The 114882-nt window shown below is 43.8% G+C and overlaps 3 protein-coding genes across 15 annotated transcripts; all 3 read left to right on the top strand.

The window, feature by feature from the left end:
* The first annotated feature begins 22288 nt into the window (after positions 1-22288).
* ZNF532 (zinc finger protein 532) lies at positions 22289-67665 on the top strand. Of its 13 annotated transcripts, none has more exons than XM_035560039.2 (11): positions 22289-22513; positions 23152-23311; positions 24928-25037; positions 37545-39901; positions 45616-45797; positions 48844-49020; positions 55531-55693; positions 59373-59651; positions 63390-63502; positions 64377-64524; positions 65782-67665. In XM_035560039.2, exons 4-11 carry the CDS (start codon positions 37565-37567, stop codon positions 66274-66276), a joined length of 3894 nt encoding a protein of 1297 aa, XP_035415932.1. In that variant the 5' UTR covers positions 22289-22513; positions 23152-23311; positions 24928-25037; positions 37545-37564; the 3' UTR covers positions 66277-67665. The 13 variants fall into 13 exon arrangements, with proteins under 13 accessions (XP_035415932.1, XP_035415936.1, XP_035415938.1 ...); XM_035560044.2 differs by lacking the exon at positions 22289-22513 and adding an exon at positions 31587-31835 and having other exon boundaries at positions 22971-23311; XM_035560043.2 differs by lacking the exon at positions 23152-23311.
* A 15486-nt stretch (positions 67666-83151) lies between these two features.
* SEC11C (SEC11 homolog C, signal peptidase complex subunit) lies at positions 83152-89270 on the top strand. Its single transcript, XM_035560035.1, has 6 exons — positions 83152-83330; positions 83520-83629; positions 84870-85019; positions 87249-87368; positions 88597-88654; positions 89058-89270. The coding sequence occupies exons 1-6, from the start codon at positions 83316-83318 to the stop codon at positions 89109-89111; spliced, it is 507 nt and encodes a 168-aa protein (XP_035415928.1). The 5' UTR covers positions 83152-83315; the 3' UTR covers positions 89112-89270.
* A 12437-nt stretch (positions 89271-101707) lies between these two features.
* On the top strand, positions 101708-106840 carry GRP (gastrin releasing peptide). The gene is made up of 3 exons (XM_035560032.2): positions 101708-101855; positions 102872-103122; positions 106492-106840. The coding sequence occupies exons 1-3, from the start codon at positions 101708-101710 to the stop codon at positions 106543-106545; spliced, it is 453 nt and encodes a 150-aa protein (XP_035415925.1). The 3' UTR covers positions 106546-106840.
* Positions 106841-114882: the final 8042 nt, after the last annotated feature.

Raw genomic sequence — 114882 nt, 5'->3', positions numbered from 1 at the left:
GTGCCTGTGTGTTAATTATCCTGTGTAATTGACTTATAAATTGAAAGTATAGCTTGAGATATGTTCCAGTACTGTAATATTTAGTCGATCCGTTGTCACAATTTTCTAATTACTATGAAAACTTACTTTATTTCTTATTCTTGAAATAAGCTGTTGTCCACAAGATGTATCTGTGCATATGTAGATGCTGTATTGTCCTACTTCTTCCAATTTAAAAACAACAAAAGAAAGTCAACAAAACTCCATTAAAAATGCATTTTGTAGAAAAAGTTTCTTTTTCTTAACAAGAAGGGCAAATCTGATTTGTGAGCTTCAACTCAGGTTGAGCACCTGCACCCTGGTCCTGTACAGGTTTCTCAAACTATGCACTTAGTGGTAGAGGATTTTTTTTTTTTGCATATTTCTGTGCTTTCTAGCTTCTGCTATCTCAACCTGCTTGCTGGCTAAGCCGAGGTGATATTTTTCCATCACCTCACAGAGACATCCCAACTAGTTTCAGCAGTATTTTGTCCATTTTTGTGAGAAATGTAGATAAAGTCATTTTTAAACCTTAAAAGTTGTCTAGAAGGCAGAGAACTCACTGGCTGTATTTGCGTGCTCGTTTGCAGGTGTGCTCCGACCTTGGGAGCGGCAGTGCTGGCCCTGAGGAGCTGTCTCGGGGCACGGCTTAAAGCTGGCGGTGGGCAGCCGCCCGCGCAGTGCTGTCACAGCCTGCCGGCCTCCTGGGGGCTGCCTGCTACTGCAGAGCTGTCCAATACGTGGAGTAGTCCCAAGTTTAGTACGTGGCCTGATGGTACAAGCTTTGCCAACCTACAATAGGAACCGATTAACCTTTGGAGATCAATACCTAAGATGCTTGAAATGTAACTGTGTTTGAACATGGTAAAGAGAAGGTCACGGGATTGTAGAGGTTGGGAGGAGACCTCTGCACGTTGTCTGACGAAGGACCTGCGACAGTAGGTAGGGTCTGTGGGGAAGATCTTTATTGTCTGAGCCCTACTTCAAAAGGGAGTGGTGATGGAAACACATTTTCTCAATGGAAACACATTTTCTCGATGTATTGCTGCCTTTTGGACCTGCTTTAACTGTTTTGATTGTTGGTGTTAAGGGTGAAACATTCCGCTGCTTACGGACGAGCTGTAAGAGGCATGTGTTTCCTTTTGGTCCCTATCCAGCAAAGCACTTTCAAAGTTAAGCATGTATAAATGAGCCAACATTTAAATCTCAGTGAAGTCAATAGGATTAAAATAGATCACTAAACCTACCTAGGCACTTGTTAAAGCTTTCTCTGATTGTGATGCCCTATCTGAGCTAACTGCCTTGCTTTTCTTCCTGAAGGGTGATTGTGTGAGGATAATACTTATTTTTATCTTGAATTATCTGCTAGGCTGAGATAGTTTGCCAGCTGCTTTATCTATAGATTTTTGTGTGACATACTGGTGTTGGTTTATTTTTTTCAGAGTTGAATAGGTTTGGAAGGCAGGCTTGAAGGTAGTCTAAATAAGCTCAGGCTTGTCTGGTAAAGGAGAAGTTCACACCTTCAGAAAGGCCAATGCTCTTTTTCCGTTCCCTCCCCACTCTGCGCTGAGAGGCTAATATGAATGTAAGAAGTTATTGTTAATGCAGCACTGAACTTCAGAGAGTGATCCTGCTTTTAGCAAGTGATGGAAGTAGGGGAACACGAGAGGCTTATAAAGAGCTCTCCAACAGTGATGGCTTGGGATTCATTTGGTTTGGCATTCTGAATTTCACGTCCTTGGCCTTTGCTTACTATGCTGGCTGTGCTCATCTGTGAGCCCAGAAGGCAGAGCTGGGACATGATGCTGCACCAGCTGCCGCTGCCCTTGGTTAAGCAGCCTCTTGTGTGTTGCTGTGTGGTGGCAAATCGCCAGAGGAGATCTGCACTGCACAAGCAGTAAGATATTTTGTACCGTCCTGTACGAGCATCTTTCTCTGTCAGTCTGTTTTCTCTTTTCTCCACTTTGCATGAGGTCTGTAGGATGGAAGATTTCTCTTCTAAAGTGTTTCTGAATAGCACTCTGAAATTGTGATGCTGTTGATAGGTTTAGTAGGAAGGGTTTTATGCTTCCGCATAAACCTCTCCTATGGTACTTTTACCCATTTATCGCATGCAGTGAGAATGTCAGAGCAGAGGTTACATCATGACAGCACCAGATGAGCAGAATACCCTTTGGAACTCAGGTTGCCCCTGGTCAGAAGTACTGACTGAAGTAATGCTGGGATCTCATTTTGGCACAGCTGAGATCTGAAGCCTTCTGGTGGCAGAGGTCGTCAGCTGGTGTTCCTGGATTGCACCACTTGACACCAGAGCCCAGGGAAACCAGTTAACTTCATACCTGATGTTGAGACTGTGGGAAGAAAATAGCTGAATACAGTGAGTAAAATGTTATCCTCAGTTTACATCACATAGAGTGTTGACCTAATGGAATTTTTCATGTTCTCTTTGCCTGGGATGAGACGCAGTTATTTTTCTCAAAAGCGAACTGCTTTACTGGCAGGAGGTGTTTGAACAGGGCCACCTTTTGAACTGCTGAAGCCACTGCCTGTTGTAGTCTAATCAAGGCACTCCTCATATTGAAATGGAGAACTATCTTGACCTTCCACAGAAATGATATGAGTGAATTTGCCTTCTATATCTACATAAAGCTCTGCAAGTTACCACCTCAGTAAAACAATTTTTTACCTTGCTTGTCCTTAAATTGTCTCATTGGCTGCGGAAGACCATCTGCACCATATAGCTCCTCACCAGCAGTTTTCAAGGCAGTTTCTCTGTCTCTGTAGATGTTGCTTTTGTTCATGCATCAACTCTTTCCCCCATTCTGTGTCAGCTAATTAGTAGCTTTGGCAGCTCTGTCATCCATTAATCCTCAGGGCTATGTGCATCTTGACGTATGTTCCTGACTTCCGTAAGTATAATACTTTTCGTTATTACTCCCTCCTTGCACAGAATTTTAATTCAGAGTAAGATCTATTCACTTTATGGAATGTTACCTTTTGACATCCAAGGTGTTTGCTATGAATTAGAGATAGGTTTTAGGGCACCAGGTGTGGGAGGAGAGTTTGGAGGTGTCTTTTTTTCCTTGTTTTAGTTTGCTCATCTTTTAGTTTAGTAATTGCAATTATCTAGGAATGGAGTAATAAGAACACCTTAATGTTATGGAAATTAAGCAGTTACTAAATTTCTAAGGTACCACTGCTGCAATTTAGTCATACCAGGCTTAATTTAAAAGCGAATTAGAAATGCTGTCTCCCATCATTTCTGCTGGCATGCACGATGAGCGTGAGCACGTGGTTCACGTGGGCTTTGTGTTCCCACATCAACCAGCCTCCACACGTACTTTCATCACTCAAAGTGCTACAGCAAGTGCAGGAGGAAATGACTAGGACTTCCTCATCTTTTTTTTTTTTTTAGGTAGAAATCCATTTTGCCAGCACTCTGCTTTCATTTTTTGGAGTCGATTGAAATTAGAATGAAAAGTCTTCAACCTATTGTGCAAGCGATTTCACTATACAGAAGGACAGAGGTTAAAACAGCTCAGATATGGTTTGTAGGCTCTCTAGTCATATAACTTGATTGTTAGGACTTATTTCACCTCTCTAAATGTTAGGCAGCTCTACTTTCTTGCATTCTGTCCTGCCATCCTGTAATAGATGCATCCTGGGTGTGTGCTGTAGGGCAGCACGCCTTGTCCTGCAGAGGCAGGCGCCTCCGATTGATTATGACCAGGCAGCCTAGAGATGCCTAACCTCTAAGGAGCTAACACTGCTCAGGTGAATTCCTCTCTAAACATGCTATTTTTCAGCACTCTAGATATTTAAACTGATCTCAGGATTCTTCTCTGTTCATTTCCTATCTTAATGTCTTTGCTTTTCTCCTTTCCCTTCCCTTCTGTTTAATGCCAGCAGTATCCACAATACCTGCCTCACAGGACTGACTGGGGGATTGGTCCAGTAATTTTTAAGAGCTGTTTTGAGAATGTCATATAAAGTACCAAATATGTTTTGTGCTTTTTGTCCTCTCAGAACCATTGCTGTCTTTCAAGGAAGTGCAAAGTAACCATAAGATGTTGACTTGCTGATTCTCAAAGGTTTGTGGGTTTTGCTTTATGCCTGTCTTAGTGATATGCAGACTCTGCATACACTGCAGACTGTTTCAACACTGCAGCTGCAAAGAAGAAATCATTTTATTTGGAACATCCATTAGATTATCAGCTCTGGTTGTAATGGAAATAATGGGCTCATTTTAATCAGAAAATAGCTGCGCTTCATGCCAAGCCATTTACCTGGCCTAGCAGGTACAGTACTGCGTCTGTTTGCACACTACATTGCAATCACATTGGTAACTTGCTGGTTAAAGGTGGAGTGGGTTTAAAACAGAGGTAGGACTGACTGCACACTACAGTGGAAGCCCCCCTGCTAATTTCTGTCATACTGTCCTCTGGCATGATTCTGGTTGTAATGCAGCATCCCCCTCTGGTGTTAAAACACACTTTCCTCTGATGAGATGTACGCGAGCAGGCCATTTGCTTGCTCTGTTTCTAAATCCATAGCACTGGATTTTGCTGTGAGTGTGGCATAATCTTTGCCATACTCTGAGAGGGTGTTGTTAAAAATGCAGTCATTGCACTGTACGTCTGTGGTACAACTTAGTGTTACAGTGCATGTTGTTCTTTTGTGATTGTTGCCACAGTGTGTTTCTGACACTTACAGGAAGATTAAATTGTCTTTCTGCCAGCATATCTAGGAAATGTGAATCAGTATTTCTTGTATGTCCGCCATGTGCCCTGATGTACACTGTCAGCCAAACAAGCTCTTACACGATTACGTTCACCTAAAGTCTTGCAGGGAGATAAGGTGTCGTATAAGGAGTGCAAGATTTCTGGCAGATCTTCTACAGAGTCCTTAAAAGTAGGTATGGATATGTACAGCTTGGGTTGTGAACTGTGGTTGTGCAACAAGTGTTCCCAGTTCAGGTGTGTGCATGGTCCAGCGCAGCTCCTGGACTTGCTGATGGCAGCCTGGTCCCTCCTGTTGTCCTACCACATAATAAATGCCCATGTGTACTTGTGTTCCTCTCTGTGTGGTATGTATCACGTGCATAACAAAGCAGATCAATGCATCTGAAGTCAGGTACATTTTTGAAGTGGAATCTGGGCCACATTCAGCCACATGCTGTTAATGTCTTAGCAGTGATACTGCTGAGAGTGCTGCTTGCAAATGCTTTTGTTAGTGATACCCTCTAGAGAAAAAAAAAATAATAGGAACTCCTGTGATACAAGTAACCTGCATAAAGGTTGTGTGATAGCGCCCCTCCTGGGGAAAATCGTTATTGTGCAGAGGTGAGGTAAAGAGAATTCCTTCTCTTTGGGAATGCAGAGCTGCAATGTTGGCTTTGTCGAATACCTGAAGGAAAAGAAAAACTGCCACAGTGCTGTACTGAAAGATTTTCAGGCAAGGGAACTGGCAATAAATAAATAAATAAATGCTACAGTGGTTCAATTACAAAGTTATTTACTGCTCTCTTTGAGGCAGTGCTTGTCCTGACAGAGCAATACTGAAACCGCAAGAAATCTGTGTTGAACTGGTGAGTTGAAAAGAAATCCTTTTTATAGTCTCCCAAATATTTTAAACCAAATTTTACTTATTGACACAAACTGCTCAGAAGGAATCAAAACTGATGAATGATGTTAAAGGTATGAATGCTACTAACGCTGCTGAAAAGCAGAGGTCTTATCAGTGAGCTGCAGCAGGTGGCCGCACTGTGCCTCTCCAAAAGAGGCCTGCAGAAATGGTGGGGAAACAGGTACTCAGCGGTTCCCCTCTGTAAATGGGTTCCCCTCTGTAAATGCTGTCGTGTGCTACAGGACATCAGAAGCACAAAAATTACAAGTGCTGTAACTCACACGCTTGCAAGGCTCTAGCTTTTGTCAAACACAGGGGGAGAAAAATGCCTGCAGAATTGCATAAATTACAGAAGAACATGAGTGAAATAAGTGCTCATTCAAGTACACAGAGCTAATTGAGTCATGAACCGTTGTACCCAATGAGCCAAAGTGATTTGGAGTCGATATCCTTTTACAGAACCCGAATCTGTGCACTCAGGCCTGTCACTGCTGCCTGCATTTGTTGGTTTTAGCAAGAACCAGCACAGTTCCTTTTGAGAAGCCCCAGAGGATCTGGTTACCCTGTGAGTTTCCAAGTTCCTTTTGAAATTATTCTCCAGCCAAGACTCTGTGAACCCAACACATTGGGCTCGCACTGCGGGGACTACATTCAAATTCCTGCCTGGGAGCGTGTACGTCATCGTCTGTCCTGCTGTAAGCATGGATGCTTGGCAGCACAGCCCCCTGCTCTAGGGCTGATCTGGAGGAGAAGCTTTTTATCTACAGTGCTCTGCAACCATTGAATAGTTACAAAACTTCCCAGTTTGTTTAATGTTTAGTGTTTATTAAACTCTGAGTTGCCGTTTATTTTCACAACGAATGACAGCGAACATGATTCAGAACTCTAATTTTCCCACGGGACTTGGCTGTGTAAGCTTGGGCTGAAGAAGTTTGTTGTGCTTGTGGTCTTCCTTCAGTCCCTTAGCCCTGTGTAAGGGGAGCACGTGGCCGAAGCAGGTACAGTCACTAACCTTTGGGTCGTGGGTGGCTGGCAGGGGTCGCAGCTCATTTGGACCTTATTCCTTAGATCCTCTCTCAACCATAACATTGCCTCAAATAAAGAGAATAGATAATCAGGTGTTTGATGCTTCTGGTTTTGATATGTTCAGCTCAGATCTTTAGCAGCAGAAAATCTACAGTAAATTAAGCTATGCGATTTGTCTGGATCTGTGAGTTTTCTTTCCCTGGTGGTCTTCTAAACTTGGCCTCTAGCTTTTGACAGATGTTTCTCAGGTGAATTTCTGCTTTTTTGGCTTCCCTTCAACTTTGCAGCTGTTTGTGAAGCCAGTCATTCTCTGGGTTGGGAAAAAAAAAAGATACTTGCAGAGTGCAATTTCTACTTAGCATACAGCCTTTTTATTTTAGCTCTCATGTGAGAAAGTTATTACTATTAAAACACTTCCCTAAACCATACCAATAAATCAGACAAATTCAGACTCTTTTACTGAAGTTGAAACTGGATACTTTGCTGGTTCCAAAATTATATGTATATATGTATAGGAATGTATAATTTAATATCCCACTATTCTTAAGAGCAATTGGCATCTAAATATTCCTACAACTTAAAATGCAAATAGATGCAGATACCTTGCGTGGTAGATAAATTAAACACTGCTACATGTTACCTTAAGATAGCGCTCTTGGCTTTGCTGTGTTGCAAAACTGTTCTAGCAGATTTTGGTCCCCAGATTTGGATCACGCAATATAATTTGCTTCATAGGGGAATAATTTCAATTGTGAAATTATTCTGATATTCTAATCGTACACCGAAAGCAAGAATTCTCTTTCCAGCTCTGCTAAGTGCCATGGAGCAGAGGTCTGTGGATGCCGTGCTGTCTCAGAATGCCAGCCAGGGCCTTGGGGTGCCAGGACCAGGTGGCCCGCGTAACGTTGGAGCCCTCTGAGGCAGGAGCTGCTTTTGTTGTGTGTGGTTGCAACAGGCCCTCTCTTTTCATAGAACATATAGTGCTGTGTCCCTGCAAGCATACGATCTTTTACTGGACTGAATTCACAGCTGGTTAACGGGTGCAGCCCTGCGCTCTGTAGCAGGTGAGCAGACACATGCGTATGGCTGCTGGTGTGGGTAGAGTCCTGTCAGGAGCTCACCTGCCCAATGTGAGGCCAGGGCCGTGTCCTGCCACACCTGTCGCCCTTGGCAATGAAATCAAAAGGAAATGACACATTCACTTATTTAGACTCTGCACTGTACTGAAATGAAATAATTCTACCAGGTACATCATGCAATCAGCACAGACTTCTGTAAACTATCATCCTTTCAAAGAAGAGGTCTGAGGAGGTGGCTGCTTAAGTAATCACAAACAAGTTTGCCAAGAAAAAACAAATGTTTATTTTGAAACGGATGTTTTAAAGCTGAAAATAAGTTAATATTCAATGCTTGGTTTCCCAAATACAAGCATTATATGGTGAACTGGAGGGTTTGTTTGTTTGTTTGTTTGTTTGTTTCCAGTCAGCCCTTTCTCCCTTTCTTTGACTCCCTAAAATACAGATTCACTGAAGCCAAAACTTTGCAGAGCACTGTCAGCTTTAGTAACGTTCCCCACTCAGAAGTTTTTTGGGGAAAAAAATAAAAAAAGCTTGAGACTATCAGGGCATCTCTTTTTCTTTCCTTTTGTTCTTTGAACAGAATTCCTGAAGACAGGAAGGCTGGTGCATGTACTTGGTGCACACAGAGTGCAATGGAAAGCAAAGGTGATGATTTAAAGCTACTTCATTATCCGTCTGCCAGCTCAAAATCAAATATGTGTTTGGGTTCCCTCCTGGAAGCTCAGGCTGGAAGTTCTAAATTTTCCTTTCCTAACAGAATATGACAGAAAAAAAAAAAAAAGGAAGGAAAAAAAAGTTTGTTTTCTGAAGATCCCCATGAGAAATAAGTGCCCTTTCTCAATTAATTCTGCTCAAAGTTATTTTACTTTTAGACCCATCCATTTTTCTTATTGCAACATTTTCTTACAGCAGTCATCTTGGTGTTAATCAATTGTTATGATAAAGTTAATATATAATAATAGCTATCTTGAGAATTATATTAGTAATACTTTTACAAACACAAATGATACTGAGTCATCAGTGATAGCAGCTTCTCAAATTAGCAGATGGTGGCCCTATAAGAAAACATGTTTCCATGCCTTACCCTTCAATTTATTCCTAGACTGAACAAAGATAACTAGGTAGTGGCATCTGTTGATGTAATATTTCCTGTTAAACTCCATCTGCCTCCTAGATCTGAAGATGTCCAAGCTATGGTATTTAAAAGGTTTAAAAGGTATAATTAGAATGTTGATGTATCACAAGCTGGAATTTATTTTAATTATGTAAGATGGACATTTTTGGACAACTCTAAGAAGAGAAGCAATAAAAAATGTAGTGAGCAGAGCAATGATGCTGAGCAGTTGTCTTTGCTACCTGGATTATTATTTGTATTCATGTAGTGCAAAATGTAAATTTTTCCCTTATCTGAAACCAAGCTATTTCTTGCATACCAGGCCTGTATAATTATTTGTATTGTTCCCATAAAAGGACGGCAGAGAGAGGCTTTCAGAACGGGTCAAAACAATTTCTCTGCTTGCAAAGATTATATCGAGGCATTTGCACTTGTCTTGTCAGTGCGACAGCCTAACCAGAGTTTAAATCAGGTTTTGCTGTTTATCCTTCTATTATTATCACAAGTCAATAATGTGCTAGCAGAATAATTTCTACTAATCTTTAGTGGACAAAAGGGTAAGGGCTTTTGAGTTTATTTTCTCTTCCAACATAACAAGAGGTTCATAGCAAACCCTGCCAAAAGCCCTGCTTCTGCCCACTGCTTGTGGGGCTTGTGGGTCGGCGCCTGTGGGTGCAGGCAGCACCTGGCTTGGGTGAACCCCCAGCACGGACCCTGGCCGTGCTCTCCCAGACAGCCCCCCGCCTCCAAAGCCTCTCATAGATGGTTTTTGTCCCCGTTTTACTGTGAGGGTGAGTGCTGCAAGCCTGACAGATGGTTGAACCTTTGGGGTAGGAGCTCAGTAGACCATCTCACAGTCTGTGTGTTTTCACAGCAATTTTTTATTCGGCTGTTTAATTTTCAGTATGATTTCAACAAGTTACTTTTTGGCTTCATACTCCCCCTGAAGCATCAGTTAGGCTCAAAGTCATTGCTCCGTGCAACGTGCCAGAAGAAACTCCATCCGCTGCCATGCGTTTGGCTGTGAGGCTCATCCCCTTTTCTGGAGAGGTTGTTCTGACCTGGCACCAGCTCTTGCTGGCCAGGGACATTGAGGGAAATCTCTTCGTCTTCCACCTCAGGCCCTGCAGATGGCATCCAGGAGGCCCACAAGGGTCTGTCTCGTGGCGTAGGAACTCCTGCACACGTGTAACCTGAACACAGAGGTGCAGGACTCATCTAGGGTGATGGGATCCTGGGAAGCTTGTGCTCTACCTCCCCATTTGAGCTCTAATCCCTTCATTAGCAATGCCCTTCACCTGGTCTATTTCTAATGCTGGCTGTTCTCTGTCTGTCTTTGGAATTCAACAGCCTTCAGCCTGGGCGCCTGTTGATGAAGCAAGTTAAGTTTGTCTCGGAGCCTTTGAAGGAGGAGGAAGGTGTGGTACAAACAAAAGAACAAGTTCAAATCCTTTCTCATGTCAGAGGGACTTTCTACAAACAGATCCTGAAATTTCACATTGTCCCTAGGTGGATGAGGATACACATGGATTCCTAACAGGACAAAGGAGTCATATAACTCTCTTTTCTTTGCTTTTAATGTGCTAGTACGATCCATGTGTTTTGCCCTCCCAGGGACCATTGCAGCCACCCTGTTCTGAAAGTGAAGCTGGTTGAATTGCATGACATTGGCCAGCCTGTGCGGTTGGGCTCAGGATCAGGACTTGTTAGTTAATGCGGTTTGTTGCCCGTGAGACTGGCAGGTTTTCCTTCGGTTGATGTAGGAACACTGCAGGTAAGATTATTTATGGAAAATGTAGCACAGTGGCTCAAAAGAAACAAATGATACTTTTTGTCATGAAGGAAGCCTACAGCAATATTTTAGTCATTAGCTATTCACTCCTAGATGTGGGTTTCTTGATGCCTAAGGCTCCAATCTGTATGCATACTTGTTGAACACAGCGTGCCTGCAGAGGCTGAGGACAGCTCTTTAAAGACTCACTGACAGAAGCTCTGTTTCTGTCGTCCCTCTCTCGCACATGAACATACAGGATAACACATGGTTAATGCCAGTAAAGCTTTGATATTTTCTTTAATTATTTTGTTCCATCGCTCAAGTTCCTTTGGCGCAGTCTGGGGGCGGCCCCAGGGCCCCCGGTGGCCACCTGAGCAGTTGGCTGCGTTAGCCACCAGGTGTCAACGTTCTTCTGCAGAGCCGCGCTCCGGCCCCGGCCTGCGCTTCCATCCGCCGGGCGAGCGGCTGGTTTCTTCTTCCTCTGTGAGAGGATGCAAACTTCCAGTACGGGGCCAGTGAGGCTGTGCTATCTAGGGAGTGTTTCTGCAAACTTCGATTACGCTCAGAAGCTGTGTAAAGGAGGTCCTGCTGTGGGACCAGGACCTTGGAGGGGGATGAGGAGGCAATGCTGGGACAGCAGCAGCACTGCCAGGCCCCAGGCACAACGAAGCCCTGGGATGTGGGCAGGTGCTGGTGGGAGCAGCGGCTGCGTGGGAGTGTAACTTCTGAGGCAGCGGTTTCTGAGAGGAGAACAGACAAAGAGGCAAGATACTCCAGGTCTGAAGCAGTGGATTAGGCCCGCAGACAATGCGTGCACATGCTGGAGGAGCCGATGCCCACAAACTGCTCATAATCTCCCCAAACAGCCTGACATTAAACACAATCTAATCGGGGCTGCAGCAGGTGCAGTCAGACTGAGTATTGTCACCAGTGACAGCAAGGGATGCCTCACTGATGGATAACGCTCGGCCGACCTGCTGCATGGAAAAACACTCGTTCAAGTGGGAGGCAGCCGGGGTGGGGGCACGCAGCTGGCCCCCTCGCCATCCCACGGGAACGTGCTGTCACCTGGGGACCCCTTCCAGTGAGATAACTGCCCTGTGTTTGTTTCTTTTGTGTGAGACAAACCGAAATGGCCTCACCACCTGCCACTCTGCACAAAGAAGGGAGAGCCACCAGGGACTGCTGATCCATCTCAAAGAAGGCTGATAAAGTGATGAGCATGGGCTGCCCTGGGTACTGAAACCTCTGGGCTGGGTCTGTGTTTGGGGTCCTCTGGCTCATCCCCTCCCTCTTCTGTGGGCCTTGATCCCTCTGCCTCTTCTGCCCCCTTTATGTCAAATGAGAGAGGGGCATTTCCAGCGCTGGGCACATAAATTAGTGGTGTGGCATGCTATGAGGTGACATGTTATGAAAGTAGAAGTGCTTCCCTACCCTAGATGTGTTTTACAATATTTTTGGTGATTTAGGTTGTTGGGTATTTTTAAGACTGCTGTAGGACTGCACGACACTCAGCAGGCAGGAAGCAGGTGTTTCCAGTGGAGTACAACCTCCCTCCCTCTCACCATGCTAATACAGGCAGTTACCTAGGACAGCGTGTGCACATGCAGGTAATGCCAAAGCCCAGCAATGAGTTAACTGCTAAGACAGCAGGTGTTGCTTGAGCTAGAGGAATGTGTGCAGCAGACCTTGGACTCTCGGTGGTGGAAGAAAGCCAAAGAGCTATTAATACTATTGGTTTCCTGTTGTATAGGACAGGATCCATAGGACTCCATCCATGACTGGAGTGCTGCAATGCCTGGCTATCGGCTCTTCAGGAGGGACAGGCAGCACAGAGGGGGTGGTGGCGTGGCTCTCTACATTAGAGAATCTTGTGATGTTGTGGAACTCCAGGCTGGGAATGATAAGGTTGAATCCCTGTGGGTTAGGATCCGCGGGAAGGCCGGCAAGGCTAGCGTCCTGGTCGGGGTCTGTTATAGACCGCCGAACCAGGATGAGGAGACGGATGAGGAGTTTTATAGGCAACTGACAGAAGTTGCAAAATCGTCGGCGCTTGTCCTCGTGGGGGACTTCAACTTCCCGGATATATCCTGGAAACACAACACGGCACGGAGAAAGCAGTCTAGGAGGTTTCTGGAGAGCGTGGGAGATAGCTTCCTGACGCAGCTGGTCAGTGAACCCACCAGGGGTGGTGCCCCGCTAGACCTTCTCTTCACAAACAGAGAAGGACTGGTGGGAGATGTGGTGGTCGGAAACTGTCTTGGACAGAGTGACCACGAAATGGTAAAGTTCTCTATTCTTGGCGAGGCCAGGAAGGGGACCAGTAAAACTGCTGTATTGGACTTCCGGAGGGCTGACTTTGAGCTGCTCAGGACGCTGGTTGGCCGAGTCCCTTGGGAGGCGGTTCTGAAGGGCAGAGGAGTCCAGGAAGGCTGGGCGCTCCTCAAGAAGGAAATCTTAACGGCACAGGAGCGGTCCGTCCCCACGTGCCCAAAGACGAGCCGGCGTGGAAGAAGACCGGCCTGGCTGAACAGAGAGTTGCGGCTTGTGCTTAGCAGAAAAAAGAGGGTTTATAATCTTTGGAAAAAAGGGCGGGCCACTGAGGAGGACTACAAGGATGTAGCGAGGCTGTGCAGGGAGAAAATTAGAAAGGCCAAAGCTCATCTGGAGCTCAACCTGGCTACTGCCGTTAAAGACAACAAAAAATCCTTTTACAAATATATCAATGCGAAACGGAGGACTAAGGAGAATCTCCATCCTTTACTGGATGCGAGGGGAAACCTAGTTACTAAGGATGAAGAAAAGGCTGAGGTGCTTAATGCCGCCTTTGCCTCAGTCTTTAGCGGCAATACCGGTTGTTCTCTGGATACCCAGTGCCCTGAGCTGGCGGAAGGGGATGGGGAGCAGGATGTGGCCTTTGCTATTCATGAGGAAATGGTTGGCGACCTGCTAAGAAGCTTGGATGTGCGCAAGTCGATGGGGCCGGATGGGATGCACCCGAGGGTACTGAAAGAACTGGCGGAGGAGCTGGCCGAGCCGCTTTCCATCATTTATCGGCAGTCCTGGCTATCGGGGGAGGTCCCAGTTGACTGGCGGCTAGCCAATGTGACGCCCATCTATAAGAAGGGCCGGAGGGCAGACCCGGGTAACTATAGGCCTGTCAGTTTGACCTCAGTGCCAGGAAAGCTCATGGAGCAGATTATCTTGAGGGTCATCACGCGGCACTTGCAGGGCGAGCAGGCGATCAGGCCCAGTCAGCATGGGTTTATGAAAGGCAGGTCCTGTTTGACGAACCTGATCTCCTTCTATGACAAAGTGACGCGCTTGGTGGATGAGGGAAGGGCTGTGGATGTGGTTTACCTTGACCTCAGTAAGGCTTTTGACACCGTTCCCCACAACATTCTCCTCAAGAAACTGGCTGCTCGGGGCTTGGACTGGCGTACGCTTCGCTGGGTTAGAAACTGGCTGGATAGCCGGGCCCAGAGAGTTGTGGTGAATGGAGTCAAATCTGGTTGGAGGCTGGTCACAAGTGGTGTCCCCCAGGGCTCAGTACTGGGGCCGGTCCTCTTTAATATCTTTATCGATGACCTGGATGAGGGCGTCCAGTGCACCCTCAGTAAGTTTGCAGATGACACCAAGCTAAGTGCGTGTGTCGATCTGCTCGAGGGCAGGAAGGCTCTGCAGGAGGATCTGGATAGGCTGGAGCGATGGGCTGAGGTCAACTGTATGAAGTTCAACAAGGCCAAGTGCCGGGTCCTGCACCTGGGGCGCAACAACCCCAAGCAGAGCTACAGGCTGGGAGATGAGTGGCTGGAAAGCTGCCTGGCCGAGAAGGACCTGGGAGTATTGGTTGATAGTCGGCTGAATATGAGCCAGCAGTGTGCTCAGGTGGCCAAGAAGGCCAACAGCATCCTGGCCTGTATAAGAAGCAGTGTGGCCAGCAGGTCTAGGGAGGTGATTGTGCCCCTGTACTCGGCTCTGGTGAGGCCGCACCTCGAGTACTGTGTTCAGTTTTGGGCCCCTCGCTACAGGAAGGACATGGACGTGCTTGAGCGAGTCCAGAGAAGGGCGACCAAGCTGGTGAGGGGTCTGGAGAACAAGTCTTACGAGGAGTGGCTGAGGGAGCTGGGCTTGTTCAGCCTGGAGAAGAGGAGGCTCAGGGGCGACCTTATCGCTCTCTACAGTTACCTTAAAGGAAGCTGTAGTGAGGTGGGGGTTGGTCTGTTCTCCCACGTGCCTGGTGACAGGACGAGGGGGAATGGGCGAAAGTTGCGCCAGGGGAGTTTTAGGTTGGATGTTAGGAAGAACTTCTTTACCGAAAGGGTTATTAAGCATTGGAACGGGCTGCCCAGGGAGGTGGTGGAGTCGCCATCCCTGGAGGTCTTTAAAAGACGTTTAGATGTAGAGCTTAGTGATATGGTTTAGTGGAGTACTTAGTGTTAGGTCGGAGGTTGGACTCGATGATCTTGAGGTCTCTTCCAACCTAGAAATCTGTGTCTGTGTCTGTGTCTATAATTCTGCAAACCTGCAACCTTCCTTAATGTCCCTCCAGATAATGGCTGCAGACTTTTTGTTTTCCTTGGAAATTTTTACAAAAATAAATTTGCCTTGTTTTCAACTGTAGTTGACCATTTAGCTCTGATATTGACTTCTAAAACCCTCAACAGGACAGCGTTTGGGGACAGGGTTGCTCCCTGGCCCATCCTTCTGCTCCAGAAAACTCCTCAGAAGAAGGCTCAGGACCTTGCGATGGGTACGTACGGTGTAGTGGTAAGAGCTAGCAAACCTAAGATTTTGGGTTCCTATTTGTGAGCGTGCAGCGTGAGACACGCTACATAAGCGTGCATACGTACGTGTGTGTGTCTATGTGTGTGTGCAGCTTGCACACCCGTGTTTTTGGCGTGCAGGTAAGGCAGCTGTGCAGCACTGCCAGGGTGTCACAGTGCACCGTGCGTCCCTGCGCATGGGGATGCTGATGGCCTGAGCTTGCATGAGCTCAGCATCATGCGTGTACTGGCAGGTTTGGGCAGGGCCAGGGAGCACCCGTGAGGAGCTCAGTGGGGCAGGAATACGGCCACGCCGTGCCCATGGCCTCGGGCTCGTGGGGGATGCAAGAACAGCCCCGTCCTTCCAGGGGTGCTGGGCTGCTCGACGCCCACAGCCAGCCCCAGCTCTCACCTTGAGTGCACGCATGCTCAGCACCACTCAGCTCTGCTCGTGCCATAGCTGCGAGGTCGCTGCCGTTTTCTGGCCCAGGCACGACACAGAAGCAGTGCAGTCCTAAGTCTGGCCCCCTGCCTCTGGGCAGCCACGGGCTCAGCGTGTCCTTAGTGTCCTCAGATGGTACTCTGCTTCTTTTTTTCTCCTTTACCTATTGTGTGGCTTCTTCTGACATCTTGGGAAGTCGGGATGCCATTGGAGAAATGTTTTTTCTATCCCATAAGTGAATAAGACCATTCTGAAACCTGATGAGCACATTTCTGTGCACTTCCCTGGCATTTCTTTTTCCTTGATCCCCTCAGCTGGCACGTGCATGCCCCCATCAGGTTATTTTCAAGACTGACTGCAATGTGATTTGAGACCCAGTCCCCAGCCACCAGCACCAGGCGCCTGCACCGTGCCACAGGCCAGCCAGGTCCCAGGGTGCTGGCACCATCCAAGGAAGCACCGAGGGCAAGGGAAATGCCCTGGCCAGAGACCACCCGAGCGAGCAAGCGGTCGGATGGCAGTACTGAGGTGCTGCCCCTCAGCTGCATATATTTTGCTGTTTGTTTGCACACACACCAGGCTTGGCGTTGCCCTGTGGCACTCCACGAGCATTCTTCAGCTCCCACCTCGCACTGTGACAGAAACACTAAACAGTGCACAGTGCAGACGCATGAATTATTTCCCACAGTGAGCTCACCATTGGTATAAGGGTGACCCTACAGAGAGGCTGTAGGTCTTCCTTGTAACCTCCTGGTGTCCGTAACTCAGGACAAAGCAGGTGTTGTTGAAATTGCTGGGCTTACGCTTGCTCACAATGTGTTTCCCGTGAGACCTGGCACAGGAGCCAGCTCAGCTGCCACGTGTGCAAGTTATTCAGTACCGTCAGGCAGCAGACTCACAGAAGAGGTAGCAAGAGTTGAAATATTAAGGAAATGGAAATGGTGATAATAGTAACTGTCTTTCCTATGGAGGGATCATTTTCCAACCTTGTGCCATGGGTGGTAAATTAAACAGAGCTCTCAAAAGCCAGTACAGCATTTCAAGGAATTTATGTCTCCTAACCATTTGTAAAAATAATATTTCTTTAAAATGATTCCTAAGGAAAAAGGATGTGTAAAAGAGCAAAGCTTGTAAGAGGCTTGGGGCATTGGGTTTGGGGGATTTAATTGAATTTGGTTTTTATTAGCTGTTTGTCATAAATATGAGCTTGCCAATATTTTAAATATTCTGGGTTGAGTTTTAAATCAATACAGGCTGAGTTTAATGTGAAGTGCACATGCACTTCTCCCATATCTTATCAACAATTTTGATCAAAGTTATTTCTGCTTTTTATTTATCTCATCATAGGGTTTGGGTGTCCATCATCACTGCTCTTGGAAGGCTTTTCACACATCCTGATAAGCCCGAGACATTTTTCTGACAATGCGTTTTTGTTCGCTTTCCTCAACAGCCCCCTTCCCTCTGCCGCACGCCGCCCCAGGGCTGAGACCCCCCGACCACCAACAAATAGGATGCACAAGTGCTGCAACCCCAGTCTGGGTGACAGACTGCTCATTGCTGTGTGGTTAGGGTTTTGTTCAGTAGAGGTCTTTATGGCAACAGAAAAGGATGTCTTCAGTACAGCAAGTAGTGTTATTATACAAGCTAAATGGAATTTGTATAACCTTGACTCATCTTCTGTAGGCTTTGGTGGTGATGAATCAGATGTCCTTCCTCCAGCAGGAGATAGCAGGCACCAGCAGTGAAAGTTCGGGGTTGCTTGAAAGGCTCACAGGCTGTGCAGGCTGCAAATCAGCAAGCCTCCTTTATTTTTACTTTTATTTATGCTTCAGTTGTAGGAAGAACATAATGAGCCACTCAAAATCAGCAACCACAGCCAGGCTAAGCTGCTGGTGGCATCCTCGTCCACGAAGACAGTGGGAAAGCAGGGTAGAAACAGCCGTAGCCATGGTGGCATTGCAGTCTGCAGGGCTTAGATGCAGAGGGGTGAACACACCCAGCATTGCTAAGCCTGCCCAGACCCACAGGACAGCAGCCAGGTCCTCTGAGCATGCTGTTAGCAGGGCAACAGCAAGGAGGGCGAGCCAGGGAGTGCTGTACCTGACACTTTAATACTGCTACAGTAAAACTCCTTCTTGCCCTGTGTTAAGCTCCAGCCTTTTCCTCACAGGGCTGGGTAAATGCAGGTGAACATACAGCATTCAAATAGCTGTTGATAGCACCATCTGCAAAAGGCTAATGGCTCATTCATTAAGCAGTGGGAGCCAGCACAGCCACAGTCTAATCAGATATTGTATGATGAATAATTCAGAAATAATCCTCGTATACTTGAATAAATATCAGGAGAAGGGAGGAAAAAAACCATACATATGGCATGTTAAGGGAACAAAACAGACATTTTTCAATGTCCTATGCTGATGAGCTTCGTTGTACTGGATGTTAATCATGCAGGTGGCTAATGCCTGAAGAGAAAGCTGACTGAGGGGTTTCTGGCCCAGCATTTGGAAGGTGTTAGTAAGCGGAAAAGACCATAGTGCTCATGGGAAAATCCATTAGTCTTGCATTTTATAATTTGCATGTGGTCCCGTTGTGTAATTTGCTGGTAACACAGGTGGAGGATCGAGTCTGTGAGGCGATAGCTGGGAAAACCCAGGCCTTCTGCAGTGCTCTCCTGTGCTGCTGGCAAATCACTTGGATCACCCAGCTCCTGCCCGCACACAGGCACCCCCACCCCTTTCACTGTCATGTTTTACCCTTAAATGACTGTTTTTTGTTTTGTTTTGTTTTGTCACTGTATATGTGCAATAGGGGTTCTTAGGTATGCGTGTATTTTGAGCAAAATCCTTTTTTCTGGCTGAGAAGATGCTTGAGACCACACACTATAGTGCGCATCTATTTGAAGGAAAATTGCTCATGTCTGCTGTGAATAAAACCCACTTCAGCCCTGGAACTGGACAGCAGACACAAGGCGGCCTGGGCACCGGTTCGGGACTCAAAGTCACCCTGGGGCTGGCCGGTGGCCTCCCCCTGGTAGCTCCGGGAGTCTGGAGGGAGGGTGAGGTAAGGCTGAGCCTAAGCCCTGCATCAGTGCAGGAGCCTCTGAGGTGGCAAGGTGCCATGGCACCCGAAAGACGTGGCACATGGCAATTTTGGCTTTTACGGTGCTGGTGTACCGGAAGCTAGCCAAACAGAAAGTCATAGAATCGTAGAATATCCCAAGTCGGAAGGGACCCACAAGGACCATCGAGCCCAACTCCTGTCTCCACACAGGACCACCCAAAAATCAGACGCCGTGTCTGAGAGCATTGTCCAAATGCTCCTGGAGCTCCGGCAGCTTGGTGCCACCATTTAATACTAAATGTTTAAGTATAGTCCTTAATGAAAAGTAGTGCCATTGCATTCTAAGCAGCGACAAAAGGAAAATATATGTATCAGTACAACAAGAAATGTAGTTCTTTGCTGTGCTCTTGGGGATAATATGCTACAGGAAACTTTAAGCTGAAAACCTGAAAAAGCAACTGAAGTGATAGATAGTATTATGTTTTTGCCAAATGTTGTAGAACTATTAGAAAGAAAATAAATTTAGGATTGAAAATATGGAATTTATATTCTACCCTTCTTGGTTAAAGTAAGAATGTTTCACTAGCCAGGAGGGAAATGTTTTGTTACTGACTAAAACAACAAACAAAACTGGGAGAGCACAAGAAAAGGGCATCATTTATTCTGACATTTAAAAAAAAATGCAAATTGATTTTATCTTTATTGTGTAAATCCACCTGCAAAATCATCTTTGGACCCATTACATTTGTGATGTGTAAAAGCTATATTTCATGCTATTTATATTTGATAAAATTAAAACTGCTTCCAATACAGAAAGTGGAAATAATACACCAGGTTTTATGTATTTCAAGAGCCCTACAACCTTTACAAAGTTAGATAATGAAGAAGTTGTTATTGCACACAGCTTCAGCATTCACTGCAGCATCAAGAGAAAATAGAATTTCCTTCACCAATGGTTCTAAGGATTCTGTGGCATGGTGTCTGCAGAGGAAGAGAATGGGACCTCTGTTCCAGACACTCATCACCCGCAGCAGCAGATCAAGTCTTACTCTAATCTAGATGTCAATGCTACCTGCAGCCAGAGCCCCTCACCTCTGATAGCTTGGGCTCTCGGAGCCCCTCTCCCTCCTCTGAGCCATGCTGGGGGCCTTCCCCTTCCTTCCCCACCGCAGAGGGACCATGGCACTGTACCATTGCAGGATGACAAAGCGCAGTGAGAGGAAGGACTTTTGGGTGGAAGTTTCAAGGTAGGAACTGAGCAAAGTGGGTAACCGAGCCTCTCCTCTCTGACTGCCCAGGTTATGTCCCTGTACAGACCAGCTGCAGAGGCACGACAGAGGGGCTCCAGGTACCACCTCTGGAAATGCCACAGTAACCTAAAATCACCTGCTGCCCCCTGGCAGCCAACTGAAAAAGCTTTTCCTGCAGAGGCATGATGTTCTTGAGGTGAGCTGGGGACTCTCCCTCAGATCTACAATGCATGGTCAGCATGCTGAAAAAAGTGCTGAAGCCTCACAAAACAAAATGGTACTGTGGGGACACTTGCATTGCAATTTTCTCTTATTTTGTGTGCTTGAACAAAAAGGCCATTGGAGAAGGGCCGTCAGCTCGGCACTGCTTGTAAACGATACTTTAAATTCTCTTAATTTTATTATTTGAGAGTTAAATATTTTGGGTGACAGACTTTTTCTTCCACGGAGCTGTCAAAGACACCTGGTTGGAAAGAAAACAAGTAGATCTGTCTGAAAGACTGCACACACAGGGACCTTTATGCCATGTATAAACTGTGAAATCAATTAACGTTTTAGAAAGTAACATAAAAGTAGTAGTAGCAGCCGCCTTCTTCTTTATACTATTATGCAAGGAGACCACAGAAATCCAGTGTAAGAAAACAGACCGTATTTTTCACCTCTTTATCAGTTTATTGGTTAATCAGGGAAAAAAAAATGTTAGAAGTATTACAGTCTGGTTCTACAAGTCACTTGCAGAACGAGCCCTAGGCTTGTGCGAGCTGAATTTTGTGGCTCTTCCTGAACGTTGTAACTAGTGCAGAACACAAATCTATTTATTTTTAATATAATTTATCAATTTATGATATTCAAATCCTACAAACTTGTTGGACTCGCCAATTGCACAGCTGGTAATGTAGCAATTTGCTGGGGTTTTGGTTAAGACTGGAAACAAGTTAGAATTGATGAAGTCCCACCTGCTGGGGTGCGAGCAGCCCAGCCAATAATGCCTGTAAACAGAGCTTCTGGCAGGGCATCTTCCCATAAGAGGCTGCTTTAGGAACAGTGCAGTAGCTCTTGGTGACTTGCTGCATTACCGACGGGCTTTTAAGAGGTGTTAATACAACACCATTGTTTCAAATAGGATATGTAGTTATTTATATAGTCTATAAAAAGTCAATTTATATCATAAACTTGATATGGGTGGTACTGATTCACTGCACTTATAGCCATTGCTATCATTCAATAAAGCAATTCACACGTGAAACTTTAAATTCCGGGAATCATGCTTCACACTTGTAAAAATGGCAGAAAGAGAGAAAACTTCATTTTGATGAAAATTTCATTTTAATTAAAAATCGCAACAATGGAGTGACGTCAAGCTGCCTTGCAGCAACCGAAGAGCAGCTTGTCACAGAGATGGCAGCCAAAAAACACAGGCCGTCTTCAGGAGGGGCTGCGTAAACTCGTGCTAATCTTTGTTACTGTGAGACGCAACAGCACCAGCACAGGACAGTTGCGGGCTGTGCTCCGCTGCGTGCAGGAGCGCGCAGAAATGGCTCGCCGCCGCCAGCAGGCGGGGGGCCCGCAGGTGCTGCGCGCTCCGCCGGGCACGGGGCCGGCGTGCGAGGGACGCCCGCGGCGTGCGGCCGGGCAGGGCGCGCTCCCTAAGCCCGGGGGCACAAGGGCCGAGCGGCGGGGCCTCGGGCGGCCGAGCGCGGGCCGGGCCGGGCCGGGCCGCTCCTTCGCCCCGGGCCGTCCGCCAGCCGCAGGCCGGGGACGCGCGGGCAGCGCAGCCCCGTGGGCAGCCGCTGAGAGCGCCGCGGCCCGGCCCGGCCCGGCCCGGCGGCACTCCGCGGCTCCAGGTCGGCGGCTGCGGCGCTGCGGGCGCGCCCGGAGCTGCCCGCCGGCACGGCGGGGCCCGGGCCTGCCCCGGCCCGGCCGCGGCCTTAGCGCGGGGAGGGCTCGGGCTCGGCCCCGACCTCGGTCCCGTCGCCGCCCGGGGCGGGCTCCGTGACCGCCTCGCCTCGGCGCGTGCCGGCGGCGGGAGGCCGCGACCTGCCCGGCGCCTCCCGCCCGGCCTCGGCCTCGGCCCCGGCCCCCGGTCCGGAGCCTGCCCGCGGAGCGCCGGAGGCCGCGGCAGCCCTCCCCGCCCCCGGCACGCTCCAGGGAGCCGTTTCACAGGAATCACACGGGAGCGTCTCCCCCATCTGTGCGAGCCGAGGCACCCCCACCCCCGCCTTCCCGCAGTCCCGCAGAGCCTCTCTGCCATTATGCTCCGCCGTCTCCCGGCCAGGCCCCTCCGCAGGCGGCCGGGGCGGCGCGGACCCTAGCCATGCCCGCCTGAGGCCCCGGCCGGAGCAGCCGCGGGCCGCAGCAGGTGTGTTTGCATGGGGTGCGGAGTTTGCATGCGGGGGGGTCGCCTCCTCCCGGCCCGGCTCCCGCACCGCCTGCGCGCAGGCCCCGCCGCGCCGCGGGCAGGCTGCGGGGAGCGGCCTGCGGGGCCTGCCCTGCTCGGCGTGGCCCGGCCCGGCTCTGCCGGCGGGATCCGTCTGGCCCGCCGGCCGCCCCGCCGGCGCCTCGCCCCCCCGTCCCCGCCCGCCGGCCGCCCGAGGGGCCGCGGACTCCCCTCCCCGGGCTGCCCCGCGCGGAGCGGGCCGCTCCCCCGCCACGGGCTCGGCGCCGGGCCGGGCCGGGCCGGGCCGGGCAGCCAGCGGGCCCGGCGAGGGGCGGGGGCGGCGGCGCGGGCGAAGGGAGGGGGCCGCGGTCCGTGTGCGAGGTGCCCGGGGCCGCGGCGGCCGCAGAGGCCGCAGAGGCGGGGGCAGCCCGCCCGGGCTGTGGGGCCGAGGGAGGGCCGCCTGGGGCCGCCTGTGCGGAGCAGAGGGGCCGAGGCAGCGGCAGAACGTGGCAGCGTTCCCCGGGGTGGGGTGGGGTGAGGGATGCGGAGAAGGTGCCAGCTCTCGGCCCTCTCCGCAGGGGAAGGGGGGTGCGGGTTGTGCCCAGGACCTCTGCTAACAGTTGCAGGTGCAGCCTGGAGAGAGACAGGGGCTAGATACTGCCTGGCGTGGCAGCTCCTTGGAGGAAAAAGCCTTGCCGAAGAGCCATCCCACGGCACATCCCGGCGAGGATGGGGCTTGGCACGTAGCAGGAGGTAGTTACGGGTTGTGCCAGTGCAAGGGTGAGTAGCCAAACAGGAGCGGGGTGAACAATGCCTGGACCTGAGGCAGCTGTCAGCCTCGCAGGAGGAAAGGCCCCGGGTGGCAGAGAAAGCGGGGGGCACGGGCCACGAGCAGCGCTGCGTCGGGCAAAGACGGGCGCAGGGCCCTCCTCTGGAAGGAGGCTGGCACCATGGGGAGCCGTGCCACGGCGAGGCGTGGGCCCAAGGCAGCTGTGGGACGCAGCGCAGGGCTGCGGCCAGCAGCCATCTTTGCGGGGTGGGCCCCGGCCTCCCACGGCTGCGGCTGTGGGAGCTGGGGGGTGCTGGGGCATGGGTCCGCAGCCTTCGTTTCGGTGCCTCAAGGAGAAGCTGAACAGCAAAGAAAAAAAAATCGGCTCAGCAGCCAACTCGGTGCTGTTAGGAGGGGGCAAAGGAACTGTTTTGCAGACATCTCGCTGCTGCGGAAATGGATTTCTTGAGGGGAGGGAGGTGCGTGTGTGGGTAATCTTTGTAGTTAATGCAGTACGGAGCAGGGAGAATGCCACTCGAGCGGCCCCAGATGCAGCGAGCAGTGGGGCAGGCGGGCGCAGACCCCCATCAGCCGTGGGCATGAGGGGGCAGATGTGCCGCCGAGCTGCAGCCACCCATGTGCCGTGGGGAGCGGGGAGGGGGAGCAGCCCTTGGTTAGCAGCCCGTCTCCCAGTGCTGTGGCCGAGCCTGCCTGGTGCTGCAAGAGAGATCCTGTGAGGATTTTTATTGCGGTCTCTTTGTTAGCTACAGACAGGCACGCACACACTCACAGCTTTCAGCCAGGTTGTGGGAGGTAAGTGGGGGAGGAGAGGAAGGGGCGCGTGGGGCGGCACTGGGGAGCAAGGGGCTGCGCGGGCCGGCCGGGCACGGGCTCGGGCACGGCGGGAGCAGGGGGACCGGCTGCAGTCGGCCCCACCGCCACAGAAAGCAGAGCCCCTGCAATTCCAGGGACTTGTTGGCAACTCAGCGAGGGTTGCCATAGCTTTTTATGTAGGGTGACCAGAACCGGCTGGAACTGGTTTGAGGCAGATCAGCTCCTGAACACAATGCAGTCACTGAGCTGCTACAGTGGGATAGCTTCCTCCCTTCATGGCAGCCAAAAGCAGAGGAGCTTGCAGAAAGATACCATCCCAAAACAGTATGTGAATGCACACTTTAGACACACAGCACTGGTATGTGGCTAATGTAGTCATAAAGGATTCTGTATATAAATGTACATATTTGCAGTAACTGAGATTACTTTGGCTTTTTGTGCCTTTTTATGCTTAAGGAATGGGCAAGAGCTGAGATTTATGACCCTTATTAAAATATTTTTGCTTTGCAAGGGTGGGACACTGGTTATGCAGTCTATTTTAAAACTAAACTAAATAAAATTGATTGAATGATTTGTAATTGTAGTTGTGCTTGTGACTGAAGAATGCTGCTTTGCATGCTGTTTTATTTACAGGGTGCTGTCTTGTGGTTTTCTGCTTTAGGAGACGTTGGGGGGGGGTCTGTGCCTTTCTGAAAGGCCAAAAGGAAACGATATTGTTGTAGAATTGTGCATAAAAGCATTGCAAAGATGCTGTAAGGCATACTCGTTTCTCCCTTTTTTTTTCTCCTTGTAGGCCTATTGATTGGGGCTGCCTTTAACCCTTTCATATTTGCAGAGGTAATGCATCTGTGGCAGTAACTGAGCATTGGCTAAAAAAATCTTTCAAAGGTCAAGGTTCACAAGGTGAGATGCGGTGTTTTGGGTATGAATATAACAATAGTACGAAGGTATTTGTATATGAAAAGTAAATCTGGCTCCTGATTGCACACTTGGCACATTAGTAAAAGAGACAATGGTTTAAGTGTTAGTAAAGAAATACTATTAACCTCCAGGTTTAATAGGATTAAAGCTATTGTTTGTCAAGTCTTACCGATACCTTAGCTAAATACAGTATTTTCATTTAAATATCTTATATCCAGATAGACGTTTTTCACAATGTGGTGATAAAGGATAGGCCTCTGAGTGACAATCATAAATTGTGGACCACATGGCAGTGAACCGTTCTGTGCTGCTTTGCAGCACTGCACATTCAGAATTCTCCGTCTAATTATTTAAAGGTTGCTTGTTTGGACATATGTGAGTAACCTGATGTTTATTTCTGAATTGAGGTCTTCAGTGTTAAACATGTACTTAATATATCCGACACAGGAGAAAAAAACATATAAAATAAATAGTAAGCATGGTGTTTCTTACTGTTGTAACCCAGGGAGAATTTTGCAGCAGCCAAGTGGAAAGATGTATTTTAGAGATCTGATGGAGCTCCAGTGGATTATTAGTTGCATGAATTATAATACTGTGCAGTAATGAAATAAGAATAGGAAACCGGATGGGCAGTGCATCAGCTCCTGAGGGATGACTACTTTTAACTCAAAGCAATGGATAATGGATAGGATTTTTTATTTACTTATTTGTTTTTCATCTAAAAAATAAATGTGTACTTAGGTTTGAGCTGGCGTTTGCATCTTATAGTGAAAGCTGGAGGATTCAGAGAGGGGGAGAGGGGGAGAGAGAAGAAAGCAGTAATGAATATAGCAAAGGGAAGAACAAAGGCTGTTAGAGCTTGCACATTGGAACACTAAACATTTTGCTTTGGGGATTCTTTTGCCAGAGCTGTTACTTCCTATAACAGGAAATCAGCAGCTCTAGAATCTTATGCAGTGTTATTTTAAAAAAATCTGACCAGCCTTGGCTGTGTTAGCTGGTTTGGTAATCTACAATCAAGATAAATATGGAGGCAAAATGGTGAAAATGTTCTGGTCTAGTGTGAAATGATGCTTTTTTCCTCTGTTCAGCAGAATAAAGTAGACAGTCTTAAAAGCCTTGAGAGATTGTGGATATTGGGTAAGTGTTATGGTGGCTGATGATAGGCAGGGTGCCTGCATCAGAGTGTGACAAATACAAGAGAACCTTTTTTATTTCTGACTGCAGCGGATTACATAAGATACTTAGATATTAGTTGTAGAAAAGTGGAAGTAGCATGCCGATGTTTAGCTTGAAATTAATGTTTCTGTGGTTTTTAATGCAGCTGCAATGTATTGTTTCTCAGATTTGATAGGGCAGTAAGTAGCTTGTGTGGTAGAGCAAAATGCCTAACATCACTGTGCTGATTTGTGTCCATCTTTTTCTGCAATTTGTATGCAGAGGTTCTGTATATATTTGACTGTAGACATCTGTAGCAAAATTATGCTTACAAACATGAATTCTTGTTGCATGATAGGAATAGTATCTGTCGCTGCTCTTAATGCATGCTTTTTCCAAGTGTCAGCTAAAATGCATGTAACATGAGAGCACCTTTTAGATTTTTTTTCCCTCAACCAGAATAGAAAGGTCCTTAAAGTTTTAAGTACTTGAATGGTCACCAGATTCAACGTATCTGTTTTATTCGGATTTTTAAACAAGATCTGTACTATGAATTTTTATTTTTAGCAAAGGATTTGAATTTGCGGGGATTTTTGTAGGCTGTAAGATAAGAAACCTGAATAGGTGTTGGAGTCTGCAGTATTCTTGGTGAGTTGTTGTTTTTTTTTTCTTTAGACTAAAAATGTTTGCAAATGCTCTTCACCAGGTGATTTTGATTTTGCACATAGGCCAGCTTCTCAGCAGAAAATGCTGCTTAATGTTTGAGGGTTGGTCCTCTGTCTCAACACTCATGAGCTCATCTTCCGTTGAGGCTTGTCTCGGGAATTTGATCTTGAGAACAGGAGTAATGATTTATCAAATTCCAAGTCTCTTTTGAATTAATTAACTAGGTTTGTTTTTCTTGGAAGTATGAATGTGTGATAAAATATAAATATGCACACAGATTGCTGGGAATGGATGTTTAAAAAAAAAAAAAAAAGTTGACCCTAATGTTTTAGGGCCTGTTCGTTGCTAGTGTTGCCCAGGCAGGCCCTGCCTGACTTGGAGCGCTCTCACTGGGGTTGTCTGGAGCTGCTTCACGCAGTTCTCAAGCAGAAATTGACATCCACTTAAAAAATTAAAGGAAATGGGCAGGAAGCAAGTGTAATTTAGAACGTGATTCAGAGTTGAGTAAATGACGTGATTTAGCGATGGGACTCAGTAGGTCAGGCTGATGGTTGGAGTTCATGATCTTGAAGGTCTTTTCCAACCTAGATGATTCTGTGATTCCAGACTGAGAATCTCAGAATTCACGTTATTGTTGTACATCCACTCTAGTCACGTTACTGTACCAGCCCACTTTACATATAGAATTATAAAACTAAACCATTTTAAATGGCATACAAAAATAATGGTTTGAGGACCTACCTGCTTTTTATTAATTCATCTTAATTTTAAAAGAAATTCAGGAAGTTATGAGGCCCAAAACTTTAACAGGATCTCTTTGCAAATTTAAGTAGTTTTTATTTGGACAGCTGTAGATAGAGATGGTCTGTTCAGCTCCCTGTGGTGTGGGAAAAGAGATAACCTGCCTCCGTGTTGAAATACTCCCTTTCTTTTTGCCAACCAGAGGCTGGTAATAGTGAACTTTGAACCCATTGCATGTGGTTCTCTTCAGACTCTGCTAGAGGTGTTTCAGTGGCAGTGTGCGAGGAGACGTTGGCTAGACTTCAGAAGATGGCTCTTCTCTTTCCCTTCCTGTACTGACCTACTCAAAGAGGAGAACTTGAGATAACCTGTTTTGAAAAAAAAAAAAAAAAAAAAAGTTCAAAAAATCAGTAGTTAGACTGCAAGATGAGGCTTCCAAGGAGTTGTAAATTACAAGGGATTTTATTTTGGCTGTGGAAAAAAAAAGTGGGATTTTGCATAAGAAAATTAATAAAAGCTCTAAAGCCTGTCTTTACTTAATTATACCTGTTGGGGGAAAAAAGACTAGAATTTTAAAAGGTAAGATATATAGGATTGTATTCAGGTGCAGGATAGAGTAGAAAAGAGGACAAAGTCGATTAGCCACTCTTAGATAGCCAGTTATAGGAATGGATATGTTTTGAAAGAATGTGGTAACATTCTTATAATTGTAAAGCAACTCAGGCTGCTTTTGAGAATAAACACCTGACTTGTTGGTTTGATAAGGCTTTGCCATACCTCGTGTTAAAGACTGAATAAGAGACTCTTCTGCAGAGATCTTGTATTCCTAAAAGTTCTACCTGCACGAGTCAACAGCAAATGGCAGTGTAAGTTTTCAAACTTCATTCTGGCTGCAAGTGCATCTGCATTCTGTATGTGGAGATAAGTATCATCCTCATGGCCTCTGGGGACTCCCACATAATTTTGTTTACTGGGAAAAGACAATGTGCATACACATGCAATGTAGGTCTGTCTCTATGCCAGGTTTTTGGCAATATGCTGTGAACATTGTGCAATTGCACAAGTCCCATTCAGGTTTTTTTTGTGTGTGTGATTTTTCCATAACTTCATGTTCTGCTATCCCAACTGTAATTTGTTACGGTTGCTTTCATTTCTGCTGTCTGTGATTTTGAGCTTCCACATTTTTTGTGAAAGACACTCCAGAATTGAAAAGTTAAAAATACTGTAAACAATTGCAACCAAACTGAACTTTTATACAAATCAACAGAATATGCTTGGTGACACATTGACTTCAGTGCTTTACTACTTGTTTGCTTTCAGCAGTCACCAGTTTAACACAGCTCTTGCAGCCTGTGTGCGGATTAACAGGCCTCAGTGATAGTCTAGAACTAGGCAAACAAAAGTAGAGTGAATGGAGGAATCTTTTTTTATCATTTTGTAAGTATGTTAGCGGTTATTACAAATTAACATCTTTTGCATACAGTACTGGACAATATTTTGGATTAATGGTTGAGAAGGATTGATGTTCTAGTTATTTTCCTCCTTAAGGCATCCAGATTTGTTTAAAGTGTCTTTATTGAACAACTTGCATGAAATTAGATCAAAGTCAAATGTGAACTGGTACTGTCTGTTGTGGAAGCATTTTCTTTCTACGCTTCAAATTTCAGAATTTTCCTTTAAAGTACCAAATCTGACTTTCTCCTGTTACACTGTATACATTTGCAAATTGTGCCCAAAGTTTTGAGAAACAAAATCAAGAAGCCTGAACTAGCTCCAGTGCTGCTAAGCAAGGCTTCCATAGCTAGCGATGGTCTTTGCTTGAAACCACATGCCTGCAGTTGCTCAGGGGTTGGGGATAAAAGAGAGGAGAATGTGGACATTTCCCCAGAGTTGCTTTGGTTAGGACCTGACTGCATATAGCTAATTATAGTTTCAGAAAACTAAAGAAAAACCATTATGTATACTGAGTTGTGCCATCTGCTTCTGTCTGTACGCTTTTGGCAATGTATGGTAACATCTACATTTCTCTAAGTTGGTAGAAATAACTTCTGTTGAAAACCAAAATACTTCATTTAATCATTTTGTTATAGTTGTGCCTTTGACTAGTGGATACACGTGCTTGAATGGTCACATTTTATAAGGGCAGAGCAGTTTATTGTGAAGGGTGCAGAGACAGCCGTATAAATCACAGGTACTGGCTGGGCATTGTGTAGCATCTTACCTTGTCCCAGTTCCAAAATGTTCTGCATGATAGTGCTGGGAGCTGGGATTGTGCTCCAGATCAACAGTTTATGGGCAGTGTTTCAAAAAGCTTCCATAACTTGCTTCCATTTGATGGAGGATGCTAAAGATGTGTTTAGATACTGCCATAATTGGGTAATAGGGCAAGTGTCATAATTGGGTAATAGGGCAAGGTAGGTTTGGATGCTCACTACTGGTTTAAAACCTTTATGGTGAGAGTGGTCAGACACTGGAACATGTTGCCCTGAGAGGTTTTGGAGTCTCCATCTTCAGAAATACTGACAGCCTGACTGGACAATGTCTTGAGCTGTAGCTGACTCTGATTTGAGCAGAGAAGTTGGAGTTCCAGAGGTCCCTTTCAACCTCAGTTATTCTGTACTTCTGTGAAATGGCTGTTGGAAACTTCTAGGGGCTAGTAAAGAATAAATCTTTAAATTTTTCTGAAACTATCAGCAGTTGCTGTTGATAAATTTAAAAAAAAAAATGTTAATACTCGAAATATGTTGATACTACTTGCCTTCCCAAGCTTTTCTGAAGAAGAGGAAGAGGAAGTAATAAAATTGGTAGACTGTTCTCTTAGAAAACCAGAAGTGCAAATTCAAATTTGTCTTACTCATTGAAGGTTGTATGTGGAGACGAGTAGGATTTTCCTTTTGTAAGGGAGCTACTGTGCATAATGTTGAAATATCAGATTGCTTGGTATAAATGTTAACTGTAAAACACACCAGTACTTCAAAAAGATGGTCAAAAAGCTAGGGACTGGCACAACAGCTGCCTGTTATGAAAGTTTTATTTTTGGAAGCAAGAATCTGCCTGATTTTTTTCAATACTAACAAGTCATGGGATCCTTGATAAACCAAAAGGAGCCTGTATTTTATGTGAATATGATCAGCATTGCAGATTGTGGTTAAAGTGGCCTCTTGCATATCCTTCTTGCCTGCTGAGTATTTCAAACCGCACTGAGTCATGATTTGAGATGTGGTTCTCATTTCCTGGAAGAGTTTTGGTGGTTGAACTAGCATATTGCTTTTGTCTCTTCTTAGATAGTTAGCTTTCAAACTAGTCAGAAGTGTTAGTCAATCATCATTGCTAATATATGTCGGATAACTAATGAGCTGCTTAAATTTGTGTGTCAGGCTAATATTTGCCTAAGGTTAGGATATATTACTGTAATTCTGGTTGAATCACTTAAGTCTTCTCTGTATGATGAAATTTCTTGGCATAATGATACAAAAATAAAAAATATATATTTTCGTGCAGGTGAGGCTGGTATTACTCTCTGTGTATGCATTTTGTTCCAGAGTGAACGTGTTGCTATATAGGTGTCATTACTTGCATTTGAAAGCAGAATAATTACACCAGATTATCAGATATTTGTTCTGGAATACCGTGTCTAACTGGGAATTTATAAATAATTATTATTTTGCTATTGCCGTTTCATAAATCTTCGTACAGAGACTAGGCATTACCATGTACTAGACACCAAAAATGCTTTCTCAGTGCTGTTGTTTCATGGTACTGAAAAGCATGCTAATTTTCTTTAAAGAATGTACAAAGGGAAATGTGTCTGCCCTAGAGAGAGAACAGTCCACAACTGTACGTTATACAAACTGAAGTAAAAACGGTAGGAAGTGTTTAGGGAAATTAAAGGAGTGTAGTCACAGGAACATGAGTTCCATAGGTAGATGAAAATTAACTTTTCTTTTCTTTTTTTTCCTTAAATAGTGAACAGATTTGTTGCTGAAAGAAGCTTAAGTTGCGTATTTGAGCAGGAGCATGGAGACATACAGTCTGTGTAGATGGTCATGTGGGATTTGAAGACAAAAGTTGGGAATTTAATACAGCAGAAAGGACAAGGCTGGTACAGGCAGTTAAAACAATTGCGTGGTGCCATTGGATTTGTGGTTGAGAAATGAAGAGTTGGATGGGCAAGAGTGTGTGTCAAGAAGGAAAACTTCTTCAGTTTTTTTAAAGGTTAATGATGAACAAAAGAATAAAAATTGAGTATGTTAGACCATGCTTGTGATTAAGAATATGTTGCTAGAAACATTAATGCAAAGAGAATGTTCATTGGGTAAGTACTGGAAAGGCAGTTGGATTATTTGTCAGTGCTGGGTCTGAAAAGCTTAAATTGTTCTCGTACCTGACAGACAAAATCAGTGTTTTGAGCAGTTTGGAGCTATAACCTGTGTGGGAGCTGGCAGATCACTCTGTTTTCCTGCCTTCATTACAGTGGTAACTTCCCCCAAAAGTCTGACTGCTTGCAGTTGCTTAGCTTTACACCAAAAAGTACCTTTTAATTTCTGCAGCAATTTAAAGACAGCTTGGTCTGTCTTGTGGAGAATAATGTGCCCCATCTCCAACAGTCCTAAAGCCCAATTGTAAGATGGATCATATTTAGTAACTGAGTAAAAATATTTTCTTCTCTGTTTTTTTCCCCTCGGCAGAGTGCATGAAAAGGTAGGTTTGTTTGTTTTTTCTCATATGGCTAGAATCCCTCCACCTGGAACCAGCACAGATACAGGGCTTGAGGAGGAGCGACGAAAATTCCCTATAGTAAAACAAAACTGCCTTTAATCCTTCAGAAGCAGCTATTTGCTTCTAGGCCCTAATGTTTCTTCAGTTGCTATTTATGTCATCACGTTTGAGCCTTCCTCACATCTCTGCAAACAGTCAGTGTAAGAAAGCTGTATTTCAAAATGTTATCTTGAATCTGTAACAGTAGAATAGGAGCTTTCAGATGTACTCCGTCTTGCCCATGTTCTCCCATTTTTCTGGAATCAGCCTTAGAAAACCCTTGCATGCATCCTTAGGTTTTCCATTTTAACAGCTAGGATATGACAGCGCCAAAAGGTTTACAAGGATGTAACTATTCCTTATGGGTAAGGCAGCAGATTCTTGTCCTGCTCGCTTACTGTCGCACTGACGGTAGAGTTCTCACAGAGGGGTTCTTGTTTTGACATAATTACCAAGCGAGTGCTTCACTGGAATGTGTTACCAGATGAGTGAAAAGGCTAACTGGGAGAATAAGACAGTGGAACAGCAAAGCAGTATCTTCCTTTGGCTGAAACCTGGGCCGTTTTCTCCATGCTGTTCATAGGAAGCCCTTATTCGGGAGATGCATTTCCAAAGAAAGAAAAAATTAGCATCATGAGCAAATGCTTTGAACAGGGAAACAAAATGATCTTTGTGTCTCCTCCAGGATTTAATTCAGACCTTACATTTCGTCAAGATAATGATGTGCACCTAACAGTGGACTTTATCCCCAGAGAGACTGACGGAAACCATGAAGCAAGGATATCCGTACAAGTCTCAGAGTCCTTTATCTTCTGGTCTTAAGACTCACTGGTAGTCTTACCAGAAGTCCAGTCACCCACCGTCAAAAAACAGAACCCAGAAGCATCATTTCTCAGTGCACTATGGCCTTCTAGCTGTACAATTCCTGTTGGACATATCCATTTTTTTTCCCTTTTCTCTTTTATCACTGGATAATCAGGAAAGTAATGCTTAAATTTTTAAAGAACCTTTTAAAATTATTATTTTTCATAAAGTAATTCAAATTCCATTGCAAATGTGGCAGGCTTTTCGTGACATTCTCCTGGTAACAATCAGCAGACAGCTGGGTGGAGAGGCAGGAAATGGAGTTAGTCCAAGGGAAGTAAAAGGAGTTTACAAAGTGCAACCACCATCTGAAAATGAAATGGTACTGTGGACAGAGAGAGAACATCTAAGAACTGTCTCTTTATATAAGTGCACCCCAAATTAGGGATATTTAATTTATGGTATAATCTATCCAGTGTGTTTAGTAATATATGCTTCAAGTTAGTAGTCCCGTGTATTGATGTGATTTGCATTTCTGTTATTTAGAAAATAAAAAGTATTTCAGACAAAGATGTTTGAGGAGGTGGAGGTCTTGCAGGTTGTTTCTTTAAATATTTTTTGTTTGCTTATTCTTGGTTAGACGTGTTGCGGACTGCTTCTCTGTTTAATTCTGAAGATCTTCCTTTGTTAAGTGCACTTGAAAGTCATTAGCAATAAAAGGGAAAATTTTAATGGCAGCCTTTTGATGCGAGGTGTTTTTTTTTTTCATCTTTTTATGTCTCTTGGGAGACATTGAGCTTTGCTCACAGCAGTTCTCAAAGAAAGCAGTTGTCAAAGAAATTCCAGTTCCTGGAAAATCACCATTTCCTAGGGAACCAGGAACTTGCCTCATTTCCCATTCTGAAGTATTTACAGGCTTTGAGTCGGCCCAGAGAAGGAATAGACCAACAATTCGTCTGGCAGCCAAGGCGTCAGTCAATTTCAATCTGAGATAAAAGGCAAAGTTTCATCTTTAAGGGGAAGGGTTATTGAAAGGTGTCTGTAGAAGCCACCTTCCTCTCTTTTTAATGAGTCCTGACAATTGTGAAGGAAACATAGTTTATATACTGAGTCTTAAATTGATACTAGAATAACAAGGAAAAAAAAAATAAAATGTCAAGGTTTACAACTCTGTTTACTTGTGTAGCAAGACTTGCCATGCCTTTTCTCCCTTCTTGTTTAATTTAGATTGCTTTACAGGTTTGAAGGATGGGAGAGATCCTCTGCAAGGTCAAGAGCAGTTCTGGGTGCCCTATGTAGATGAAACCACTCCATTCTTGTGCTCTGGTAGAGTGCGGGAATCGGTCTGGATGCCTGAAAGACAGTTGCAGCTTTATGCAGTGTGCTCTCTATGGATAAATTTATGATCTCAGCTTAAAGCTTCAGACCTCTGAATTCTTTTGAGATATTTTCCCAATTTGGAATTAGCCTTAATGAAGTTTCTTAGTAAAGAACAAATGTGTCTCCTCTGTTACGTAGTTTTGCTCTTAAAGATACATGGATAAAATACTGTGTGAGTGGCCTTTACTTAATTCATTGCTATTGTTAAATGTTAATGAAACTCTGTTACATATAATTGGAGGAAGTTTTAGACAAGGAACATTTTATAGTTCTTTTTAGTGTGTTTAGTAACTGCAAAAACACATCCATAGATAGATGTACAGTTGGAGTGCAAATTAGTATATCAAATCATGAAAAGCTGTCAATTAAGGCTTTGTTTTTGTGGGTTTGTGTGGATTTACATGCTTTGGTCTCTAGAAACTTCTTCACTTAAATCTTACAACAACTTTCTTTGTAACGTTAATATTATGTGTGTATGTGATTCTTCCTCTTTGTTAAATAAATAAATAAAAGTAAATTAATTCATAAAGATGTTAACAAGTACCTTACAACCCAGCAACCTCTGCTCAGTAATTTGTAAGCAGAGTGTTAAAGTTCAAGTTCAGTCAAGGTGAACTATTACTTAAATATCCAGTCTTTTTTTTTTTTTACCAGCCTAGGTAGCGACTTAACTCAGAATTGTTCTCGTGCCTGGGTTATGTTACCACAGTTGTGATTATTTGCATTGTGAATAAAACATAGCTGGGGCAGAAAAAAAAGTTCATTTTAGACATTTGTCTTTCAGGTTACGTTCATTATGGTACATTCAGTGTGTTTTCTTAATTCGTGCTTCATTTATGATAAGGTATGCATCCACATGGAAACAAAGGATACAATCAGACTGGTAGCTCTAGATAGTCTTCTGTCCTTGTCTGCCGTGCCAGATTCTGTCACCAAAGACAGAAATGTTTTGATCTGTGGTGTTCACTGTAGCTTAGTATTCAAACTAGCAAAGTGGCTTTTCTTACATTTTAAGTATTCCTCTTGAAGGAGTATCTTGGCAGAGCTCCTCTTCCAATGTCTTTACGACGGCTGAAAAGCAAGAGGAAGCAGGCAGCAGGACAGCACCTTTCCGAAGCTGTGCTGCGGCCAGGCTCCTTTTGAGTGGGCCCACCTTCTGGTTGGCAGCCCTGTCCTTTGCAAGTTACTCCTAGTGAGTAATTCAGTGTCATGTAATAAATGTGTCTGGTCTCCTGGGATCTACTCTGGGTAAGGGCTGACGACACAGTGGTACACAGATACCTGAGACAGTTTTAAACTGAGTAATTTAAAGTCCCAAGAACAAAGCAGTCACGACTGTGCGTTTAGGCTAACTTACTCTTTGGGGACATCTGTGCAGGGAGGATTTTTTCCCCTATTGTGCTTTATTAGACAATCAGAGAAGGCATTCTGGAAAGGTTTCAATTTCTTGTTCTTTTCCGTTAATACTCTCACTGATGTAGGGTAAATGATTATTGCAGTCTTCATCCATGGATTATATAAAAGTCTTTGCATTTCAGAAACGCTCATTTGTCTCTTTTTGTCTTGCAGGGAATAACTTAATGGCTTGTAAGGTTAGAAGGGACCATTATGTTTAGGTGGTGTGACCTTCTGCAAAGCTTGGACCAAAGAATGTTTCTCAATAACTTTTGTATCAAACCTGTGTGTGTTCTGTATGTGGAGCTTTTGAAAGAAATCGAGAATAGACTTAAAAACATAAACAGATTAAAAAGGAAATTATGCCAGTGCAGGATTCCTTTTATTACAAAATCACAGAATGATTGAGGTTGGAAGGGACCTCTGGAGGTCATCTGTTCCTCCCCTCCCCGCCCCCCCTTCTGTAATTGATCTTTTTAGACCTCTACAGGTGATTCATTTTGCACACCTTTGCATATTCTTGAAACATATGTGGAAAAGGCAAATACGATAGTGGGATTTATGAAGGAAAAGTACACTCAAAGTTAGCTTTCCTTTTACACAGCATTTGCAAGGTTTCAGTTTTTAGTTACCTATTGGGTTTTGGAATGGGAAGGAAAAAACAGTGGTAGTGGCCAGTGCTGAACAGAAAGAATGGGATCTGGAAATTGTTATCAGTAAAGGGGAAAAACAAACAACCAACAACAACAAAAGAAACCCCTAAGGATCTGGTATTGTTTACCCTAAAAAGTAGACTGAAGGGAGGTGATGGTCTCAGCATAAAGTGCTGTTGCAAAGAGCATAGGTGAGTAGAACTGCACGTAGTTCATTCAGGTTGCATCAAGAGAGATTCGGATTATTCAGTAGGAAATACAATGGTGAAAATTGTGAATGACTGGATTAAATTGCATTGGAGGTTGTAGAATGGGAGGTCTTTAAAGTCGATGAGACACCTGGCAGCAGCAATGCAGATATAGCAGATCCTTCATTGGAGTTACTGGAGAAAAAAAAATGCATTGTGGACGCTGGGAGACAGATATTCCATAATTCATATAAAGCAATTTAGCTTATAGAAAACAGTGCATTAGTCTTGAACTGTTAGTAGAAATACATCTGTTTTGCTCACTTTGAGAAGGTTCATGAGGTTGATAGTGCAAATGTCAAGTCAAAACTAGACTTACGAGGAATTGCAAATACCTCATTTTTCTGAAAGTCTAGGTATCTTGCTGTAATCATAGCATGGGTGGGAGATGGTAGCAGGGAGTGTAGGAGAGTGGACAGGAAGAAAGTCACTTGAAGAGAAAATTTGTTCGTGGAATAAAAATTCTAGGTTACAGTCTGTGAACTTGATGGATTGCTGTAGCTCTTGGCATTGTAATCCAACTGTACCTCTGCACTGGGATACTATTCTGTAATGTGTAGTTTCTGAAAATACTACTTCAGAAGTGAAATAACACCTTTTTGCATGGCATATGTGAACATATGCTTATTTTGTGTGTGTGCTATTAGAACTTAAAATACTGAGATGATTTTCTGCTTACTTTACAGACTTGCTTACAATCAAATACATGACCATGGGGGATATGAAGACCCCAGATTTTGACGACCTTCTTGCAGCCTTTGACATACCAGACATGGTTGACCCAAAAGCAGCTATTGAATCTGGACATGATGACCATGAAAGCCACATAAAACAAAATGCTCATACAGATGAAGATTCTCATGCACCATCATCATCTGATGTTGGTGTGAGTGTCATTGTGAAAAATGTACGTACAATTGATTCTTCTGAAGGAGTGGACAAGGATGGCCACCATTCCACAGGCAATGGCTTGCATAATGGCTTTCTAACATCATCAGCTCTCGATAGTTACAGTAAAGATGAAGGGAAGTCATTTAAAGATGATGGGTCAGCTTCTGAGACTACATTGAAGGATTCAGCTTTCAACCAGTTTAGCCCAATTTCAAGTGCTGAAGAATTTGATGATGATGAAAAAATTGAGGTGGATGACCCTCCAGATAAAGAAGAGATGCGTGCAAATTTCAGGGCAAATGTCTTGACAGGATCTGTATCTCAGCAGGAATATGACAAACTAAAAGCACTTGGGGGGGAGAACTTGATTAAATCCGGTATCCCAATTTCAAGCAGTATAGATAAAAGTAAAGTTGCTAAACGAGAGACAGAGACAAACTCTGTGAATTTAAGTGTTTACGAGCCTTTCAAAGCTCGGAAAGCAGAGGACAAATTGCTAAAAGACAATTCTGAGAAGCTTATTGAAAACAGGGTACTTGATGGAAAACTGAGCACAGAAAAAAGTGAAACAAGTCTTGCCAGCATTTCACAGTCCAAAGCAAAGTCATCAGCAAAGCTTTCTTCATGCATTGCTGCGATTGCAGCACTGAGTGCTAAAAAGGCAGCTACAGATACCAGTAAGGATTTACAGTCTAATTCAGGAGAGCCTTCTCCATTACCAAAAGACATGAGTGAAAGTCCCCGGGCTATGGAAAAATCACCCGAATCTCAGAGTCTTATTGATGGTGCTAAAAAGCCATCTATTAAGCCACCTGATAGTCCCAGGAGTGTATCAAGTGAAAACAGTAGCAAAGGGTCTCCGTCTTCTCCTGCAGGGTCAACACCAGCAATTCCTAAAGTTCGCATAAAAACCATCAAGACTTCCTCTGGGGAGATAAAGAGAACTGTTACTAGAGTGTTGCCGGAAGTTGATTTGGACTCTGGTAAAAAGACAGAACAGAGTGCTTCTATGGTAACTTCCATGACATCTCTCCTGTCCTCTCCAACTTCTGCTGTTCTTTCCTCTCCTCCTAGAGCTCCTCTCCAGTCCGCAGTTGTCACCAATGCAGTTGCATCTGCAGAACTTGCACCAAAGCAGGTCACTATCAAACCTGTGGCTACTGCCTTTCTCCCAGTTTCAGCAGTTAAAACAGCAGGTTCACAAGTTATTAATTTGAAGCTTGCTAACAATACTACAGTGAAAGCCACTGTAATATCTGCTGCTTCAGTGCAGAGTGCCAGTAGCGCCATTATAAAAGCTGCCAATGCTATACAGCAGCAGACTGTTGTGGTGCCAGCATCAAGCCTTGCCAGTGCTAAACTTGTGCCAAAGACAGTCCATCTTGCCAACCTTAATCTTCTGCCTCAAGGTGCTCAAACCACCTCTGAACTCCGCCAAGTGCTAACGAAACCTCAGCAGCAAATAAAGCAGGCAATAATTTCTGCAGCAGCCTCGCAGCCTTCTAAAAAGGTGTCTCGAGTCCAGGTGGTGTCATCTCTACAGAGTTCTGTAGTGGAAGCATTCAACAAGGTGCTGAGTAGTGTCAATCCTGTCCCAGTTTACATCCCAAACCTTAGTCCCCCTGCCAATGCCGGAATAACGTTACCAACACGAGGTTACAAGTGTTTGGAGTGTGGCGACTCATTTGCTCTTGAGAAGAGCCTGACACAGCATTATGACAGGAGGAGCGTGCGAATTGAAGTGACATGTAATCATTGTACAAAGAATTTAGTTTTCTACAACAAATGCAGTCTTCTTTCCCATGCTCGTGGACACAAGGAAAAAGGAGTTGTAATGCAGTGTTCCCATCTGATTTTAAAACCAGTCCCAGCAGATCAAATGATAGCATCTCCTTCAAGCAATACTGCTACATCTATGCTTCAAAGCCCTGTGGGAGTCGGCACGCATACTGTAACAAAGATACAGTCTGGCATAACGGGGACAGTAATATCAGCTCCAGCGAGTACTCCCATCATTCCAGCTATGCCACTAGATGAAGATCCATCAAAACTCTGTAGACATGGTCTAAAGTGTTTGGAGTGTAATGAAGTTTTCCAAGATGAGACATCTCTTGCTACCCATTTCCAGCAGGCTGCAGACACAAGTGGACAAGTAGAGTATCATATGTTTAAATTCCAATGTTTCACCTATAAGCCTAGGAGACTTTGGATATGTTTTTCTTTCATTTAGATGTTAATTATCTGAATCTCCATGATTAAAAACAAACTAGAACCACAAAAAAATCTTGCAAGCACTTTTATAGTGAACGTCAACATTTTTAAATAAGACTTTTCTTAGAGTTGCTTAGGTCCTGAAGTCTAAAATTTCCACTGTATATTTTTTACTAGAATTTAGCATTAGCTTTTTTACAGGTGAACATTATAATACTGAGATTGATAATGGCCTTTAAGATTTTTTAATGACTATCTCTGTGCTTTGAAATTCGATTATCCCGTGGAATCCACTTAATTGTCACCCTCATTAACAGCACGCTTTTTAATCTGAGTATTTTTAAGTGCTTCATTCCTGAGCCGTCTTTGGTTTTTGTTATTTTCATATAGCACTATAAGTGAGGTTGGCATTCCTATTACCTACAGGGACTCCAGCCAGCGAATAAATGGCACACTGATTGTACTGAAAGAGTACGCGTGCTGTGTTCTTCAGGTCTTTCTTAAACAGAAAGTGGTGTTCACTAGCACACATTACTTGCTATGTGACCATTTACATATTTGTGTTGGTTTTCCTTTCCTCTCATGATTGCTAATGAATTAAACTTACTTGAGTAAAGAATTCTAAAATGGTTTGTGTGTGGCCTAATCTGAAACGCCTCATTCAATAAAAGTTAGTATTAATCAGTGTGCCATGTATTTTATAACCCTGTAAGAATTAAGATCGTTAATTAAATGATATAGCTGGATTTCCATCGGTGTGTGCCAATTAAAAGGGATTCTGGCACGTTTCAAAGCATTCAGTTGATCTTGATGTTGCAGCTTGTTCCTGCGCATCAGCAACGAAGTTGAAAGCCTGCAAACAGGCTCTGACTGATCAAGTCAGGGATGCCCTGGGAATATTCCTGGGACTCTCACAGCAAAGTGCAGAGTAAAGGATTACGTCCTGCAGCTAGGAAGAAGTCCGCCAGTAATAGAAGTGCAGAGAGGTTCCTGTTGGAATCTCTTCACTGATCTTAAGACCTGTTATGTGGCCATGAAGCAGGTACACTGTTCCCACCAGTACAAGCAGTGATGCAAAGAGATATGAATGTGGATATAATCTTGATTATATGGATTATGTGGCTCTGCCTCAGCTCCTACTTCACGAACTGGTTAGCAGACTTAGGCTGAAATTGCCTGGATTCACAGTGAATTGCAATGTGAGTGAGTTTGTGTTCGTAATGTACTACAGACAGGCCTACCTAAAGCCAGCTTATTTAAGCTTTATGTCAGAAAGAAGTTAGCAGAATGTATTCCGTGCTTAGATCTTGCTGCAGTTTTGAACATTTTCTAATAGCTGACCAAAAGCATGTTCTGCACCAGCTCTCAAGTTGGCCAATCGCAGTAATTGTTTTTAGCTAACTCCTCTGTTGGTGCGTGTTAGGTTTATCTTTTTTTTTTTTTCATAATAGGTCCATTAATTATCATTTGTGGTATGATAAGATCCAGTAGTCCTTGGGAAACCCCTGTTGTGTTTGGTACTATGAAAATGAGTAAGTAAGAAGGTAGTTCATAAGCAGAAAGCCTCCAAAACAACCAAGTGAGTAAGACAGACAAAATAGGTTGGGAGGATGGGGCAAGGATAAAATGGAAAAAATAGAGAACAACAAATATTTTTTAAAAAAAAGTATTGTACTTGCTTTTTGTGGGGGCCTTTTTTTGGTATGGACAGGTAAACAGGTTTGTAGAAACACCTTTGGCCTTTCTTGCTACCTCTTATTGGTGCTTGTGCTCTGCTGCTGCTGAGTATGCTTTGTATGCATGTCCTCTTAGATACTGTTTACCCTGGTGAATTTACTGTGGGAAAGCAATGAGATCTTCATACAGCATCAAAATGTAACATCAGTTAAGCAGAAAGATAAGTATGGGTACACAGATACTGCTGTTTAAGGAGGAAAGCTTATGAAGATACAGAAAATAGCATTGCCTACAACCCACCAATGTGTTTCTATCTCTTGTTGGAAAGCCACTGTCTTTTAAGAGCTGAGGTATGAATAAGGCATTAATACCTGCTTACTAGGCCATGGTTTTCCAGATTTCAAAAAATTAAAAAAATAAAAAAAAAAAGCCTTGTGCTGCAAAACAGAAAGGAAAAGAAGCAATTTTCATATTGTTCCATTTTAAAAGAACACAATCAACATTGTTTAAATGTTTGTTGAACTACCTCTTAAAACTGACTTAAATATTTTTTATAGTCCTTTTAATAGATCAAGCAGCAGTTTTCAATTGTGTGCTTTTGTTTATGTTGTGCTCTATTACATACTGTAATGACGTAGCTCTACTGCTACATCATGGTAGCTGCTTAACTGAACAGTTGCTTTATAGTGAGAGCAATGCCTCCAGCTTTCTTGACAAGTTAGCATCTTGTCCCCTCTTCAGTTAGCATGAGCATCACTGCAAGAGTAGTGTTTGCTGAAGAAAGTCTGTGTATAGGTGTTTCTTAATAGCGTGTTTCCCCTTTAAAATCTTGAAAAAGAGCTTTATTTGACTTCTGTTCTATTAGTGCTTGGCACTGGGTTTTTGTTATGAAACTACTGGGGGGAAGGAAACATGAAAGTTATATAAAATAGATATTTTCACTTGAGGAGGAAGGAAGGAAAAAATATTTGGATTTTGAAAAAAAAATAGAAAAAATAGTTATTATTGGCAACTTACCATTCTTTCTAGTGCCTACCTCCTTACTCTTGAAAAGGAAATTGCATACTGCTTTGTGGTAAAAGTAGGAAGTAGCTGTTACTTCTTTTTAAACTCCTGTTATAAAGGTAGAATGATTCTTTTAGAATAATTTAAAAAAAAAAAAAAAGTAAAACATCAATTAAATGAACAGCAATTGAACAGCAATTAAAAAATGTTCCCTATAAAGTTGTTACTTTTCTGTAACATCTTCTTTCTGTTAGTAGTCCTATTGAAAGAAACCAGACCACTCACTGGTAGATTTCATGGCTGAATGTAACCCTCACCTACTTAGTGGGGAAACAAAAGCAGCAGACCCGGACTAATTCATGTTAATGTCTGTCTTACTTATAGCTATAAGTGTATTGCTCTCGGGGACACTACACAGTTCATTTACCTTCATGCTCATAGTTCTTGTGTATCTTTATTTTCCACCTCCACCATTTTTTCTTCTAACCTTTTTTTTTTTTCTGGAACTTTGACTTCAAATGCAGGCAGGTGATGATTTTCACAAACTGTGTTTTATTTTGGTATGGGTTGGAATGAGAGAACTGGAAGTTAATGCCACCTTAAGCCCAGAATAAAATGGTAAGCAAAGTGCTGAATTTCAGAATTTTGCAGTAGATTATTCTTGATCTACTGTAATCAGTTACAATTAAACATTTTACAAGTCAAAATAGCAAACCAGTAGCCTTAACAAATAGCATTATTGGCATTTCACGTCAGTCTGAATTACTGGCATTGCAGATGAATCTTGAAGACTGCTTGTTGCAAAATCACCATCTGGGATGCGCTTAGATGGGGTTGGAATGTTGCACGGCTTTTACGTGGCATAGCACCAGGTTTCCTTTTGTAGTGCTGCAGACAAAATGCTTGGGAAGGGCTGTGAAAACCCCATATGTTTCTGTGATTGGAGTAAGAAGTTTTGTTTTGCTGGTTTCCTACATAATCGAATAACATTCCAGGCCCTCCAGTATTATATTGCTACTTATTAATACATATATGACAGACAGAAGATAAATTTTAGGAATGGTACTGAAGGCTAGTAAATGTGGCAAGCACATTTTAAGTAGAGTTATGGTTAGTCATGCGTTTGCAGCCCGTAAGCCTGAGCTGAATACAAAATTCACATCCCAGACCAGTTCTGTTCAGTGTCGACAGGCATGAGTCACTGGTTCAGACCATGGTTGTTTGGTCAAATGAGGACAAACTCTGACGTTTCAGAGTGGATAATATGACTATATATAGTCATGTTTGTATGACTGTAAAGCCTTTTTGCTTCCGGCACTGGAGTTAGTATTTGTCTTGCATTGATTAAATGGGTACAGGTGATTTTTTGTACTGGCAAAGTTTCCAATACTAGTAAGGCAAACTCATTTGAAACCTATTTGTAACACTGTAGTATTTCTTCTACAATGTTAGCTTTGATTCTGCTGTTATATGCTGTGAATCTTACTGTTTTTTAAAAGACACTTACAGGCTAGTGGCCTAAACTGGAAGAAGGGGGTGTCTCTTTGTGAAGCCCGTCTTTCAGTAAGAAACTGTTTTATCATGAGGAAAAGGATTATTTCTTAATTATTTGAGGATTTCTTTATACGTAGGTTAGTAAATCATTTTTAACACAACTCTGGAGATCTTGTTTTTTCTATGTTCTTGTAAAATGTACACATTACTCCATCTGCAAGACTCTTAAGGATAACATTTCTAAAAATACATAAATATCTTGTTCAAAAATACCCATGCCACGAAGGAGTCTTAGTTTTGCTTTTAAATCTTCATATGTCACTGATGAGATTCATAATTTCCAGGTCATAAGAGAGAACAATAATTTGAAAGGCCTTACAAAGCAAAGTTGTACAAAATGAAGTCATTCTGCAAAGACTTTTATTTGCGCTTGACTTTTAGGCAGTGTTTCTGTTGAAGTCAACCAAACAGCAGCTTCTGTGATAAAAGTTAAACAGAAGTATTGCTCCATACAGACTGTCAACCACCTGCTTAGAGATCTTAGTGATGTAGTACTCTAAATGAAACATTTTCACAAATGGTTTTACGGGTTCTGCTCTTTGTGCTCTCCAGTAATGGAAAGCATCTGTGAGCAGAAGTGAAGCGTGTTTCCAGCTCAGTTGCATCATTTACATTTCATCCGAAGAATGACACACAGTACCCAAAGAATTCCATGATTCTGATTTGGCAAATGGTCAACATGTAGTTGAAGGGTTTTTGTTTTTTTAATTATTTTTGTGTAACAAAATACTAGAAAAGAATTGGTACAGGAAGTAGTTCCTGCACTTAGAAAGATTGCCCTTCAAAGAAAAGCTTCTAAAGTACTTCATACATCTGCAGTTTTTACTCAAATGCACAATATTTTGATATTTTACAAAGCAGATGCTGTAGTCTAGCCTGAGAAATATATTTTGAAATTATTTATAGACTATTTGATTGATAATACTCTGTTTTATTGGTATTGAGAATATTGCCAATAGAATTCATCAAGAGCAAGTATCGAAGAAAGTGAAGATAATATATTTTGTTGGGTTTTTTTCTGTATTTATTTTTTTTTCTTGTCATGGTGCTTTTAGATAAAGCTGCTAGGTTTGTTTCTCAAGTTTTACTTAGACCCCTTGCACTATTAAGGTAATCTTTTGAGGCACCTAATAAAATTTAAATAATCTGACGTGCATCTTCTATGGTCAATGGTATGTGAACGAGCTTTGTTTTGTCAGAATCTGGCCCAAAAGGCCAATATATCCCGTTGCCAATATTCTTCACCTCCGTCCCATGAGGTTAGTCAGCAGAGTCCAGAATTTAGTCCTCGACTACTTCTTTTGGTTCACATCACAGTCACAACATTTAACCTTTTGTTTATATTACAGTGTTTGACACAAGAAATTATGTCTAGCTGAACCAAACCTTTTGTTTCATCTATTTTGGTTTATCGTTTAGAAGACATGCAATATCTGCCAGATGCTGCTTCCTAACCAGTGCAGTTTTGCATCACACCAGAGAATTCATCAGCATAAATCTCCATACACGTGTCCTGAATGTGGAGCAATCTGCAGATCTGTCCACTTCCAGACTCATGTTACTAAGAACTGCCTGCATTATACCCGAAGAGTTGGTTTTCGGTCAGTATAATGATTACTTTGTTGTCAATTTATATGTAATTTATGCTTTCAAAAGTAATTTTCCATTTTCATAAGCATTGTTTGTAGAATACAGCTTCATGGGTTTAAGGTTGTCATGGAAACAATGCTATTAGTACTACAAATTTTGGAATAAATACTGCATTAGAATTCAGCTTTGTTTTGGGCATCCGCTTTTGTATGTTATTAAATCAGAATATTAGCTAATCTCATCCAACCATAAAATGTCAGATTCAGGACTTCACAGTTTCTAAGGTCTAGAAAATTCAGATGTATTTTCTTAATTTCAGGTTCATAACAGACTTCTTGAATTTTTTGAGGACATTGAATTTTAGGCTGTTCTTTCTGGTAGAACAGTCGTTTTCAGTATTTATTATCAAGAGAATTTATTATCAAGATGTGGATGGGCATACCGCACCGGTCTGGTAGCATAGCAAAAACAACTTTGTAAAGTCCTTTTTGCTCTATTTGCTGTGGGAAGTCAAGATTTGTCTCTGTACACTGCTTGAAAATTATCTTCCTCATTCAAACAGCCTGCTCTTCTGGTTGTTCATTGTTACTCTTCAGTTTTACTTTTATTCTTTCGTTTCCCTGTAATGGCAACTCACTGAGAAAATGGGGATCAGAGGCATTTCATGGAAATGTTAAGTTTTGAAAGGCTTGAAAATTGTTTTACTGTCAGAACTTTACTGACTCTGAGTGGCGGGCAGCACAGCAAGAGATCGGAAGAGCAACCTGTACAGCTGCGCTTTGCTCAGCAGTCCTCAAGCATTTCCATTTCATCCTATCTGACTGGGGAAGGGTGATTTAAAGTCCTACCCACTAGAAAGCTTCTTCCCCTTCAAGGTACCGCAGTTTGTTTACTAGGATGGCTGTGACATCCTTCCACGAAGGGAAGAAAGCATTTTTCCTCCGTCAAGGCAGCTGCTGTGGCAATTAGTTTTCAGACTGAACCTATGGCCTGACACAACTCTCAATCTTCATGTTTATTTGGATTCTTTTCTTTTATCCTTTCCTCCCAAGCAGTGGTCTTTCTTGTCCTAAGTTTCTTACATCTGCTTCCTCCACTCTACTGCCCTTCCCAATAGTCTGTACCTCTTTGTATCATCTTCAGGGACTCTTGGCCTGCACCAGTAACACCAGAAGATTCATAAATCCCTATTGAATCCTTAGTGAATCATGATAATGTTCCTGAGCTTTCTGAGAATTATCATAAACATCTCATGTCACACTAAGAATTTATTTGGTGAGAAGAAACCAAAAATACTTAGGCAAGGAAAAGCAGCATCTGGGAAAGTTTAAGGTCTTCCTTCCTTAACTCCTCAGCACCTCCTTATCACCATGACACATGCACTAGTGAAACGCATGGTATGTCTTGGACCAATGGATCTTGTAAGGCCAGTTTGGTTTCAGTGGTTCAGGCTAACTGTCTGAACTAAATAAGCTGGAAATGTCAACCTTAAGTTTGATTGCATCCTAGTGTGTTGAGAACAAGAAGGGTGATACAACAGTCAAAGAAAGGAAGGCTTGGGCCTTAGGAGTTGTTTTAATATGCAACGGTGGATGCTGAGGATCATTTATGATTTTGCATCACTAGAAAATAAAATCCAGGCAAAATGGGACGGAGAAGGGAGAGGAGGGATGCGCCCCAGCTCTACTGAGGTGACACCATAGCAGTAGAGCTGTTAAGGATTCACTGCAATGAGAGGGTCACACTTTCTACTGCTATGAAGAAATGTTCATCTCTATATAAACAGAGAAGAGCTTAACAGACCCCAAGAAGGTGAGGACCATTTACTTTAGAAAATGCACTGGCAAGTGGAGACTAGATAGCTATGGACTTATTTATTAGGATTTACTAGTTATTTACTTATTTACTAGTATTAGGGATGTAAATTAAGTGCTTAAGAAAGAAAGGGTGACATTTCATAAAATTCCATGAAGATATATTTTAAAAGGAAAGCAGGATTGTTAAGTGCAATTTATAACTATCTAATGCTTTATTGCTATCATTAAGGCATTAAAACAGTATCCAAAAATTATTTGACGTTTATACAAAAATGATCATGCTAACATGATAGATGCCAAAATTATTATTTCAGAAGCTAGGGGCCTTCCAAGTTGAAACTAAAACTCTTACTGCAAAAGACTGATCACTAAGAAATCTGTTGATTTGACAGGTTATGTTTTAATTGCTTATTGCAGTATATTCGCAGACTTACTGGGTATATATACTAAGACTGGACTGGAGATGCATGGCACTATAAAAGGGGCCATTGTGGGTAGAAATTCTCATGTGCTAATTTTAATTCAATTTTTTAATCATTTTGTTTTAGAATAGATGCGGAAAGGTCACAAATTTTCAACATTGCAGAAGTACGTTTTTGAAAAATATTTTCAGAATTCCAATCTGATATACTGACATGATTGTAGAGATTCAGTTTAGTTGTTCTGAATTTAGATTTACTTTTTTGTTTGTTTGTTTTAATCCAAGCATTGATTTGTTTACTAGCACAGAAAATCATTACCATTATGTTTTCATTAAGTCTAAAGAAGGGAAGTGGTGAAAATGTTTTGCTTACTAGTTTTCCATTTTGGTGGTAGCTTCTAAATTACTGTGGTGTACCTTACATAATCCGCTGCATGTGAAAAAAAATGCATTTTATAAAAGCTCTTTACAAATTTGCAGAGGATTGAAGCATTCTGTTTATAATCAATAGAATATTTGTCTGACTCTTCTGTCTATTCTGTTGTAATATCATAAAACGTGCTCTGACTTCATATCTCTTAGATTTTAGAAGTTAAATTTGGGAAAATCCTTTTTTTTCTCCTTTTTGATATGCAAATCTCTGCTTATAGTGATTCTTACTCTGTTGTTTATACTTTTAAATTGACAGTATAATGTAGTTTTAACTGGTTATATGTATATGCTTAACTCTTCCACTTGCTTGAAAATCAGTGTTGATTCCATTTCTTTCAATACTGCTTTATGCTAGGCTGAACTGACTCTTTTCCACTCTTTTTGCAGCTGCGTGCATTGCAATGTTGTATACTCTGATGTGGCGGCACTCAAGTCTCATATTCAAGGTTCTCATTGTGAAGTGTTTTACAAATGTCCTATCTGTCCCATGGCATTTAAATCTGCTCCCAGCACACATTCCCATGCCTATACACAACACCCGGGTATCAAGATAGGCGAACCAAAGTAAGCAAAATTACTATTTTTACTGTACTTGCTTGCATTCTAATAACCTTTGAAATTGCATTCTGTCCTGTACTTACAATCTTAATTCAAGTACTGAACAATCAACAGATTGTCATCCATTTGGTAATGCGTGTCATTCTTCTAATATTTTCAAGAGGTTTTAGCTAGGAATTTATTTGGCAAAGGTTAAATTTCCATGAACATAGCAATAGCAGTTCTTTAAACACAGCACTACAATAAAGTAATGCAGTAATTACAAAAACAATTCACCCTGCTAGTGTGCTGCTTCTCCTTGTTTTCTAATCCACTTACCTCATGTGCATTTTTACTGTGAATTAAGATATAATGTGATTCCAAAAAGAACTGCTAAGGCTCACTAGCGCTTTTGTAGTGATTTTCTTAATGTCTGGTTGAAAAGGCAGAAAAAAGTGATTTTATTTTTTTCTGTTATGTGTTTACAAATAGTCTTCTAGGTGAATTTGGGAAATTGGTTCTTCTCGTGCCATCAGCCCTCAGGGGTTGGGGTGCATGCTTGTGGCCGGGGTGTTAGATGCAGCTGCAGTTGTCTCTGGGCAGACCTCAGGCGGCTCTTGCGGGCTGCAGCCTCCTGCGGTGCCACAGAGGTGGTTCTGATCAGGCAGCTGCTCGCTTATCAGGTGGTGTTTGCCGCTGTCTGCTAGATGTGTCCTCGGGAAAGCTGTAAGTTTGGAAATGGTGAGCTAGGTTTTAGCTTCACTAAGACTGTCATGTCTAAAGGACAACAATCCCTGTCTGATAAGTGAGAGGTGCCAGCCTTTAAACCTTTTCCAGCCTTGCCCTGAAATTCAAAATAAATATATATACAGAGCTATTTTTATACAAGCTTTTTTCTGATACAAAATCTCTCTTTTCTGGATTAAGGCAGAAGCATTTCCGTTCTTCACCTAGGATGGTTGTATATAAACACAGTAAGTGGTTTACTGAAGGCAGTAAGAAGGGGCATAATTCAGGGTCTTCATTGTGAAAATGTTGAATATTCAAGGCAGGGGGAGCTGCAGGTGTCGACACGTATGAAAATCAGACTTCAAATTGTGTAGGCCTTAAGCCCAATGCCTTCTAATCACAGGCCTTTTTCTTCTCTCTTCTTCCTCTGCTGGTATGAATGCAGAACAGAGTAAATACTCAAATGTTTAACTCTGTTTTGTTTCTTTGAACTGCATGGAGCACACAAGTACATTTTAACAAATTGCAGAGTCGAGAAAATATAGAGCAGATGAAAGAAACAAGGTATCCTGCATTGTAATAACCAGATTTCACAAGAATCTGGCATAACACTTTTTCTTCTAGCCTATTAAAAGGAGATCTGGGTTTTTTTTTCTTTAGCAAAATAGCAACAGACTTACTGTGTCTGATACTAAATTCAGACATTTCCACCAGTGATAAATGATATCTTGTTTTAATTCAGGATAATATCTTGGTGAGAGGCTTTGACATACCAGCATTTAATCTAAAACTTGTTTAAGGTTCCTATGATTTTCATTACAGAAAACTGAAAGGTTAATATCACCGACTGTGTAAGATACTCCACATATGAAAAGTACAGAAGATTTACTGAGTTGTGCTTTTATCTGTTGAACTTCTCATAAATTTGGTGAATGAAGTATTTTGCATTAGTTTCCTTTCCATATGAGAAGGAGTGTTTTCTTTAAATTTGCCCGTTTAAATCAAGATGCTGTCTCACATGCTTGCAGAATGACTAGTAAGGTTTTCCAGTCTTTGCAATGTTTGGAGTTCCTTGTTTCTGTTTCACAAGCACGTGTAGGTAGTACAGTGTCAGCACCAGGGCTCAAGATGCTCATTGATTACTGTCTGACCATTTAATAAGGTCTATTTCAGGCTCTCAGGACCTGTGGTTTTCCTCAGAATTAACTGAATGTATTTACGCTGTTCAGCAGCAATGTAAAATGGAAAGTATTTTCTTGTTTGGATTAATTGGTTGGTGAGGATATTTCTCACGTATGTTGGTCAAGTGACATCAAGTTTTCATAGCTCAAATTCTCTTTTATCTACTGTAGTGTTCCACATTGTACTGGAAGAAATTTATTCTTGTTTGATGAATATGCCAGTGCCACTGCTGGTTTACCTGTCTTGTGTTACCTGCTATCTGTGCTGCACATGGCCAGCATACATTTTGAAAGCTTAACAATTTGTTGTAAAGAAGGACTATAATACAGTATTGTAATACTAGAGATATTACCATGAAAGTTCAACTGTTTGTTGTTATGAAGTAAGCGTTTTAAAACAAATGAAAAGCAGTGTACAATACCCTTTTGTGTTTTAAAATAGAAGCTTTCAAGCTTTTGTGTAATGCTTGAAGGTCATTTAACCCAGATTTTTAAATGGGAGTTTCAAACCTTATGCTGATAGGCAAATGTTTTTGAACTCTTGTCTGACCACAGAGCCTGGTTTCTAGAGGCCCTGGTCACGGCGGTGCTGCAGGAAATAAGGCTGTGTGTGTGAACAAATCAGGGGAGCTGGGAAGGATTTATTAGTTCTCCCTCATAAATGGGCCGAGACCAGCTCAGTCCTGAGGCTCTGTTTATTTGTTCACACAATTTTTGTTTACAGGAATTAGGCTTAGCGGGTAAATGGCTGTGTGCCTCTGGCATTTACTGGAATTGTATGATTTATAATTATATTACAAATGGTTGTTTCAGAACAGATATAGTAAACTATTTGCTGCATGAAAAATGAAGTCTATATGCAGTGATTCTCTAACAGTGGAAATTAGATTATTTTAATATAGGGAAATGGATGGCTTTCAACTTTGTCAGCTCTCTCCTGTAACATACCTAGGATGTTTTGATGTGAAACCAAAGCTTATATGTGATTTTGTTTTTTCAGTAAATAGTGGAAGTCTATAGAAACAGCATAAAGGTATTTTTCATGGCTGATCTCTTTTTGGATATTGGAGAAGTTCTTGTTTATGAAGCCAGATTATGAATATATACTGTACTCTCAGTACAAAATGTATTATCCCACAAGTACTGTTTTTTTGAGGGAAAAAGTGCAGGAAGGAGAAATACCATGCTCTGCAAAAGCTTTCAAAATGCTAGACATCTTTAATGCGATATGAAAGTATTTTTCTGTGAGATACATGTGTGTTCATTCGAAGATAATATATGAATATTTATTACCCAGATTTTTGAAAAATGAAGAAGTGTATGTATCATGCCTATTTTGGTGTGTACTGTAGAGCAGGAGTAGTTAGTTAGCGTGTGTAACTATACCCTGGTTGTGCAGTGGCAGTTGAACTGGCTGCCCTTCTCGAGGATCTTTTTGAACTTAGGCTATTGTAAATTATGTCCTAAAGAAGCATAACTGCCTTTAAACTTTGGGCAGGGCTTTAAGCTGATGTATGTTAAATACCAATTACCTCAGTTTTAAAGCAAATCAGCACACTCAGTTGCATGTGTTTAGGATTGAAAGTCATGCTTTCAAATGTGAATCAAAAGTAAAACTTGGTGGATATAGTCACAACACGTACTGTTAGGTATCTTGGTATGAATTTGAATTAAGACAGAGACCTGAGTTTTAAAGTTCGATCTATACCAGATAATTCTTGTGCTTTTGTGAAAACAGAGTAATGTCATTTAGCTTTCATAGAAAATATAAGTATTCAGCTCCTGGTGTTTTTAGAGAGAGAATTTTTTTATGTATGATGAATTCACAAATAAGTGAATTTTTTTTGTAGCAGATTCACTTTCTGCTGCCAGTAGCACCTGTAAGTGTTAGTGAGCGGTGCATTACTCAAGGTGGTGGTCATTAAGGGACTGGGAAGAGCATTGGCAGCAAATCAAGGGAGGTGATCCTTCTCTTATCTCTTCAGTGCTGGTGAGACACATCTGGAGTACTGGGTCCAGATCTGGCTTCCCTGGTAGAAGGGAGACGTGGACATAGTGGAGTGAGTTCAGCACAGCACTACTAAGTTGATGCAGGGCCTGGTGCATCTCACATGTGAGAAGAAGGTGAGAGAGCTGGGACTGTTCAGCCTGGAGAAGAGAAGGCTCAGGGAGACCTTATAAATGTGTATCAATGCCTACCTGATGGGAAGGAATGAAGAGGAAGATGAACTCTTTATCAGCAACCACTCACAGGACAAGAGGCAATGGGCAGAAATTAAACCACAAGAAATTCCATCTGAACACAATAAATTACAGGTTAGTGAGGGTGGTGGTCAAACAGTGGCACAGGTTGCCCAGAGAGGCTGTGGAGTCTCCATCTGTGGAGATGGTCAAAACCTCGCTGGACATGGTCCTAGGCAGCTGCTCTGGCTGACCCTGCTTGAGGCAGGGCTGGACCGAATGACCTCAAGAACTCCCTTCCAACCTCAATCATTCTGTAATCTTGTGTTACTTTAGGCACATTATGAATCTGAGGCATATAATAGGTCATAGTTTATTTGACTGAATTACGTAAGCCTGCAATAACAAATTTATGTTCTACAGACCTGAAATTGTTCCAACTCGGATGACTGTGTAGTTCCACAACAGATGATAAAGCAGGTTTTCTAACTTTTCTTTTGTCTAATTTTATTTCCAAGATATTGTTCGAATAAAGATGTCATGAAATACACAGAGAATAATTTTTAATTTTGCCAGTCTTTATTTACATCTCATTAACCCAGAACACTGTAATTTTACTCATCTCTCATTAGCACTTAGCAGTGGCATCGAGTACTCAGTAAGAGGCACCAAAATTCTGGAATTGTGGTTGTTATCAGTGGTCCATGAGCAAGGAACCAGAAGGGTGAAAATCGCCCTGCCAGGAGCAAGGCTTTGATACAGTCTTGTGCCTCGGGTTATTTGCCTGGTTAGTTAGCGATCAGGTTTTGACATTTCGTTACTTTTGGACAAAGTTGTTGAGGAAGATGTAAAACAGTATTATAAAAGACAGGACTTAAAGGATGGAAGAAAAGTATTTGGTACCCCTGAACCAGGAAATATCATCAGGCAGTTAGTACCTGCTCTCAGTTTGTGTTCACAGACATATTAACTACAGAATTGTAGCAAGTACTTCTCTGAGGAAATTACATTTTTTCTTGGGTGTAGCGAAGGCAGCTGGCAGTAAAATCTTTGCTTCAAATTATCTTGAGCTGTTCTGCTGAGAAAGGATCGAGATGTTGGTTTAGAGTGCTGAGATGCTCAGCAGCTGTGTGCTGTGGCTGAGGGAGATGATCTATTGCATAGTAAATCTTTAGGCTCTTGCTTTTCTGTTTCCCTTAAACACTGCATCCCATAGCGAGTGAGTGTCTGTAATAGTGCCCTGTGCCTGGGCAGATTCACATTCTCTCCATTTCAGTCTGCATTCACTTCAGCTTGTCTGCCAGGGTGGTAATCCACTGACTTATTTCCCCGGGAGTTGTCTCTTACAATCTCAGTTAAAACTGTTAGTAAGATAAGTGAGGTTTTATTGATGTGAGATATATGAGGTGAAACTGCATTTTAGAAACCTCTTTTTTTTCCTTACCAATTAATATCAAGAAACATTTCCTATTTCTGGCAAGCTCTTTAACACCTTCCTTACAGGAACTTACGCGGGCAATGAGAAAACTTAGCATGCTAACAAGCAGGGGTTTTGTTTGTTTGCTTGTTTGTTTGTTTTTTAATGGAAATCCATTCTTTAGGACAGAGATCAACCTCTAAGTGATGGGGTTAGGAAGACTGCTTTCACAGTGGAAGTGCCTGTCTTGGTACTCAGCACCTGTGCTTGAGTTTCCTTTATCTTATCTGAAGTTTTCCTGAAGTACCACTACAGATGGTTAATGGATTTGATTTCTCTCTCATCTGATGATCTATGGCAAATTTCTGTATTCCTTTTCTTTCACATGTCATTTCCTTTCATTCGTTTTCCAAGTTAAAAAATGCATATGCTTTGAGAGAGGAAGTTGCGGTTTTAGTGATATCTCTACATTGCTGTGATAGACAGATTCTTAAAGGCCTGTAATTGCAGAACAGGGAAATATCACCCTGTGAAGTCTCAGTTTCAGAACATTAACAGAGTCTAGACTTGTCATTCAGGAGGTTCAAAGCCATATACATTGACAAAAATAAGTGCATCGTGAAGTATATTACTGATTATAATCAAATCAGTAACTCCCTTAAAATACATTGCCTTTGCAACCTGAAACAGGTGTATTCTTTGTCCTTCAGTTACAACATGGGTTCAAGAGCTGAAGACCTGTTACTTCAGAGTACTGTAAGCAGATGTTGGTGTTATATATGTAACTAGCATATGCTATTGTTTTCTGGTTTAGTCATTTTTTTCTATTTTTCTGCTTTTTCTACCACTCCTTTATTTTGAGTTTGGAAGATGTTCTGAATTAGTTTCGTTTTACCTTTTTTCAGGCAGTGCGAAATAATTGCTTAAACGTGTCAGATCTTGTATCTGCTGAGAAAAAAGTTAACATCATGATTCGTGGTGATAGATCACAAACATGACTGACACTGTTTATTGTACTTCTATTTTTAGAATAATATATAAATGCTCTATGTGTGACACTGTGTTTACTCTACAACCTTTGCTCTATCGCCACTTTGATCAGCATATTGAAAACCAGAAGGTGTCTGTTTTCAAGTGTCCAGACTGCTCTCTTCTGTATGCACAGAAACAGCTTATGATGGATCATATCAAGGTGTGTAGGCATCTCTTGTTTTATTCTTAGATACTATTTATCATGCAATATGTGTTTTGAGAAAATGTTGTAAAAAAGGCTCAGAATAACAAGAAAGCTGCTGGAAGAAAGAGATGTTAATAATTCCAAAAGAGTAAATTGTGAATATTGTTTTCAAATGCTAGTCTTATATTTCATATGGTTTTCAGCATCTGTGATGTAATCACTTACTATTTCTATGTGATTGTTGATTTTGATATACTAGGAATATCTCAGTACGTTGCATTCAGTATGTCATTTTATGAAAATTAAATGAGGAGATAATAATATATAATAATAATATTGGAGTACATTGATCCAATCCTAATAACTGTTGAGCCTTGTTTACAGTATTTCAAGTATTATTCCAGTTGTTAGGAGTTGAGAATGCTGAGCACGTTACAAAATGAAACCTTTGATATTCAGAACTAACTGGGGGGAACCCATATGTTTCTTGAATAGATGTAGAAATTGTGTGTGTGTGTGTGTGTGTGTGTGTGTGTGCACATGAACACATGCACGCTTTGAAAAAAAAGAACTTGAAGTGGATTTTTTCATCAATATCCTTGTAACTGCTTGAAGGAATTGACTAGAAAAGACTTACTGCCATCCTTGCAAATCATGTTATTAAGAATCAGAAGTCTCTAACTTGCTAGCTATACATTTTAAATACTCTGTTACCTTGTTTTAAATACACCAAGTCTGTTAGCAGTGCTGAAATTTCTTATACATTATCATCATAATCTGGCAACTGTTGAAGCTATTTAAATAGTAAAATTTGTACAGAGTAGTGAAAAATCAGACATCTTTCTTGCCTGCTAAAACTATCATTTTGCATTTTAGCCTCAACTATGGTACTTAGAACCTTAGAAATCACTAAAGTTGCATTGAAAACAAGATCAGAATTCTTGCAAAAACAGCTGGTTTTAAAGCCAGTTTTAAACATGAATTGGAGATAGGGAGAGGTCGTCCCAAGATGTTCAGAAATACAAGGACAATATATTTTCTTTGTTTCTGAACTAGTTTATGTTTACAGTAAGAATCATCTTAGACTTATGTCAGATACCTTAAAGGGTCCTCTAATGCAGCAATGCAAAGACATATTTTCTAATTCCTTCAATCTACTTGTATTGCTTCTTTTCTAACTAGTTAGGCAAATTCCATATATTGGAGTGTATGTCTTACGTACATGATTAGTTTTTCTTGAATCACGTATTTTTGTGGAAGTGATGTTACATATGTATTTCTTTAAGACCTGAAAACCACTTTGGGACATGATGTGACTGTGGTTAGAGACAGGAGCTATTCTTATACAAGTTAGGGTTGCTCAGCATCTCTCATTATAAAGTTACACTCAGTTACCTATGTTTTGGATACTTTTTAAGATTTTTGGCTATAGTTTTCCATGCCAATATTTGTACTTTTGACCAGTATATTTTCAGCATGTTTTACTACAAATGATGCAGGCAATTCTGAGAACAAAACTAGTGAATTAGAACACAGGCTTTCAGTAACAGCATTACAACTTTTGTTCAGAATTGCTAGTGCTTCTACATTTAGGATGTGTGTAGGGTATTAGGAACAACAGCAGAAAAGTGTAAATTGGACTTGACTCTAGGGGGAAAGAAAAAGACAGTAACAGGGTATAGATAAAAGCAGAAAAGGACAGGGGGAGAGGAAGAGTGCTCAACAAGGGCAGAGCTCATCCCAGCTGCAAGAAAAGTAATTGTTTGATATGGCTAGACATAAAGCAGCAAGGCAGAGAAGACTTGGATGAAAATAGAACACAAAGGGTTAGAAAGAGGCTCAGAAGGAGGTTATTTAAAGCTACAAAAATGACCTAGAGTAATTCCTGCAGATAGGAAGGTATCTTGTTGGCAAAATGTATGTCTTATTTTCCTCTAATGGCTTGCTACAAAAAAAATGGAACAGCCAGTGATAACAGGTAGTGAAGGTCTGGACTGGAGGTGTAACACTCAGTTCTAGTGGTGGTATATACTGTCACTGTGACTTCAGGTTATGCTTTAATACTTTGGGATTATTTTTAAGAAACTAAATTTCAGGTATTACATTTAAAAGACATATAGAAAGTTGAGCACTGATGTCTTACATGCTCACAAGTTAAGATGGGATGGAGTCTCCAGATCAATCTCCAGTTGCCTGAAACTAGAGGACCCTCCTTCCCCCCACCCAATGCTTGTACTTCATCTCCTAGTGCAGTGGGATACCCCAGAAAACTTCTTCCTTTACTACACAATTTCAATTTGTTCTTAGAAGCTGTCAGTCAATCCTGTGCACTTTGCTTTTTAATAATGTCTTAGCTTTTAAAAGTACTGGCTTTCTTCTCCAGTCGACTATTCAAATAGAACATGTTCTACAGATCAGGCTGATATTTGTAGTACAACCTGCAGCTAGTCCCAAAAGCCACACGATTTACAAAGAACTTGGTACTATAGTGTTATACTGGAGAAGCAGATTGGTATACTTACATTCTCCGAATCAAGAATGTATTGGATGATTTTTGTTTCTGAAGTTACCTGTACGTTTAGGGTGGCCATCATCCACGATATCATCCATCATCATCCACACATCATCCACGACAGCTATAATACAGATCAGTATATGAGATGATTAGAATGCTGTCAGTGTAAAGGGCAAGTCTTTTGGATGTGAAAGAGACCTTGACAGTGGATCCATGTTCAACAATACGATAAGCCTGGTTTGCAGTCATCTTTGTTGGCCCAGAACCCTGCTGACTCATTCCTGTTGAGTCCATGGTCATATATGAAACTCAGACACACAGCTGAGGTCCAGGTCTTCCTGAAGCAGTCATCTTCTCTGTGGGCTGAGGTATCATGCCGCCATGTGACACTGGCTCCATAAACTGGGGAGGTGGAAAAGTTTTTCCCATCTTACTAATCAATTACCTAATCTTAAAGGCTAGAAATATATCAGTGAGGAAGGATCACTACCTAAGAGCTGCAGGGTGCTGAGCAGCCTGTCAGGCACTTCTTAGCTGTCCCCGCCAGCCCTGCACACCTTTGATTCCAAGGACTGTTAGCATTGTGTAGCCCTAAGCAGTTATAACCCAAGCATGCAGTAAGACTGGGCTTAGCACAGGCTTAACATAAAACATTAATATATCCTAAAAAACATAATTGCCTGATCTTTCCAGAGTTACCTTTTCTTGTCTTATTTACCGATGCTCCAAGTCAAAACTTGTCAGTAAAAACCCTGCCTTCTTGGAAATCTCTCTTTAGACACACAGTTTGAAATGAGGATGTTCAATAAACTACATTAGGTAAGTAAAGCAAGAAACTGCACTTAACCTAATGTACTTCTTGAGCCCTTTTTTTCTCCTTATTCAACAGCAATTTAAACTTAACCTACGTAGTCTCATTTTTTGTGAAAATATCCAGCCACTGAAGAAAACTACTACTTTAGCTATGGCTGGTGTCAGTGTTGTTGGCTAGTTTCTGCCTATGTTAGACATTGTCTATATTTAATCGTTGTTTCTTTAAGTTAAGAATGTGATCTGATGAAGTATGACAAAGAAGTAAATGGAGACTTATGTTTCAGTAGGTCTTCTGCGTTTTGTCAGTACAATTGTACACATCTATGTTAATCGTTTGCTTATATTTATTTTTTTATTTTATTGTAGTCAATGCATGGAACTTTGAAAAGTGTGGAAGGGCCACCAAACCTGGGGATAAATTTGCCTCTCAGTACGAAACCTACAAATCAGAACTCAACCAGTCACAACAAAGAGGACACAAAATCTGTCAACGGAACAGAAAAGTTAGAGAAGAAATCTCCTTCTCCTATAAAGAAGGGAGAGCCTAAAAAAGTCACTAGTCGTGGCTGGACATGTTGGGAATGTGATAGGTTCTTCACTCAGAGGGATGTTTACATTTCCCACATGAGGAAAGAACATGGAAAGGTAAATGAATAATATCTAATTACAAAAAGTGAGTTAAACCTGAAATATTATGTCTTTTTTTTCAAATTGTTGTGGTTTTGTAATTAATTCCTTTAAGTTCCATCATTATTTTCCTCTGTTCTTACATGTATGTCATCTTTCTCTCTTTTGCTTCTTGGTTTTTGTCATTTTCTACATAGTTCTTTTGAGAAAATCTACACGTGCATAGTTAATTGTAGGCTTGTTCATCCAGTACCAACATTTCTTGAAGATGGAAAGAATGAAAGATGTTCCACTATTTCGTCCAAGTCATCTAATCTGATCCAGGTTCTTATTTTTTCCTTTGTGCTTTCACAGTTCCTTCTGTCTTGAAAATTCATTAGCTGTTGAACTTAGGGAATGGAATCTCAATTTGCTGGTCCAATGAGCACCAAACAGCATTTCATTTTAAAGCTAGACTCACTCTAACATCAAATCATTGCTCTAATCTTACACTTGTGGGCTCAGGCAACAAGTCAGCTGAGTTGAGTAAGGTGACATTTTTATTTAAGGCAGCTAGATGTGAGATAGCTTACTTAAAACTGACTGAAAGTGAAATACGGAAATGCTGTGGTCTCAAGTCAGCAGAAAGACAGCTTGATGTCCTTGATGCATTCTATAACTTTTCCACTTTAATTAAATTGAAAGGACTGGCAGGTGGACAGTGGTGAAACTGAACAACTTTCCTCTGCTACTGCTTGCAGGGAAGAGAGCTAAAAAATTGACTTTTTAAATTTAGCTTAAAAAGGAAAAGAATAGTGAAAAACATAGCCTGTGCTCCAGTGCTACAAGCTAGAGTAAAGCAAAAAAGCAAAAAGTTTTTGTTATTTAAGATGAATTTTCCATTTTCAGTTCAGACTTCATTCTTCCACATAGTATCACATTGTGGATTTGGATACCAAGTTCAGTGAAGTCAGTGAGATTCTTTGGGTTGATTCAGTTTGAATCAGACCCTGTGCTACTGCTTGTAGCAAACACATAAGTAGTGGGTGATTCATATATGTAGCACGTATGATTTGTATGAGGTTACTCATGTGCATGAGTATTTACAGGAGTGAGGTCAAAGTGCTGATTGTCAAGCACAGAACCAATAGGGGAAACGTAAATTTCAGTTCCTTTATTGGTTTGGTTTGTTGTTTTTTTGTTGTTGTTGTTGTTTTGCTGCAGTAGTGTCTGTGTCCCCTTGTTGCGTTGCCTACATTCTCTCTCCTGATGGTACTAAAACTGTTGTACCCACCTAGAGCAAGGGTTGGAACCAGAAGGTGGTTATCAAAGTCAAGGTGAGCGAAGACTGGGAAACAAAAGCTGAAGGTTGCACTGACCCAAACATCAAAAATGAGCAGGGGCTGCATGGGAGGAAAAGATGCCAGGGAGCTGGGCTTGTAGGCAGGATTCAGGGCAAGGAGAGCATGGAACTGAAGGAAGACCAGGCATATAGGAATTAAAGGCCAGCTCCACAGAGTCTGGACAAAGGAGCAAGGAGTAGCAGGGCAGCATTAACCCAGTGTCGTGAACAGCCAGGAGCGGTGGCGCTGGGAGCACTGCAGTTCCTCACCCCCCAGAGGGCTGGGCGCTCTGCGAGGGTCCTCAGCTGGACCCTGCGTAGCTGTGGGTGGGACCGGCCAGGGCAAGGTGCAGCCCGATGCTGCGGCACAGCGGTCATCTGCTGTCCAGTCCTGGCCTTCGCTGTGTGCCAGGAGCAATGGCCTGATTCTTCCCTCAACAGAGAAGCAAAGAATTAAACTAAAGTACTGTGCTGCACTGAAGAGAGAGAGCAGGGCTGAAAGGGACAGCAGATTTATTTTGTCTAAGTGGAGAAGAATCATCCAGAGTGGAAAAATCTGTAGTTTTCAGGATGCTAATATGCTATAATAAATGATAGCACACTTCCAGAGGTTTCTGTGTCTCTTCAAATTTCAGTGCTTATCTCTAAAGCTGTGTTGTGCAAATTGTTTTATTCTGTTTCTAAATATTTTATGGAAAGGCTGAAAATGCCAGACTGCTGAGTGTCATCTCTAATTTTCTTATGACAAGTTGAAGCAAATAGCTCCCAAGCCTGACTGAAAGACCGTTTTCATGCTCATCCTTGCCTTCAGTAACTCCCACTCTGTTCTTTCAGCCACGTCTGAGAGATGTTGCCTTCCTGCTGTAAAGAATGCTGTATTCAGGCTGCATAGCTACATTTCCAGTCGCCCTTGGAACAAAACAGACAAAAACAAATGATTATGATTCACAGAACTACATTTTCTTTTACCTGGTTCTCCTTTTACAGCTTGAGGGCATGAAAGCTGGACAAATATCTCTGGTTTCTCCTGTTGCTTTAGAAGCCCATTTTTGCATTTCTGTCTGTTGAAGTCACTAAGGAATTAGTGTTAATTGCTTCAGTTTCAAGCCTAGCAGGTATATTTGTGACACTTCTGCTATGGAGTGTCTATAAAGAAACTCCGTAAAATATGTTACAGTCCCTGTAGTATGACTATGAACTAATTACTTACTTTCTGATCCTGTAACACTCATACAATCCTAGTTTAGTTTTCTTTCAAAATCAGTCCCTTTAGCAGCATGTAAAACGTTTTGCCCATTAGTGCAAATACTAACTCATCAATGCTTCTAGTGGCAAACAGAAGTAGGTTTGAGATCAGATACACTTACATTTTACACTGATACAATTCTTTAAAACAACACAAAGCAACACACCTCCCCGTAGTATTGTCACTTCAGAATGAGCTGGAGAATCACATCCAGTCTAATCAAATCTACATCAGAGTGACAGAAGGCAAGTAAAAAAATGTTAGTAGCATATAGATAATGCTTCTTCAATTAATTACAATTTATACAGTATAGTCCAGGGCTATTTTTTGATTGAATCCTTACTATGCCTTCACATTCTGCTTTAAGCATCTGTAAATTCTTTCCAGAGTACTGCAGTCAAAAGCATACTGCAAAACCATGCTGCAGAATGTACTGATTAATGCATTTAATTAATTTGTTTGGGAATATTTCAGTTTTCTTGCTGCAACTACTTGGGTTGGTAAGACAGGCCGTTTGGACTGAGTTCTAGGATTGATGATGTGCTAGTAAGTTTAAAGGATAGGACCGTGTCATTCGTTCTTGGATCTTTTATAGCTGACAGTTTTGGAGACGTTATTTCTTCAGATACTATGGCTCCTGTGGCTGCGTTCGGCTGGAATGACATGGGTGGAGACCACTCCATCATTTTTAACTTCCTTTTCTTTCCCCTTACGCTAAACTAATAGTAATATAAGACCCATAGAACTCCCCAAGTAGGTGTTCCTCAAGTTGACATCAGACCGTCTCTCCTCATGACTTTTTTGAGCCCTATGATCACATCAGTATTCATGATGTTTTGCTATGGTCATTATTTAGTATGTGCCCTTCACCCCTTTTCTTGTGGGTGATTGGTAACCTCTCCCTATCAGCAACTGCAGAAGTAATTTGGTGATGGAAAGGGTGAGATTACTTTATAGTGAAAGCAGATCTTTGACCATGCTGCCTTTACTGGTCCAGAAATAATCCACTGATCTTCTGTGCTTCTTCGATGGAAGAACTTCACTTCACCCACAGTTTGTGGTACCAGTTTACAATCTTTGGTAGGTGCGTGTGTAATTCATGCTGGCCACATTGCTCTGAAAGATTTTTTAATGCATGCACTACTTTTACTTAGCTTTATTTATTTAATGCATTTTTCTTCTTTTAAAGCAAATGAAGAAACACCCATGTCGACAATGTGACAAATCTTTCAGTTCGTCCCATAGTTTATGTCGTCACAATCGTATCAAGCACAAAGGCATTAGGAAGGTTTATACATGCTCGTAAGTTCTATTTGTTTTTTAAACATACTAGAGACAGAGTATAAACCAACAAAAACATTGTTAATTGAATTTCTCTTCTTAACTGTATAAAAGCAAGTGTCTTGTTCATTCAAATGAATCAGTTATTTAAATAAATAAACAGTCCAAACTATTTGAGCTGTTCTGCCTGCATGAAACATAACAAACTACTCAGAACACATGTACGTAAAGTCCGCTGTTTTTCAGGAGCTTTGGCAAGCAAGTCAGGAGTTCTACTAAGCTGAGAGTTTCCGTGGCTGATAGTTTTACAGTGGTGAACTTGGTTTTTAGTAGTCTCTGAAATACACAAACCACGCTTCTAATCTGCAAAAGTCAATATTAGTAGTATTTTTCTCATGCATAAAACAGTGTGTAATGTCTAAAAGTCCTCAGTGATATTTAAGGGGCTGGAGAGAGGACACATAATGTAATAAAAAGACCCATGTCAATCAGATAAAACATATAATAAGAAACTTTCTGCTTTATCTTTTTGTGTACATATACATATATTTGTATTTGCATACAGTGGAGCTAAATTTGATGTTATGGTAAGGATGATATGCTCACGAGTTTTATTCTGACCCACACTTCCTACCATTTTAGATATTATCTTCAGAGAACTTCTTTCTCATTTGCTGTGAATACAAGTTGCTCAAACATTTGTAGTTTTATTTTGTAGTTGTTCTCCTTTTCTTATAATACTTGCCTGTATGATTGATTGGAAAAGCGTTGTCACTGTCTTTAATAGATTGTCCTGTTGTCTGGATTTATTTACTTGCTCACATTCTTCAGAATATTACATCTTTTTTAAGACATGACATTTGAATCTCTGTATGTCTGCTTTGTGTTTGTATAGACACTGCCCAGATTCAAGGCGTACTTTTACCAAGCGGTTGATGTTGGAAAAACATATTCAGTTGATGCATGGCATTAAAGACCCTGATGTAAAAGAAATGACTGAATCGACCAATATGGAAGAAAGGGAAGTAAAAGAAGATACAAAGGTAATTTCTTAGATTTCACTGAAAGTGAGATTTTTTGTGAGTATACATTCAGGATCTTTAAATAGATGCAGATATTTTGATCCCGTAAAATTTTGATCTGTGAAGTAGAGCCCCAAAAATGTCTCAAAGGTTACTGCAACAAATTCTATCATGCTTGAGCTAGAACATGTTTTTTTGAAAGACCTACAGTCTAATTTAATCACTAAATGATAGAAAATGTAACTTTTGGTGGTTTGTTTCATGAGCACCTTTCAAAACTTATGCAACCAAGTCCTCTCATAGCTGTAGAAAAGCTAAAGGTTGCATAGAAGCATTATGAGCTTATTCCAGGTACCCAGCCTTGAGCTTATTTGACATAAATCTTAGAGTGAAACTGCTTTCAGTCTGATGATGAGCGTTAGGAGGAAAACAAAAATAAGAAGACAGCGCTGTCAAAAGACTTGTTATGTGCAGAGTTTAACAGCTTTTTTTTTTTTTTTTAAGTGTTAGGGGCTCTGTATGATGAAGAATTTCAACAACCAGCGCTGACAGTAGATACACAAACATACATGTTTTTTAAAATTTACTCGTCTTTTACATGACTCTTTTTTCAGCCCAATATAGTGCCTTTTTATTTAAGTGTTAAAAATATGGCAACTATATACATTGTCTTCTGAAATATCATGGAGTATATCCAGGCTACGTACGGTGTAGAGGATTGTAAAGACATATTCATGTCAGAAAAGTAACAAAAAGAATAAAAAAAAAGATATGTTTAAATAGTTTAAAAAAAAAAAAAACTTGCACATATTAGTTCATCCTTTGCCATTGTGTTCATTTGGCTACTAACAGCCAGTAGATAATCCATCACGTCAAATTTCAGTTATGAAATATTAAGTGCAATTAAAATACAGTTTCAGAAGGTGGTGCTGAAAAGTTCTTAGACTGATACTCTACATTCTATGCACAACTGTAGTCACATTGATGTGTACTTGGATGCAGTTACACTGGCAAATATTTAATCATGTTAATACAGTGCATTAGATACTGTTGCTTTATCAGAGCTGACAAAATAAAATCTGTGTGAAATTTATAGGAAAGAAAACCCTTACTTTTCTACCATGTGCAACATATATTTGCAAGTATTATTTCAAATACTGTATTTTTCAAAGTTGTACTGGAATCTACCACTGGAAAGTTTTTGAAGTTTGCAGTCACAGTCACTGAAGTCACTGCATATTTATGCTTACACGAAATGCTGTTTATGGCTTTTTTTAGGTTCCTAGTCCAAAGCGTAAATTGGAAGAACCTATACTGGAATTCAGGCCTCCACGAGGTGCAATCACGCAACCATTGAAGAAGCTAAAAATAAATGTTTTTAAGGTTCACAAGTGTGCTGTTTGTGGCTTTACAACAGAAAATCTTCTCCAGTTTCATGAACATATTCCTCAGCATAAATCTGATGGCTCTTCATACCAATGCAGGGAATGCGGACTCTGCTACACATCTCACGTGTCTCTCTCCAGACATCTCTTCATTGTACATAAGCTGAAGGAGCCTCAGCCAGTATCAAAACAAAATGGGTCTGGGGAAGATAATCAGCAAGAAAACAAGCCCAATCATGAGGACGAGTCATCTGACAATACGGTATCAGACAGAAGATGCAAAGTGTGTGCAAAGACTTTTGAAACTGAAGCGGCCTTAAATACTCACATGAGAACACATGGCATGGCCTTCATTAAGTCAAAAAGAATGAGTTCAGCAGAAAAATGATCAGATTATTTGGGACACAGAAATTTCTCTCCACATTGGAATACTAATGACATTTTTGTTACAGAAATTTCAAGGTATAATAGTGTTAACAGTACTGTTCAGGCTGTTGCAATATATTCTGCATAAAAATGTCCCCTTCACCTCATTGTCTATACCCTCAAAACCATTGAAGCAGTATTTGAGTTGAAAAGAGTTTGTATATATTTAAACTAATAACTTTTATACTCTTTGTTACGTGTTTGTATTGGTATCTAGTGGAAAATTGTTTTTGTTTTGTTTCTGTTTTTTGTAGTAAGATTCTCTAAAACAGAGTTCTTAATGCTGGGGCAGTTTCTCGGGTTTCTTAAATGAATGCTTCTGCAAGAAAGTTTAGCTAATGGGAGTGCATCAGAAGGCAGTGCTTGGAGGGGAAAAAAATGAAGAAAGCAAGCAAGCCAAGGAGAGATTTTAAATTCTACAGGACTAGTGCTTCTAAATGTGTAAGGAAGCTTTTAAACCTTCTCTCTACAAAGGAAAGAAAAAATAAAAAAGAAAAAAAAAGAAAAAAAGAAAAAGAAAAAAAAGTATCACTGCGTGTGTAAAGTGCAGTGCTGGTTTTAGGTGGCAACACCAAAACAGGTGCAGACCCCCTAGAATGATAAAGTACTTCTGAAAAGTATAATTGCACAACTATATATGTATCATGAAGTAATTTTTAGACCATCAGGTGCTTGTGATCAAAGCTAAAATAGTTATAAAAGGGCTGGGCTGCTCTGGATTAAACAAATAAGATGTAATTAGAGGAATAGGTTTATAATTATGATGTTTTTTGTCATGTAATTTATTAAACATATAGAAGCGAGTACACAGCATTATGTATTTTCCTTAATTTCTGGTTATCAAAAGAAAATAGTTAACCCTTGCTGCAGGGGTTGGTGTTTCCCAGCTCTGTATGCTAATGCCAAATGTTCTGGTGCTCAGTGTTACATACAGCCACAACTGTCAAGAAGCTAACACACCAGCCTATGTAAGTATAACCGGGGCTTTCAACTTTAGCACAGATCTTATGAAGCTAGTTCAGCCATTTCAAAAGTGTATCTAATATCACTAGTTATGCTTTCACAAAGTACAAAGAGGTACCATACTGTCCCTTTCATATATTGGTCTCTGTGAGAGTTATATTTTTGGTTTGTTTTTGCATTTTATACCTTGTATGTATCCCTATAAAATTTTTTGTACTTTTTTTTTAAAACAAATCATGTATATATAGATAGCTGCATGATATATGGTAGTAATTGTTTGGTTCCTTAAAAGTCTTGCTGCTGTCAGATGTTACTATACACTATGTCCATTACAACTGTATTAAACACATTTCATATGTAAATAAATGTGGAGCATTTTGCCCCTAAAGATTTGTGAGATTCTGTTATTTATGATTAAATTTTAACAATTTTAAAGATTGAAGTGTTTGAAAAAATATGGATCCTTCTCAGCCACCTCTGTAAACCTTCTTAATCATTCTGGAAATTGTGTATCAGATACATTAATTCTGCTTTGTCTCTTCATCCTCATTCTTAAATTGATTCATTGGTAAATGCTTCTTATCCCATTTATATTACTCACCCGTTGAGTGGTTATGAGGAACTCCATCCTAAAACAGCTGGCAACGCAGGATCTTAGTGTGTAATGTACACTGGCCATCACTGCCCTTCTCATTAAGTGTATACCTCTTTAACACTTGTTTGTTGATGTGCACTGTCAACTGTACAACAAATGAGTTATCACTATGCAGAATGGTGTTTTGTACACAGTGAACAGATAATAAAAGTTAAATTTTCACAGCCATTATTAATACTTCTGTTTGTTTTACATAGTGCTGCACCTCCAAGGGATGCTGTGAACCAATAACGTATGTCATTGTTGGTAGTGCTGAGAAGCAAAAGTCACTGACAAGCCAGTAGTGCTCAAGTCATCTGAAAGCTGTTGGGGACTATGTGAAACCATTCGGTGGTCACAGGCCTCTTCCTGGGTCAGACACATGCAGTGTAAGGTCCCACGCTGCCTTCTCCTTGTAATTGGCACCAAGTGGCCATGTGGGATTTCTTTTTGCCTGGGCAGTTGAGTAGAGTTCAGCTTCTTGGCAGTTGGCTCTGTTCAGTCCTTTCTAAGTGGAAGAGGGATTTAACTCTACTTCAATTAATCTTGTGAAAGGTTCAATGGAAGGTGGGTTTTGAACTGCCTGATAATATCTAGGCATGTTTCTTCTGTGTCAGAGTTTCTACCCACTTGGGTACACCGGGAAAGTACAGCTTTTTCCTCCAGGCCAGCAGTCCACTCTTCCAACTGTCTCCTTTTGACAGACAGAAATCCTCTCAGCTAGATAAGGGGACAGGAGTTCCTTAGATAAATGTTGCTTCTTTAAACAAACAAACAATAAAACAGACCTAAATAATAATAATGATTTTTTAAAAATAAAGGAAAATAAAAGGTTTAGCAGGACAACTAATTTCATGATGTTGATCACCTGTATTTCTTACCTAGTCCCACAGAGTCTGGGAATTTTCAGTCTGTATCTTCTGAGTAATTAAAGAGTCATCAAGATTCATAGGTATTAGTAATGAAAAAGGCCTGTTACGTACTTCTCTCTCTTTCCAGGGTAGATGGAAATCCAATCCCATTTCCAAGCACTACTCAAAACAGTTTCTGCTTGTTCCTGTTGTGACTCTACTGCTTGGAAGTTGGTCTTGTCCAAGGGGAGATTTCCTGGTAAAGACCAACCTGTTTGATATTTAGCTTGATCTTGGGCAAAGCAAGTTTTTATGTTTTATTTGGCTTGACCCTTTCAGAAGTTATGGCTCCTCTGCTGTTGAAACCACACTATACAAATTTGTCATGGTCCTGTGCATGCTGGTCTCATCTTTGCTCCAGCCCTCAGGACTCACACTTGCTTACAGAGGGAAAAGCAAAAGCAAGTAGTGCCCAAATAGCATCCAAAATGCAGGCACATTGGAAGTGAAGTGGCTTATTAATGAAATATGTTTTTACTGGGTTGGAGCATGGCTGGTCCCCTGTCCCCTACCAGCAGCTGCTTGGGTGAAGGTTTAACTCTCTCTGCTGGATGAGAGGCTGAGCAGAGCCCTGTTGCAGAGCAGGGGGCAGTGCCACCATCCTTGCTGTGAGGCATGGCTTTCAAACAGAAAGCATTTTAAAGGGACAACGGTGCTATGTAGCCAGCAAGGACAGCACAAAGAAGAAAATGCCTAAGAGAAGATGTCTGTGCATTTCCATGCCAAGGAACCAGTAGCAATCAGCTAGGTGCAGCCACAGCACTCTGGGAACATGGGGAGAGCTGCTGGAGGGCTATGGTAAGGGAAGGGGGTGAAAAGAAAGGAAATGAATTTGTGCCCCCTTCCCCTCTTCTGTCCTCTCTGGTTGTCCAGCTGATACTTTGAAAAGCATGGACTAGCCTCCAAGGCTTCTGCTGGCACGCGAACCGAGCAATGACATTCACTGGGGGGTTTAAATTAAAGTCACTTTGCCTGGTGTATGTGTGTTGTGAGTTTATGGTGCTTCCCTCAAGACAAGGAAGCAAATCCCAAGATACAACCTCTCCATAGATAAAACATGGGAACGCCAGGACGGACAGGAGTGACAGGACAGTGCGTCTTTCAGAGCACGCAGTGGGACCCCGCCGAGGGCAGCTCGTTGCAGCCGGTCCCCTGGGGCGGGTGAGCAGCCCTCAGGCCTCCGGCCCTGCAGTAAGCCTCGGGTGCAGAAGCCAGGCCCCAGCAGCATACAAACAGAGCCCCAGAGCCCTGCCAGGTCTTCCTAGGGAAGATGATTTCCTGAGACCAGGCAGTGAACAATACTTCCTAGAGCAATGTGAGGCACAAATAGAATGGCAAAAAAAACTCATTTTGCATGGCTAGGAGAACCATTTACTCTTGTAAACTATACAGAAGATATTTAAACATATTTTTACTTGAGATCTGACATTTGAATTGTTTGCTTTTAATTAATGTTGTGACACAGTCAATTATAATGATGACGTTAGTACACCTCTTTGCTACACCTGCTTCCCTCTGAGGACTTAACAGTAATGAATTAAACCTCATAGAGCCTCTCTGTGAGGTAGGAAAGGGATCGTTTAGCTTCCACTGTTTTGCAGCCACTCTTTTAGTTGAACACAAAGGTACTTAGCATTGCACATCAACTCTCCAAGCAGATTAGAATGGAAATACTAATTAAGGCTTCAGGGAGCATTTAGGCAGGCAGAACAAAGGAGTGGTGTCAGGTCTGGGGTTAGCATTTGGCTGATTCACTCAATTCATCCAGTAAAAAGGCAGGAATTTCAGATTTCAGCAGAGGCAGTGCCTGTCAGGTGTATACGTCTGTGTGTGTGTGTATATATATATATATATATATATATATAATGTATGCATATCCTCCCACTTGTTATGTGCATTCCCAGTCAATCCTTTCTGCTCTTCAGCAAAGTAGGAATTTCACTAGGACCTCTTCCTAAGTATCCAGCTGCTTTACCAGGACTGCAAATGCCTTTTCAGAGATGTAATGACCACCGACTGGAGATGTGGCCCCAGCAGTGTGCGCCTGTCCCACCTCTTCCATTCAGGTTCAGAGCAGGGCAGCAGCCACGTACCCACCGCCCAGCCTCGGCAGAGGCGTGCAGGCGTGCCTGGCGCTGGTGCCTCCTGTTCCAGTGGTGGGCCACTGCAGGCCGTCCCTCGGGCAGGTCTGTCCTGCGCTGCTGGCCGTGGAGTGCCAGAGAGAAGATGAGATGTCCTGGCTCGGCGCTCTCTGTGTGATGAACGGCCAAACCCACTGGCAAACAATCGGAGCAAGGACTGGTGAAGCTGGTGTGTTTTGGGCTAGGGAAAGTCTCATTACAGTGTTGGTGCAAGTGCTCCTGATTTCTGTGATGAACTTGTTACAGCACTGGTGGTATTTAGTAGGAAAAACATGTATTTCCCTCAAGGGTAAGATAAAAACAATGGAGTTCAGCTTATCACACTGCACCACTCAAAAGGCGGCAAAGCTTCTGGGCTGCCTCTGCCACTGCTGGGAAGTCCCCATCCTGTCCAGCCACTGGCTTCTTCTGCCTCCTGAATGCTTATCTCAGCCCCCAAAATTTTCCAACCGAGGCTCAGAATCAGTAGTAGAGACTTCAGGGGAGCATGAAAGAGTTCATGAAAGATGCTAAAAGAATTGTTTTTATGCTAACATTAGCAACTGTGTTGGTTAAGAAAAATCAGCACAAATATGTTGTTGTTGTCAGGCTATTTTGGGAGCTCTGGATCTCTGGTCCATTCACCAGTTCCTTCATTTTCCCTCAGACTGTAACGTCACGCAGCACAGCATGATAAAGAAAAAAAAATAAAAATAAAAAAACAAGCCTCCACCCTAAAATACTGTGAGCATTAAATGTTGATTTCATACAGACAAGAAATGTGATTTTTCTTTTTACAGACAAGAATTCACTGACAAGAAAAGCGATGCTGTTGTCATTGTCCATTTCAATAAAGAAATCGCAGGATCCGTGGCAATACAAAGCAAGAGCCAGGGGCTGCACATGGGCATGGGGCAGGGCTGGGGCCCCCAGGTGCTGCCATGCCCCAGGGCTGCCCCATCACAGCGGGCTCTGCTGAGCAGTGGCCAAACACGTTCTCCACCTCACACCCCTTCAGCCCACCAAACCATGCTTTAGTGGTCAAAAGCAAAGCTTTCAAGAGTGAAACTCTCCCCTGCTCTTGCAGTTCATGGTATGTACACACTTTGCTGCCTAGTTTGCAGGTTTGGATGGGCACAAGGCTTTCCCAGGGCCGCGGGTGTGTGGGCAGTGCCCGGCAGGTCTTCGGGCAACAGCACAGAAGCAGGCCAGCAAGGATGTAGTACACATTAAGAGAAAAGAAAGATCAGGGGAAGCTTTGAATGCAAACAGCTTCATGGGGACACTCGCCCACTTACCAGTGGGAAAGTGATAGAAAATGACAGCATGTGAGTTTACAATACCACAGCGTGGAGCTGGCCCTTCGCATTGTGCATGGGGCCACACTCAGACATCAAAATGTTCAATTTTCCAGCAACAAAATGCCCTTGTGAAAGGCTGTGAGAAAGGCAGGACAGAACAATGGGCAAGGGGAAGTGGGACACTGGGTCAGCCAGAGCCACCGCATCCAGGGCAATCAGCCCCACTGGAAGCAACACCCCATGCTGGAGAACAGCCGCGGCGGGCCCCGTGCTTCGGGGCACCACGGGCACTGCGGGCGTGCAAACGGCGCAAGGAGGCGATGAAGCCTCCAGCTGGTGACGGCTTCTCTGCCCGGCTGCCCTGCTCGTGTGCAGCACCAGTAGGGGCTGAGACTGACAGAGGCAGCGCAGTGAGAAGGAGCGGGCTGAAAGCACAGCTCGGTGCGCGGTGCAGAGGACGCCTCAGGGTGCGACAAGGGGAACCATGCCCCACAAAAAGCAGAACAGCCAAGACTAATAAAAGCTATATTTCTAACTGTGTTACACAGTTAAAGTATGGAACTCAATGCCACAGGAAAAAAAAAAAGCCAAGGTTTTAGCAAGGTTCAAAAATGTATTTATATGAAATACAAACATTTTGGAAGGAATCCTCAATCTCTTATTCTGGTATAATTATGCCTTTCCAAAAAAACAGATCACCACGTCTGCCCTGTAGGTTTTCTTCATTCACATTGCAAGAACCTGGACTAACACAACCTTGAGACAGATGGGGTCTGGCAGCAGTTTCTACACCAGGAGTAACTGATCTACTAATTTAATCCAACTGATCTAAGCCTTTGAAGCCTTTATTTCCATGCAGGTGGAAACCTGCTTTTCACCTGCACACTTACAGAGTCACAAAGTTTATTTTTTCTACTGGGTCTCAAACAAGGTTTGGCTGGACTGTTGGCACTGCTTAGTTGTTCAACTGAAGCAAGATTTGATTTAGTCATAAAAACACAAGAAGAGAACAAAGCTCTTCAGTGTCAAGGCACGCATGCTTACATCCGAAGTATCATACAGCGATGACACTTCTATCCATGCAGGTTAGTTGTGAATTAGTCCCCAGAGGCATCTGGGTTGAAGGCTGTCCAGTTCATAAACAGTCTGAAAAAGGGAGCAATAGCAAAGTCACAAGGTTGCTAATGAGACAAAGTTACGTAGGAGCATATAAATGAAGAATGATTGCAAAGCATTGCATAAAATATCACAGTAATGAAAAAGGTGAAAAATGGCAGAGGAGAGTCAGCGTGTAAAAAAATGTGACATGATGCAGAAGTGAACAAACAGGACCAACTTTATATACCAAGTGACAGATCCTGAACCAGCAGTTGCTAATCAGAAGAGAAGACTTGGAGCAGCGACCTATGAGGTTGTCCTCCTGGCACTCAGTAGTGATTAAGAAAGCAAATAGGTTAGTAGGACAGGAATACAGACATAAATAGAAAACATAGTTGTGCCGTTGAATAAATCCATGAACACCTGCCCAGGGAATGCCTTATACAGCTTGAATTCCCCACCAGCACTCAAAAGACAGAGCAGACGCAGGCAGCACAGGGAAGGACTGGAAGGGGGGGTGAACACCAGATGGACTTCTGTACAGGGGACATCACAATGGGGTAAGGGATGGGCAAAGCAGGTGTGACAGAGGTTACCAAAGCCACGGTGATGATGAACAGGGAATGACATCTCCCTTCATGAGACACAGTGGCATCTAAACAAGGTGTGGTGTTCAGACGTGCTACATCCAGTGTGTAGTGAAGCTGGGAAACTCTGCAACAGATCCTGAAAGTTTATATGCACAAAAAAGTAATTAGACATGACCTCCTCCTGCTGTGCTGCCAGACTCGGCTGCTTCCTGCCTCTGGGGGATATTTGCAGACGAAGAACTCGACCTGCCGAAGGCCCAGATGCTCTCAGTTCTTAACCGCTGCTTATCCATGGGGAATCCAGCATGCCATGCCTATTTAGTTTTTAAAGGATTTTTATATAACTCTGACCTTTTCATTCTGTTAATATTACCTTCCTCAGAGCGCCTGGCATGCACGTACAGCTGCCATGCTAATAACGGGACACAGAAAAGCCTATTTTATTTTAAAACCTTTCTCAAATATTAGGGCAGTTCAGGAGTGAACTCCTCATATTTGAATTTCAGATTATCACCGAAAGGTTACCCGTCCAGGCTCCCAGAAGGACAAAGGCTGAGTAATGGAGTGAAAAGAGAAACGAGGCCAGAAGGCGGCAAACAGCAAGCGGGCAGCACCCGACCCACAGCGTGGCTCTGCGGCTGGGGCTGGGCGCGGGCGCACATGAAGCCACGTGTCTCCTTCCTCTGAAACAGTTGTGTTTTCTCCACGACAGCGGCCACACAAAAGCTGTTTCATCGGGATTAATTTTTGAGCTTTGCAGGCCACCAGCAGGCAGGGAGACGTGTGGAGGATGCTGGGCACGGTGAGCACGCCCGCAGCGGCACAGGGAGCTCTGCTGCAGGGCGAATGCACTGCCCGTGCGAAGCACTGCACTTGCCTCTGCTGCGACAGGGCACTTGAAAGGCCCAGGGAGAGCAGGGCACTGGAAATGACTTGGATTCCTCTAGAAGATGAACTGGAGGCTCTACGGTTGTCTTTTCTGACACCCGGGTTCCTTCTCTGAAGGGAAAAAAATGTATTTGGAGCAGTAAAGTGACTATTAGCAAAATAATCTGAATGTTGTCTCCCTCACAGATGTGTCCCCTAATGTGATTTGGCAGAAGCCTTTATCCAGTTTGTTTATTTTATATTCTCAAATTCTGCTGTTTTGTATTCACGGATTCTAATGTGATAGTGGTGATATGGACGCGCTGCATCGTAAGCAGTGCCCTGAGTGCGCCCGCTAACGCCACCGCAGCACTGTGAGCCAGATTGATATTTGAGGTCAAGGACGACGATATTTCCTACTTTAAGTGACTGTCACTTTCCCAGTTAAAATGCAGAGCAGTTCTTGATGAATGGAATCAGACCGCAGCTGGAGGAGCTACTTTCTCAAAATACCACTTGACCATTACATTTACATACTGTTGCTGTTAGCAAAACGAACAGAGCCCTTTATGTGCAGAAAAATGTCTCTTCATCATGCAGCTCCAGCACTGGATGGTTTACCTCACCCAGACGTTTCCCACACATGCTGTGCTCCAGTCATGTAATGTCAAGCGCTTTCTAATAGCTCATAAAAGTCAAGACAAAAACAAATAGGAGGCTCTGTGGCCGGAGGCCAAATTCATCTCCAGTGAAGTCAGTTACCATGGATCAGATCAACTTATGTGCTGCTATGACTGAGGCCTCCAAGAGCCATCACACGTATAATTTCTTTTCTGTTTTCTTGGGCAGTGCTTTAGCCTCTGTCCTTCAGTGCAGGTTAAGCAAATAGCAAAGTAAATGGGTGTCGTTATCAGCCTGAAACACTGCTGATCTTCTCAGGTAAAACAGTTACAGAAGGGAGAAGAGATCATGGAAGAGGCACTGATAGTTCAAGACGTGGTGACAAGAAATTAAGAGCTGCAAATGAGATTCGCCAAAGAAGTCAAAACCGTTTAGGAATGAAAATGCACTGTGACGGCCCAGAAGTGTCGTGAACTTTGCTCCACGCAAACGCTGCCGTCAGCCTCCCGGCTTTGCAGCAGCCCCCAGCTGTGGCTCGCACCGCTCCAGAGCCGTGTCCCCCCGGCAGCAGGGGGGCTTCGGGGTGCCCCCACGCCCCCAACCGCCCTCACCCCTGCACCCAGCTGCCCGGGGCCTGGGCAGCAGCTGAAAGTGCCCGCACCAGACACGCTCATCACATCCCCGAAACGCAGGGACATCAGCGCATCGGGGCCTGGGCACACAGCACCCCAAAAACATCAATCCTTACTGCTACTGCTTTATTGCTAATGCTTTCTCTTTTGTGAGAAAAAGAAACAAAAAATCCCATAAGCCAGCTCAGCACCCTCCCCTTCCCCAGCAGTAAAGTGAAACCTAACACATTGCACACATCTCAGGCTCACCAAGAGATTGCTGCTGGAAAAGGATGAAATATCTCCTTTTGTTGGATTTTTTTTTTTTTGGAACTTTTTTACTGCCCCCGTATTTACTCTTGGGTAGTTTTAACAATTAAGAACACTTTTCACCTGAAAAATTCTAAACAAATTTTTCCAGTTATTTCTGATTTTTGTCTAGTTCTTCGAGGAAGGGGAAGTAAAAGAGTGTATTATTATCTTCTAAATTCAATCAAATGTTCAGATAGTTTGATTCCTCCCTATTCCCCGCCTCCCCCCCAGCAAAAACAAAACAAAACAAAAAATTACTTTTACTAACAAACGATTCCCTGAAACACATCCACACAGCTGTAACCACATTAGCTATCCAGATAATGGGTTGCAGAGCAGAATGAAAATGTTGACTCATACATTTAGAAATACAACCTTGCAAAGTGACATTTTGCTTGAAAACTGTGCCTATCAGTAGATCCTTGACAACTACCGAGACAGATAGCAAGATTCATGAGAGGGTACACAAACCAGATGCCATATGTGCTCTGAAGCAGGCAGGCTCCAAAGCAAGGTGCACACAAAAATCCATTGGGGTGCAGGAGAAAAGGAGAGGAGAGGAGAGGAGAGGAGAGGAGAGGAGAGGAGAGGAGAGGAGAGGAGAGGAGAGGAGAGGAGAGGAGAGGAGAGGAGAGGAGAGGAGAGGAGTTCTGAAAGACTATTTAAAAAGGAATTGTTGCTGAGATATTTTAAATTAAAAATATATATATATTGCTGTCCACCTAGCATTTATTCTTAAAGCAAAGAAAGGAATTTTATTGAGATAAAGGGCAGATAAATTTAAATGCAATACAAAACAAAAATAAGACTCCATGGCAAAATACGAATGCCCCTCGGAGGCATGCACTGAAAATAATAGATAAATCAGGGCCTACACCAAGCCCCAGGGAAATGTCTATACTTAGATTTTCAGCCACTGAAAGAAAATCCTCTCAGAAGAGTGAGACTTAAGTCAGAAAGAAGGCCCACTAATAACCCAGACATGAAGGTCTACATTTCCAACAATGACAGGTCATTTTGCCTGTCAAGTGTCCAGTTTTAAGGAACTTTAATGGGATTTCAAAGGAAAGACGTGCAGCATTTCCTGAGTCTACTTGATGTGTGGTTGAACAAAGGCATCTGAAATGACTTCAAAATCACTTCTGAAAGTAAAGATGTGTATGTGGAGTCATATTATACCGTACCATTTTTCATATACAGAAAAAACAGTCCTTCAGCGTGTCCATGAATATTGTGCATGTGAAAATGAATGAGACTGAAGCGTTGAAGATAACAAAGCCAACAAACCACACACCAGCAGCAATGGGTACCAAAGGCTCCTGGATGCTGCCGCAGGGGAGCAGTTAGCATCCCTGTCTTTGTCAGAAATGTGTTTTTTTGCAGATGGAGGCACCTGAGGCAGGCTTACATTCCAGCAACCCGTCCAGCCCCTCCCCTGTCATCACCTCAGCTTTGTGCCTAAGAGAATGGTACAGTGACCGGTGACTGATTGTATGGAGAAGCTGAAGAGAAGTACACACTGGGGCTGATGTGGAATCCTCCAGGGCTTGGCTCAAGTATGTAAAGTTGGATGAAAAGATCTGAACACAGAGACACCTGGTCTTGTCTAGCTCCTCTGACAGCAAACCAGAGGTAATAGGTGAGAGTAATCATGGTCCTGCTTATGGACATAGCAAAAGAAAATCAAACTGAGGCTGGCCAAGCGGGTGAGGAACAGTATTGTCTGCAGTGTAAACACAAGCCAGTGTTACTTCCAAAGCACAGGTTCAAGGGAGATGTGTCTAGTGCACACGCAAGCTGCTTGTTGACGTTCACAGTTCAATCCCTTTCTTCTGAAATACATCCTTTCTCTGGCATGCATCTTTTCCCTTTCAGACCTGTTCCTTGGCAGATATAATGGAAGCTTCTTTCAGAGCAAAGAAGGTGGCTTTCCACTTAATTGCACTGTGATGCTGCTACTGCTCTGGGCAACTTAGTGCTCCAAGGATGAGGAACCAGAAGAGAGTGTGAGCCAGAAGAGATTGGTGTGAGTGGCATCCCGTCGCTTTTGGACAACTCTGCGTGCATTACTGGCTGCTCTAACAGCCTGTTGAGTGAGACGAACACGAAGGAGAATAGGTCCAAATGTACGCAGAAAAAAAAAATGTGCTCACTCAGGAAGTCAGTTATTGCTTTTTTGTGTGTGTGCTTTACCCTGAGTGGCTGCAAATGGACTTCTGCAGCTTTCTCTATTAACCTACATTTTTCAGCTCAGGTGCAAGGTGCTAGCTATTTGCCCATGACCAATCTCTTTGAAAACAAAGAGCTGTAACTCAAATATTATATATATATATATATATGTAGGTAGCACTAATGCCTGGATGTTTGAAAAGGTCTGGCAATACAGACAGAATGTCAAGAGCTACATTTTTCTGTGGACTAAAAAAATTAGCATAATTTTCTAGCCACAGAGCTTCAGAACTGCTGTACAAATATTGAAGTCAAACATCCAGAGAATGGAAAGATTCAAAAACACGTGTAACCTTTAATAATCAAAACCATCCAGACAGTAAAATAACAAAGCCACCAGCAGAAGTGTGGGTGAATCCTAGAATCTGTGGAAAAGGAAAAGTGTGATCCTGAGATGGTTCTCGTGATTGATCGAGAACAATGGGTGCCTAAAAATGTCTCCTGAGCTTTGGAAGGCTAAGCAACAGCAAGTTGTTTCCCAAAGGTACTGTCAAATGTAGTCTGGTCTCAGAATTAAGTGTAGATTTGTGCTTTAGAGAAAAGAATGTAGCATTTTCTGTGACAAACAAAAAACAAACAACAACTAAGGGGCTTCAGTCCTCCTGGGTCACTCAAAGTTGCATTCTTTCTTTTCTAAATTCTCTAGAGACTAGTTCTGCTTTGTCTTTCTACTTGTTGCCAAATTAGAATTTACCACATGAGTTTCCTTTTTTATTTTCTTCATTGGGAGTGACTGCAAAGAACCATTTTAACACTGCCCAGTCTCTGGGCATTTATTTCCTCTAAGATGCTGCCATTTCCTTGCTAAATGGCTTGTCCTTAAATGCAAGAATTCTTGCATTCCTAATTCACAACAGGCAAGAATAATTTTGTGCTTTGTGAATGTTTTGTGAATTAAAGCACTACCTACAAACAACAACAGAGATCATTCTCCTGTCAGCCATTTAGCTTCATGCTGCATATTGCAGCATGGCTACTCTAGTCTCGGATGCAAATTCATCCATGTATTTTCAGCCATTCATTTTGTGACTTCTTGACTGCAGCAAGACTGTACAGAGCTACATTTGCAGGAAGATGTAAGAGCACAATAGCCTCCTAAGTCTTTGCACTAGTGAAATCCTGAAAGAAACCAAAAGAGAAATCAAAACTTCAAAAGTCTCATGATTTATTCTGGATTGCAGAAACCACAAGAGCACAGCAAAACATCAGCTAGCCCATGGCTTATTGGCCATGCTTTCTTGTATCTGTGCAGTCCATTTTTCATATTGTAGCAGCAATATTTGAGGATTGCAGTTTGTTTACAGTTGGCCAGCTAGGTTTCAATTATGCATCACAGTAGTGCACTGTTCAGTTGTTGAACCAGTCTGAAACAACTCAGTGGAAGAGATGTGGTTAACCAACCTGAATGGCTCTCAAAATCACAGCCAGCATAACTTTGCAAATAAGGTTTTAAACTTGCTTAGAGGAGCTGGGTAACAGAAAAGTGCCAAATTCTCACAATTATATATAAACATATCATTAAATGCAAAGTAAGCTTTAAACTTATTCTACTTTAATAGGAATTTGGGAGTGGTACACAGGATTTTGGAACAAAAGCTGTTATATATATATATTTAAAGCAAATATGATATTCTGTATTAATATCACGAATTAATAGCTAAAGTGAAAAGTCCCTCTATAACCACAAGAAATAATGTAAAGATTTCATTCCAATCACACAGTAAATTTAACAGACTTAACTGTCAGATGATTTATCATTGCCTATGACTTACGATGCTAAACTCAATTCTGCTGCCTCAGTGTAAATTAATGGTATATTCAATTAAATTTTTAGAGGTACTCCAGGTACAAATGCTTTTGGTGTAAACAAGTATAATTTGGACTTTTTTTTCCTTGAAAGGAACAATTTTCTGGGAGAGAAATGCAATTAGACAATAAGTAGCTTGTGTGTTATATTTTAATTAGTAGCTTTGTGATCGTCATTTCTCAGTTGTATAAATATCAGTCTTGTGGGAAATGCATTTATGGGAGCAGTCAGCTATTGAGAAGGAGGATTTCACTAGTACAGGCTCATAAATAGGCATGGATTATAAATGGCCATCACAGTACGCACCTAACAAGTCAGAAGCTGTTACTGACAGTTTACTCATCATGAAGAGACTCATTTCAAAAAGGAAAACATGTGAGACACCACGAGCTCTTTTAAGAGAATCAGTAAGTAGCTATTTTTAATTAGAGGAGTAAATGAAAAACCCCAAAGCCATATGACCACCCTCGCACAATAACAACTCCCACAGTTTCATCATGGGCAGAACGTAACCAACAGGTATTTGGACTCTCCATAAAGCTTCACTGAACTATTACCTTATTTTTCCTTGCCTCTGTCTTATATGGGCACCTCTGCAAAAGGACTCAATACACCATAGAATATGCCAAAAAAACAATACGCAGCTACAGATTTTGTGGGTAGCACAATCACCTGCAAGAGACTGATACTTGCTAATCCCCTTTACATTGATTGCAATCTATGATCATGTTGTCCGAATCTTTATTTAAAAAAAAAAAGCCAAGCAGATTCTTACACGGAAAAGCTCTATTGTTATTTTTTTTTTTAATCAGTCTAAGTAAGTAGCATGTTATGAAAGCCTACTCCAGGGAAATTACAAAAAACTTTTTGCTAGGCAAGAATCTATCAAGCGTTACAGTGGGCAGATCAGTCTTTTAAAAATTATACCTCTGTTCCACAATGTTTTAATTCAGAGCTTAATTAAACAGAGAAAACTTGGAAATCTTCTAGCCACCTTTGGGTTTGCTCTTGTGTGTTTTCCTTCCCCACGTCTGTCTTAGCAATTACTTCTGAACGCTGCACCTGCTCAGAGGGGCACAGTGACAAATTGCATCGTGGCCAGTCGTTGTGGCCCGAGGGATACGCAGCGGCCCTGTTCCGGGGCGATGCCCACGCTCCTGGTTTTAAAGGGCAGCTCTGGGACGCGGGCTGAGCGAGCGGACGAGGCAGCCACGCTAAGGCCGCCTGCAGCAGCGTCAGAGCAGGCGCGCCCTGAGCGCAGCGCGCTGCCCGGGCTTGGACGGCCGAGGGCCCTCCTCGTCTTGCCACGCGCGAGCGGGCTGCAGGGCTCCCGGTGCGAAGCCGCCCGCACGCCCGCAGCCAGCACCGCGCCCGGGCGGGTGTTGCACGAGCAGCCCGCTCTGGTGCCGCCCTCCCCGGCGAGGGGAGCCCTCCTGGGAGCGGCCTTCCCCGCGGGTCAGTCTCTGCCCGGCGCCTCTCGCCCCGCGGCTGGCTGCCGCCGAGCAGTCTGCCTCCTCGCCTGCTGCCTCCCCGCGGGTGTCCGAGGCCACGGGCAGTTTCCCCAGCCTCCTCCCGCAGGCCGAGCAGCCCCAGCGCCCCCAGCCCCTCCTGTCACTGGGGGCACGGCTGACACGGCGTCACCTCCCGTGCTGACCCGCCTCGGGGCACCTGCAGGGCATCAGCGAGAGGCAACCTGAGCAGCGCGAACCTGGTGGCCACCAGTGCGGAGCAGCAGCAGCCCGGTGCCACGGCAGCAGCCCCGTGTCACGGCAGCAGCCCGGTGCCACGGCAGCAGCCCGGTGCCACGGCAGCAGCCCCGTGTCACGGCAGCAGCCCGGTGCCACGGCAGCAGCCCCGTGTCACGGCAGCAGCCCGGTGTCACGGCAGCAGCCCGGTGCCACGGCAGCAGCCCCGTGTCACGGCACAGCCCGGTGCCACGGCAGCAGCCCCGTGTCACGGCAGCAGCCCGGTGCCACGGCAGCAGCCCCGTGTCACGGCAGCAGCCCCGTGTCACGGCAGCAGCCCGGTGCCACGGCAGCAGCCCCGTGTCACGGCAGCAGCCCGGTGCCACGGCAGCAGCCCCGTGTCACGGCAGCAGCCCCGTGTCACGGCAGCAGCCCGGTGCCACGGCAGCAGCCCCGTGTCACGGCAGCAGCCGGGTCCGGACGGCGGGGCGCAGCCAGACGCGGCCATCTCCTCGCCTCGGAGCGCTCCACCCGCCGCCCCCGCCCTTCGCCACTCGTGGCGCTGCCGCGGGACCGGGCAGGCCTCGGGCGGTGCGGGCGGTGCCGGTGCCCCCGCACGGGCGCGCTGCTGCTGCCGCCACCACGGCCCCGGCCCCGGCCCCAGGGGGCGCTCAGTGCCCCGGCGGGACGGATGGCGGCGCACAGCCCCCGTTATTTTTGTTTTATTTGTTTCTGCCGCTCTGCTTTGCCGGAACCGCCCCACCACCGCCGCCAGCCCGGTGCCGCCCGCCCTCCCGGCACCGGCGGCCCCGCCCCGCCCGTCCGGCCGGGCCAGCCAATGAGCCGCGCCCACGCCTCCAGCGAGAGCTGCCCGGCACGTGCCTGACCGAAAATCGCCGGCCTCCCGGGCCGCCACCGCCGCGCCGCCGCCCCGCAGATGGGCCCGGGTCGCTCCGCGCTGCCGCGGGGCCGCGGCTCCCCGCCGGGAGCCCTCCGGGCAGCAAACCGGCCGGGCACCTGCGGCGGCGTGACGCGAGGGTCCTCGCCTGCGGGGGCCTCGTGCCGCGGTGCATGCTGGGAGTTGTAGTCCAAAGCGGTCGCGGCCACACCGAGCCCGGGCGGGGCGGGCGGCGGCGGAGAACTACAACGCCCGGGGAGCCCCTCGCTCGGGGCAGGCGGTAGCGCTGCAGGGCCGCGGCGGCCGTTGTGGCGGGCGGCGGGGCCGCCATGGACCTCTTCGGACCTGCGGCGCATGAACAAGCGGCAGGCGGGTGGCGGCGGGGGGCGGCGGGGCGAGCCGCGGGGGGCGCCGACCTAGCGGGCGTCGCCAGGCGGAACAAGCACAGCCCGTCTCGGGGCGGCCGGGTCTGGCCCCGGGGCCGCCGGCCTGGCTGCCCGCCGGGGCTGCGCGGTGCCCCCGGGGCGGCGCGCAAAGACGTGCCTGTTGTCTCTGCAGCTCTACTACCAGGTCCTGAACTTCGCCATGATCGTCTCCTCCGCCCTGATGATATGGAAAGGGCTGATCGTCGTCACCGGCAGCGAGAGCCCCATTGTGGTGGTGCTCAGGTGGGTGGAGGTGGAGGTGGAGGCGCTCCTGGCCAAGGCCAGCCTTGTCACAGTCCTCTGGCACCTTCCCGCACCGTCTGGTTACATGTGGGGTTTTGAGCGTCACCTACGTGAAGAAGTCCACAAACACTTATTTTCTTCTACGTCTGTGTTCAGGCGCTGAGCAAAAGCTCTCGTAGTTGCAGTCTAGTTCAGTGAAGTTTATGGAACCAGTAATCGAGTGAAACCTTTGAAAACCTAGGTTTGTTCCCTTAACGTACCCATCAACAACCCAAGATTGGTTATCAGTATTACTGCCTAGGAATAGCAATCCTTGGACGGAGGGGTTATGATTCCAAAACTCAGTTCTGCTTTAGTAGGAATACATGTAATGCTGTGAAGCTTCTGTTGTCTGAAGAATTCAGTAAGCGTATTGCACTTTCTGAAGGCATTGAACAATTTCAGGTTTATTTGTTCGTTTCTTTTTTACCATTTGTGCATTTAAAATTCCATTACAGTAAAGCTGCTTTTTTAGTAAATTACACTTCTGCATGACTTCTGTCACAATGCTAACTTACTTCTGGTACATAAAGACCCAGTCCTGGAGGCCCCTGAGTGCTGACCAAATACACGAAGTTTAAACAAATGTTAAGGAAGATTCAGCCCCGTAGAAATTGAGTGTGCATCAGTAAGGAACATACGCAGGAAATAACAGCATTTTGGTGGGAGAAGTCTGTTAGTGCAGGTGGTAATGGGGTCTGGAGTCCTACATTAAAGGATGTTACCAAAACCTAATGTGTCTGGCTTTGAAGAAAAGGCATGGACTTTTCTGGTCATTAGTAGTAGTCACTGGTGCAGCTGCGAGTCTTGCTCATGTTAGCTAAACTCAATGTAGAGAAGTCTTTCCGGTGCTGCTCTGAAACATCTTTTGGCATTTTGCTAATGGATTGGTTGTCTTAAGCAGCATGGCTCATTTTGTTCTTTCGTAATAGCTACAATACTGTTACTTTTCTATAGAGCTTATTTGTTTTATTTCTTTCACTGAGGCAGCGAGAACATCTTCTATAGGCTGGCTCAGCTTGGAGCTTAATGAGGTTTCAGTTTTGTGTTAAATGTCTGTATGGTGTGGCTGAATGGTGGAAGCTACAGATTTTGGTTAAAATTGTGAGTTTATCCGTAAGAATTAATTGCTCTCTGTATTTGTGGTTCTTCCTTTGTTTGCAATAATGCTAATATATTTTCTCTTTCTCTTTGTTTGTAGTGGCAGCATGGAACCAGCTTTTCACAGGGGAGACCTGTTGTTCTTAACAAATTTCCATGATGACCCAATCCGAGCCGGTGAAATAGTTGTTTTTAAAGTTGAAGGCAGAGACATTCCAATAGTTCACAGAGTAATCAAAATTCATGAAAAGTAATGCAACTTGGCATTTTTCTTGTTTCTAAATATAGTTTCCTACACCATGACTTTCACTTACGTTATAATTAGGTAATATTTTGTGAAAAAGGCAAGCAAGGATTTGCTCTAAGATGCAGCTTGTCTCTAGGACGTGATCTGCTTCTGCTCCCCATTCTGTGGCATGCTTCTTGAGACTCTGGCTCCTGTCCCTCAGCAAAGTTGGTCAGGTTCAAAATAGGTAAACCTATGCCAAAGAGGAGTCCAGAAACACAAGCTGTACACATCATTTTTTTTCCCATCGGTAGCAATGTGTGTGGGAGCAGACTGCACTGCATAGTGACTGTTGTAGAACTGGGTCTTTGGTTATGAGAAATAGCTGTTTCTCAGGGCAAATTGTGGAAAGGAGGCAAAGACAGAGAATCAGAGCTATAGATAAGTCTGACAAGTATGTGACCTTTGCTATCTGAGGTTTTCCAGAAGACTGAGATTTGACTCATAGAGAAAAGATTTTTATTTTTGTTTTAGTCACAACACCAACAACAATTCATGCTCAAAAGCAACAGGCAGATCAGTTGTTTTTACCTTTATTGAATGCGTCTGGTATGATAAACAGTCCTTTCCCAAATGTAGGAAGGGCAGGTCTATTTCTACTGCACACTGAAAAGGTAGCATGGAAGTGGCAAGAGCTGTCATATTTGTTTCTCGGGAGGCCTGGGCTATGAACTGCAAGTCTTCGTCTTTCCTGTAGCATCTTGTCTCTGGTGCTTTTTCAAAACAAATACTTATATCTAAGAATTACCTCTTTTTTTTTTTTTTAATACTTCATTTGTCTTCATAAAAACTCCTTATTTATTGATATCACTACTGGCAATTAGCAGCTTTTTGAGAAAAATAATTTTGAAGACTGGAAACCTACTAACTTTTGTTTGAATGGGAGTGTTGAACCAAAATCTTGCACGTATCATCTGCATGTGCATAATGCTTAAAAGGGAGCAAAACATGGCAAGTTTTCTAACAGCAACAGTTAAATTATATCATGTTGAAAACAAAGTCTAAGATACTCTGTCCATTTGAAACGGTAGGGAAAGTCAATGATTTGTGTTAAGGGTTTAAAACCTGTATTCCTGCAAAAGGAATGAGCCGTCTAATGGCCGGGAGAAGTCAGGACATCAGCTCTGGCTGCAGGGGAGCAGCCAGGCTCCCAGCGCTGCGTACGTTTATTCGTGTGGGGGAAAGAGTGCCACCTACTGAAGCTGTTTGCATCGCCTTGCTTTCCCCATACATGTCAGTAAAAACCCACATAATACTTTGTTCAACCAGTGCTATTTCAAGGCTTGTTACGTGTATTATTTCTTATCTGCCCCATTAACAAATAACAAAGGTAAATGAAGTTTTGCCAGGAACTTGCTATATTGTTTAGCTAAACGATAAGTGACGTGAAAGTGTATTGCAGTGACAAAGTATTGACAGAATATTTAATTTTGATGCAGATTTGCAGCTATGTTAAGGGGTCCTCAGTATTTACTTGCATCAAAAGAAGGACAAGACTTTATTTTGATGAAAATACGATTACTAGGAGTTAAATATATAAAAGAGAAGTACTTAAAGCATTGTGTTGTTATGCTATTTTCTTTACTATAGGAAAATCTGGGGGTGTGCCTCATGCTTCATGAACCTTGTGGTTGAAATTCAGTTAAATTCATTCTGCAGTGTGCGATGACTTCACGGGGTTTTACTCAACATTTTGTCATAAAAAGAAAAAAGCACAAGCCTTTTAACTTTTTGCACTGTTGAGATCTTGATAAATAAAATACTGTTTCTAGGTTTTTTGTTTGTTTGTTTTATTTTTAGCGTAAAATTTCTATTCTATTGCAGATAGAGAGGATTTTTTGTTTTGTTTTGTTTCCCTCCAGATTGGCATATCCTGCTTTTGTTAAGGAAATTTAGTGCCAGTTCTGGACAGAAAATATCCAATCATAATATCCTTTCATATTCATTGTGTAATTGCTTACATCAGATGACAGCCTAGGAAAAATATCTCTTGTTAAAATGTGTTGACTCTGTCAGTAAAGTCTGAAATGTTAATGATTTAATGGTGTTTGTTAAATAAGCAGGCCAGGCAGGACTGGAAGTAAACATTGTTATCTAATCTTGTAGTACTTTTCATCTTCATTGTGCTTTGTAGATGTCAATTGTAGTTTTTAAATTAAGTGGTATTTACTTTATCACCTCGTTGCCTTCTAGAGAAAATGGGAACATCAAATTTCTGACCAAAGGTGATAATAATGAAGTTGATGATAGAGGCTTGTACAAAGAAGGTCAGAACTGGTTAGAGAAGAAAGATGTTGTTGGAAGAGCAAGAGGGTGAGTAATGCAAAGTCTGTTCTTTATAACTAAAATAGAAAAAAAATTAAACTTAACATCAGTTCCACTCTTGGATGTGGTGTGGTATTTATTGAATTTCATAAATAAAATGGTAATAAAAGTAATTTACCTGGCAAAGTTGCGTTCTGTAGTCTTCTCACTAATGTGGACTGGCAATTATTATTTTTTTTTTTTTTGAAAAACAGCACACAACGTAAATAATTGGCCAGTGAATAAAAATTAACCAACCTATCCTTGCAATTGTTAGAATTTACTAGGAAATGTTTCCACATCTCATGGGAATCTTATGCAAAGTTTGAGCTTTTATCTTCTTCCCCAGTTGAGATAAAAATTCAACCTCTTAAGATTTTTCTCAAATAATCTAAATTTTTATCTAAGAAATACATAGGCACATATATATATATATACATGTATGTATGTATGTTGAGATATATAAACTTAATTCCCACCTCAGGTGTGCATTACTGACAAGTGTAAGTGATGATTTTACACACTTGTGATTTTGATCACTTTTGCTTAGAGCCTGTTGCAAAGCATTTTTTGGGCTAGGAGAATGTTAGTAGTGCAACAAGAAGCTCGATGTGTGTTCTGCCATGTTCAGTGGGCAAAGATTAACGGCATGGGCCAACCCTAGTAGAAAGTAGGACTTTTTGTATCAGGTTATGTATCTGTGTATTTTTCTTGCCTAATATAAGTGTTCCATAAGCCATCATAAATATGGTAACTTGCATAACAGTACAAACTACTTTTCTGGAATAATATTTATTTGCTTGTTATGTTAATTTAAATGTTAATTTAAGTTCCGTATTCACTTAAAACTCTTTCTGTTTTAGATCATACAGCTTTTATACCTTCAGAACAACTGAAAAACTGATTCTGATGTGTTGCAGGATGTTAGGCTTGCTTTTGCCAGTACCCCTCATTTTGGAGATACTTGCCATTTTTGGGGTGCATGTGTACTTTTAATGCTATGAATGACATTCAGCAAGTTGAAGCATTACATGATGGAAGGAGTAGGGAGTCAGAAATCTTGCTCCCAGATTTGCATTATCAAGTACATACTGCCTTTAAAGCCCTTGCTATCTGTCTGAATGTTTTTGTTTTCTCTGAAATCCATTATCTAAAGTTTTCAAGACTGAGTAACATTGAAACATGTCCATGTAATTTTTGAGGGTTAATTTTACATCATCTGTTTTGTCAATTACAGATTTTTGCCCTATGTTGGTATGGTAACTATAATAATGAACGACTATCCAAAATTTAAGGTATGTATACAAACACTTCGAATACTTAAAACTATAAAATAGCAAATAAAGGTAATATGAAAAGAATTGTGATACATGCTAATAAATTTTTGTTGTTAGCTAATATGAAATAAGTAGTGTTCTCACGCTTTCTTATTTGAGCTTAACTGTTACCCAGTAGAATTGACAATTTTTAATCATTTGAAAACCATGTATAGAATGTAATGAGTTAAGCATATACAGTTGTGATGCCTATTTTTAAAGAATACGATCACACCAAAATACTGCTGTAATTCTACAGGAACACAACTCAATAACTGTGTACTCATCTAGAAGGTGTAGAGGGCATGTTTCAAACAATTTGTGATTTCAAAGCTTCTCTTAAAAGAAATTGTAATCAGTCTTCATTCTTTTTCTTCTGCAGTATGCTCTTCTGGCAGTAATGGGAGCTTATGTACTACTGAAACGGGAATCCTGAAGGAAGGAAAAGGAAAAAATCACTTTTCCAAGAACAAAGTACGAAATTAAATATACAGGAGAAAAAGCCTAATATATTTCAGATGTTTTACTTTCTGTATACTGTTACAAAGCTGTGCAAACTTTTGTCTTGTCTAAATAAACTGTGCAATTAAAGCTATTGGCTGTTGGTTAATTATATAATGGCAAATTTACCATCTGAAATAAATATCGCTTTGTTAGCCTTTTGCAAAGGGGAGACACTGACTGTCATGCTAGAGTAGCTTATGGCACTTCTTAACATGCTGTAGAATACAGTGATCTCGCTGTGGTTTGATGAAGGCTCTTTTGTTTTAAAGTGATACTGCAACTGAACCTATTTTGTCTTTCCTGCGTGTTCAGTTATTTTGCTTGATTATTTTTGATCTCTTGTCAACTCAATCTCTTCACAATCTTGCAAACTATTTTATCATCACTAATAAAGACATAGCATATGGGTTGGAACAGGTGGTGAGTTGTAGGAGGTTAGTCACACTGATGCCTAAAGAAAGTTGTCTAGATATGGTCTGAAGGGGAGGGAAATGAGAAATGGGCTTTCATTGCAATTAAGAATTGAGAAATGGAACTGTAGTGTGTTTTTGTTTTGTTTTGGTTTTTTTTGTGAATGTGAAACTTGCTCCTTCGTGGGCTAGAGACAAAAACAATTAATGGCTGGATTTTTAGGAACTCTACATGATTCTAGAATTCAAGGTATTAACCTTTCTGCCTTTACGTTCCTGGCCGTAAGACCAAGCTAACAAAAAAATCTTTGTGGGGATTTATTAATACTTATGAATTACTAAATGAGAAGCGCAGTTGCGTGCTTCAGAAATATTACCAATAAGGGAAAAACATAACCCAAATTCCTGTTTTGAGGATGTATTGTTCTCTCCTGTCTTATGACACCTGAAGACTGTTGAACATAAAATTGTTTTTTTCATTTTAAAACTTACCTGATAACCATCTTACATGAAGTTCTGGATCGTTCTTGGATTCAAATGTCAATTTTGTAACATCAACAAAGCAAAACTTGTTTTCTTTACTTGCTTTGTTTTTGTTTCTTTGATAAGGAACAGCATGATGCTTCTTTTCCTGCGGAGTTTTGTTTCTTCTGTAATCCCTCACCTCTACAAAATATGCTATTATACAATAATGGCACCCCTTCTGTTGTAACTGCCAGTGCTGAAAGGCAGGTAACTGCTGAATCTTTCCAAGTAATATTACTTCTTTTGTGTCCTACTAAGCAGTCTAAGCAGTTTTCACAACAAACTGTATTACAAAAATGACTTATTTTGTATCAATTTGTGTAGAAATAAAATCGAGTATAATAAATAGCATGTCAGAATAATTTAGGTATTCTTAAGGCAGTCTTTCTGGAAGTGTACCATCCCAGTTAAGAAAAAATAATTTAATTTTTGGAGGCAGTGTATGGGTAGTAAGTCCTGTTCCCCCGGACCGGTGTTCCTGAAATTAGAATTTATTCCAACTCCAATACAATTGCAGTCAATTCTACCTTTGAGAGTGGGATTCTGGACATACCCATAATAATGGGCCAAGTTCATCATTTGGGTTGTTTTATCTTCATAGAATTGTGAAGTGGTTTGGGCTGGAAGGGACCTTGAAGCCTATTGTGTTCCAACCCCATGCCTCCCACCAGCCCAGGCTGCCCCCAGCCCCATCCAGCCTGGCCTTGGGCTCTGCCAGGGACGGGGCATCCCCAGTTTCTCTGGGCAGCCTGTGCCAGTGCATCACTGCCCGCGTAGTACAGAACTTCTTCCTAATGTTTAATCTAAATCTTCCCCCTTTCAGTTTAAAGCTGTTTCCCCTTGTCCTATCGCTATGCTCCCTGACAGAGGCCCTCCCCAGCTTTCCTGTAGGCACCCTTTAGGCACTGAAAGGTTGCAATGAGGTGTCCATGGAGCCTTCTCTTCTCCAGGCTGAACACCCCCAGCTCCCTCAGCCTGTCTGTGTAGGAGAGGTGCTCCAGCCCCTTGATTACATTTGCGGCCTCCTCTGGTCTTGCTCTAACAAGCCCATGTCCTTCTCCTGCTGGGGGCCCAGAGCTGAGCGTGGGGCTCCAGCTGGGGTCTGACGAGAGCAGAGCAGAGACGGAGAATCCCCTCCCTTCTCCTGCTGGCTGTGCTGCTTCGGATACAGCCCAGGATATGGTTGGCTCTCTGGGCTGCAAATGCACGTTGATGGCTCAATCTTGTGTTGATTTCCTTTTGAAGATTTCTTGTTTCCTGTGCTTGATAGCGTAGGAAAGAGATGTCTAATGCTGACTAATTCTGTCTCCTTGCTTTACCAGTTTGTTGAGGTGTCTGAGAATTCAAGAACAGACTAGCTGTCATAAAATGAAGTGAGGCCTTGTGGTTTACCATTTGGACATAGTAGATTAGAGAGCTGGTATGTGAGGAACTATGTGGAGCCTCTCTCCAGCTACATCTGTAGGTGGGAGCATTACTACCTGCAAAGCTGGAGAGCTGAAGGACAACATGGTTGCATGTTCATCATTTTCTGCATTAGAAGGAAATAAGCACTGAACAAATTAATCTATGGTTGTACAGAGCAATATACAAAAGCTTCACTTCCAGCTTGGAAAGCTTCCCTTTTCTGTGGATAAACTGCATTAGTTTGCTAACTGGTTCCGCTTTGATCAGGCCTATTTTGTTGGCCTTCTGTCCTGGCCAACTGGGTTGAGCTGCTCTTCATTCTGTTTTTGGCCTGCATTTCCATTGCTGTCTGAGCCACTTTAAGCCAACCATTTATGTCTCTGATAATCTAGTTAGAGAATACTGCTCATTAATTTCCTTAGATTAGAAGTCAGGGAAGGAGCGCAAAAAGTTTTCCAAGAATCTAAATTTCTGATGGAAAGCCTTTCATTTAGCTCAATAAATGTAACAAATACTTTAGTTCTTAGCTTGATATCAATGATAAATGAGCTGCAATGGTGAAATGCTTATCGGTAGAATGTTTCCTTTCTGCTGTGAGTATATTGCACTGTACAATGTTTGAATGATTTAAAGTCTCCTAAATATTAGTGTCTGCAGTGGAGAGAATGCAGTTTGCTCTTGGATACATTTCATAACTAGATGTTGCAAGCTTTTCCTACTAGTCTTGCTGAGAACAAGTTTGACGGTGACTTTACGTGCTGCAGCTGGACTGATTTTCCATGTTCCTGTTGCTGAGCGCAAGCAATCCTCCTACTGCAGGCCACATGGGAACATCTGCATCAGCTCTTGTGTTCAGTGGAGCCAATGCAACGTGCAAACGCAGGATGAAGTTAGTAGCTTTCTGCTGGAAAACAAACAGGAGAAATATAAACGCAAAGGAGGAGCAGGTTTAGCTTTTGGGAACAGTGAGCTGCTAGATTTTCCCAGCTGTAGCATGTTTTTCACTGCTGTGCTTCAAAATCAAATATGCTCTTGCTCTAAGAATGCATTTGTATTTGCTTTGAGAAACAACTAACGGAGCAGGCTTCTAAGGAACACCAGGGAAGTAGTGGAAGTAATACCACGTACTATGGAGCTGGGAAGTCAAACCATGTAGCAATGTGCACCCTTAGATTAAGAATTCTCCAACAGCAGCAGGAAATGAACATTAATACTTTGAGATTGATCAGACCGTGGCTGAGCTGACGCTATGAAAGCCCCACCTGACCCAGTCTCTGCCCATAACCCACTGCGTGTTGCTGAGCAGTGGCTGTTGTAGCTGCTGCGAGTGGTTTGCATTGCACTGTCCAGTGGCAACACTCCTGCAGCCTAAGGCTTCCTGAAAATGCTAGCTAGCGTGAGCAGAAAGGATCCTCCATGTCTGGGGTGGGCGGATAGGAGAAAAGAAATGTGATTAGATAGATCATGTGTAAAGCCATAAGGCACAAAATTCTAAGGACACCACCTGACCCTTTCTTGCTTGCTCTCCTCATTCCCAGCCCACTTTCTCTTTCTTCAGCTAGCATTTCCCCACCATGTCACTGAAATTCTAGTTTGCGGCAGTGCACTGGCATGAAACAAAACTATCCAAGGGTTTAGGATGTCTTCCAGGTCCAAGACCATAGATAGCTAAGTTAGATCTTTTGAGCTGTAATCATAACACTTCTGTAGAGTGTAAAGTCTTTTCTCAGTGGAGAGGAAATGATGTTGTATATTAAGCTTGGTTAATCACATCTCTTTTTCTCAGAGAAAAAAAATGCAAATTATGCAGCACATGCTTTTTACAGGAGAAGTGCTTTGCAGTTCTGCATAATGTGAATAGCCTAGCTTTTTAAGATGTTTGTCTTATTTTGAACATCAGTGCTGCTGACAGGATTTATCACTCAGAAAGAAATGCTTTCAGCACTCACCTCTTAACGTATCGGAAAAGATGATTCAGATTTTTTCCTGCCTTTTCCGTTAATCACACATTTTTCCACAGTTTTTCCACATCTTTTCCACATCTTTGTCTTACTGACTTAAGAGACCCAGGCCCATCACTGATAGTTCCTTGAAAGGCAAAAGAGAGAGAAGGAACAAGCATCCACAGACAGCTGTATGTCTGTCCTGAAATGACTTTTAGTCCTCATTTACTCCTACCCGGGGGGGAGAAGAGTTGGCACCCCGAAACCTTCCCTGTCTGGCTGCGGGGGGCCTGGCACCAAGTGCTCGGTGCCAGCAAGATGTACACCCCTTAGGCTGATTTCCACAGGAATTCAGGTGTCAAGATAAGTATGGATAAGTATGTTTTCTGAAGCCAGAAGGTAGGTTGCACACCTAATTTCCATTCGTTTCTATGGAGCTCCCTTAGCACTTCACAGTACCCTGGTAAGGAGCCTTCTGAAGCTGGAAGCCTGAAACTTTTCAGTTTTAAAAAGAAAGGAAAAAAACAAGTTTTACTATGTTTAATTTGACCTCTGGTATATCTTGGCCATAGTATTTCATACAGCTTCTACCAGCCCCAATATTCAGGTTTACCTGCAGCCTGCGTTGGTAGAGATAAAATGTGTGTGGAGTAAATGCAGAGAGAATTCCAGTTCAAGCCTTGTTAGCAAGTCATTTCTCTCTGTGTTTAATCAAGACACCAAGCAACAGTGATGAAAACAACATTTTCACTGGTGTGCATGGATTTTATCAGTGTTTCTTTGAACATCTTATGGGCCTAAAGCAAACAAAACGTAAGCCACATAAGTGACAAACAATTCAATACGCTTCCCTGCTACACGGCTTGACTTAAATAAGTATATTCCATCTCTTTTGTCACCATTTATGCTTCAATACGTTACTTTTGCACATGGAACCAACTCTGCTTCTCTATCATTTGCGTGTGACTATGCTATCAGCAGAAATTACAAACACATATGGTGCGTACATGTAGTCTGTAGCTATATGTAGATCTATGAAAACCTGATGTGGATGCAGCCACCATCTCAATTCTGAAGCTGTTTGCAATACGAGTATCTGTCTGGATTTGAGTTTTACCAAAAAAAAAAAAAAAAGCCATTATGGACAAAGCTCCATTTCTTTTGTAATTATGTTAGGACATCGGTTTCCAGCATGTTGAAGGTCACGTTTGTGGGAAGGGGAAGGAAAAGGGGAGTGGGATAGGGAAGGGGAAGGGGAAAGAGAAGGGGAAGGGGAAAGAGAAGGGGAAGGAGAAGGAGAAGGAGAAGGAGAAGGAGAAGGAGAAGGAGAAAGAAGGAGAAAGAAGGAGAAAGAAGGAGAAAGAAGGAGAAAGAAGGAGAAAGAAGGAGAAAGAAGGAGAAAGAAGGAGAAAGAAGGAGGCCCACCTGGGTTTTTGCTGTTTGGCAGGCAGGGCACGCAGCATGGCTCTCTTCAGGGAGACCCGAAGCCTTGGTTCACTGCCCTGGCCAGGGCCATGCTCCAACAGTTGCAGCACAGCTGGGGCTGCGTTTCGTTGCCTGAAGGTAGCCCAAGGGGCTAGGGGCTGGCCATGCTGGCCCCTGCTTCCAAGCAACATCCACCTATTTGCCAGCTGCTTAGTGAAGTGCTGTTTTCCTGCTTTGCTTCTTGTGTCTGGAGTTTGGGGCCTCCTCATAGCCTTGTGGCTTGCAAATGCCTGTCCCTTCTGGCACCTACGATTGTTCTGCGCTTCATCTAATAGCTATCTAGACTTCTGTCATGCAGTTTCCTCAGCTCTGTTTTCTCAAACATGTATCATGTTTATAAATCCAGCTTTAGCCTCTAAATATGGAAGAAAGTTGACATTTGGGAAACAAAACCTGTAGTTTTATATTTTCATGGTACTTATTTTCCATAGATTTAGTTGCAAATTGACAAATTGGCAGATGAGTCACCTGCTGGGTTGCTGCACAGCTCAGCCACAGCTGGTGTGGAAGTCCTGCTGAAACAGCTCAGCCTGCATGGGGAAAATGTCCCTAACCTGCTCCTGTGCCCTGCTCTAGACAGAGGTCCTTGCATGTTTGCAGGGCTCGCAGCTGTGCCACCTCCTCCAGCTTTCCCAGTGGCCCACCAGGGTCTGCCCCCCCTCCAGGCCCCGGGCACGCTGGCTGGAGAGCCTCAGCACCTCTGTGCACCAGTTCAGGCTGCCAATGACCTGTCCCAGCCCTGCATGCCCGCAGCTCGCGTCCCATCGCTCTGTGCTCCCCCAGACTGCCAGCACAGCTGTGTGGCTTGAAGCATTTGGTCTTCTCTGGGAAGGCTCAGCTGGGACTGCCTGCATCTGGCCAACAGCAGTTCCCAAGAATGCAGAAACATAAATGCTTGCCACTTGGGTTCTCAAAATATTGAACCCCTTCACCACAAAAAAAAAAAAAAAAAATCACAACACTAGAAGGGATGGTTAACACAGCCCTCTGACACACACTAAATGTGCAATAAGCCATCACCTTAGTTAAGCCTCAACTGTCGAGGTCTAGGACTTCCTAAAATGAGGTACAAACGATGCCAAATATCTTAAACTGTGCCTTATTAAATAAATGTTTATCATTTCACGTTGTTGATCCTCTGCAAAGTTGTGGAGCTCCTTTCTGAAAAAATGTCTGCAGTTCTTCAGGGAACTGTTGCTGCTGAGAGTCAGTGCTCAGGTTGTTTGCAGAACGCCTGCCCTCAGTACAGGTTTGGAGCACTGAAGACTAGTCCATTCAGCGTCTTCAACATTTACAAAGTATTCCTTAGTGATCGTGCCCTATTATTACATTGCTGATATGCTTAAACCATTGTTTGCTCTGTACATATGCCATAGCTACCTGTAACGTCAGAATCACTACAAAGAAAACGATGAAAGGTACACCATTTTTCTTTTATCCCTTTTTATTTCCATAAAAACTGCCTTGCTGACAGAACAATCATATTTGTCTAAAATGTGAAGGAAGCAAAATAAACAGTGCTATTGTGATATCAGCGTTTAAAGCCCATTACTGTTTTCTGCCACGAAGTGCAACAGTAGTTCACTTTGCCACAGGAAAGATACATGGCAAGTAGAAAGGTATCTGAAAACACAGAAAGCTTTTTCTTGAAGTTCAACCATGAATTTCACAGAATCATGGAATCGTAGAATGGCTTGGGTTGGAATGATCATCTAACTCCAACACACACACACCCCTGCCGTAGGCAGGGATTGCCACCCACTAGATCAGGTTGGCCAAGACCCCATCCAGCCTGGCCTTGAACACCTCTAGGGATGGGGCATTCACAATTTATGTTATTATGTTCTTACGTTATGGGAATTTATGTTATTGGATTTCTTCTTTAAGAAAGAAAGGTGTCTTGTATGAACAAGGTCACTTAAACTGATTGCATACGTTTATTGTACCTGGATCCTTTCCTGTTGTGGGGGTTCCAGTACATTATTTCTGTATATTATTAAATTATTTTTTTTTCCTGAAAAGGTTAATAGAAAAAATAAGAATTAGGATAATCCATGTTACTTTTTTTATCCTTATGAGGAAGCAAACAAAGACATGCTTGTAATGCACAAACATGTCGAAGCAGTGGGCCAGTCCTGTTGCTGGGCTGAGTGGTGGCAGTGAGGCCAGGGAAGAGGGCTCATCCCTGGGCCCATCCCCGCAGCCCTGGCCAGCAGTCCTCAGCCTGCGCCTGGTCCAAGTTGCGACCCAAGGACAAGCCCTGCCATGGCGATTGGACTTGGAGCACATCCTTCCCTGAGTGCCGAGACCTCACCCCTGGCTGCTGCTCTGCTGCCGGCGAGGTGCAGGCAGGGCACACGGCTATGCCTCACGCCCCTGCTGCCCTGGCACCCTCGGCTCCTGACCGCACTTCGCAGGGGCCAGGCCAGGCTGCAGCGTGTGGGCTGCCGGTGGCAATTCACCACCCCGCACTCCACTGCCTGGCTTCTTGCCGTTTGTGGTGGAGGTGCTCCCAGCCGCCACGGGGCCTCAGATGCCCCTCTTACCCGCTTTATGCATTTGCAGATGGGAATTATTCAGCATCCTTACTGTGCTTTGGCTTAGTTTTAAATGGAAGCTTGGGTTTTATGTCCTAAAGATTGGGTTTTTCTGCTTGAGAACTAGTACTTGGTTTCTTTTTGCAGGTGTGTTTTCCACGTGCTGCGCTGCTCATTCACGTGTTTGCAGCTCAGTTCTAGCTGCAACCCCATGAAAGACGAGGCAGGGTACACAGTGCACCAATTCATGCCCCATCAGTCCGAAGATGCTGCCATTTTCTCCTACTCCACGAAAGCCACTAAGGACCTGGTTGTCAAGCTGCAAGAGTTTTTTATTGAAGAGATTCAGTTAGTTCATTTAATTAACCTGTCTGCCTAATTCCTTTGAGGCCACAGGCAAGCAGCATTACTCAGGCACGTGTTCCCCTGGGACTGAGATGTATTGCACCCAGTGACACAGCTCACCCAGCGAGGTGCTGTGTGCAGGATCAGCTGCCTCACGTAGCAGGCCACAGCCTGCCTCCTTCGAGCAGCACCTGGTGGGCTGTGATAACCAACCGCCGGCTGTCGCAGAGTCCTAGTCTGGTCAGGGCCTGGTGCCGCTGCCTCTCCCTGCCATCCTGCATGCTCCTGTGCCCACCAGTCATGGGGCTCTCCTCAGTGGTCCAGGTGCAACTGTGCAAGCATCATCTCTCTTCAGTCCACTGCAAGGCATGGAAGAGCAGGTCAGCTCACCTCTGCTGGACTCTCATGGACTAGATTTGCCAAAGTGGCAGCCAGACATTCTGACAGAGGGTGAGGAAGGTCCTGAGAACGCCCTGATGGATGTTTTGATCCCCAAAGAAAGGCAGCTTTTCACCAGGCAGCTATATCTTACAGACAAATGAAGTAGAGTTTCTGGTGTGTCCAGCACATACCTACAAACAATACGATATGTTCTGGGGTATGTGTAAGCCTAGGCTCCACAGAGCCTAGGCTCCTTTGAAAAGCACAAGTCTGTCTCTGATACTCTCTGTAGATATGTTGAGGGCTCAATATTTAAGTTCCATCTTCATGGGTTTCAGTTGAGTGTGTGCATGAATCAAGATACATGTGCAAATTGTGGGACTGAAGATCTTACTGAGGTTCTTTTTCTCCTGAAAAGAGCGAGGATAAGCTTCCACTGAACACAATGATGAGAGCAGGCTGTCAAGATGACTGTCAGTATAAAGCAAAGGTAGAACCTAAAAAGATTAACAGGCCTCTAGGGTTTGCTTTAGTTTAGGAAAATTATTGTTTTCCTTTTCCAGAAAGACCAAAACCCTCTTGGTGGCTTGCTTCAGATAAGCCAGTTGAATGTTTTGGGGAAGTTAACATGATTTTAAAATGTATCTTATGACAAAACCCTGAAGATAAGGTGTTTTTTTTTTTTTTCTCAGCAAAAAATGTCCCTCAATTCAAAAAGCCAATCCCAATTAAAAAGAAAATTCAAACCCAAGTTTGATCAACTCTGTAGATCTGTACTTTTCACTGTAATTTTAATGATCTAAAGAGCAAACAAATTAAGACCATAATGCAAGATATAAAAATGAAGTGCATAAGGAGCAAACTCAAATTAAAGTAACCTAACGCAGGGTGAAAATGAGATTTAATGTGAAGGCACATCCTTTAGCACATGAAATGTACGAAGACGTAGTACGTATACAAAATCTGAGAAAGGTTTATTTGTTTGGATAGTGTTTGTAGCAAGTGAGACTTAGGAGTGCTTGACAATAATCAACTGAGTAAGAATTCATGCTTTGGCACTGCTAGCCAAAGCCTGCTAACAGCGTAGGTCTCGTACGCAGCCATATGTGATTTTTTGATCAGAGGGTTTCAACCTTGGTTTATGCTGTTCATCAGCAATAAACCCAACAGAAAGCAACAGAGGCAAAACCACTGGAAATGGCTGAAAAGTAACAAAAGCACTGTGCAGAAGGTAGTGGCAGAAAGTAAGCAGTTTCCCAGGTTAGGCCGTGTGGATGCGGCAGTGCCAGCAGCCGACCATTGCCCTGCGATACCGGGCCCTGGCCCTACGGGGCCACGCCGTGCGGGGCTGTGATGCACCGAGCTGTGCTCAGGGCCTGGGGCCGTGGGGCGGGAAGGCCAGGGCAGCGGGGAGCCCGCTGGGGCCCCGGCACAGTGGCTCCAGAGCAGCAGGCGGGGAGGCGAGGATGGCTGGAGGGCTTCCAGTATGGCCGCTGAGACTTAGAGAAGCCAAATGTTTTGCTTTGCTTCCTGCTGAAAATAGACAGTTTTCTGAATTTTCCATTTCCTGTCTCGAATTTGCGATGAACAATAGAATTTCCCACGGGTGGCAATGCTGTGGCTGATCATCTGTTGCTCAGCACAGAGCACGTGTTTTCCGTAGCTGTGCCGCAGGCTGCGCAGTGAAACTCCTGATTGAGGCATGGAAATACTATTGTAAATTAAACAAGAATGCATAATTAATAACCAAAATAAAAGAATGAATCGCATGAAGCAGTAAAAGGAGGTGCAATAAACTAAGACTAAACAAGGGAACAATTTAGCTCATACAGTAGGCCACACAATTGACTTCAAACGTGATTGTACTAGATAATTTGCCCACTAATTATGTTAGTTTACACCCACGGTAGTTTCCATTAGGAAAGAACTATGGGTATAGTTCGGTTCCAGATTTGTAGGGTCAGCTGAAGGACCTGGCAAGTCCCTTGCAGCCAGCTCCGTAAACTGTATCATGACACATTTCTCTAGACACTAAACCAGCACACAAACTGTGCCAATTCCACACGACTACATCCCTGTGTCTGTTCTCTTCTGGGACAAACAGCACATCAGGACTCCACATGCTTCTACTACTCATCCACCTTCCCTCCACCAAATCTACGTACCTGAAGCTGAGTATGTACTTAACTGTTCCAGTTCTTCATGGCCTCCACAGTCCTCTGTTGACTCCTTCAGCGACTCACCCACCCTTTCCTCTTCAGCATCTCTTCAGGATGGAAATCCTTTCACCCATTAACTATCAGGAAGTCAGCCCGTTCCAGGTGCCTCAGAGTGCTGGAAAGTTTACAGGGTCTCTCTCTGCAAGGCAAGAAGAAAGTCCTGCAAACCTGAAAGTCATATTCATAAATACCTCTGACAGTAAATTCATGCAATGCTGAAAATTAAAAGGAACTCTTTGCCCAAGATCTTCTCTCTCAATGATCTTAAAATGATGCTGTCCTTTGCGTTTTGTCATTTTACAATGGTTTCTCTGCCTCAAAAAAATGCTGGAGCAACTTTTTCCCATAAGCTCTTCCGAAAGTTGTCAACCTGTTCAGTCATTTCAGGCTAGAGCAGCAAATCAGTTCTGGGGACATTGTCATGCTTTCTGTATGCAGGCAGATTCATTTGGACCTTAGAGTCCTTCCAAAAAGCAGTTGTGTAACAGAGAGGGAAGGCAGACACCCTGGCTCCCGGGTCCTGCAGCCTGGCCTGGCAGCGTGAGAGCCTCCCCCTGGGCAGAGCCGGGCGCCTGCACCCGCGCTCCCTCGCCCAGCTCCTCCGCTCCCGCCGCGGCCCCGCCGGGCTGCCCGGCACAGGGAAACCCGGCCCGCCCGGCCCGCCCGCGGCCGCCGCAGGGCAGCACACCCGCCAGGCGAAGGGGACGAGGGGAACACAGACTTCTCTGAAGTTGCCGGCTTGAAAACGCAATTAGGAAACGGCTACGAGCAAAATTGCCGGCGCTCTCCGCAAGCACGGGACCCCCCGGCACCCCGAGAGCGGCCGGGACTGGGCGAGCGGCGCCGGGGCAGCCGGTGGAGGGGCGCCGGGGCTCCGGCGGCGGCGGCTGGGGAGGGCGACCCGACGGGGCGGCCGCAGAGCCCCGGGAGCGGCGCCCCTCGCCTCCCCCCGCCGGAGCGGGGGGGTCCGGGCTGCGTGAGGCCGCCCCCGCCCCCGCCGGAGGCAGGCCGGAGGCACGGGGGGCCGGGGGCGGCCGCAGCCCCGGCCCCGTGAGGAGGCGTCAGGCGCGGGAGCTCCGCTCGCGCCCGGTCCCGGCTCCGTATAAAGGGGGGCGGCGGCGGCAGCGCTTGGCCACAGCCGCAGCCGGAGCCGAAGCCGGAGCCGGAGCCGGAGCCCGGGCGGGGGCCGGCCCGCAGCGGAGGGCGGCTCGACGGCGGCACGGGCACGGGAAGGGGCGGCGGCACCGACACGGGCAGGGACACCGGCAGCGGCAGGATGGGCGGCGGCGGCCCGCGGCGGCCCAGCGCGCTGCCGCTGCTGGCGCTGGCGCTGCTGGCGGCGCAGGGCGGCGCGGCGCCCCTGCAGCCCGGCGGCTCCCCCGCGCTCACCAAGATCTATCCCCGCGGCAGCCACTGGGCTGTGGGTAAGTCTCCGTCCCGACCCGACCCGTCCCGACTCGTCCCGTTCCGTTCCGTCCCGTCCCGACCCGACCCCGCCCCGTCCCGTCCCGTCCCGTCCCGTCCCGTCCCGTCCCGTCCCGTCCCGTCCCGTCCCGTCCCGTCGGACTCCGGGCCACCTGCTGCGCCGGCCGCCGCCGTCCCCTCGGTCGCCGCGTCCCCGCCAGGGGCCGTCCCGTCTCCCCAGCGGCCCGGGAGCGCCGGGCTCCGGCCGGCACGGGGTGCCGGTGCCGGGACTTGGCGAGCGCACGGGCGCTACAGGAGGGGCGACGCCGGCCGCGCCCGCTCCGGTGCTGCCGGCCCCGCCGCGCCGCGCTCCGCGGTACGGGGCTGCGCTGCACGAGGGCGCGGGGTACGCGGTGACCGTGTCGCCTCCCGCTGCCTCCGTGCTTAGACCGGGAACCAGAGGCCAGCCCGAGGGCAGCTGGGCAGGAGCCGGAGCTCCCCAGCGCCGAGGCGCAGCCGCTGCCCTCGGGTGCTCAGCACGGAGCCGGCCACTCCCGGTGGTCTCCTTCGCAGCCCAGCGCCGATTACGATTGCGTTTTAACGGCAGCAAAGCATGGGATGGCAAAAACGCGTCCAGTTCAGCTGCTGGAAAGGCACTGGAGCATAGACTTTAATATTAGAGTTCCCACATCTCACATCAAGGCAAGGAAAGTCTAAAACTTTCAGCTTCTCCGTCCAGTCCTTATTCCAGCAAATCTAACCAGGTGCCTCTCCCTAGCTCTAGGCAAAATGTGCGGTCATCTCTGCCCAGTTTGGAGAAACGTTCCTTCCGCCAATGTAGGAAACCAGTTGTGCACAACACCGACAACATCTCCAGTCCCAGCTGTGCTTCAGTTTCAACATCTTCCCTTCTCTTCTCTCCTCTTCCCTCTCCTTCCCTCACACTATCGGTCAATTTGAACTTCCAGCTGATGTTTGAGCTATCAAATCCATGCCTGTCTGGGTGAATTTCATGCTACAGTCATTGTTCTTACAGGACATTTAATGGGGAAAAAGAGCACTGGAGATTTTCCTTATGGTTATGAAGAAGAAAACAAGATCCCATTTTCAGCACTACCTGAAAATATCAAGCAGCTGGATGACTCTCTGCAGTGGGAAGAAATGTCCAAATATTTGCTACGGCTGCTGGAAGGGAATGAAAATAAAAGTGCTCACTTCTTAAAAGGAGGGCTTCCCTGGTATACGAGGAACACCTGGGAGACAGATGGCAATAGCAGCTGGAAAGATGTAAGTAAGACAAAACATGTAAAAATATTCCTTAAAGTCAACTTCTGTGTTACAGTGATGTATTGGCTTCCTCTAACTTGTGTGTTGTCCAGAAAATTAATAGAAATGTGCTTAATGCACTAGTCATTCAGTCAAGTAGGATTTTACTCTTGATTAGAAATTGTCAGTCACAGATTATATTGCTTATGAACTGATTTGCTGCTGGGCATAAATTCAGCAGGTGTTCAACAGATTGCAGTGTCCGGATTCCCTTCAAGTTGCTCGGTTGTTATATTCTTTTATTTTCTAGCACTTCATGCTGAGATGACCACATCAACAGCAAGTTCTGTATCAACTCAGCAAAAACAAGCTAGTGTGAAAAACAGGCGTGCATGCAGAGAGAAGGCAAAAGAGCACTGTGTGCAAAGCACATCACACCAGCTGTTCCCTTCTGTTGCCATTCCAGGTGCCATTATCATGTTTGCCTTCAAGGCGCTGCAGCCCCAGGGGATGGAGCAGCTGAGCTGGAGGGTTTCTTCAGCTCCTAGCTCTGCATTTGGCTCACACCAAAGTCTTTTTCCCCCAAGCATCAGTTTCTCTGGCTGATGATGCGGACCACTACTGTGGTCATCTCTGGTCACGCAGAAAGAATCTGTGGCTACAGACAAGCTTTAATGTGCACCTAGGACCAGCCTCTTCCTCCCTTAAGTTAGTGTACTTATGAGTCCTAGTTCACGAGGTAACAAGGCTTTGGTACAAGTACAGATTCACCCCTATTCTTTTGGAAAATCCTGTGAAATGCACTCGGAAGGATATCAGTGAGGTTTTGCAGAAAGTAATCTGAGTCTAAAAGATTTATCAAGTAAACTGCAAAATGTACCAGAAAACTCCTTTCTTTATAACGCATGAGATTCAGAAATGGTGATAGAGTTGCAGGATTCTTCTGGGTGACATTGAAACAGTATAGAAAGAATAATACACACCATTAAAGACATTAGCGGGAAGAGTTTTTTTCTTCCCATATTCTACAGTGATATTACATAGTTAATATTCCTCAGCTAACTTCACCTTGGTCTCCCTCTTGAAATCCTAGTGCAGTGGTCAGTGAATACCTTGTCGCTGACTTGCATAAGGATAAAGATTTACTCATTAAATTAAGTCATGATTTAAGTCTCTTACACCACTGATACGAATGCTGTCCGTACGTTTCTTTCTGGCTATGGCTTTATGACAGTGATGCTTATAATAACTGTGATTAATACTATCTAAAAAGTAAGCTATTTATTGCATCCTCAGCTCTGATGTGTGCAGCTTTGTAATCAGATTGGACAAACAAATTCCATTATGCTATGTAAAGAGGGAAATATTTTGACGTCTATAACTATTTAGTAACAAATCATACTTAAAAAGGCCAGATATTGCCCTTACTGAATTCTATTCACATGTGTACTTTTACCGTAAATTAATATCCGCAGTTTTTGGGGTCAGACATTGAACATATACATGGAATAATGAGATTATTGCCTTAAGTCTCCAGAATTCTCAAATGAGGGGTAAAATAAATATGTCTTTCCTGTAACTAAGACATACAACAACTGGCAGAACCTCATTTTGCCATAGAACCTTTTGTTTTCAATGTGTAAAATTAGTTTGTCTCTATTCTGAAGTAAAGCATAATCATGAAAGGAATGCCAAAGCTGTCCTTTCTGTCTGTTGGACACAAAACAGCTGATTATATGCAGCCTAGAGAAGATGGAAGGTATTTTTCCCATTGGCTTCAGAAAGCAAAAACCCAGCACCTAAAAATCAAACTATATGTCTATATATATCTGTTTGAGATCTGCCTTCCTGATGCAGAAGACCTGAAGATTAAATGTAAGCTTTGATTTTAGAAGACTGTGATAATTTCCTAAACCTTTAAATAATGGTAATTGTTATCTTTTTAAAAAGAGGCAATGTTTATTTTAAAAGATGGAATTCTGGTACATACAAAATTTGGACATACATATATGCGGTGACAGAAGAGTGTAAATGACTTGGATTTTGATTCTGTAGATTTTTCTGGATATGAGGAGTTCCATGTTGAATATACTTGGTGCAGGCAACACCTTCATTTAAAGTGCTGCTGTACCACAGCTAATGAAGGTGTCTGTGTACAGGAAGGATGAAATTAGCTACCTGCCTAGGTGGAAGGTGGCCAAGTAGAGTAAACTGATGATGATGGTGGAGTGGATATGAGAAGTTTGTACTTGGCATTGGATACTTTTCCAGCCATATTGTGTTTGAGTTGAAATAGAAACCAGCTCTAGGAGGAACCAGCCACCGTGTTTACAGTGGATTAGTATTCACTGTGAAATCGTCTACTGAGTTGCGGTGCTGAAATGTGAGCAAGAAAAGATGAATCACGAACTCTACTTTCAGCTGATGAAATAGCCTTCCCAAGACCAAATCATGATCAAGGCAGCTGTAATTGTCGTAGACTGGGTAAGCACTCATGGAGATGCTAACCACAAGAAGTCTCTCACTGTGTGTGAGCAACCCTATGCTCCCATCTACTGAACATAGGTGAAGACAGGCTCTCTTGGGAAGCAGTGTATTGATACAGGCTTTATTTCATGGAATTTTTCAAAAGTAACTGGTGTAGTTTAAATTTTGAACTTTAAATTTAAGGTCAGAAGTTACTACCCCCAAAGTCAGAGGCTGCAGAAGTAAATACAGATATTTCCTTCAGGTAATTCAATTCAGGGTCTTGTTTATTAGCTCAAATTCACTCAGTGCGTTCGTCACCACTGATGCTCACACTGTGCTGTACAGTTCTCAATAACAATAAAATAATGATAATAATTTAAAAAAACCCTTTCTAGTGGACTGAACCAAAGGAGGATAAGTATCATTGCACACAGACAGTCAAAATGGCCAAGAATTGAGCATAGCAGGAAATTAGGTTTAGGGTGGTGTGCCTGAGTTGCTTTCTCCTATTTTCAGTTAATGCAAATGAAATTAGCAAATGAAGACTTTGCCTGCTCTTTATTCAGTGAATAAACTACAATTAAAGTAGTTAAAGGACAGAAAGGAAATCTCTTCTGCAAGCTGGTCTAAGTGTAAAAAGTAAGTTGGAAAATAAGCTTTAAATTGTTTCTGTGACTTGGCTTTTTATCACTAATGAGACATTATATAAATGAGATGGCAAACTGAATTATTCAGAACGACTTTCCTCGTACTTCAGCAGTTGGTTATTAAGCTGAGACAAATGAGGTCTGTTTTGGAAAGATTATTAGGAATTTGTTTGTTATGTGAATACACAGAGCAGCCTGTGTATTAGGCTTATTAACTTAGTGAGTGACTTTTGTCAGGACTCATCTATAAATACTATTTTTCTCTCTTTATTAGATGATGGAGTATTTGCTTCAAGTTGTGAATATGAAAGAGAACACTCCAAGCTGAAAGAAGGTCTCTAAACCTTGAAGAAATGGAATACTTTCCATAAGAGACTATGTTTCACAAGCACTTGATTGTATCAGATAATCAACAAGGTTTCCATTCTGTAAACAATATTTCCTTTGAGTAAAATATCTAAATACAAATATTCTTGTATGTTTCAGCAATGACTACACTCTACTTCATTTTAAAGGTTGCATTTTCTCACTTAAATGGCTTTGATATGCATAATTGTCATGGAAGGGTCTTCCAATTAATTATACAACGTCTATCTAATCAGTTCATCTCTTAGTTTAAAATTACATGACATTTCAACATTTGCAATAAATAGTTTGAATGAAAAGGCCGAGTTCATACTTTTATTTAATAAAATGGAAATTGGCTGTGTCGTAGCTAGTAACAAAGATACAATAGAATGATTCACTTTCCACTGAAGCTCTTCTTGAATTGCTCCCTGGCCTGTCATTTTGTTCAATAAGGGGGAGCTGACACTGCCTTCCCAAGGTAGCTCTGCACCAAGTGCAGGAAACGCGACACACTGCCATGGCAGGCAGCAGGCAGGTCTGCTGAGCGATGCTCTGCCTCGTTTGACTCAGAGGCGAAGCAGCAGCTGAGCACGCTCCCACGCACTCCTACAGATGTGACTAGCAGGTCCAGCACCATCATGTTTCCACAGGAGTCTAAAGGAAGAACATTGCCTCCCAGGAGAACAAGTGAGTGACACCTTTTGTGGGGCTACAACACATTTTAGCTAAGCAATGCTCCTTGCTTACTTGTAGTTTTCAGTACCCAACTGGAGATAATGAGACAAGGAGATAATGTGCTGCCACCTCTCAAATGAGACCTCTGACAGACCAGACCGTAAGGATGAGGGGAAGCCCAGCACAAAGCGGGAGAAGCAGATCTGGACAAAGATCAATCTTTAGTGTAGTTTCTACCTTCCTTGGCCCATGCTGTGGAGCAGGAGTGTTTGTCCAAGTCATGGGCTCATAGCTGTGCCTATCTGATGCAGCTACAAGAAGGATCTGGAAGTTTTGGCAATAGACTGACTCATCGTGACAGGAGTAACAGACCTGGGTCAAAGAAGAATGAATAAGAAAGAAAACGGTGCCTCCTAAAACAGCAGTGCCACAGCCCATGAGCTGTTTACTCACCACAACAGCAGAGGCACCAGCCTTTGCTGTTCGTTAAACACCAGAGCACAGGCTGAGGCACTGTGCACTTGGGGATAAAAGATTAGGAGGGTTAAGGAGAAAGTAGGCAAGAGAGAACAGGAATTGCACTGGAGGGACTTTGCAAGGAGCATGCCTGCAGAGCAGGGCACTGCTAGGCTGCCAAGATGTTAGGCAAGCACAGGTCAGAGCCAGCTGTCAGAGCATCCCATTTTTCAGTACCGCTGCTGAGACATCTTCATCCCTTTCGGAGCATCAAGCCTTGTAGCTAGTGGTCTGAACACATCTGACTGTCTGATGCAGTTGTTTAGGGACTTCTTAGGTACACCGGTGTGCACTGACTGCTGGGGAAGGGTCTGGAAAAGGCATCACTGAGACACTCAGGCGTGAGCTGGCTTCCACATTGCCCACTCTAGGTTCAGGCAGTTGTGAGCAAGCCCAGACACAAACTATGCGTCTAAGATGCATGACTGATGGAAACAATGGACTCCAGGCACTCACAAGCTAGCTGTGAAGGTTGGAGGGATGTCATGATGGGAGCTGAGCATTGAGGCCGACCAGGCTACAACAGGCAATTCACAGTTCTGAGTTTGGCACTCTGTCCAGGCAGTGGGATATACAACATCCTGCTCGTTCGCTGGTATGCCCTCCTTTGGCATAATTGTATGGTTGAAGTGCATGCTTAAGGGGATGGAAGATTTGGCTTTAGGACCTTTAGGACCAGTTTAAGGCCAGTGTGAACATCCAGTTTCTATGTGAGCGGCACAGCTATGGGGATATTGACTGTGATAGCAAATAGCATCTCCCGACTCTTCTGCGGGCCGTAGCGGAGCCCCGGCGGCTCCCCCCGCCCGCCAGGCCGCACTCCTGTGCCGGGCGGGTGCCGCAGCCCCGGCCCAGGCTGCCCAAAGAGGGGCTGGGGGCTGCTCGGGGAGGTCTCCAGCAGCCGCCTGCACGTGGGGCTGGGCACCCTGCTCGGGGGGCTGCTGGGCCGGGGGCGCCAGGGGCACCCGGGGGAGCCTCCGAACCCAGCCGTGCCGTGTAACGGTGAGCCGACGACGCGGCGCATCGGCGAGGCGCCTGCCCTGCCGCAGCACCGGGCCGCCTCACGGACCGCCACAGTCGCCAGGCGGGACGGGCCCGGCGGCGCAGCTCCGCCCGGCCCCGGCAGGGGGCGCCCCCGGCCAGCGGATGCCTCGCAGCGGACGCAGCCCCGGGCCTCGGCGGCCCCGGCCGGAGCCCTTCTCCGTGCAGGCGCACCGCGGCGCCCAGCGCCGGGCTCGTCGCTCCAGGCTCTCCGCCGCGCCGAGCAGTCAGTTAGACCACTGGTGGTTACCTGCGCGCTTCACTGCAGATATCCTGGGCTCCAGGGCAAATTCTGGTCACCACAGCGAGCATCCCAAATTCGGCCAGCCGCGGCGAAGACCCGGTGTACTTACCTGCTGGCCCAGGGCTTTTGTCACTCAAGCTTGCTTACCGCTTTCCATTTCACCTTTTTCTGGCCGATCACCGTCCTGCCCTAAGACACTGAAAGACCTGGCCCGCAGGTAGGATTAGCACCTCAGCAAAATCCCTCTGCTCTCATGATGTTCCAGCCCTGCCTCCCCTCCCTCACACCACGCGAGGCAGAAGGACCTTGTTCAGCATGCTGCAGCTCAGCCAGCACCACACACCCTCAGGGATATGATGCCATCCCTGGAAAGCTTTACTTATACATCTAAATCAGTCATCTCCCACCCTGCCCTGTCAGTGATGAAGGCAGAGTGGAGCAAGGGGTTGAGCCAAATCAGAAGGGTGCTTGGGAAGGTGGCTTTGAGTTTTCATGTGGCCTAAGGCGCTGGAGTGAAGGTGTGCGTGTGCTGCACACCCAGGAAGGAGAAGAAGCCTAGCCCAGAAGCCGAAGTGCCATCCAAAGGCTCAGGCAGTCTTCGTACAGACTCCAGGTGGGATCCTAAGCACAGCACCTACCGCCGCCAGCAGCCTTGGCCTCTGGCTGTGGGTCTGAGGGAGCAGGGCTCTCTCTCTTGCAAAGCCTGTGTGGTATGTGCCAGGCCTGTGTGGATGGCTCAGGCTACCCGAAGGGGGTCCCAAATGTCACTAAAAGCATATGAATAGGTAACTCAGTCGTACCATCCCTGTCTGAGCTTGGGTAAGTCATGTGTCTCTGTGCCTCAGTTTCTCTGCATGTTAAATGGCACTCTCCTGTCCCACAGAGGCAGCATCTAATAAACTAGAAAGTATTTGGCAGGATCTTGCAGGGAGGGGATAGGGGAGCAGCATGTTTATGATGGGTTCACCATAAACGCTGATTTGTGGCATCTGCATAACCATCTGCAGATTTGCCTGCATTACAAGCCATGCTGAGTTTGTGCTATACTGCAGCCAGCAGTGGCATTTGAGCAGGAGAGGGCTGCTGGTGGGCCAGACTTTCTGAGGAGCCATCTATTTAAAAACATTGCTTAAAACTAGCATCCCCTCCTTGGTATTCTGGGTTTGTCCAGTGTTCTGTCTTACTCCTTGCAGCTGCCTCCTCGCTGAGAAGGATTCAATAGAGGGACATCTGACCTACCTGAGATGGTCAGCAACTGGAACACCATCCTCTTTGTTTACCCCAACATTCCCTTCTTTGAGTATCAGTTGCCAAAGCTTCAGTTCTTGCCATCCAAATTCCTACTTCTACAGTTAAACTCTTTCTTGAAAGTCTTGGCTAGCTGACTTTAACTTCTTTTCTATACGGAGAAAAGCTTATTTCACGGTTCTTAGTGGGGCAGAAATTTCATATGCCAAAGAGATGACAGCCACATGTCAGCCAATTTTCACATCATCCATTGGCAGGACATGGAGATGCTAGGAGAGAGGAGACACAATATTCATTGTGCCAGAAAAGTTGGTGATGTTGTCAGGGTGATAATGCCCTAATCGGTATCTCCTTCCTTGCTTTTGTTCTGCTCTCTTTTGTTTGATTTATTCCATCATTTGCTCCCATGACAGGATTTTATAAATGGGTACTCAGTGGCTGACAACCTATAATGAAGGAAGTCAATAAAGTTTCAAGTTTGTATCCCATGGCATCAGTGACACAGGACAATGCTGACTGCATGGAAGACAGAACTTGAATGTCTGGCCCCAAAACGCTGTATATGAAGGAAAAACCCTTGAATTAATGCCTGTTGGAGCTGGAATTCACAGTATGTCCCAACAGACTGAACTGAAGACAGATGTGGCCAGGAGATGGGAACGGGTACTCGAGGTTATTGGATAGTAGGTAGCTAAACGTTCTTACTTGCAACCCCTGTCAGATGTAGCTGAGGCAGCTGGAAAGAAGAACCTTCAGGTCTCCATCTCACCTGCAGACATTAACAAGCCCTCAGCAGAGGAAGGGAACAAAATTGCCCCAGACCCCACAGCTCAGAAAATAAATTTAAACTGTGACTGAGCTCTGTGTGCTTTCATCTCTGGGGCTGTGACCTGTCATGGCTGTGGAGCAGACACAATGGCCAGCTCGCTGCTGCAGAGGGGTGACAGCTGGGGGTACTAAGGAGTGCTAACCTACATGGCCACATCTCCTGACCCCATCCAGCAGGGACTGAGAGTCAGGCTGGACAGAGAGCCAGTCTTGCTTCACTGGAAAGCAGCTGAGCTGAACTGCAGGTCAGAACTCTACTCAACTTAAGTAGGTCAGGATTCTTTGTGAGTTTTCTTGAATACTGACAGGATTTTGAGCAGGGTTGTGAAAGAAGAGAGATTAGAATACACTTTCTGCTGAGAAATGGTGGCGTTGAGACCAAGTTTCATGATGACATTTTATTTGTAGCTACTAATTCAGAGATCTTCAAAGCTCTTGATGATAATTGTCTTCTCTCCTGCATAGCTCATGCTATTGACCTGTACAAAACTTTACAGAGCACTTCTCTATATTAAGCCTGGGATTTCTGTCTGGGTAAAAGCAGCCAAGCCTGGTGGAAAGACTTCTCAGGAAAAGCCGTCCGCCTCTCCACATTTCATATCTTAATGAGAAATCACCCAGGATTAACCTCATTTGCAAGTGGAGAGATTGCTACAGATGAAGCAGATGCAGAGATGGTGATTCGATTTTACTTTTCCAAAATTCTGACGCCCAATGCAAAGTGGGTGATCTCATGGTCTGTATAATATGAATAAATGTATATCTATCCATCCTCTCCCCAGGTAAAAAACATGAAGCTCAGACAGGTCATGTGGGATTTACCTGGAAATGTATTGGAATGTTTTCCAAACATAGCTAGGGTCCTAGCTCAGCCTGTTCATTCAATTAAAATGCAACTTGGAAGGAAAGGGGAAAGAGCTCCTCAGCTGCTGATACTGGCTGCCTTCCCCAAGGCCAATTTAACTATGAGCGATTGCCTTTTGACCGGTAGCAGACATACACTGTCTTGCTTCCCAGTCCCAGCAAGGTTTGCCTCTCCCGGCTCATCACATCCCCTGAGCAAGGAGGTGCGGTATCCCCAGGAGAGCACCTGCGCACATCTGTGTGTGTGGAATGGTGGCAAGGATTTGTCCCCATGTACCAATCCCTCCCAGGAGTCTCCTGGGGCAGCCCCTGCCAAATGCCCCGTAACCAGGACACTGAGCGAAGACCAGGCCACTCTTCTGAAAACTCTAAGAAGTGTTTACAGCTTCACCCACCAAAACCTACACACTGCCATGAGCGGCACCCTACCGCTGACAAACCCTGTCCTACAAGTCCACCTCTCTCAAATGCCATGATTAGCATAACAACATTTTCTGTCTGAAATTGTCTTCATTGCAAGGGTGTAGATTTCTTAATATTTTCACTCGCAATCTTTTATTGGTATAGTTCTTCCTTAGAACTTCAGATGTCGCAAAGAAGTCAAATATAGACACTAACAATACTAGCTTGCTAATACAATTTAAGCAAAAGAAGAAATAGATCACTCAGAAACAGCCAGGCTAAGAGCCTTAGCAAAGTTAGAGTAAAGAAGTGGTTAAGGATCTAGATGATTTAATCCACTTTTAAGAAAAGGTTTTACAGTGAGCAATTAGATGCTGGTTAAGGAATTAATCACTAATGGGTCATTAACTCTGACTGCCATTGTACAGTTAACAAGCCGAGGTAGGATTATTAGACTCAGCACCCAATTAAGGAGCAGAAGATATTTACAACAAACTGAACAAATGAGCTTTTAAAATGGAATGGGACAATTTGAAAGAAAGTGTAGGAATACAGGAAAACAGACAAGGTAGAAGAGAGATGCAAGTTCTGTCCCTTTATTGGTTTTAAAAATATTTACCTCTCTGTGACCACTCATGTTTAGCAGATTAGAATGTTTCTTTTTAGCAGTAAACTTGTCACTTTCCTTGAAGCACACAACTTATCTTTGTGTGTAGATAATCCATTGCAGGGTTCACGTTTACAAAATGTAAAAAAGACCTGCTTAATATCCGAGTAAAAGAACAATTGCCACAGCTTGACGTAAATATCATTTTTTGCTTGCAGATTTTGGATCAAGAGCTTGATAAAGTGAATAAGTGTCTTCATTTTGCTGTCCTGTCGCTGTCTCTTATTAGTGCTTGACTCTCTCAAGTTACTGAGCGTCAATGCTGATTCCAGTGCTGAACAGAAAGTCAGGAGGGGTCTTTCAAGTGACTTTGCAGGACATAGAAGAATGGGAGGCAACAGGGAGGAAGGGTAATAGCGGCAAAATGTGGGAGAGCACCACTGAAATCTCGGGGTCTTGCTTGCTAATCGTGAGCAACAAGTACGGGAAATAGGTTTTGGGTGACAGTTAAATGCATTTGTGTGCAGGAGGGTTTTAAGCCGAGTAACACCAAGTAGGACTGTTCCTGCCGCTGGGGTAGCAGGGTGTGTGCAGCCTGTGTAGACATCTGTTAGTGTGTGTCTGCTTCTGACACAGCCCAGGTGTGCAGGCACATCTCAAACACAAGGAGACATCCTTCCCTCACAGCCACTGGAGATGTGTCTTACTGCAAGCCCTGTATTCTGGGCATCCTTGGTGATAGAAACAAAGCTCACCTGTAAAAGGGGCAGCAGGGCACTCACTGCATCTACCTGCCCCCCAGGCCAGCACGGCTGGGGAAGGGAAGCCCAGACACAGCATGGGGCCTGATACAGAGAGGCAGGCTGGATGCACACAGAGGCCAAAGAGGGAGGGAAAGGCGTTTTCAAAATAAAGGGATTCTCATTATTATCTGCAAAAGGAGCTCTCCAGACAACGGATGGGGCTGCTGTGGAGGAGGCTGTGAAGGGATGTTTAGAAACTGCTGTCTGAGGTTAAAAAGCTCCCTGAAGTGAAGCTGAACAAAGCTGACATACTTGTTTCTGACAGGACTCTTAAAGATACGCACAGATTGTGAAAATATAATTAGAAGCCAGCCTTTGTCTGGCCACAACGAGTGGGAAATGGTGAAAGGAGAGGTCTCCCAGCCTGCATTGAATCATCCCCAGGACACAATGAGGGCGCTTGTGCATCCTTCTCCCTTCCCTAATGAGAAACGTTAATTGCCACAACCTCCAGAGTGTAAAGAGCACCCCGTGCCCAGTGGAGGAGAAGGGGTGTTTCATTACAGCTTCTCAGCCCCATTACGGGCAGTAACAGAGATGATGGAAAATAAAGATGCCGCAGATTTAGTTTAGGCAGCTCGGGAAGGGTGCTGTGCAGTGGGGGGTGAGCGTGGCCCAGCGCCTTGCCAGCACCCCAGCCTTGCCAAGCCAGCTGCCCCAGTCAGCCCCCACGCAGCAGCTGGGCTGAGGAGCCAGGGGCCTGCAGGACCTGCCAGACCCTTCTCTGAGGTGGTGTCGCGGGCCGGCAGCCCAGGGTGGGGCAGCAAACCCCATCCGGCCCCGGGGCTGCCCTGCTGAGTGCGGGAACGCTGCAGCTGGGCCCTGGTGGACCCCGGCCACTCTTTGCAGAGCATAGAGCCACTGGCTGGGTGTGCGCCCACCATGGGACCACATCTCTGGCCCCGTCAGAGCCCCCAGCAGTGGCTGAGGGGAGCCACCACAGCCAGGGGCAGGGGGCAGCAGGAGACCCCCAGCAAGGCTGGGCTGCAAGGAGGGAGAGGGCCACGGCCAGGCCTGCCGCTCCCCACCGCATGCCAGAGGCAGCAGAGGGCCTGGCCTGGGCAGCCCCCTTGTGCAGACACACAACGC

This window comes from Cygnus atratus, chromosome Z (genome assembly GCF_013377495.2).
Source record: "Cygnus atratus isolate AKBS03 ecotype Queensland, Australia chromosome Z, CAtr_DNAZoo_HiC_assembly, whole genome shotgun sequence".
Classification (NCBI taxonomy): domain Eukaryota; kingdom Metazoa; phylum Chordata; class Aves; order Anseriformes; family Anatidae; genus Cygnus; species Cygnus atratus.
Note: the sequence above shows the minus strand (reverse complement) of the source record. Positions and strands in the feature narration are given on the sequence as shown.

Coding starts and splice junctions, on each gene's coding strand:
- ZNF532 (XM_035560045.2), top strand. CDS start 37,565: ATGACCATGGGGGATATGAAGACCCCAGATTTTGACGACCTTCTTGCA. Junction 39,902..45,615: donor CTGCAGACACAAGTGGACAA/GTAGAGTATCAT, acceptor TTTATCGTTTAG/AAGACATGCAATATCTGCCA. Junction 63,503..64,376: donor AGGAAGGTTTATACATGCTC/GTAAGTTCTATT, acceptor GTGTTTGTATAG/ACACTGCCCAGATTCAAGGC.
- SEC11C (XM_035560035.1), top strand. Junction 83,630..84,869: donor CCCATTGTGGTGGTGCTCAG/GTGGGTGGAGGT, acceptor CTTTGTTTGTAG/TGGCAGCATGGAACCAGCTT. Junction 85,020..87,248: donor GTAATCAAAATTCATGAAAA/GTAATGCAACTT, acceptor GTTGCCTTCTAG/AGAAAATGGGAACATCAAAT.
- GRP (XM_035560032.2), top strand. CDS start 101,708: ATGGGCGGCGGCGGCCCGCGGCGGCCCAGCGCGCTGCCGCTGCTGGCG. Junction 101,856..102,871: donor CGGCAGCCACTGGGCTGTGG/GTAAGTCTCCGT, acceptor TTGTTCTTACAG/GACATTTAATGGGGAAAAAG. Junction 103,123..106,491: donor GCAATAGCAGCTGGAAAGAT/GTAAGTAAGACA, acceptor TCTCTTTATTAG/ATGATGGAGTATTTGCTTCA.